Source organism: Equus przewalskii, unplaced genomic scaffold, assembly GCF_037783145.1.
Source record: "Equus przewalskii isolate Varuska unplaced genomic scaffold, EquPr2 ChrUn-1, whole genome shotgun sequence".
Classification (NCBI taxonomy): Eukaryota; Metazoa; Chordata; class Mammalia; order Perissodactyla; family Equidae; genus Equus; species Equus przewalskii.
The window spans coordinates 515,177-655,735 of record NW_027228758.1 but is presented as its reverse complement, the minus strand read 5'-3'; the positions used below and the strand labels follow the sequence as shown (position 1 = coordinate 655,735).

Sequence of the window (140,559 nt, the reverse complement as noted above, 5' to 3'; positions counted from 1 at the left end):
TTTCCCTCTTAGGACTGCTTTTGCTGAGTCCCAAATAAATTGGTATGTCGTGTTTTCATTTTCATTTGTCTCCACGTAATATTTGATTTCTTCTTTAATTTCTTCAATAATCCATTGTTTGTTCAGTAGCATGTTGTTTAGTCTCCACATTTTTGCCCCATTCCCAGCTTTGTTCTTGTAGTTGATTTCTAGTTTCATAGCATTATGATCCGAAAAGATGCTTGATATTATTTCAACCCTCTTGAATTTATTGATGCTTGCTTTGTTTCCCAAGATATGCTCTATCCTTGAGAATGTTCCATGCGCACTTGAGAAGAATGTGTAACCTGCTGTTTTTGGATGAAGTGTTCTATATATATCTGTTAAGTCCACCTGGTCTAATTTTTCATTTAATTCTATAATTTCCTTGTTGATTTTCTGTCTGGATGATCTATCCATTGGTGTTAATGGGGTGTTGAGGTCCCCTACTATTATTGTATTGTTGTTGATGTCTCCTTTTAGTTTTGTTAATAGTTGCTTTACAAATTTTGGTGCTCCTGTGTTGTGTGCATATATATTTATAAGTGTTATGTCTTCTTGGTGGAGAGTCCCTGTTATCATTATATACTGCCCCTCTTTGTCTTTCTTTATCTGTTTTGCTTTGAAGTCCACTTTGTCTGATATAAGTATGGCAACACCTGCTTTCTTTTGTTCATTATTAGCTTGGAGTATTGTCTTCCATCCCTTCACTCTGAACAACAGACTCCCTTTAGTATTTCCTTGTTTTGCTTCTTCTTCTCCCCAAAGCCCCCCAGTACATAGTTGTATGTTCTAGTTGTGAGTGCCTCTGGTTGTGCTGTGTGGGATGCCGCCTCAGCATGGCCTGATGAGCAGTGCTAGGTCCGAGCCCAGGATCTGAACTGGTGAAACCTCAGGCTGCCAAAGCAGAGTGCACGAACTCAACCACTTGGCCACGGGGTAGGCTCCTAGTATTTCTTATAGAGCAGATATTCTAGTGATCAGTTATCTCAGTTTTTGTTTATCTGTGAATGTCTTAATATCTTCATTTTTGAAGGATAGTTTTGCTGGTTATACAACTTTTTCTTTTAGCACTTTTTCTTTTTTTTCTTTTTTAGGAAAATAGCACTGAGCTAACATCTGCCGTCAATCCTCCTCTTTTTGCTGAGGAAGATTGGCCCTGAGCTAACATCCGTGCCCATTTTCCTCTACTTTGTATGTGGGACACCTTCCACAGCACGGCTTGACAAGTGGTGCATAGGTTTGCACCTGGGATCCAAACCAGTGAAGCCTGGGCCGCCAAAGCAGAACATGCGAACTTAACCACTGCGTCACTGGGCCGGCCCCAGCACTTTTCTTTTAGCACTGCTTTCTGGCCTCCATTGTTTCTGATGAGAAACCAGCTACCAATCTTCTTGAAGATCTCTTGTATGTGATCAGTCACTTTTTTCTTGCTGCGTTCAAAATTCTCTCTTTGTCTTTTGACAGTTTTTCTATGACATGTAAAGGTGTAGCTCCCATGGAGTTTATGCTGAGAATTCACTTAGCTTCTTGGATATGCAGACTAATATTTTTCTCTAATTTTTTGGCTGTTATATCTTTGAATACCTTTCTGCCATTTTCCCTCTCCTCTCTTTCTGAGACTTCAATTATGCTTGTGTTGGTTCACTTGATGGTGTTCCACAGGTCTCTGAGGCTCAGTTCACTTTTTTAAGTCTTGTTTATTTTCATTCCTCAGGATAGATAATCTCAAATGAAATTTCTTCAAGTTCTCTGATTCCTCTGCTTGTTAAAATCTGCTGTTGAGTATGTCTAGTAAATTTTTCATTTCAGTAATTTTACTTTCAACTCCAGAATTTCTATTTATTTTTTATAATTTCTCTTTATTGATTTTTTTCTCTTTGGTAAGACATCATTTCATACTTTAATTCTTTAAATACAATTTATTTAGTTCTTTGAGTATATTTATAACAACTAATTTGAAGTCTTTGGTAGTCCCAACATCTGGGGTTCCTCAGATACTAATTGTATTGATTGCTTTTTTCCTCTATATAGGACATAATTTCTGGTTTCTTTGCATATATCACAATTTTTTGTTGAAAACTGGACATTTAAAATTATATAATGTGGCAACTCTGTAAATCAGATTCTGCATCATTAGGCAATTTCATCATTTTGCAAACACAATAGAGTGCACTTACACAAACCCAGATGATCTAGCCTACTCCACACCTAGGCTACACAGTACTAATCTTATGGGACCACTGTCATATATGTGGTCCATCGTCAACTGAAATGTCTTTATATGGTGTTGATTATAGTTGAATATTTGCTTTTTTACCCAATTTGACAATCTCTGTTTTTTAATTGGGATGTTAAGAAGATTTGATTTTAAATTATTTACTAATATTGTTGGATTTAAAGCTATTTACTTGCTATTTTCTATTTTTCCCATCTATTCATTGTTCTCTTTTTTTAACTTTCTTTTGGATTGAGTATGTTTTGTGATTCCATTGTATCTCTTTCATTGCCCTGTTAGTTTTAGTATTTTGGGTTTTCTGTTTTGTTTTGTTGTTTTGTGTTTGGTGGTTGCTTTATGGACTACAGTGCACACTTTTAACTTATCACGGTCTACTTTAAAGTAACATTATACTACTTCACAAATAGTATAAGAACCCACAAAAGTATACTTTCACTCCTCCACTCCTGATCTCTATCCTATTGCTATCATATAATTCATTTCTACATATGTTATAAATCTCATATTACATTTGTTACTTTTGCTTTAATAATCAATTATGTTAAAGAAATTTTTAAAATAATTTTTAAAGTTCTTATATATTCACCCATATATTTACCAATTCCTGTGCTCTTCATTTTTTGGTGTAGATTTAGATTTCCATTTGACAATATTTTCCTTCTTCTTGAAGGCTTCCTTTAACATTCCTGTATTTCAGATGTGCTGGTATAAATTTTTTCAGCTATCGTATGTTGAAAAGGTCTTTATTTGGCCATTGTTTTTGAAAATTTTTCTCTAGGTATAAAAGTCTAGGTTGACAATTTTTTTCTTCCAGTACTTTAAAGATATTGCTTCACTCTCTTCTGACTTGCGTTGTTTCCAACAAGAACCTGCTGCAATTATTATCTTTATATTCTGTGCATAAGTTGTCTTTTTTTGAATCTGGTCGATTTTAAGATTTAAGATTTTCTCCTTATCAGTCAGTTCTAAGAATTTGATTACGATGTACTTTTGTTCCTGTGCCTTGGGCTTGGAGTTTGTTGAGATTCTCGGATCTTTGGATTTATAGTTTTCCTCCATTTTTTATCCATTAGTCTGTCAAACATTTCTTCTGCCTGCTCCTTTACTCCATCAGGGATCTGAATTATAGGCATATTAGGCCAGTTGAAGTTGTCCCATGTCTCACTGATGTTGTGTTTATATTTTTCAGTGTTCTTTTTCCTTCTGTGTGTTTCATTTTGTATAGTTTCCATTGCTACATCTTCAAATTCTTTAATCATTTTTCTATAGTGTCTAATCTGCTATTAATCCTGTTATGGATTGAACTGTGTCCCCCTCAAAGTCCATATGTGGAAGCTCTAACCCCCAATGTTACTTTATTTGGAAACAGGGCCGTTAGGGTTAAATGAGACCATAAGGGTGGGGCCCTAATCTAATAGAACTGATGTCCATACAAGGGGAGGAAGAGATGCCAGAAGAGCATGCTCACAGAGAAGAGGCCATGTGAGGACACAGCAAGAAGGTGGCCATCTGCAAGCCAAGAGGAGAGGCCTCACCAGAAACCAACTCGGCTGGTACCTTGATCTTGGACTTCAGCCTCAAGAACTGTAAGAAAATAAACTTCTATTGTCTAAGCCAGCCAGTCTGTGGCATTCTTTGATGGTGGCCCTAACAGACTAAGGCAAATCCCATCTGGTGTATTTTCCATCTCTAAAATTTCTATGTGATTTTTAAAAATATCTTCCACGTCTTTAACATGCTCTTAATTTCCTGTATCTTTTTGAAATTATGGAATATATATCTATCATTTGTGTCCTTTCTGGGTCTGTTTCTATTGACTGATTTTTCTCCTCATTATGGGTTGTAGTTTCCTGCTTATTTGCATGTCAGATAATTTTTTAATGGATGACAGACATTGTGAATTTTACATTATTTTTTATTAAGTTTATGATAGTTAACAACCTTGTGAAATTACAGTTGTACATCATTATTAGTCATGTTGTAGGTACACCACTTCACCCCTAGTGCCCTCACCCCACCCCCCTTCCCCTGGCAACCACCGATCAGTTCTCTTTGTCCATATGTTAACTACCACCTATGAGTGGAGTCATCCAGAGTTCGTCTTTCTCTGTCTGGCTTATTTCACTCAACATAATACTCTCAAGGTCTATCCATGTTGTGAATTTTACATTTTTAAATGCTAATTTTTTTTTTGGTAGTCTTTAAATATTGCGTTTATTCTGGGATGCTGTCAAGTTACTTGGAAACAGTTTGGTCATCTCAAGAATTGTTTGTTAGCTTTTTTAGGTTAAATCAGGGCTGTCTTATTCTAGAGCTAAATTGGCCCCACTACTGAGGTAACCCTTCTTAGTGCTCCACCCCTGCCCCGTGGATTACAAAGTTGTTCCTCTCTGATTGTTGAGAATATGAACTATTCTAAACGCTGTATTTTCTAGCAATTATTCTGCTGCTTCTACTCAGTGGTTCTTTCCCCAGTCTATGGTATTTTCTCACATCCATGTGTTGATTAGTACTCAGCTGAAGACAAAAGGGAAATCCTCTGTAGATCTCTGCAGTTCTCTCCTCTTCAATACTTTGCCCTGTGAATTACAGATGTCTTGCCCTTTCTAAATTCTCAACTGCAGCTCCGCAGCTCAAGGAGACCCTGGGCTATGTTTCTGCTTATTATGCTAAGGTCTAGAAACCATCTCCAACTATGAGATATGAGGGCATTCTTCTGCTTCTTCTTCTTCTTTTTTTCGGTGAGGATGATTGGCCCTGAGCTAACATCTGTGCCAATCTTCCTCTATTTTCTGTGGGATGCCACTGCACCAAGGCTTGACAAATGGTGCTAGGTCTGTGCCAGGGATCTGAACCTGTGAACCCTGGGCTGCTGAAGTCCAGCACGTGAACTCAACCACTACATCACTGGGCTGGCCCCTAGGTGATTCACTTTTTCCCCTCTTCTCCCTGGCACCACTCTTCTGCATTGCCTGTTGCCCACTTTAGGAAAACCATCATTTCCTATCTTTCGTCTGTGTTTGTAGTCATTTAAGGCGGGAGGGTAAAACTGGTCCCTGTTATACTTCCATGTTTAGAATTGGATGTCTCCCAAGGCACTGAAGCACTTGGTCTGTCCCACTGAGCAAGTGCAAATAGCAAAATATCATTAATGTGTGACTAATGTGATGGTCTTGAGATGTCAGCATGATCAAAATTTTTTTGGATTATATTATATTGTGTCAGAGAAAAAGAAATTTAATTTGAATAAATCTGTGAAGGTGTACTGTAGGTTCTTCTAGGTCAAAGCAAATCATACCTGGTGACCCTTGCAAACTGATAGTAGATTTCTTGAAAAAATTCTTTGCAAAATCAATAGGTGCATAACAACTATTCTGATTCGTTCCAGGCAATATACCGTGTCTGGAAGAACAGCTGTAATTGGAATCACTATCTGATGAATTTTATGACCTCAAATTGTTCTCCAAGATCACAAGCCGAATACATAAGCTGAACAGGGATGGTTTAGACAGCCACACCCACACTGAGCTAGGAAGCAAGGTCAACAAATCCAAAACATTACTACTGTGTTGGTCACAATTTCTGATCATACGAAATAAAACTAGAAATCAATAATAAAAAGATAATTTTTAAATGCACACATTTGGAAAACTTAAAGAACACCTCTCTCTATAAACTTATATGGAAAGAACAAGGTATACAGTTGAAGTAAATAATTCAAGATTCTGAATATTGTTTAATATATGATACCATTTCTGAAAAAGGGGTAAAAAATATATATATGTTTGAATGTATACATAAAAATTATTTGGAAATCTAGCCTCAGCATTTACCAGTAGACACTTGTGTTCAAGGAGTGTAGAAAACTGTGGAGGCGGATGGACAGTTTTCACTGAATATCATTTCACATTTTTCATTTTGATTTCTATGAATATATTAACTAAACAAAAATTGTGTTTAAACTTATTTATAAAGTATACTTTAACAATTCATGAGCCAAATAAGAAAACATAATGGGGAATTAGACTATATTTAGAACTGAATGACAATAAAATCCTTACATTTCAAAATTTGTAAGAAGTGGCTGAAGCATTCCAAGAGGAACATTAATAGTCTTGAACGCATAAGGTAGAGCACAAGACGGGCTGAGGTTAAAGTGGCTAGAATCCCCCTTTAAAAATTAGAAATATAATAATAGTATAAATTCAAGGAAATGTTTTAATTGAATTCTATTTCTCACTATATTATGGAGAGTTAATTTGAACAACTCTAATGTTCCAGTTAAAATTCTGAGTAAAATCTTATTTTCAAACACCTTTTGAGTGCGTTGCTGGGTGGGCATGAAACAAATCTCCAAAATCACACCATGAATTGCAAGAGGAGTCCCCAAGGCTCGGTGCTCAAGCATCCGCTTGGAGGTTTTCTGACCAGCCTGCGGACTTGACTCCCATTTTGACGGTACGTGGATCACAGGGCCTCCCGAGTAGAGAATTTAATAGGAGACAGCTACTCATAGCTACCATCCAAAGGACAGTGCCCCCAGCGTAAAACGAAAGAAAAATTAAATCATGCTGTAAAAGAAATCAGGTGACAAGGAAACATAGCTGGCTTGGCCTTAGTACCGGAGATAATGAGAAGAAAGTCTCCCTGGATGACGGACAACCAGCCATCTGTGGTCGCCAGCATCTGAGAGGAGCCCAGTGATCTCTGACTTCTGGCATTCACACTCTTGTCTGTAGTCGCCTCCTACACTGCGTACGGCCAATAATAGCTAAAAGGCTGTTGCAGAAATGACTGTGTGAGATTTTCAAGTCTAGGGCCCATAAAGTTTTGAGGCCTCTTGGAACACTCGCTCGGAGAAATCAGCTGGCGTGTCCTGAAGACTCTCCAGCGGTGCCCTGGCAAGGAACTGAGGTCTCCTCCTGGAAACCAGCACTAACTGGCCAAGCCTGAGAGTGAGCTGCCCTGGAAGCGGCCTCTGGCCCCTCGAAGGTGAGCCCCAGACGGCCGCAGCCCCTGCCGACGTCCACGGCAGCCTCCGCTGAGACCCTGGGCCAGCACCTCCCAGCTACGCTGCGCCTGGATTCTGCAAGGACCTTGAGAAGATAATAAATGCTCATTGTCTTAAACTGCTAAGTTATATAATTTGTTATGCAATAGATAACTAATATACCAGTCCTCACAAAGGTTTTGGTCTGAATTTCCGTTGCCTGCGTTAGAAAAATTTCAAGTAGAAATTTGATAACTGGCAGAAACAAATACAAAGTTTCTTAGGAAGAGCTTATTTTCAACCTCAAAGAGTTACTGAGGATAAATTTCAAGGAAAACAACAGTTTACACTGAGAAGCCCAAAACATCTACAGGCCAAAGACACCATGAGTGCCAGCCAGAGACCCAGCAGACAGCAGAAGCAGAAATGCAGTCTCCGTATGTGGGATTGTTATCAAAGACCCTGAATGACTGTGTTTAATACACTTCAAGAAATAAGAGCAGGAAAAAGAAACTATAAGCAGGAAATAGGAAACTATAATGAACTGCCAAGCAGATTTTTGAAACAACAAAGTAAAACTTCTATAAATAAAAAATATATGATGTTAAATTAAATAGTCAAGGGCCTGATTAAATAGAAGATTAGACACAATTAAAAAGAGAACTAGGGGCCGTGGGCGAGTGGTTGAGTTCTCGCGCTCCGCTTCGGCGGCCCAGGGTTTCGCCGGTTCGGATCCTGGGTGCGGACATGGCACTGCTCATCAAACCACGCTGAGGCAGCATCCCACATGCCACAACCAGAAGGACCCACAACTAAAAATATACAACTATGTACTCAGGGGATTTGGGGAGAAAACGGAAAAATAAAATCTTTAAAAAAAAAAGAGAGAAGCAGTGTCCTGAAACCTAGATCTGAAGCGTTCACATAGAATGCTGTCCACAGGCTCAAGGAGGGGGAATCGGCACGGACGGTGGAGAGACAGACGACAGAATGAGACAGTCTAACCTCGGTCTCAGCGCAGCTCCAGAGGAAATAACAGACAGCATGGAGATGAAGCAATAGTTGACGATAAAATGACTAGGAATTTTCCAGGGTTGTTAAGAAATACAAATCTTCAGATCCGGAAAGCCCAACAAAACTCAGGGAGGATGAATAAAAAGAAATTCAGCGAAAACATATCACAATTTAACTGCAAGTCAGAAAAGAACAGAGACAATCTTAAAAAGCAGAGTAAGTTCAAAGAAAGTATGACAACAAAAATAATAAAAGTAAACACAGGGGTTGGCCCAGTTGTGTAGCGGTTAAGTGCACACACTCCACTTTGGGGCCCAGGGTCCGTGGGTTCAGATCCCTGGTGTGGCCCTACACACCGCTCATCAAGCCATGATGTGGCGGCATCCCATATACAAAATAGAGGAAGACTGGCACAGATGTTACCTCAGGGCCAATCTTTCTCACCAAAAAAAAAAAAGTTAAAGACAGAAATTAATGAAATAGAGAAGAAATGACACCATAGAGGGATTTATAAAAACAAAGCAGGTGTTAAAATAGACAAACTTATAACAAGATAGATAATAAATAAATAATAAATAAGTTTACATATGAATGATATCAGGAATGAAAAGGGGGACATAATTTCTTTTACATTAAAGTCTTTAAATATTATAGGAGACTATTATAAAGAACTTTATGTCAATAAATTAGTAAACAGACAAAATGGACAACACAAGGATATATTTGGCTTCTTGTAACAGAATACCCGATTAACAGTTGTTTGAGCAATAAGACATTCAATTAAAATATAGAATGGATTTGGGGCAGACAAACTAATGCTCTCTACATAGGCTTGGCACTAATCATTTTCCATATAGACTTTTTTGCAGTAAGACATTCATACAGAAAAGTGCACAAATCAAGGGCACAGCTCAGAGATTTTCACGAAGGGACACACTCATGGTACCAGCACCCAGGTCAAGATGCAGAAGGCACCGTGCAGCAGGACGTCCCGCAGTGGCAATGATCTAAAACTCCGTCCCCAGAGCGCTTTTGGTCCGTGTGGATGCAACCGCCTTGTATTTTAAAAGCACAAACATTTTCTGCCCACCTGGTCCTAAAACAGCTGCAAATCCGAGTACTTGTTTTGCCCTAGAGTTTAAATTCTTGCTCAGCCATGCCTGCTGAGCAAGTCCTGTAGATCCACCAGGGTCTGCTGAGGTTTCCAAGAGGGCCGCACGCGTAGACCAAGGCCAGGGCCACAGTTCGAGGTTCGGGATGCAGCAGGGGCACCTCCCGAGGCCGCCTGAGGCCTGGGCAGCGGCTCTGCAGAGGCCATGTTGTCTCGCTAGGGACCACATCCTTGCTGAAGGCCCCTCGTGTGCAGCTTTGCTCTGTAGAAATACAAGCTGCAATGTCCTGACATGGGCTGTAGTCACCTGCCAAGGTCAAAACAGGAGGGGGCTTAAGACTTAAAGTCTCTTGCAGAAGTTAAAATCTATCTACGCAACTGTAAAAACCCACCTGGCTTAATATAACCTCTTCACTTGCCAAATTCAAGACGTGCTGAGGGTGCTGTCAAGTCTACAGCTCAAAGCTATACAACTGCCTCACCAAAGCCTCTTTGTAGATATTATTGCCATCCAGAATTTAACTCTATTTATTTACCAACGTTCATAGCCCAACATTTCAGACGCGGGTCTCCGGGTTACGCCTCTCAAGCGCAGGCCTCTTTCCTTTGGAAGCAAGGCCTGCGCCTGTGCACCTTACGGCACAGCAGAGGACAATCAGAAGAGTCTAGTCCCCGCAGGTGAGCCAGCCTCCTGGCTGAGAGGTTGCGGGCCCGCGCCCATTCTCCCAGGCTCGTCACTCGGTGACGCCTGCTTCTCCTCCCAGGGAAGCTTAGCGCGAGGAGCAGAGACCAGGACGGTGACCCTAATGCAGCTCTCCCCACATTGAAGAAACACCAAGTGACGGAAAGGTGTGCTCTCCCCAAACCCATTGATTGGTTCAAAGTCTCAGAAAACCATGCATTGGAAGTTAGAAGAGCTCATCTTAGCCAAAACTTCCTCAGGAGAACGTGCACCAGGCCCAGGGGACGGGGTCGGGATCTATGCACACACTTGCCAAACAGCTATGTGCTCAGACAGTCTGCAGGTGAGCAGAAAGGAGGCAAGGGAAGCCCACACCTTCCCCTCTGTCTGATAATCACTGGGGCTTGACTAGGACATAAGAGGTCATGTTCTCAAAAAAAAGGGAGCAAAAATTCATAAAGAGGGAACAAAGGACATGAAAGGACATAAGGAGGAAATACAGGACCACAGGAGAGATGGACAGGGAGCTGGGTGAGAAATGGGAGAGCTGCAAGGAAATCACAAGTATCACCCCACAAGAAGATGCATCGGACTGAGGTCAGCGACAGTGTGACAGGCGGGGAAAACAGACGTCACGACAGTGTGACAGGCGGGGAAAACTGACGCCACGACAGTGTGACAGGTGGGGAAAACTGATGCCACGGACAGTGTGACAGGCGGGGAAAACTGGCATCATGGACAGTGTGACAGGTGGGGAAAACTGACGCCACGGACAGTGTGACAGGTGGGGAAAACTGACGTCACGACAGTGTGACAGGTGGGGAAAACTGACGCCACGGACAGTGTGACAGGTGGGGAAAACTGACGTCACGACAGTGTGACAGGTGGGGAAAACTGACGCCACGGACAGTGTGACAGGTGGGGAAAACTGACGTCACGACAGTGTGACAGGTGGGGAAAACTGATGCCACGGACAGTGTGACAGGTGGGGAAAACTGACGTCATGACAGTGTGACAGGTGGGGAAAACTGACGCCACGGACAGTGTGACAGGTGGGGAAAACTGACGCCACGGACAGTGTGACAGGTGGGGAAAACTGACGTCACGGACAGTGTGACAGGTGGGGAAAACTGACGTCACGGACAGTGTGACAGGTGGGGAAAACTGACGCCATGGACAGTGTGACAGGTGGGGAAAACTGACGCCAGGGACAACATAACAACGGGGGTGGGCCAGCTGGAGGAAGTCCCTTGACATGTGGAGGGAAAGGAGGAAGGACGAAACAATAAGCAAAAGAAGAAAGCAATAGAGGACAGAAAACAGATTTAACTCAACAAGTACTGCTGTTCCTAAGGGAGGAGAATGAAAAAGAAGTCAACATTGAAGGTTTTTGTAGCTGGAAAAAAAACCCTAAGTATTAGGACTAAACGTGCCCACTTTGTTGAATAAAAATTAACAAATAGATACACACAGACATACTCTAGCAAAATTTTTTAATTACAAAAATAAAGAAAAAAACATTTGATTTTAATCTCTTCTGGAATATTAAACATAAGAAATCAACGGAACAGACACAGAAGTTTTCAGGAAAGATCATGCGACATAGCCATAAGTTGGCAAAAGACACGTACTAAAACAGACTTTCTTGTTTTTCTGAGCGTCTACAAGGTCCAAACTATTTCGTAGCAAGATTAAGACATTGTTTGCCTTCTCCACTCTGTTGATCTTTGTGCTGCTAACGCAAGAGCTGCAGTGGGCAAGCTGCCGGCAGCTCGAGCAGGTCAGGGCCACGGCCCGAGGGCACCAGCGATGGCTCTTCACCACCACACACCTGCGGGAAAGAAGTGTCCTTGATGAAACAATAAAAAATATTAATTGACCAAACTTTGATTCTTTTATTTTTTAATTTTTTTTTGAAGATTTTAATTTCCTTTTTTCCCCCAAAGCCCCTGGTACACAGTTGTGTATTCTTAGTTGTGGGTCCTTCTAGTGGTGGCATGTGGGATGCCCCCTCAGCATGGCCTGATGAGCGGTGCCATGTCCACGCCCAGGACCCGAACTGGAGAAACCCTGGGCCGCCAACGCGGAGCGCGTGAACTTAACTGCTCAGCCACGGGGCCGGCCCCTAAACTTTGATTCTTAAGTGCACATTTTTAATCTTCTGTGTGGCAAATAGAAAGTACACACAGGGCGCTTCCGCTGTCCAGATGGTCGCCAGGAGGGAAGAGCACTTGTGTGACTGAGCTGCGAGCTCAACGAGCTGCTTTTTCCACGGGTCCCCATCTTTCCTTGAGAGAACGACTGACAGGCAAACTGTTATTGAGACTTGGGTATGGCCAATGTTTTCTTGAAAAGAACAAAGGGAATCTATCACTTCAAGGAAAACAGTTGACAGTATTTGTTGCCAATGAAAAAATTTGAGATTTCAAGTGAAAATTAAAATACATTAGAAAAGTTGTATCTCCCACTCTGAGCTCAGATCCCCAATACTTAAAGACTTTTCGGACGAGATCAGTGGTGATGCAAATGAAAGTGATTTTTTTTAAACTTTTTGTTGAGATTCTGATAGTTTACAAACTTGTGAGATTCCAGTTGTACATTATTGTCCATCAGTCGTGTTGTAGGTGCACCCCTTCACCCTTTGTGCTCCCCCACCCCCCCTTCTCCCTGATAGCCACTAATCTATTCTCTTTGTCCACATTTTTAAATTCCTCATATGAGTTGAGTCATACAGAGATTGTCCTTCTCTATCTGGCTTATTTCACTTAACGTAATTCCCTCAAGGTCCATCCATGTTGTTGTGAATGGGAGGATTTTGTCCTTTTTTATGGCTGAGTAGTACTCCATTGCATATATATACCACATCTTCTTTATCCAATCATCTGTTGATGGGCACTTAGGTTGCTTCCATGTCTTGGCTGTTGTAAATAATGCTGCGATGAACATGGAGGTGCATGTGACTTTTGGAATTGCTGATTTCAAGTTCTTAGGATAGATACCCAGTAGTGGGATGGCTGGGTCATAAGGTATTTCTATTTTTAACTATTTGAGAAATCTCCATACTGTTTTCCATAGTGGCTGCACCATGTTTGCATTCCCACCAGCAGTGTTTGAGGGTTCCTTTTCTCCACAACCTCTCCAACATTTGTTACTTTTTTAAAAAAAAATTTAATTTTTTCCTTTTTCTCCCCAAAGCCCCCCCAGTACATAGTTGTATATTTTTAGTTGTGAGTCCTTCCAGTTGCAGCATGTGGGACGCTGCCTCAGCGTGGCCTGATGAGCAGTGCCGTGTCCACGCCCAGGATCTGAACCGGCGAAACCCTGTCCCACCAACACGGAGCGCATGACCTTAAGCACTCCACCACGGGGCCGGCCCCCCATTACTTTTTGTTTTGGATATTTTTGCCATTCTAATGGGTGTAAGATGATATCTTAGTGTAGTTTTGATTTGCATTTCCTTGATGATCAGTGATGCTGAACACCTTTTCATGTGCCTATTGGCCATCCAAATATCTTCTTTGGAGAAATGTCTGTTCATGTCTCCTGCCCATGTTTTGATCAGGTTGTTTGATTTTTTGTTGTTGAGTTGTGAGAGTTCTTTATATATTATGGAGATTAACCCTTTGTCGGATATATGACTTGTAAATATTTTTTCCCAGTTAGTGGGTTGTTTTTTGTTTCAATACTGTTTTCCCTTGCCTTGAAGAAGCTCTTTAGTATGATGAAGTCCCATGTGGTTTTTTTTTTCTATTGTTTCCCTTGTCTGAGAAGACATGGTGTCTGAAAAGATCCTTTTAATACTGATGTCAAAGAGTGTACTGCCTATATTTTCTGATGAGATCAGTGGTAATGCAAATGAAAGTGATTTTTAAAAATATTTTAAAATGAAATATGTTAACATTTATTTGGAAGATATGCTTGGAAGTGAGCTTATGCCTGGGTAAAAATTCCATTTAATGTGAAAGATAGATCAATAGATTCTAATTTAACAGAATATAAGTGGTTCGTTGACAGGGTTTTAGATTCCACATTGCAACTTACCTTTAGGAAACTACCATTTGTTGAATTTTGGCATAGTATCAAGGAAGTCTATCTAGAGTTATCTGAAAAGATTATTAAAATACTTCTGCCTTTTCCAATTACATACTGGTGTGAGGCCAGATTTTCTTCAAATATTCCCACCAAGATAACATATTACAACAAATTGAATGCAGAAGCCCATGAGGTGTCTTCTATATGGCCAGACATTACAGAGATTTGCAAAATGGTATTTTATAGTCAACCAAATGACTGTTCTTGGGTGAAGACAATGGAAAAGTATTCTCCAGATGTGCAAGGGCTCAGTAAACAGGGCATCTACCTGCCTTTCTTAAAGGAAATCACTGGAGGATTTGCTTCTGCTATTCAAGATATGAAAATTATGACCCCTGGAATGAAGAAATTAGGTGATGAAAGGATTGTGTTGCGATTTATAAATTGCCTCAAAATTACTTGCGCTGTGCTTGGAAAAGGAGCCGTTCCTCAAAAGCAGAGGGGATGCTGGACGACAAAAACTAAGAGTCCACGCACCCGCTTGTCAAAGTCCCCCTTTTCGGAATGCCCATCTCCCTCTGTGCTAATCTGAATCCTATTTATTATATTTTAAGCCAAAGCTCAAACCCCACATGGAATCGTAGACTCCGTACCGGAAAGGAGCAGGAGAGAGGGGAATAATTTATAGAAATCCATTAGTTTGTACCTGTCTGACTACTTAAAATTCATTCATATTTAATCCTTACAGAAAACCAGAAGAATAGGTTTTGCCATCCCCATTTTATAGACAAGGAAATCAAAGTTGAGAGGGATTAAATCACTTGTCCCTTGGCATCCTTCCAGCTCGGGGTAGAATGCAGACCCAAACCCAGATCGTTTCTACTTCAAAGTCCATGCCCTTTTCATTTCACTACACTACCTTACATGTCATCTACTCTAAATAAACTGTGCCCAACCGGTGCTTAAATCCTCATTAAGACAGCCTCAGGAACGATGACCAGCCCCGTCCGCTCCAGGGACAAAGATTTCCACGTGCTGTAATGCAGTCCATTATATCTATGGACTGCATCAAAAAGTTTTTGTCAATATTAAGCTGACACAGCTCTTCTCAGACCCCTACCCATAAGTCCTAACAACACCCTCTGGGGCTATGCGAGGGGAGAGACGGTTAGTGGGTGCGCGTTCTCTCCTTATGTGGGAAAGGAGTTCTCGTCTCTGCCGGAGGCAGGTGTTCTGCAAGCTAATGAAGCTGAAGCTTCGCAGCCCTTCACTCCCAGGGCCGCCGAGAGTGCGGGCAGGAGCTGGGGGCTGTGGAGAGTTCCAGACGGAGGAGGGAACAGGTTGCAATTAGGAAGCATGTAAATCGGATAAAGATCTCAGAAGAAGGCGACCTGAAACACCAAAGCTCCACTAATTTGTTGTGATTTCTTTTCTCATACTTAACAAATATTCACTTTTGTATCTAATTTTATACTGGAAACTTTGTATCCTTTTCTTTAAAGAGGGTTCCAAAAATTGTATTTAGCCAAAATTGTATTTAACCAAAAATCTGGATTGACCCTTGGTTCGATCCACAGCAGTCCTGTTAAATATATTTTTAATACTGTATTTATGTTTGGGTATTTACATGAGAGAAATTAATTTCTACCTTATTCAACCCATTATTATTTTGGTTCTATGTCACAGCAGCTAGACCAATGTCATGACACACATGTTTAATTTGTATTTTGCCCCGTGCACACGTGACCACCGCTCTACCGCCCCCTCCATAGTGACCGGTCCAGGGGAGGCCTGACCCAGGCCCGGCCGAGAGTTCTCTGCTCAGGATTTTCACACCGGGTCTATAAAGAGGCTGAGTTTCTCTGGTTACTTGCACTTTAAGCTGGAGAGCCCGGCAATGGTCTCTCTTTACAACCGCGTCTCAGGGCTTCCATGCGGAGGAGCCCGCAGCATTGAGAACAAGAGTGAAAGAGAAGGAAGGCGAGGAGCTCCAGGAAGTCTGTCTTTCCAGCCGTTCCTTGAGCCCAGCTGCGTTCCTCTTCTTGCAGCGTGCCTCACCAATCCTCCCTTGACCAGAGAATTACACCAACATACTGCCGATCACTTTCTGGCTTCGCCTAAGCTAGTTAAGTAGAGTTCTGTCTCTTGTAGCCAAGAGGCCTGCCTATTAAAACTCATTATGCTAGAAAAACTCTATATGCGCTCTTATAAGGCAAATACGAAGGAAGCCAGAAAAAGCGCCCAGGGGACCCCCGCTCCGTGCTTCTCCATGTTGACGACTTGCCTGTGACTCTGTCTCCTGAGCCCCTAGATCCAGAGGTCGGACTGCCGAGGTGACGGGGGAGCACGCAGGCCCCTCGAGCTCGTCATCATCTTTCCTCCCGAACCTCTGCCCCCAGGGCTCCCCGTCACAGTAAACGGCACCACTGCTCACATTTGGGGGCTCAAGTCCCAAACTTGAAGAAGAGCCACGTCTTACAAAACCTAACGTGTCCCGGCCTCTGCCCACCCCTCTAGTTTAACTACACGCTGCTCCTGCCTCCGTCCTCTCCCTTTCCACCACACTGTTTTAGCTAAAATTAATGAGGTACCATTTCCCTTTCCTGCAGTGTTCCTCCACTGCACCCATTTTGCATAGAACTTTCCTATGCAAAACCATACCTCCCATGCAAAGTACTACAAATGGAGAGCATGGCAGGCCCGGCACCCGTGGGCTCCCTCTGCCCGCCTCCGTCTCCCGTCTGCACCAGACACAGCTCTCAGAAACAGGCCATTCCAATCCTCGCACACCTAGGAGTTTGAAATGGGGTAGAAACAGAAAAAACAAAGAGGTCACAGCTTTGTAGCGCTGTGTGTCAAGGACCACACTGACTTACTTTTATGTGGGATGAATTGGATAGGGCCCAACCTCACTTAAGGAGTAAGTGATTGGGCCCCCGCTGCCACCCTGGTAAGAAAATTGACCCCGCATGTCCCTGCTTCCTCACCCTGCTCTCTTCTTCATCGGAATCTGACACAGAAGCATGTGGCCAGTGTTCGTGCTTCCATGTTTGTGCCAGAACTCCCAGAGACACTGAGACAGGGAGGGGCTGGCTTCTGCTTTGGGGAGGGCAGCGGGACTCATGATGTCAGAAAAAACCCCACAAGGGAAGGGTGATTGAAAGATGCTGGACAAGTGTGCCCTTGTCGTGGCTTACCCTGGTGAGCTCACGGCATTCCTGCGGCCGTGGACATGGCTTCGCAATAGGCATCTGACCATTTCAGGCCAATGAGAGGCTGGGGAGGTTTTGGGGGTTATTGTAAAAGAAGGTCACTTATTCTTAAGATCTACTGGAAGCCAGCTCTCCCTCTTTCAGGACAACGAGGTTTAGGGATGAGAGGCCTGGACTTGCTGCAGTGATTTTGTCACCATGAGAAAAGCTATGCCCTAGATAAAGCCAGCACAGCAGGATGCAGAGGAGAGATACGGGACGACAGTGAGAAACTGAATTCCACCAGTCCTGGACCCACACATTCAACTCTGGATCTTACAATTAATTAAGTGAGCCAATTGATCATTTAAGCCAGTTTGAGGTTTTTTGTTTATCTGTCTAAAAAATGACGTATTCGACAACTCCTTGTATACATAATATGTAAACACCTCTCAAAACTCAGTAATAAAGTAGCAAACGACCCAATTAGGAAAACGGGCAAAAGATTTGAAGGGATACTTAACCAGAGAAGATATTCAGATGGCAAACAGGCACAGGAAAAGATAGTCAGCATCATTAGTTATCAGGAGCAAATTAAAACAGAGGAGAAACTACTACATGTTTAATAGATGGCTAAACAAAAATCTGGCAATACTGGGGCCAGCCCACTGGTGCAGTGGTTAAGTTCGCACGCTCTGCTCCAGCGGCCCAGGGTTCGCCAGTTGGCATCCCGGGCGCAGACCCACGCGCTGCTTACCACGCCATGCTGTGGTGGGCGTCCCACGTATAACATGGAGGAAGATGGGCACAGAGATTAGCTCAGGGCCAATCTTCCTCAAGAAAACAAAAATTTGGCAATACCAAGTGCTAACGAAGATAGAACTGGAACTCACACATAGTGCTGGTGGGAGTGCAAAATGGAACAGCCACTTTGGAAAACAGTCTGACAGTTCTTTTTTTTGTCTTATTAAAGACTTTATATTTTTAGAGCAGTTTTAAGTTCACAGACAGTTTCTTTTAAAGTTAAACATATAGTTACCATATGATCCAGCAATCCTCCTCCAAGGTGGTTATCCAAGAGAAGTGAAAATGTATGTTCACACAAAAACTTGTACATAAACATTTATGGTGGCTTTTTCACAGTAACAAAAAACTGGAAACAACCCAAATGTTCCAAGGTAAGTGATCCCAAAGGTAAGTGAGAGAAGTCATATGCAAGAGGCTACCCATGTATGATGCCACTTATAAGACATTCTGGAAAAGACAAAACTACAGGGACAGAAGCCAGGTGAGGGGTTGCCAGGCACTGGGGCAGGGGTGGAGAGTGACCACGAAAGGGCAGCATGAAGGAATTTGTGGGGAGAGGGGAATGAAGCTGTTCCCTATCTTGATGGTGGAGGTGCTCGCATACCTGCATACATTTGTCAAAACTCATACAACTGTACACACAAAAAAGTGAATTTTACTATATCTAACTTTTAAAAGTGAATAATTAAAAAATGTTCTGTCTCTACAGTGGCTCTCAAACTATTGGCTGAAGCAGAGCTCCAGACCTCAGGGAAATCTTAGTGTAACGGCAAAATGGAGGCACCTGCTCCGAGGAAGGGTCAGTGTAAGGCGCACGTGACTGAATGCATTTCGAAGACAGAGACTGGCACAGATGCACGCGACCTCAAACACAGACACATCTGGGTGTTGGAATAAACATAACAAGCTAAAGTCAGTGGGAGAAAGCTCCCTGGAAAGGAGGAGCAGAGGTTACAAGGATAAAATCTTGCAAGGATCTGAAAGCACTTTGGGAAGTACGAAGATTTATGAAAGTACCGATTTCATAATTTTCTTCGTATTCCCCACAAGGCTTAGCATAATATTGGGATATTGCTGGTGTTTGGTAAATAATTTTTTGTTTATTCTTATTATTACATAGCATTCATAAATAAAATAAATTGTTCGAAAGAGTGGAAGGGCATTCAAGTCAAAGGGGAGTTTCCAGAAGAATTTCCTATTAGTTCTAGGCTGGCTCCAATGCCAAGGACTTCCCCTTGTTCTGGGCAAAGTTCAGGAGTGGCTACCTTGTCGTGTCTTGATCCAGGATACTGGAGGTCCTACTTTTAGCTACAGCATGGTTTGTAGTTTGAGTAGCTGGTGTCATCTCGTGCTCCCTGCTCTACACAAAGATGCAGGCTCGGGGGCGTACAGGACCACAAGCGCCCACCTGCTCCGGGGGGCTACTTCCTGCACCAGCGCCTCTGCCTGCTTCCTCTCTGGCTTCACTGCCGGGCTCAGCGTTCTGCAGAAACCATCGTTGATGGTATCTTGTTTCTCAGATCCGCAAGGGCTCTCTCAGCTGTGGATTGGCGATGTGACAATTAACCTTCAAAGTGGCCTGATCCCGGGTGTGGGGTACATAGTGGCAACCACCTCCGGAAAGTCAGCATCTTGCAAGCCCACTAGTTCCCCGTGAATCCGGTGCTGCTGTGCTTTGCCAGAGTGGAAGAGAACTGCTGAATGAACCATCTTTACTCGCCCCGCCAGGGCCCTAAAAGCCCTTGACTTCTCCCCATCAAAAGGGTCCCTTCCCCGACAAGCTATTGGCTAGAGAGTGGAAAGAATTCATTTTATTCAAATAGATCCCATAATTCCCTCTCCTTTAGGACACCTCCTAGCTGAAATCTTCTTCTGGACACTGAACTCTCAACTTTTTTGTCAAGTTTTCCTTCATTCTCAACTCTAAAATTGACCAATTTTTCATGAAAACATCTTACTGCTCTTTCACTATTGTCTTGGTTTTGTTACTGCATGTTGGATCTTCATAAGTTAGCCTCTCTCAAATTGTAATGCCATAGAAGGCAGGCACTGGCTCTCACCTTACACAGCGGAACGGAGCAGCACGGGACTTTTTAAGTAACACACACAGAAGGGAAAACAAAGGTCTAGTGAAAGATGTTCTCGGCTCCCAGGCTCCCTTCGCGCAAGCGCCTCCCCAGGTCTAAGAAAAGAGAAGGCTCCGCGAGGCTCCAAGAGTTTAGGGGCTGAGAGTCACCCACGCCCTTCCAAAGAGTTTCTGGGGCATATGTAAAATAGATAATATATATTATATTATATATTATATACACATATATATTATATTACATATTCTATATACACATATATTATATATTATACACACATTCTATATTATATTATATACACACATGTTATATTATATATTATACACACATATTATATATTGTATTATGTATTATATATACACACATATATATTATATTACATATTCTACATAGACATATATTATATGCTATACACACATTATATATTATATCATATATTATATACACACATATATATTATATTATACACACATATATTATATATATTATATTATGCATTATATACACACATATATATTATATATACACACATATATATTATACATACACACATATATTATATTATATGTATATATACACTCATATATAATATATAATATAAATTAATATATTACTATATAATAATATATACATGTATATATAATATATAATATATAATATATATGTATGTATGTATATTTTGAGTTCGTGACAGTTTACAACATTGTGAAATTTCAGTTGTACCTTATTTCTTGTTCGTCCCCACACAAGTGCTCCCCTTCACCCCCTGTGCCATCCTCTCAGCCCCCTTCCCCTGGGAACCACTGAACTCTTCTCTTTGTCTGTGTGTTTGTTTATCTTCCACATGTGAGTGAAATCATATGGTGTTCGTCTTTCTCTGTCTGGCTTATTTTGCTTAACATCATACCCTCTGGGTCCATCCATGTTGTTGCAAATGGGACGATTTTGTCTTTTTTTCTGGCTGAGTAGTATTCCATTGTATATACACCACATCTTCTTTATCCAATCAGTCGATGGGCACTTGGGTTGCTTCCATGTCTTGGCTGTTGTGAATAGTGCTGCTATGAACGTGGGGGTGCACATGTTACTTTGGATTGGAGATTTCAAGTTGTCTGGGTAGATACCCAGTAGTGGGATGGCTGGGTCATATGGTATTTCTATTTTTAAGTTTTCGAGGAATCTCCATACTGTTTTCCATAGTGGCTGCACCTGTTGCACTCCCACCAGCAGTGAATGAGGGTTCCCTTTTCTCCACACCCTCTCCAACATTTGTTACTTTCTGTCAGTGATTATAGCCATTTTAACAGGTGTAAGGTGGTATCTTAGGGTAGCTTTGATTTGCATTTCTCTGATGATTAACGATGTTGAGCATCTTTTCATGTGCCTAGTGGACATCTGTATATCCTTTTTGGAAAAATGTCTGTTCATATTCTGGGTCTATGTTTTTAAAATGCAGTAAGGCAAAAGACCTGCCTTCATCTCTTTTCCTCATCTCATGTGCTCAGAATTACAAGGGTCCCAAACAAATGATTCATAATAAGAAGCCATTTCACATTTATTTATAGTATATTTATCACATATTTTAATTTTAAAATGTTTTTCACATTCAGTGCCAAAATACAGACACTGTGCCCTCAGCCTCACCCACTGCCCACACCGCTAACACACTCTCCTCCTCTCCTGCTGTCCTCGCTGTGAACGGCAGCACGTAAGCCCCGCCCACTGCTAACTCTGACTTGGCCCCACTTCTCCCAAAGGGCTCACGTCAGTTTCATCCTTCTGGTTGTGGCCAGACCTGAGAGATCACTTTTCAAATGTAGGAAGTTCTATGGAAGCATGGCAAAGTTTCCCTCCCCAACCCACAGAAGAGAAGTTTGGAAAACCCTGCAGGGCAAGCTGTGGGCTTTAAGCTTACGCATCCTAAACTAAGGCAGCCCCCAGAGGACTGTCTCCCCGTGAAACTCAATCACAAACTGTGGAATAGCTGCTGGGCCAGGAGAGATCAAGGCTGGTAGGAAGTTGGATTTTCTAGCCAATCAGCTTTTCCCCGGGGCTGTAGGGAAAAGTGTCTGAGGAGGAGGCTTTGGGACCAAATAGAGAGAAATGGAAAGCAGCGCCTGTGTTAGCCAGAAGCAGAAAGAACACGCGAGGCAGCCTTGAGTGGAGCAGAGAGGCACTCCCACGACAACGGGTGGCGTAAATTAACACCCGAACTTGGGTGGCAATCAGCTCACACCAACATAACAAATCAAGGCAGAAAGGCCAGCCAGGGCGCCAGTGATGTGTTTAGAGAGGTGGGGACAGGAAAGGCTGCGAGCTTGGTTCTATCATCCACGCTATTAGAACATTCTTGAGGCAACGCACCATGAACATCTGGGCCTCTCTATCTTCCAGGTCAGCAGAATACAGACGGAGGACCTCTGTGCTCTAGGTTTCCAATTCTTGCTCCCATATACTTGTGAGAAGTAGGCTATTCTAACTTCATAGGACACTTGAGCATTCAGCTATGTTTTACATATGTTCTCTTGAGGAGTCCTTACGATAACGCTGTGACATGGCTGTTTCTTCCACTTTACAGAAGAGAAACCCGAGGCTTACAGGCATTAAGGCTACAGAGATGCGGGAACTTGACCGCAGAGGCACACTCAGAACTCAGGCCTTTAGACGCCCCATCTGGGGTTTTTTGCGTCACCCAGTGGTTTCAAACTTTGTTTTCAAGGCCTTCAACAATTCCATGGAGGTGTTTGTGGGGTTTTGTGGAGTTTTCTTACAGAAGGTCAAAAAGCTTTTTAAACCAATGCTCAGTAACGCCTGGCTCTGGTCCAGCTTCTGATTTCAGGTGCATCTGACTCTCGCAGCAACCCTCCCGGGCCGTCAGGGCTCGCTTTCCCCTGATGCTGCCGCGATTAGGGAGCTAAATAATACTTAGGTAGGGCCCTGGGTGGCTTGAATGTGAATCCCAGCCTCTCAGGGCTGCGGTGAGAGAAGTGGGCAGAGCCAAAGGAAGTGCGTTCCTGATGCTCCACGCCGTCGAGCGACCCGCCGCCTTCCTGTGGAAGAGCTGGAAGTGCTCTCACACTTAGGAACGAAACTCTCTCCGACCGGTGTTTAAAACCTCCTGTAAAACATCTGGCTCTCAAATGAGTTAGCGTAGCTCGCTGCATCAGCAGTCTGACACACCTCCACAGTGGCTGCTCTGACGAAATGTGGGGTACGGTCCTTGTTTTTGTGGCTCCCCACCATCTGAACCCCTTCCTGTATTTCTGGAATTCCTTACCACTTGAACTTCAGTAAAAAGTGGGCTCAGTGTCCCCCTACAGACGTGAAAGAGCCAGATCCTTCTTCCCGGCACTCCTGCAGAGAGGGAGCAGGCTGTGAGCCGAGCTTGCTCAACTGGACATGCCCACCCGGGATTCTGACTCCGGAAATAGTAATGCAAAGAAAGCAGAAGGAAAACAGAGAGTTTATTCTAGCAAAAGCGAAGCCAGTCCCCACCCAGGGGTGGCCTGCGGCGCCCAGTGCTGGTGATGAGAAAGCTTCATGGGACGGGCTCTGTGGGATGATTGTGGCAGTGGTCGTGGCTCCCGCTCTTCTTTAATTATACCCATTTTTGGAGCTTGAGTCTCCAGGAAATCCTATGAACTATGAAACTCCTTCTTCTGGTGGCTCAGGCCTAAATTTTGGAGCATCTTTGAGACTTTTTTGTAACCCTATGTCCAACCCATCAGGAGATCCAGAGAGTGGCCTGCCTCCTCACTGGTACTCCCTGGCCCAAGCCACCATTCCCCGTCACTGGGGTGCGGCCTCTTAGCCGGCCTCCGTCTTTCGTCTTTGTTCCCATACAGTCTTGTCCGCACACATAGTCAGCGACCTTTTAAAATCCTAAGTCAGATCCTGCCACTCCTCTGTTCAAAGCCATCCCACAGCTTCTCATCTGATTCAAAATAGAATCTGAAATGCTCACCGAGGCCTGTAGGATTGCCCCCTTTGCTACCTTCTAATCCCACTGCCTCGCTCGTTCTGTTCTGGCTGCACCAGCCTCCCTGACATTCTTCAGAATGCTGAGCACACTCTTGATGCCGGATCATTATCCTCGCTGTTCCCTCTGCCCGAAACGCTCTTCCCCAAGGTCCCCATGTGACTCGCTTCCTCACTCCAATCAGGTCTCTACTTAAACATTCCTTCATCAGACAGGCTGCCTTGACCACCCTATCTAAGACAGCCTTCCTCTCTGCTGCCAGAACCCTGCTGCTCTCTTCTGACGTCTGAATCGTTTCTCTTTGTTTTTCTTCTTTAGCACTGAAACATCACGTGCTTACGCACTTGTCTGCTTTCCACCGTCCCCACCACACTGTGAGTGCCTTGAGAGGAGGGACATTGTTTTCTGATAATCCCCACGGCCTAGAAGAGTGCCAAGCACATGGTGAGCACTCAATGCATGCCATTAAATAGACGTGTTGACCACACAAACCCACTTCTGCTTATGTCAGCCGTGGCTGGCTGCTGTTTCTCACGAGGTGAGCTCCTAAGAAACTCGTCTGGTGGACATAGTGTAGGCCACAGGACACTGGCAGTCATGTTTCTCTCGTTTAGTGGCCTTGGGCAAAGTCACTTAACACCCTGGGACTCAGTTTCTTTATATGTTGCACCTCTTTGCTTTAAGATAATTTGACAATTTTTTAAAGAGCCAAATTTCAAACGAACACTAGAATAGTGGTTTCTCCAAACTACTTCGTTCTTCAGCTTTTACAGTTAGCGTTTATATCTTCTTAGAAATGAGTTGCCTTTCCTCAAAGGTTTATTATTCTCAGATAATTCTTTTTTTTTTTTTTTGAGGAAGATTAGCCCTGAGCTAACATATGCTGCCAATCCTCCTCTCTTTGCTGAGGAAGACTGGCCCTGAGCTAACACCCGTGACCATCTTCCTCTATTTTATATGTGGGACGCCTACCACAGCATGGCGTGCCAAGCGGTGCCATGTCCACACCTGGGATCCAAACCCGCGAACCCCGGGCCGCTGAGAAGCGGAATGTGTGCACTTCACCGCTGTGCCACCGGGCCGGCCCTCAGATAATTCTTATATATTGCCAATGCCATTTGTCACCATTGCCACCAGTGTCACCACCATAATCATCATGATATAAAAGTAGCAAGCTAAAAGACAGCATAGGATTCGGGCTAAACAAACACTGGAGAAGTTCAGAGGAGGGGAAAGTTTGTCGTGAACCGGGTTGAGAAATGGGTGGGAGTGGAGCCAGGCTTGAGTGAAGGGCAGGATCAAGGTGAGCAGAGGGGAAAGGTGAGCCGCAGGCACCGTGAGCGCGTGCATGCAGAGCACTGCTGGTCCTCACACGATGGGGCAGAGTAACCAGGAGGACGCGAGGGTCTAGCGGGGTCTCCAGAAGCTGCACACAGCTTCTCTTGATTTCTAGGAGACGTTTAGACCCCACAGTTAAAGTTTTGTCTCAGCCTTCTCTCCGAATTGTGTCCAAATATACGTCCTCGACCCATTTGCTTCCTCCATCTTCTCACGTTCAAAGGCTTCATAAACGTGTTTTTTTAAGTTCCTTGGCATCATTCTTTGGCTCCTATAAAATTCCAGGCCTTTTTCTCATGAACTTCTACCAAACCAAGTTTTTCCCTCCCCATATTATTATATATTTTAATGTATATACTGGACTTTCCAATTACTTCTATAAATTTTTATCTTTTAGTCCAACATTACGGCCTATTTATTAGAATTTGGAATCCTAACTCTCTACTATATTGGCTCTCTAGGTCACTATAGCAGGTTATAGCTACTACAGTTAATGTCACCTGAAAATTTCCTAAGTGTTTCTCACAGGTCTTTACCCAAGCTGCTGAGGAAAATGTTGGATGAGGTAATGCCTGGGCCTTTACAGATCTTTTTCCAAGTTGGAATTGATCTTATCGGTACTTGGGTTTCACTTTCAATCAACAATAAATAAATTCACCCAAGTATTCTGCAGGAAAGACACTGTGGTTTAGCAAACAGAGCAACGGACTGAGACTCCTGTGAACGCGAGCCTGACACGAACTTTGCCTCTGACTGTCAGGTCAGCTGACTTCTCTTGAACTCATTTGGAAAAGGACATGGCTGCGCTAAACTTATTTCCTGCTCCTAAATTCAGGGGTTCTATCCTCTAGTCCATGTTTCCCCATGCAAAGAGGCAATATTGTACTATCTCTTTAAGTGTCCACTGTCTATCTCTAAGACGGGGCAATAATATTTACTTTTGGCCTAATTAATGGTATTTCAGCAAAGGTGAGTCTCACAATATCCTCAAGAATAGACAGATAGTCTAATTTTGAGTCATTCCACAAACATTTGTTGAGTGCGTACTGTGTCAGGCATTATACTAAGGGGCTTCTAAAATAAGTCACCAACAACGAAAAACAAAGTTAACTACCAAACAAACCTTGCATTCCCAAATTTGCCTCCTGCTCATTGATTTTGGATCTGTGCAGCACGCCGGAAGCCTGTCAGACTCCTCACTGACACGAGCCATTGCAGTTTCCACAGAATCAGTTTCACGCATTTCATTAAAAGAACTGTGTCTTGTCCCTGAATTCTCCCAGATATTCTTTCATGACCTCAGGGGCCACACACAACCAGTCATCTCCTTCCTTCTATTCTCCAGTGGCCCCTCTGGGACCTTCAGGGAAATGGGAATTCTATCAGCTGGGAATTGATGAGGGAAGCAGACCACTAGAAGGGACGCAGAGTAAAGGCTGGATTATGGGGACGAGGTCTTGTGCGACCATGGGAGCCAGTTAGGCAGTCTACGTAAGTCTTCTGCATCCACTGCTGGGCCTGAAGTCAGCAAGGGAAGGTAGATGCCATGAGCGAGGGACAAAGCACCAACCGGAGCTCTGTGTCTCTCGCTCCCTCCTTTACTCTAAATGTGCAGGTGATCTGCAGGATAAGCTGGCATGCCACAGCATAGAGCACATGCACATGGCCCAGATTTGGAAAAGATAAAGGAGGAGATAAAGTGGAGATGGCTCCTGCCCCAGACCAACAAAATGAACCCGTAGAGAAGTGACAACACGTGAGCTACACCAACCTTGAGAGCACAAAATTGGCTGCTACTTTACTTGTACCTTCCAAATCTCATGCAGGGGCTGCCCCGTGGCTGAGTGGTTAAGTTCACGCGCTCCGCTTTGGCAGCCCAGGGTTTCGCTGGTTCGGATCCTGGGCGCAGACATGGCACCGCTCATCAGGCCGTGCTGAGGCGGCGTCCCACGTGCCACAACTAGAAGGACCCACAAATAAAAATATACAACTATGTATTGAGGGGATTTGGGGAGAAAAAGCAAAACAGAAAAAAGAAAAAAAGATTGGCAACAGTTGTTAGCTCAGGTGCCAATCTTTAAAAAAAAAAATTCATGCAAATTTCTCTTGCGGACAATTCTGAGAAGCATGCAGGGAAGGAAATGATGAGAAATGCAGATCCAGCTCAGCTACTGTTAACACAGCGCGAAGCCATCACAAGAACCAGCATACGGCTGGACGCCATGCCAACTTTCCCTACCTCGTTCTTCAGGCCTCTTGAGTGTTCACTCCCATGTTTCCTGCTACTGACCTTGTTTCTATTATCAGGCTAGGGGGAAAAGAAACTACAGAAAAAAATCCTTATAGAGAAAGTTCTAAAACTTGAAGACATAAAATAAAACCAACTAAATAAAAAAATATACCATGGTCATGGATGGGAAACCTCAATGTTAAAAGTTCATAAGAAAGTAAATTAGGCCCAAATTAATCTCAAAATTCAATGAAATCCCAAATAAAATCCCAACAGACTTGTTTTGTAGAACCTACACTTCACATGAAAGGTTAAAGGACCATGAGTATCCAGGACAACCATGAGGGGAACAAGGCAGAGGGCCTCACCCCGCCAGATATCAAGACCTACAGGTGACTGCCAGAGGTGGAGGGCGGGGCGTGGGGGAAACCAGTGAAGGGAGTTGAAAAGTACAAAAGTTATAAAGTAAATAAGTCATGGGGATGTAAAAGAAAACCAAAACCAAAAAAAGTCCTATAATAAAGACAATAGTATAGGGGCTGTCAACGCTGCCAGTGAACCCAAATAGAGAGCTAGGCGCAGATACATACAAATATGATCAAGGTGGCAGTACAAATTTTGTAGCAAAGAAAAGGATTATTGAAAAAATGATATTATTGTATAATGAATAGTCCATAGCTGAAAAAATTTTATAATAAATCTCTATTTTACATGATGTACAAAAAGAAAAATCCAGATAAATCAAAGACCTAAATGCAAAAAGAAAAATTTTAACATTTTTAGAAGAGAATATTGGAGAATATTTTTTATGACATTGGACATAAACCTTAAGGAAAAAGACTGATAATTTTGACAGTATTATAACTTAAAACTTCTGTAAAACAAGACACCATAAATTGAAAAACAAGCCACAGGCTAAAAGAATATAACTGCAATAAATACAACTGACAGGGAGTTAATATTTAGAATATAAAAAGAACCCCCACAACACAATGAGAAAAGGAAAAGCAACTTAATAGAAAAATGGGCAAAAGATATAAACAAGCAGTTCACAAAAGAGAAAACTCGAAGGGCCAATAAACACAAGAAAAGAAACTCAACCTCTCTACTAATGAGAGAAATGCAAATTAAAATGACAGTTAGATTTCATTCATATTCATCAGACCAAAAAACATTTTAAAGTCTGCACAAACAAGTGCTGTGAGTGTGTGAACTGCCAGCAGAAGGTGAGCTGGTGCAACCACTTTGGGGAGAGGTTTGGCAACAAGTAATAAAGCTGAGGATGCACACCACACACCACCCTCTGCTCCTAGGTGTGAACTACTCTAGAGAGCTCTCGCCTGTGTAGACAATGAGAAATGGACAAGGATATTCACTGCAGCATTGATGAAACACTGAAAACGGTAACACTCTAAACGTCCATCAATAGGTAACTAAATAAATACAAATCGAGGGATATTTGTTCAAGAAAAATATGCAATACTTAAAATGAATGTACTAAAGTTACATATACCAATGCGGATAAATATAAAAAACAATCTCAAATGGAAAAGGCAATTCGCAGAATAATATTTATAGTGTGAGACCATTTAAATAAACTTTAGAAATAGGCAAAACACTAACATATATTAATATATAGTAAATGTAAAAAAGCATGCATGGACTTACAAGTAGGAGATACAACTATGTACTGGGACTTTGAGGAGAAAAAAAGAGGAAGATTGGCAACAGATGTTAGCTCAGGGCCAATCTTTTTCACCCAAAAAACCCCCCAAAAAACGCATGCATGGAAGTGGTATATACTGCTGTGATGAACGACACTAGGAGAAAGACAAAGGATTTTATCATGAAGTGTACAAAGTGGGTTCGACTACATAGGTAAGGTTTAATTTCTTAAAAAAAAATCTGAAGCAGACACGGCCCAATGTTAAGATTTGACGAGATGGGCGATGCATACATTGTTTTTAAACTAGTCACTATACTTTTCTGCTTGCCTGAAATACTTTACAATTTAAGTGGAAGGAAGGAAGAAGGAAGATGGGAATGAGATAAGAAGAGATAGAAAGAAGACAAGGAGAGAAAGAAAACAGTTCCAGTACCAGCACCCCATTCCCTACTCAAGGCCGCAGAGGCGCTGCTGCCTTCCTGAGAGTGGAGCAACATGATGCTGTGGACAGGAAAATGTCCTGTTTTCAGAGATTTGAGCTCTGATCCTAAATTGGTTCCTTCTGAGTCGAGGGACCTTACTCAACTGACACAATTTGAAAGGTACAGAGATAGGACTATTTGAATTGGTACTGAGTGAGTTTCCTTACTGTGAAATGGGAAAAAGGTAAAGCCAGCTCAGAAAGTAGCTGTGAGGACTGCATGAACGGGTTAAATGAAATATAACATAACGGACAGGGCATCCGTCGGACAGACACGCAGTGAATGCAGGACGGATGGCCAACTTCCACTTGCTGCCCCTGCATCCCCACTCTCTGTGCCCTAACCTCAGCCCCCTTTTTTGCTGAAAGGCATGAAGTTTCGTGGCCTTCTAATAAACCTCTACATTTTTCCTGACACTCCTAAAAGATAAGGCCAAGTTGTTTTCCCATTCTGTAGTTCGGAAAATTAAATGGAAGGAAACCATAAAAATGAAGGAAATAGCCAAATTTACATACAAATTTAGGAAAGTTGTTGGGACTGAAATAGGATTCTCCTGGCTTTGGCCTGCTACTCCCAACATTCTGCCATAATATTAAAAAAAAAAACAAAAACAAAACAAAAGTAAACAAACAAAATCAATTTAAAGTATACACCCCAGGACTTCCCGAGTGATGGCAGAGAGAACGTGTTCCCCGACTCCAAACCTCCCATATGCTCCAAATTTCTAAAAAACACATCACTGAAACACAAAGAAATTTCAGCATCAACAACAGGATTCAAGAAATTAAACTCGAGGCAGTAGAAATACAGATAAAATAATACAGGGCCTATAAAAATAACAAGACCATGTTAACTCAAAGTTAACCCAACCATTCAAATGGATGAACCACAAGAAACACAAAAATGTGTTAGAAGGAGCTGAAAATTACTTTCTGAAAAAGATGCAAGGGAACATCCAGTCTAGAGAATTCTTGCATGTACTTACTAAGCAACGTCTGGTCAGAATCATCACATTAGCAAGTAAGATAATTGTGTAAAACAGTGAAAAGTAAAATGGACCTAACAGAAAAAAGTGGAATCAGTGAAGTAAAAAATAATTTAGAGAAACGTATTAGGAAATAAATAAGTAGATTTTAAAAGAACATGGGGCCGGCCCCACAGCCGAGTGGTTAAGTTTGCGTGCTCTGCTTCAGTGCCAGGGTTTCGCCGGTTCAGATCCTGGGCGCAGACATGGCACCGCTCATCAGGCCATGTTGAGGTGGCATCCCACATAGCAGAGCCAGAAGGACCCACAACTAAAATATACAACTATATACTGGGGGGATTTGTGGAGAAAAAGCAGAAAAAAAATTTAAAAAAAGAACGTGAAAGAGGAAGGCAGAACCAACCTTTGAATAATACAAGTCTCAAAGCACACAGAAAAATGGTCACAGATGTGATCAACAAGGGCATATTTTTTCACCTGAAAAAAGAACTGAGAAGGCCTTTTTTACTCGATGTCTTCAAGAGTGCCAAGGGCCCTGACAGCTCGTTTGAAGAAAAGTGATTGTGAAGAAAAGTGATGTGTTTGCGTCACCCTGGGGAGGCTACAGTCCCCGGGTACTGGACCAAACACGAGTCTAGGTGTTGCTGGGGAGGTGTTTTGTGGATGTGACTAAGGTTCATAATGAGTTGACTTTAAGTGAAGGAGATGATCCTGGGTAATCTGAGGGCCTGATTCCATCAGTGGAAAGCTCTTAAGGGCAGAATTGAGAAGAAATTCCACCTGTGGACTGAAGCTTTGGCTGGCCGGAGAGTTCCAGCCTGGCCTTCCTGACTGCCTACCCTATGGATTTCTGACTTTTCTAGCCAGCGCCCACGATCGCAAAAGCCAATTTCTTGCAGCAAATCTATTAATATAGATCTCCTACTGGATCTCTTTCTTTGGTGGAAATTTGACTGACACAGTGAAGTTAACTAAGGTTGGGAAGTCTTCTTCATTGATATCATATTAGAAAAAGACACAAAACAGAGAGTGATTTTAGGAATTATAAAACCTCATAGCAAATTAGTAAAGGATGAGAAAGTAAGAGGGAATCATGAGATAAAGAACCCAAATGTACTAAACTGCTTGTCTTATGATAGCCAAAGTTATTTTTTATTAGATAGCTATAAATAGGTAAATAGAGGTAAGAATATTTTTGGACTTAAAATATTCACCAGAAGAATTAAAAATAGAGTGTTTGAGGTAGCCAGCTCCAGGATAGCTCCCAACATCCCTGCCTCCTGGTCTTCACATCCTGGTGTTGTCCTTTCCCACACTGCACTAGGGTTGGTCTGTATGACCCACGGAACGCAGCACGAGTGACAGCATGTCATGGGGAGATGAGGTTATAAAAGATACTGTGGTTTCTCTCTTGATCCTTCCCTCTCTTTTGGATCGTTTGCTTTGGGGAAGCCAGCTGCCATGTGGTAAGGGCAGAGACCTCCATCTAACAGCCACCAAGGCGCTAAGGCCTTTTAACAACAGCCAAGTGTGTGAGCTTGGAAGCAAATGTTCCAGCCCCAGTCAAATCTTCAGAGACTGAAGCACCAGGTGACATGCAGCCTGCAGCCTCAGGACATGCCCTGTGCCAGAAACACCCAGCCAAACCACTCCCAGATGCCTGACTTTCAGAAATTGGGTGAGATAATATGTGTTTATGGTTTGAACTACTAAATTTCTCTTCCACATTGATTTAAAAGATAAAAGGAAACAAGTAAAACCCACAGAAAAGGCAGAACTGGAGAAAGAAGAATAAAAGTTAGGAAGCATAAAATAGAAAGTAAGATTAACCAAATATAACAATTAAAATTATTCTAAATAGTCTAAATTCTGCTTTTAGAGGGCAAAAAAGCACAAATTATTTTAAAATCAATTAAATAATATGTTATTAATATACTTAAAAGCCAAAAGGCCTAGAAAGGCTAAACATAAGAGAATGGACAAAAATGAACTAAACTGATAAAAAAAGACAGCAGCAATAGCAATATTAATGTCAGATAAAGCAGAATTTAGGGCAAAAAAGCACTTCAGGCAGGTGGAGTTATTGCATACGATAAAAGGCAGTCAATAATGAAAACATAATAATAAGGAATGCATACGGAGCAACGTGGCAGCTGAACATATAATGCAGATGCATAAGCTTGTCATGAGAAAATGATAAAAATACAATAAAGTGGGAGGCTTTAATTCTCCAGTATCAATGACAGATTAAGCAGATAATATATTCCACAAATCATGGCTATACATGTTTATGTATAGAAATCGAGCACACTAGGTTATAGAGAAAAATCTCATTAAAGACAATAAAGGAAAACATTTTATGAGCTATATTTTCTGTCCACAATTAAACATGAATGGCATAGATGTTTTCTATAAACAGTCCCCAATCATCTGTAAAATAAACAAGTTTCCACAAATAAGAACTTGGACAAAAAGAAAAAAAATGTAAAAAGAGTGTGTTTTGTAGGCTACATGTGTATGGCAAATAGTAATTATTATTAGCCACCTATTTTAAAAATACTAATGAAAATACCAACCTATCTAAATCTTCATGATAAAGTCAAAGCAGTATTTGAAGGAAAATGTGTAGTTTTAAATATCATATTATTTTTTAAGAGGAAAAAAAGACTATACAAAAGCAACAACAAAACCCCCAAAAGTAAATCGAACAATGGGAATAATTAAGACCAAAATAAAATTAATGAGGAAATAAAAATAATTTGATTTTGTAAACATTATGAAATAGACAAGCCTTCCCCAAATCTAAAGAAGAGAGGAAACACATGCAAAATGTTAGAAACAGGGAGTTAAGTAACATACAAACACGCTAAAAGTTCCCTACCCTAAAGAAAAAGCCTTTCTTTTACTATAGTTCTCTCTCTCCTTCTGAAAGACCCTCTCAAAACCAAACAATTTTTTTGAAAATAATGTATGTTTGCTATTCTAAAAGTAATACAAGACTTGCATTTCTATTACTAGAGCACAGTAGGCACTAGAGGATTGAAACACCTCTTAAAATATACTCGGACGACAGGAAAGTAAAGATGATTTAATGTATCCAACAGCATCATTAGTTAAAAGAGATACTGTTACTTTATTTACTACTAAGAGAGGCAAAAACACCGTCAACTGTGACATGACGCTTTCCTGTGCTTTACAGCTTTGATCTGCTTCCCGCAGGAGACCTGAGACTCAGTCACCTGTTCACCACAGCCAGCTGCCCCTCGGTGTCCACGGGGCACTGGTCGTACACCCTCCAGTGCTTTAAATCATCTCTAGGTTACTTATAACACCTAGGACCAGGGAAGTGCTAGGTAAGTAGTTGTACTGTATTGTTTAGGGAACAATGACAAGAAAAGAAAGTCTGCATATGGTCAGTACAGACGCAGCCAATGTAGGCCTTTCATCCAAACCGCAGGTGGTTGAATCTGAAGATAATGGAACTGTGGATGCAGAGGGCCACCTGTCTACATAAGCAGAATAATGGAAGCAAAAATAATCACTTAAGGTGTACTAAAACTTCCTCGCATTGAATCTTACTCTTCCACACAACGCTCTGTGTCATCAAGAACATTGGTTATGTATTATTTCATAAAATAACCCTTCAAAGAAGGAAAAACCATTGATGCTCGGTTCTTAAGCCTGACTCTGCGTGGAGTGCTAACCCACTTTTGCCTCAGGTTTCAGGAATGTAGCTGCATTTGTCTGATTCACCGTGAGGACAGTGTCTCCCCACAGACATTGGATTCCTAGGGGTAAAAGAACACCCCACTATCAGCCTCAAGGTTTTCTTCCAAGACACTCATGTTCGTTCCACAAGTTTTAATGCTTCACTTTTGATATTCATGCATCATAAACAATGTGTCTATGTTATGCCTGACCCCGGCTCACGGTGCTGTAGGATGACAGCAGTTTAAGATGTATACTGATTTCATGGGGCCCACCCCGTGGCTGAGTGGTTAAGTTTGCACGCTCTGCTTCAGCTGCCCAGGGTTTCGCCGGTTCGGATCCTGGGCACAGACATGGCACCGCTCATCAGGCCACGCTGAGGGGGCATCCCACATAGCACAACCAGAGGACCCACAACTAAAAATACACAACTATGTACCGGGGGCCTTTGGGGAGAAAAAGGAAAAATAAAATCTTTAAAAAAAAAAAAAGATGTATACTGATTTTAGAGTTGTTAAAATGTGAAAAAATGTATATTTTGAGTAACAAAATATGATAAAGTGTGAATGAAGTGAAATATATAGAAGATATCTATGCAAACTGGAAGAGCTTAAGGTTCAATTTTGGTAGCATTGTGCAGCACGCAAGTTAGAAATCCAAGCCCAGGACCACCAACAACAGGGAATCTGGAAAAAGGTCCTCCTCCCACCCCCATGGAGCTGACTGCCCAGAGGTCGCACGCTCGGTGTGAGGCAAACTAGGACTCAGTCCTTTCCCCAGCACAACCATCACCATCAGGGACTGGAACAAAAATCGCGCAACTCAAACCTTGGTGCTGAGTCGAAAGGAAGAGGAGACAACCTCCCCCAAGGATCTGCGGCCACAAATCGGCTTCAGTGCAGGTTTGCAGCCCAGACACATGCAGCCTGGATACTTAAAACAGTCTTAAGCCAAGAATTAGATTTAAAGTAATCATAGTACAATGATGCCCTCAGGTGCCCAAAAGAGGCAAAAGCAAATCCCTCTGGAGGAACTCGACTCCGTCCCAGGCCCTAAAGTCTTCCTAAAGACAATGTTTCTGTTTGTTCAGATCAGTTCACAGTCAGACAACAACAGAAGCACCAGGAAACAAAGCACCATGAGCAAGGGCCAGCAGCGGAGACCGCAGAATCAGAACGGCAAAGACATCAGACGTTGAAATACCAGACATTAAATAGGAAAAAAAGTGTATTTAATACATTTCTAGAAATAAAAGAGAGGGTTGAAAATATGATTGAAAGCCAACATATCTGAAAAGAAACCAAAAAGAACTTCTAATAAAAGTAATAATTAAAATTTAAAAATTTATGGCTCTTTAGACACAGCCAAAAACAGTTAGTGGACTAGAAAATAAATCTGAAAAAATTTACACAGAACAAAGAAAAAATGATGATAAATATGCAAAAGATAATGGATGATATAGTACAAGGCTCTAACAAATGACTATTCAGAGCAGAGAAAGAAAATGGGGTAGAGCTAATAACTGAAGAAATAATGGCAATGGCTAACAATATTTTAGAACTAAAGAAAGAATTCAATTCACAGATGCAAGAAATCCAGTGAATCCCTAGCAGAATAGGAAGAAGAAAGTTACACCCAGACCTACAACGTGGAAACGACAGAACAACCACCACCAAAAAAGACATCTGAGGGAGCCATTAAACAAAGACAGTTTAGTGGCTGGCGTGGTGGCACAGTGGTTCAGTTCGTATACTCCACTTCAGAAGCCGGGGTTCGTGGGTTCAGATCACCAATACGGACCCACACATCCCTTGTTAGGCCATGCTGTGGAGGCATCCCACATAAAATAGAGGAAGATTGGCACAGACGTTAGCTCAGGGACAATCTTCCTCACAAAAAAAAAAAAGAAAGAGAGAGAGGGATTACTCTCACATGTGTCACAATTAGGATGACTTATCAAGAGTGACAATGGAAGATAGAAGATAGTGAACAAAATTTTTAAAGTGTTTAATGTGCTGAAAGAAATAACTGTCAACCTGAAATTCCATGACCAGTAGAAATATCTTTTAAAAAACAAGGCTAAATAAAGACTTTTTTCAGACAAACAAAAGCAAAGAGTTTGCCATTATTTTTTTGTTGTTTTTTTTAGTGCTAGGAGTTGATCCCGCCTCCTGGCGCCCTGTGGACAGCAGAGCGGAACCCTGGCCGGTCTTTCTGCGCCATCCTCTCACCTTCCGGTGCTCTATCAGACAATGCTCCGCTGCTGTTCAGAGGGCTTTCATGGCCAATTTTTTTCAGAAGGGGGTGGCCAGGTCCTTCTTCCTATTCTGTCTTAGTCTGGAAGCTCCGCTGAAACCTGCCCACCGTGGGGGACCCTGCTGGTGTTGGAAATACCGATGGCATAAGTTTCAGCATCACAGCAAGACACAGCCACCGCAGTCTGACAACTGATGTGTGGTGTGGTTTCCTGGCTGGGAAACAAACCTGGGCCTCAGTGATGAGAGCTCCAAATCGTTACACTAGACGGCCTGGGCTGGGGCTACAGATCTTCATTAAAGGAAATTCTAGAGTGTGTATTTTAGGCAGAAAGAAAGTGATCTCAGATGGTTGGTCTAAGATCAAAGAAAATAATGAAGAACAAATGGTAAATACACAGGTTAATCCTATGTAAAACAAACACTGGCCACATAAAACTATAAGAATAATGACAATGCCTTATGAAATTAAGAAAATGAGATAAAATTAAAATACTTGACAACATCAGTGTACAAATGTGGAAGGGAATGATTGGAGTTGAAATGTCCTAAGTTCTCTTGGATTGTTGGGGAGGAGGTTAAAGATTGATTCTCTGTAAATTTTCCATTTATTTCTTCATATTGTTTTCCTTTAAATCCTTGAGTATACTTATAATAACTTTTAAATTTTGTGCTACTAATTCCATCATCTCTGTCATTTCTGAATCTGTTTCTACTGAGGGTTTTTCTCCTGGTTATGGGTCACATTTTCCTGCTTTTTTGCATACTAGTTTTTTTAAATTGAATGTTGGACATAGTGAATATTTCAGTGTTGTGTGATGGATTTTGTTGCCTTCCTTTAAAGAGTGTTGCATCTCGTTTTAGCTGGCATGAAATTACTTGTGGATCACTTTGGTCTTTCAAGATTTGTTTTTAAGCATTGTTAGAGGGTCTGGAGGAGACTTAGCACAGACTAGTTTAGTCCTACTAGTAAAGCTTGGTCTTTCTGGAGTCTCTACTGAAGCCCGGCATATTTACAAAGTTCTCTGCTATCTGGAGGGCTGGAAGGCAGGCGCCTCCCCACTCTGCGTGTGCCCTGGAGCTGTTCACCTTATCGCTCCTCAGCAGTTCCTTGCCCAGCCTCGTGGAGCTCTGCCCTACCCATTCATGAATTGGTTTTCAGTCAAAAACTCAAGAGGCTTCTGTTTAGATTTCTGAAAGTCTTTGTCTGTGTAGTTGCCTCTTCTCTGCTCCTCTGCTACATGAATCCCACTGCCTTGACCTCTCCAGCTCTGATGTCTGCCTCCCTACGCAACAAGGCCACTGCACTCTGAATGGTCCTCCTTCCCTTGCGATGGTCCAGAAAGTGCCTCAGACTGAAAGCCAGCATGACGCAGGACTCACCTTGTTTGCTTCTGTTCTTTCAGGGATCATCATCCTCTGCTGCCTATCGATCAGTGTCTGAAAACAGTTATTTCATATGTTTTGTCCAGTTTCCTAATGGGTTGTGGTAGGAGTGGGGAAGGGACAAGTTCAGTACTTGGGGCATGTTTTCATGATTCACTTTAGATTGAGAAATTAGGTATGGATGTTAAAATGTCTAGCGTAACTTATAAAGACGTAAGACTAGATAGTACACACTTGCGGTGCATTGCCAAAATGGCCACAAATTCTTCCCACCCCCAAAGAGGCAGAGCCTCTGCTCCTGACGCCGGGCTGGCCATGTGCTGTGCTTTGCACGTCAGCAAAGGAGAAGCACACCGAGTAAGGAAGGCGCTTGTGTGTTGGAGCTTATTCAATTGGTCCTCTTAGAATTTCTTTCTCCCAATTCACGCTTCTTCCCATCAGGTGTTTACTCCTTTCCATGGTTTCAGCTATGCCTGATGAAATTGTACTTGTCCTTCAATAATAAGAGCTGCCACTTCCAGTGCTGACTGTGTGTCTTCTAAGTGCTTTCCTTTTATTAACTCACATTGGTGAGGAGACCCGGGCACGGGGTCCTTAAGTTACACGCCCTGTGACACAGCTAGTAGAGCCAGGGTTTGACTGAAGAGGCTGCATTCTTAATCACACAGCTCTGTGGAGAAAACATTCCTTCCTCTGAAAAGCTTTCTCTTATTTTCTCCAAGAAGAAACAATTTAAGCCCTCTGTTGCATGATCAGAACACTCTCATTTAAACAACAGTAGAGTTGGTGCTGGATTCCAACCCTCGTGCACTGACTCTGCGTCACCACGTGCAGAAAGAGCAGGGCAGGGAGGAGACACTGGGCAGACCCAGTGAGATCCTCCACTAAGCCCCTTTGTGCATGCCTCTGGGGAAGCTGGTGGTATGCCTTACTTTTGCAGCTGGATGGGAGAAGGAAGTTTCCGAGTGGGCCATTTGGCTGGTCAAACCTGAGAGTCTGTCTATTCAGTTAATCTCTAAGCAATGGGGATTTACAGCAAGCGAGCCATGAAAAACTCAAGCACTTGTGCTCAGGAAGAGCGGGAACTTAGCAGAGTCAGGTGGTCTCCCAGACACAGAAATCAAAGGCAAGAAGGAACTCACGGGAGTCAAGGAATTTGGGAATTGCCCCTAAGGGCCCCTGCCCTGCCCTTTGAGCATGCTTCAGCCACTTGTCATGTGTCTCATCCTTCCCCTTCTTGCTAAGAGGTTCCTGATTCTATCTTTCTAATCTCCATGTCCTCTCTGCCCGAGAACTCCTCCTCCTCATGGTGAATGCTTTCCCATGACTCTGGGGTCCACGACTTCTCATGGCCCCCACTCCACATTTACATCATACATAGCCAGGTTTGGGAAGAAGGAGCAGAAGACAAGGTCTGGGAAAGAAGGTTATGAATCTTGTTTCAGACATATTGAATTTGAGGTACTTTCAGGCCATCCAGGAGATGACCAAATAGGTAAAAATGAAGCTTTCCCCCATCTCCATCTATGGTCTGGAGCATGGAAAGCAAGTCTGGGCTAGAGATATGAACTTGGGAGTTATTGGCCCCTAGGTGGTAATTGCTCTAAACTAACCTATACTGAAGGTACTCTCTGAGTTCCCTCATTTCATGCTTGTTCAGGGCTCTCATACATAGTTCATGAGGCAGCATAGCAGAGTGGTTAGAGAATGCATAGTCTCTGCAATCAGAAAGAGCTCAGTAAACCTTTGCCGAGCAGCTTACTAGCTATATGAACCAGGGAAAAGTCATTTAATATTTTTGAGCCTCTGTTTTCTCATCTCTAAGATGGAGCAATTTTTCGAGGATTAAAAAAATAATAAGACCAGACACTAAGGAGACATGACAACTAAATGCAAGGTGGTGTCCTGGATTAGATCCCAGAACAAAAAAAAAGGGCATTAGTGGGAAAACTGGTGAAATTCAAATAAAATTAGGAGTTTAATTAATAATAGTGTACCCACATTAATTTCTTAGTTTTGACAAATGTACCTGGTATGTGAGATGTTAATATTAGGGAAGGTTGGGTGAAGGGGATACAGGAACTCTCTGTACTATCTTTGTAACTTTTCTTTAAAGCTAAAATAATTCCAAAATAAAATGTTTGTTTAAAAATATAATAAAGTACTTATAAATATAAATAAATATGTATTTGTAGGTATGTCTATACATGGACTAGTGCAGTAGTGTATGCATACTAACATTTTCCAGCTCTGTTTGCTGAGAGGATCTAGAAGCAGTGACAGCCCAAAAGCAATGAGCACACCTGGACCCAGATCTTGGTTTCTAAATACCATTCTCCAATAAAAGAAACCAGGGTTCCTTGAAGAAATGGTTATTCTAGGGCTGGTGCAAAGAAAATACAAGATGGGCCTGGAGCATCTTTCACTGCTCAAAAGTAAAGAAGTGCTCAAAAGACAAAATGATGGGGGCATGTCAGAAGGACTCAGGAGCCAACTGAAAGAGCGCCTGATAACCAAAGACGGAACAGTGTGAGCAAGAAAATAAATAACACAGTACGGGGTTATAACCCAAAGCATAACATAAATATTCATGAATCCAGATGAATATAAATAAACGATTGAATAAACAAATAAAGGGAGGAAAAGAGACAAATCTTCCTTACAGACGAATTCCAAATAACGTACGTCAATATTTTCCCCCTCCAGGAGATGGAGCCTCATACATCCACCTTGAGTATGGGCTACACTTAGTCACTTGCTTCCAAAGAAGAGAGTATGAAAGGGGCAAACCAGAAACTTTTCGGTTGAGAGACCTGGCAGACGCTCCTCTAACCAACTGACGAAGCTAACTCATCAGCAGTCAGTCATGTTAAGAACACGTGCCCTGATACGATGCAGTGAGAAAGGTGCTTCACTCCTGTGGGATGTTCTCCAAAATCCATAGCCCCAGTCCAATCAGGAGAAAACCAAAATTGACGGACATTCTAGAAAATACTTGACTACTATCCTCAAAATTGTCAAGCTCATGAAAAACAAGGAAAGACTGAAAAACTGTCACAGACAAAAGAAGAAAAGGAGACATAATGACAAAATGCAATGTGGATTTTGGAAGTGGATTGGATCCTGAAGCAGAAAAAGGACATTAGCAGAAAAACTGATACAATGTGACTAAAGTCTGGAGTTTAGTTAACAGTAGCATACCAACGTTAATCTCTCAGTTTTAACAAATGTACCATAATTATGGAGGATGTTAACATTAGAGGAGACTGACTCAAGGATACGGGAACTCTCTGCACTATCTTTGCACTTTTCTGCAAATCTAAAATTCTTCCAAAATTTAAAAATCTATTAGAAAGAAATCACCTGAGCCCATTGTGTTCAGAGGTGAAATATTTAAAAGTTTCAAGAAACTTAAAATTTCCATGTTATATAATTTCTTCCTAAAAATAAAAAAGAAGATGCACACTATTATTAGGCATATATGGTCCTGATGAAGATAACACATGCACACATCCAAACAGAAGAAAATAATCATGGCCAATGAAATGTATTGAATACTTACTGTGTGCCAGGCACTGTTCTAAGTACATTATGTGAATTAATTCATTTCATTCTTACAACAACTCTGTGAGCGAGTTAATTTCATTATTACCATTTTATAGATACAGAAATTGAGATAGAAGTTTAAATAAATTTCCCGAGATTACCCCAGTAAGATGTGGTAGATTATAGAATCTAGTATACATCTACTAGACTAAAGACAGTCTTACAATGTAATTTAACATTACATATAAGCATATTATCACAAAACACACTTTTTCTCAATGTAACAGCCACTCCTAGCTGTCCACTGGTATCCGTTCTCCTTTTCTAATTTACCGCCTTAGTTTGTGTTTGTGTTCCTCCAAAAGCCAACCCTGAGGTCAAGATTTGGGTACAAGCAGTTGATTGGGGAGATAATCCCAGGAAGCAGAGTATGAGAGTGAGGAGGCAAACAGGGACGGCAGGAAAGCTAACACAAGTTGCTTTAATCAGCTCGTTAACCACTGGGTAACTGGGATAAATGCCTTGAGGACCCTCTGAGAAACTGCACAGAATATAACTCAGAATTGTGCAAAGGCTACTTTCCTCATCTCCAGTTCCTTATGAGGTGAGGGTTGTCTAAGAGCATTAAAACTCAGGCAGCACGTGGACTGAGCACACTCCAGGGGCCAGAGAATGCCCTCAGGCAGAGATGCAAGAAGTCACTGTTGTATACAGCAACTGGTCTGCAGGTGCCCTTGGGCTGGGTCCAGGAGCTATGGGCTGGGCACTGACAGTCAGCCAGAGCGACAGAACTATGATTTTGTCTGGGGTGGTAATATGTTAAGTTAAAAATGCGTACTGTCACGGACTGAATTGTGCCTTCCTCCCCCCCGAAATTCATCAATTGAAGCCCTAAGCCCATTGTGACTGTCTAGAGAGAGGGCCTTTAAGGAGGCAGTGAGGGTGAGACCATAAGGTGGGCCCTAATCCAACAGAACCAGCGTCCTTATGAAAAGAGGAAGAGACACGAGACATCTCTCTCCTTGCATCCACAGAAGAAAGGCCGTGTGAGGACACAAGAAGGCGGCCTTCTGCAAGCCAGGAAGAGCCCTTACTGGAAACCAAATCTGCTGGCACCTTGATTTGGGACTTCTAGACTTTGGAACTGTGAGAAACTAAATTCCTGTTGTTTATGCCACCCAGGCCGTAGTATTTCCTTACGGCAGCCCACACAGACTCATACTCTTACTTTCTCAGACATCCTTGTAGCTAGGGGTGAACAAAAAGGCTTGGTTATGGTTAGTGGAATATAACGAAGTCTTTGGGTAGAAACTGCGAGAAAGCTTTTTAAAAAAGGACAGACCCAGATGACATGCTCCTTCAGACTCCCTCCATTCTCCCGGAGGAGCAGCATCCATCCATTATTGTGATCACAAGGGGACAAGCATAAAGATAACGTCCTATGTGCCAAGGGGAGCAGCAGGGAAAGACGGTAGTAGCCTGGGTGTCTGAGGGCATCAGGGGACTACCAAACCAGCACTTGCCCATGCCACACATCAGTGGAAGGCACACAGCTGGACGCCTATCTCAGACTTCTTATTGTGAGCTAATGAATTTACATTTGCTTAAGCTCCTGCTACTTGAGTTTTGTGTTGCTTGCAAGTTTCCAAATGATGTTGTATTCCCAAATGAACCCAAGGAGAAAAGATGGAAAAAAAAGAAGTTATAAAGTATGTGAACCCGTGGCACAAACTGAAGCATCAGCTTTACTCTGTTCCTTTCTCAGCCTTCAAAGAGGGAGCATGGCAGGTGATTACGTTTTTTAAAACATTCTTTGTATGTTAAACATTGGTGAAAATAAATGGAAAAAATTTAAGTGAAATTCACATGAACTTTTAAGATAAAACAACACTTTAAAGAAATCTTTTCCTTTGAAGAGTTTAGAACTGTGCCATCAAAGCTTTGGGGCTGAATGCCTGAATTCCCGGCCCATGTGGGCTCTCTGGTGAGGAAAGCTGAGGAGCACTGGCAGCAAAGGCAGGTTCACCATGAAGATCAAGCTCAGGCTCAGGGCTCCTCGCTTAGATGGGGCTTTCCGAAGTCCTGGGAGGGACCAGCAATCTTTACATGATCAAATATATTTTTTAATTTGCAAAAGAAAGATGTTTTGTCCACAAAAGGTTAAGATTATGGCTTCCTCCCACGGAGCCCCGCCCCCCTTCCCACGCCCTCCGTGGTAGGTGGTGACCTGTGGCCACAGACGCTTGGACTCTGGCTAAGAGGGAGGTGAGTTGGGGATACCCCTAGTTTGGGCTCATGGGAGATTTTATGTAGTTTAGTTACTTCTGGGCATAGTTAAATTATTGCCAGTGCACCTGACACAGGCACAGGAAGGTAGAGGTCAAAGTCATGTAAAATTGTCAACCTCATAAACACCTAATTAAAACCAAAGATCTTCCTGTCAGAAACTTCTTGGTAATGCGACATAAATTTTAAATTTGAAATGCACTGCAGTTCCTCTCCCTTGGATGGAACAGCTTATGACACAAAGCTTGGTATACCGCTCCCCTGCCATCTTAAGAGATACTTTGAAATGTCTTAATAAAGGAATTGAGAAATGTCAGAGACTCCTAATTTGGACTTACATGAAGATAAATTTTGTCATCTTTAAATTTATTTATTAAAGAACTGAGAGAAAATTCAGATAAAATTAATGGAATAGGAAACAAAAGCTATGAAATTAATAAAACTATTTTTTACTAAGAAGTGCATTAAAACGAACATTTGTACACCATATCAAAATTATTAATTCTTTAAGAGTAAGGGCTGAATTTCAAATAGAGGTAATTAATAGGTTCTTGGACTGTTTATTAATCAACCAATAAAGAGAAATGACTCATGTACTTGTTAGAAATAGATTTCAATTTCTAGCTGAATTGACTATGAACATGAGTCATAATACTCACCAAGTGAGGACACCTATGACAAGTGAGTGAGTGTCATGAACGCAGAGTGTTTAAGATTAGTCATTGCACAAGAAAATTTAAAACATCCAGAAATCTAGAGTTTATATACGAAAGAAACTTAATAGGGATTTTACCAAATTTGATGACAATTTTAAGAAATTATATGCTATTACCAATAACAAATTGTATAGCTGAAAGAAACCTTTTTTTTTTTAAAGATTTTATTTTTCCTTTTTCTCCCCAAAGCCCCCCGGTACACAGTCGTATACTCTTCGTTGTGGGTCCTTCTAGTTATGGCATGTGGGACGCCGCCTCAGTGTGGTCTGATGAGCAGTGCTATGTCCGCGCCCAGGATTCGAACCAACGAAACACTGGCCCGCCTGCAGCGGAGAGCGCGAACTTAACCATTCAGCCATGGGGCCAGCCCCTAAAAAAATTTTTTTATGAATCCTTTTTTCATTCTCAATGAATACTCACTTCTGACATAATTTTGTATTTATACTTTTAAATACTTTTTTTATAAGAATCACCCAAATTATATAAGTTTCAGGTTCCACAAAGCCCGATAACAGATTAATGTTAAAAAAACGACATCAATCAAATAAGGTAAACTTACCTGTCATTCCAATAGAAGTTTAAGAAGAAGGCACGCTGAAATTCAACAGCATTGTCATTAAGAGTATAGACAGAACCCACCCAGAGTTAATGAAACAGTGATGTTTAGGGGAACACCAAACACAGGACAAGCCTCACATCTGATACCAATTGCCAGTTTGGGGGGTTCCAGAAACCATTCCCCAGTTTGATAATTCTCTAGAAGGACTCACAGAACTCACTAAGAGCTTTTCTACTCATGGTCACAGTTTATTACAGAGGAAGGATGCCCATCAAAATCAGCCAAGGGAAGAGGTGCACAGGGCAGATCGAGGAGGGGTCTAAGTACAGAACTTCCACTCATGCTCTCCCCATGGAGTCATGGCCAGTGTTACCTCCTTCTTGTCACAATGTATGACAACGTGCATGAAGTGCTGCCAACCAAGGAAGCTGACCCAAGCCTTTGGTGTGCAGAGTTTTTATTAAGGCTTGATCACGCACTGCCTGCATGGCTGACCCTTAGTTTTCAGTCCCTCCCAAGGTCTAGCTATACCTTTAGTCATCAGTCCCTCCGGAGGTTGGAACTAATACAGTGTGGCTGAAAGCCCATATCAGAAATCACATGGTTACCCTATTTGCTGGTCAAAGTCCCCGGCAAACAAAGACACTCCTGTCAGGCAGGACATCCCCATGAGTTAGAGCCTAGAGACCACCTTCCAGTGTCGAAGGGCAAAGGCCAGACCTCTCTTTGGAGAAGGTTAATTCTTCACTACGCAATCCTTAATATAAAAAAGTCTATTTCAAATCAAGAGCCAATATTCCATTTAAGGGATAAAAGCTAAAGATACTCTCCTCAAAACCAGAAACACAAACAAGAATTATCTTTTAAAAAAGTATTAAATGTCTTTGAAATTTCTAGCCAAAGATTGAGAATTTGAAGAAAGAAATGATGTTTGTTTCTAGTAATGGTAGTCTAGGTTATTCAGACTGAATCCCTCTCCCATTAGGGTTGCCAGATTTAGCAAATAAAAATACAAGACAACCAGTTAAATTTGAATTTCAGTCATATTTATACTAAAAAAAAATTCATCGTTTATCTGAATTCCAAATTAAACTGGTGTCCTGTATTTTATTTGGCAACCCCAATCCCTCCCACTAAAAACAACTCAAAATGCTAAAGATACACTAACATATTCATATGACACATTCACACACACACCTACACACATAACCTTTTTAAAGGCATCAAAGAGGTGACAAGATAAAAAGGAATTACCAGGTGTGGCGCCTCTGTATTGTGTCGCCGAAGAGTGTAATTTATTAATATACTCAGGATAAGAAAATCTTACAAATTCATGTAATGGGACGCAGAGAATTTTCTCATCTGGACACGCAAACCCGCAGAGAGCCTGCAGCTTTAGACCTACAGCCGCAGCTGTGGGTCAAAGTACGCACAACACAAAATCTCACCAGTCTTGATCTAAAAATTTTCCTTTCCAGTGTACACGAAACTTAATTTATTTGAACTCACTAATAGGAAAGCATTCAAAAAGAAAAAAGAGTAACCAACCATATTCTATCATCTATTAGCTAACACTATAAATCCCCATCATGCTGATATTAACAACCTAATGTTCAAGACATCAAATCAGATACCTAGTTGTTGCTATCGCCAATTGAGAATAGCTTATCAATTATGTGCAAGCAGAACTAGAACCAAGTTTGACCAAGAACCAGAAACAAAAATAAAAACACAAGACCAGGAATAGAGAGATCAAGAATAAAGAAAGTGGGGCTGGCCCCGTGGCCGAGTGGTTAAGTTCGCGCGCTCCGCTGCAGGCAGCCCAGTGTTTCGTTGGTTCGAATCCTGGGCGCGGACATGGCACTGCTCATCAAACCACGCTGAGGCAGCGTCCCACATGCCACAACTGGAAGGACCCACGACAAAGAACATACAACTATGTACCGGGGGGCTTTGGGGAGAAAAGAGGATAAAAAAAAAAGAATAAATACAGTTATATTTCCTCTTGGGATTCACTCCAGGGGCAGAAAAAAAAAGGTTCTGCATGGGCTCATATTCCATGAAGCGCACTTCTAGCTGTCTTCATTGGCTCTGGTAGAAGTGTCCACTTAAGTATCTCAGTGGAATCATATCAAAGTAAAATATTCAAACAATTTAAAATACGCCTTTCATACAAAAAGTAGAATGAAGCCGTGTCAGAAATTTATTCACTCATTAGTGATGGAACTACAAAGATGATAAAGCTGGTTCCGAGAGTATTGTGTACTTACAGATATACTATTTCTAAAAGAGGAATGCTGGATTAAGATTGCTTGGTTAGATACAAACCTGTTAAATGAGTTTCAGGACAATGAAACTACAACCTTTGGGGTTATCTTTTCTGTTGGACAGAATCTGCAAACTAACATGTAATGTCACAGAGTTTGGGCTCTAAGTATGGTGAACAGTACAGTCAAACACAAGCACAGCCTCCTAAGAAGTCAGTAATAATCCTGGGATGGGCCTGTGATTCATGCTCCAGTGAGACACTGAAACGACAGGCTGAACTTTCTTTGGCTTATTTTCAAGTTTTTTATTTATTTTTTTTCTTTAGATGCGTGTGTTCCACTGAAAACTGGAAAACTGCAACTCCAGAGTACTCTCTATGCCTCTCTCTTCTATTTGATACTCTGCCCTTGAGAATCTAGCTGCCTTGGCCTCCCAGAGACCCAATTCCCTCTTTCATGCAGGGAGATGTCTGCACCAGACCTGGTTCCCCATCGCTGCATCCTGACAACCATTTTCAGGCATTAAGCTGTGCCATTCGTTGGGTGGTTATTTGTTTGTTTCTCATTAGTGAAGCTTTGCTGTACATAGTTGCCTGATGTCCAAAGCCTTGAAAACCTTTGTTTTATATATTTAGTCTAACTTTCCGTTTTTACAAGCAGGAGGGTAGATACATTTCCTATTACTCTATCTTGGCTTGCTGTTTCTTTTTCTTGCCTCATTACACTGGTTAGAACATCCAGTACAATGTTGAACAGAAGTGGCGAGAGCAGACATCACTGCCTTCTTCCCGATCGTACCAGGAAAACATTCCATTTTCAACATTAAACGTGATGTTCAGTGTAGGCTTTTCATAAATGACTATTCCTAATTCGCTGAGAGTTTATCAGGAATGGATGTTGTATTTTGTCAATGATTTTTGTGCAAGTGTTGAAAAGATCACTTTTTAAAAAATAGTCTGTTAGTGTGAAGAATTACACCAATTGGCTTCCTAGTATAAAGGAGTGTTCTGCTGTCTTCAGTTTTCTGGAAGACTTTGTGAGGAATTTGGATTTTTTTTCCTTTCTTAAATGTATGGTAAAATTCACTAGTAAAGCCTGGCGTTTTCTTTGTGGCATTTCTAACTACAAATCCAAACTCTTTAATAGTTATATATATAAAGGAGTTACCTATTCCTTTTTATTTTCACTTTTTTTCATTTTTTAAACATTGAGATGTAATTATCACTTAACATTATATCAGTTTCAGATGTACAACATAATGATTCTATATTTGTATCTGTTGTGAAATGATCGCCACAATGAGTCTAGTTAACATCCATCCTATTTCTTCTTAACTGAGCTTTGGTAGGTTTCTCTTTCAAGGTATTTGTCCATTTCATCTAAATTGTCTAATTTATTATTCACAATATTCTTACTTTTTAATATATGTAATATCTGAGTTATGTCACCTCTCTCATTCCTGAAGTTAGTAATTTCTGTCATCTCCCTTTTTCCTTGATCAGTCTAGCTAGAGGTTTATCAATTTCATTGATTTCCACTCTCGTCTTTATTATTTCCTTTCTTCTGCTTACTTTGAGCTTCATTTACTCTGTATTATTTTCTAGTTTAAAGTGGAATCTCAGGTCAGTGATTTGAGATCTTTCTTCTTTTCAAATTTGGCATTTACACTATAAATTTTTGTCTAAGTTCTGCTTTAGCTGATATATTGTGTTTTCACTTTTCATTCAGTTCAAAATAAGTCCTAATTTCCTTTTCAGTTTTTTTTTGTTGTTGATTCATGGCCTATGCAGAAGTGTCTTATGTAGTTCCCCCAAATTTGGAGATTTCCAAGAAACTGTTATCAATTTCTAATTTAATCTTATGGTTAAAGACCATACTTTGTATGATTTTAATCCTTTTAAGCGTATTGATACTTGCTTTGTGCCCAGAATGTGACCGATCTTGATAAAGGTCCCTTGTGCACTTGAAAAACATGTTTCCTGCTGCTGCTGAGCACCATATCAATGCCACTTACATTAAATTGGTGGATAGTGTTTCAAGTTTTTTATATCCTTATTAAAATATTTTTTTACTGAGATATAATTGACATATAACATTATATTACCTTCAGGTATCTTAAGTTTCTACGTGTTTTATCAATTATTGAGAGGTGTTAAAATCTTTGACTCTAATTGTAAAAATTGTTTCTTCTCACGGTTTTGTCCGTTTTTGCTTCATGTATTTTGAAGCTCTGTTAGGCACACATCATGTGGGATTGTTATGGCCTCTTATTGCAGTGACCCTCCGATCTTTATGTCATGATCATCTTCTCCCTGATAATGTGCTTTGTTCTGAAATCTACTTTGTCTGCTATTTATATAGCCTCTCCAGCTTTCTTTATACTACAAGTAGGGGGGCATCTTTTTTCATCCTTTTACATTTAGCCTATTTGTTATTCAAGTGGTTCTCTTGTAAGCCACATATAGTTGGGTCTTGCTTTTTTATCCATTCCAATGTTAATTGGGGTGTTTGGACAATTTTCATGGAGTGTAATTATTGATATGATTGGTTTTAAATGTACTATCTTGCTACTTTTCTTCAGTTTGTCCCAGCTCTTTGTTCCCTTTTCCATCTTTTAGATTGAGAATTTTTGATGATTCTATTATTATTTTAAAAAATTATTTTATTGAGGTCATAATGATTTACAAAATTGTGAGATTTCAGGTGTACATTATTATCAGCTTCTATGTAGACTGCATCACGCTCACCACCAATAGCCTAATTTTTATCTGTCACCATACATATGTGCCCCTTTACCCCTTTTGCCTAACCCCTACCCCTCTGGGAACCACTAAACTGTTCTCTTTGTCCATGTGTTTGTTTATCTTCCACATAGGAGTGAAATCATATTGTGTTTGTCTCTGACTGGCTTATTTCAAGTCACATCATACCCTCAAGATCCATCCATCTTGTTGCAAATGGGATGATTTTGTCTTTTATTATGACTGAGTAGTATTCAATTGTATATATATATACACATATACACATATACATATATATATATATATATTAGATCTTCTTTATCCATTCATCAATCAATGGGCACTTGGGTTGCTTCCACGTCTTGGCTATTGTGAATAATGCTGCAATGAACATAGGGAGGCATAAGTCTCTTTGAATTGTTGATTTCAAGTTTTTTGGATAAATACCCCATAGCAGGATAGCTGGGTCATATGGTATTCCTATTTTTAACTTTTTGAGAAATCTCCATACTGTTTTCCATAGTGGCTGCACCAGTTTGCATTCCCACCAGCAGGGTACGAGGGTTCCTTTTTCTCCACATCTTCTCCAACACTTGTTTTTTATTTTTTATTTTTTTTTATCAACTTCATAATAGTTTACATCAATGCGAGATTTCAGTTGTACATTATTTCTTGACTGTCACCACATAAGTGCTCCCTTTCACCCCCTGTGCCCACCTCCTAACCCCTTTTTCCCCTGGTAACCACTGAACTGTTTTCTTTGTCCATGTACTTGTTTATATGCCACATATGAGTGAAATCATCTGGTGTTTGTCTTTCTCAGACCGGCTTCTTTTCCTTAGCATAATTCCCTCTAGGTCCTTCCATGTTATTGCAAATGGGATGAATTTGTCTTTTTTTCTGGTTGAGTAGTATCCCATTGTATATACATACACCACATCTTCTTTATCCAATCATTGGCCGATGGGCACTTGGATAGTTTCCATGTCTTGGCGGTTGTAAAATAGTGCTGCAGTGAACATAGGGGTGCATCATGTTACTTTGGATTGTTGATTTCAAGTTGTCTGGGTAGATACCCAGGAGTGGGATGGCTGGGTCATAGGGTAGTTCTAGTTTTAGTTTTTTGAGGAATCTCCATACTGTTTTCCATAGTGGTTGCACCAGTTTGCATTCCCACCAGCGGTGTATGAGGGTTCCCTTCTCTCCACACCCTTTCCAACATTTGCTATTTGTAGTCTTAGTGATTATAGCCATTTTAACCAGCATAAGGTGGTATCTTAGTGTAGTTTTGATTTGCATTTCCCTGATGATTAGTGATGTTGAACATCTTTTCATGTATTTATTGGCCATCTGTTTATCTTCTTGGGAAAAATGTCTGTTCATCTCCTTGGCCCATGTTTTGATCAAGTTGTTTGTTTTTTTATTGTTCAGTTGTGTGAGTTCCTTATATATTATGGAGATTAATCCCTTGTCAGGTATATGATTTGCAAATATTTTCTCCCAGTTGGTGGGTTGTCTCTTTGTTTTGATTCTAGTTTCTTTCTAGCTTGATTTAGCTTGCAGAAGCTCTTTAGTCTGATGAATTCCCAATTGCTTATTTCTTCTTGTTTCCCCTGTCTGATGGGACATGGTATTTGAAAAGATCCTTTTCAGTTCGATGTCAAAAAGTATATGACCAGAATTATCTTCCAGGAGTTTCATAGTTTCAGGACATATCTTCCAGTCTTTGATGCATTTTGAGTTTATTTTTGTGAATGGCATGAGATAATGGTCTACCTTCATTCTTTTGCACATGGCTGTCCAGTTTTCCCAGCACCATTTATTGAAGAGACTATCTTTTCTCCATTGTATGTTCTTGGCACCTTTGCCGTAGATTAGCTGTCCATAGATGTGTGGTTTTATTTCTGGGCTTTCAGTTCTGATCCATTCATCTGTGTGCCTGTTTTTGTACCAGTACCACACTGTTTTGATTACTATGGCTTTGTAGTATATTTTGAAGTCGGGGATTGTGGTGCCTCCAGCTTTGTTCTCTTTTCTCAGGATTGCCTTAGTAATTCAGGGTCTTTCGTTGCCCCATATGAATTTTAGTATTCTTTGCTCTATTTCCATGAAGAATGTCATTGGGATTCTGATCGGGATTGCATTGAATCTGTAGATTGCTTTGGGTAGTACGGACATTTTAACTATGTTTATTCTTCCAATCCATGAGCAAGGAATCTCTTTCCATCTCTTTATGACATTATCAATTTCTGTCTGTAATGTCTTGTAGTTTTCATTGTATAAGTCCTTTACCTCCTTGGTTAAATTTATTCCCAGGTACTTTATTCTTTTAGTTGCGACTGCAAATGGAATTGTATTCTTGAGTTCTCTCTCTGTAAGTTTGTTATTTGAGTATAGAAAAGCAACTGATTTTTGTAAGTTGACTCTGTACCTTGCAACTTTACTGTAGTTGTTAATTATTTCTATTAGTTTTACAATGGATTTTTTGGGGTTTTCTATATATAAGGTCATGTTGTCTGCAAACAGCGAGAGTTTCAATTCTTCACTCTGTATTTGGATTCCTTTTATTCCTTTCTCTTGCCTAATTGCTCTGGCCAAAACTTCCAGTACTATGTTAAATAAGAGTGGTGACAGTGGGCATCCTTGTCTCCTTCCTGTTCTCAGGGGAGTGGCACTCAGTTTTTTCCCATTGAGTATGATGTTGGCTGTGGGTTTCTCGTATATGGCTTTTATTATGTTGAGTTAATTCCCTTCTATCCCCATTTTTTTTTTTAAGATTTTATTTTTTTTCCTTTTTCTCTCCAAAGCCCCCCGGTACATAGTTGTATATTCTTCATTGTGGGTCCTTCTAGTTGTGGCATGTGGGATGCTGCCTCAGCATGGTTTGAAGAGCAGTGCCATGTCCGTGTCCAGGATTCGAACCAACGAAACACTGGGCCACCTGCAGCAGAGTGTATGAACTTGATCACTTGGCCATGGGGCCAGCCCCTGTATCCCCATTTTTTTCAGAGTTTTTATCATAAATGGCTGTTGGATCTTGTCAAATGCTTTCTCTGCATCTATTGAGATGATCATGTGGTTTTTATTCCTCAATTTGTTTATGTGGTGTATCATATTAATTGATCTGTGGACGTTGAACCATCCCTGTGTCCCTGGTATGAATCCCACTTGATCATGACGTATGATCCTTTTGATGTATTGCTGAATTCAGGTTGCCAAAATTTTGTTAAGGATTTTAGCATCTATGTTCATCAGTGATAGTGGCCTGTGGTTCTCTTTTTTTGTGCTTTCCTTGTCAGGCTTTGGTATCAGAGTGATGTTGGCCTTGTAGGATGTATTAGGTAGTGTTCCATCTTCCCTAATTTTTTGGAATAGCTTGAGAAGGATAGGTATTAAATCCTCCCTGAAAGTTTGGTAAAATTCCACAGGAAAGCCATCTGGTCCTGGGGTTTTCTTCTTTGGATGCTTTTGATTGCTGTTTCAATCTTTCCTTGTGATTTGTCTATTCACACTATCTGTTTTTTCTTGACTCAGCTTTGGGAAGTTGTAAGAGTCTAAGAATTTATCCATTTCCTCTAGGTTATCCATTTTGTTGGCATATAGTTTTTCGTAGTATTCTCTTATAACCTGTTGTATTTCTGTGGAGTCTGTTGTTATTTCTCCTCTTTCATTTCTGATTTTGTTTATTTGAGCTTTCTCTCTTTTTTTCTTTGTAAGTCTGCCTAGGGGTTTGCCAATTTGATTTATCTTCTCGAATAACCAGCTATTTGTTTCACTGATCCTTTCTACTGCCTTGTTTCAATAGCATTTATTTCTGCTCTGACTTTTATTATTTTTCTCTTTCTGCTGACTTTGGGCTTTGTTTTTCTTCTTTTTCTAATTCAGTTGTAATTTAAGATTGCTTATTTGGGATTTTTCTTGTTTATTAAGGTGTGCCTGTATTGCGATGAATTTCCCTCTTAATACAGCTTTTGCTGCATCCCATATGGGTTGGGATGGTATGTTATCATTTTCCTCTGTCTCCAGATATTTTTTGATTTCTCTTTAATTTCTTCAATGATCCATTGCTTGTTCAATAGTATGTTGTTTAGTTGCCACATCTTTGTCCTTTTCTCAGCTTTTTTCTTGGATTTAATTTCTAACTCTATAGCATTATGATCAGAAAACATGCTTGTTACTATTTCAATTTTTTTTAATTTAAATTCAATTTTTTAAAATTTAAAATTTATTTAAAAATTTAACATTTAAAATTTCTTATATTTCAAATTTAAATTTATATTTAAATATATAAAATTAAATTAAAAATTAAAATATATAAAATTTTTTAAAATTACTTTTTAAAATTTAAAATTTGTAGAGGCTTGCCTTGTTTCCCAACATGTGGTCTATCCTTGAGAATGTTCATGTGCACATTTGAGAAGAATGTGTATTCTGCTCTTTTTGGATGGAGTGTTCTATATGTGTCTATTAAGTCCAACTGGTCTAGCTTTTCATTTAATTCCACTGTTTCCTTGTTGATTTTCTGTCCGGATATCTATCCATTGATGTGAGTGAGGTGTTGAGGCCCCCTACTATTATGGTGTTATTTTTAATATCTTCTTTTAGGTTTGTTAGTAGTTGCTTTATGAACTTTGGTGCTCCTGTGTTGGGTGCATAGATATTTATAGGCCTTATTTCTTCTTGATGGATTGTCCCTTGATCATTATGTATTGCCCCTCTTTGTCTCTCTTTATCTGTCTTGTCTTGAAGTCTGGTCTATCTGACAGAGGTATTGCAACACCTGCTTTCTTCAGTTTGCCATTAGCTTGGAGTATCATCTTCCACCCCTTCACTGTGAGCCTGTGTTTGTCATTGGAGCTGAGGTGTGTTTCCTGGAGGCAACAGATCGTTGGATCTTGTTCTTTAATCCATCTCACCACTCTGCGTCTTTGTATTGGATAATTCAATCCATTTACATTTAGGGTGATTATTGATGTATGAGGTGTTAATGCTGTCATTATATCACTTGTTTTCCAGTTTTCCTGCATTTCCTTTGTTTCTCGTCATGTCTGTTTTGGTCTACTCATTGAATTATGGAGTTTTCTATGATGTGTTTCTTTTGTTTCCTCCCTATTTATTTTTTGCGTCTCTGTTCTGCTTTTTAGTTTAGTGGCTATCCTGAAGTTTGTATTCAGAATCTTGTGCATGACATAGTCCATTTTCTGATGGCCTCTTATTTCCTTATTCTAGATCAAGTCAGTCCCTTTCCTCCTCCCCTCCTAAGTTGTTTTTCTCCTATCTTATTCCAAGTTGTGTTGTGAGTTTGTGGTTAAAGCAACAAGATTGTCTTTGTTTTTGGTGTTTTCCTTCCCTTTAGCCTAATGCTATAGTTGAATATTTGCTATCCTATTCTGATTCTGCATAACTATTTATCTCCTTACTCTGTGTTTTGTGATGCCTTTCTCCCTTCTTTTTCCTTTTTCAGGTATGAGAGCCTTATTGAGGATTTCTTGTAAGGAGGGTCTCATGGCTATGACCTCCCTTAGCTCTTGTTTGTCGGGGAAAGATTTGATTTCTCCCTCATACCTGAAGGATACTTTTGCTGGATAGAGTATTCTGGGCTGAAGATCCTTGTCTTTTAAAGTTTTGAGTATGTCGTTCCATTCTCTCCTAGCCTGTAAGGTTTTGGCAGAGAAATCTGCTGAGTCTGATAGGGGTTCCTTTGTATGTTATTTTCTTCTGCCTTGTTGCCCTGAGTATTCTTTCTTTGTCATTCATTTTTGCCAGTTTTACTACTATATGCCTTGCAGTAGTTCTTTTTGCATTGACAAATCTAGGAGATCTGGAAGCTTCCTCCACACATATTTCCCTGTTTCCCTAGGTTTGGGAAGTTCTCTGCTATTATTTCTTTGAACAAGCTTTCTGCTCCATTTTCCTTCTCTTCACCTTCTGTAATACCTATGATTCTTACATTGCATTTCCTCATTGAGTCGGATATTTCTCAGAGACTTTCTTTATTTCTTTTTAGTCTTAGTTCTCTCTCCTCCTCTGTCTGAAGCATTTCAACATGTCTATCTTCAATTACGCTGATTCACTCCTATATGATGTCCACTCAAGTGTTCAGGGAGTCAGCACTGTATCTCTTCCATTGGGTCTTTCATCTCTAATATTTGTGATTGATTCTTCTTTATAGTTTGGATCTCTTTTGTGAAGTAGTTCCTGAACTCGTTGAATTGGTTCTCTACATTCTCTTTTACCTCGTTGAGTTTTGTGTTTTTGTTTTTTTTGAGGAAGCTCAGCCCTGAGCTAACATCTGCTGCCAATCTTCCTCTTTTTGCTGAGGAAGACTGGCCCTAACACCCATGCCCATCTTCCTCTACTTTATATGTGGGACGCCTGCCACAGCATGTCTTGCCAAGCGGTGCCATGTCCACACCCGGGATCCAAACCAGCAAACCCCAGGCCATCAAAGCGGAACATGCACAGTTAACCGCTGTGCCACCGGGCCAGCCCCCTCTGTCCATTTTTTGATCAGGTTGTTTTTTTGTTGTTGAGTTGTATGAGTTCTTTATATATTTTGGAGATTAATCCCTTGTCAGATATGTGATTTGCAAGTATTTTCTCTCAGTTCGTTGTTGTCTTTTCATTTTCTACCTGGTTTCCTTTGCGTTGCAGAACTTCTTTAGTCTAATGTAGTCCCATTGTCTATTTTTCTTTTGTTTCCCTTGCCTGAGTAGACATGGTATTTGAAAAGATCCTTCTGGGGCTGGCCCAGTAGTGCAGCAGTTAAGTTCACACATTCCACTTCAGAGTCCCTGGGTTCGCTGGTTTGGATCGTGGGCACGGACCTACGCACCGCTTGTCAGGCTATGCTGTAGCAGGTATCCTACATATAAAGTAGAGGAAGATGGACACGGATGTAAGCTCAGGGCCAATCTTCCACAGCAAAAAGAGGAGGATTGGTAGTGGATATTAGACCAGGGCTAATTTTCCTCAAAAAAAAAAAAAAAAAAAAAAACTTTCAACTGAGAATCCTTTATTGGCAAAACGATCTTTTAAGAATGAGGGAGAAATTAAGATATTCTCAAACAAACAAAAGCTAAGAGAGTTTGTGGCCACTAGGCCTGTCCTGCAAGAAATGCTCAGGGGTGAAACAGGACACTAGCCAGTACCTTAAAGCCATGTGAAGAAATAAAGATCTCAACAAAGGTAAATATATGGGGAATTATGAAAGCTAGAATTATTTTAACAGTTTGTAACTCAACTTTTTGTTTTCTACGTGATTTAAGAGACTAACATATTTTCTTAAAATTATTGGTCCAAATGCTAGTACTATTCTAACTTTGGTTTGTAACTCCACATGTTGTTTTCCACATAATTTTTAAAAGTTATTAGTTTTCGTTCTGGGACAGTGTATAAAGATTCGATTTTGTGCCATTAACAACTGAAGGAGGGGGGACAGAGTTGTAGTATGTTACTGAAACTAAGCTGGTATAAATTCAAACTAAGAGTGTGGTAATGATAGGATATAAAATCCAATCTCCAAGGTAACAACAAAGAAAATACCAATAGAATACATACAAAAGAAATTGAGAAAGGGGGGCTGGCCCCATGGCCGACTGGTTAAGTTCATGCACTCTGCTTCAGTGTCCTGGGGTTCACCAGCTCTGATCCTGGGCACGGACCTGCACATCACTCATCAAGCCATGCTGTGGCGGGATCCCACATAGAAGAACTAGAATGACCTACAGCTAGGACACACAACTATGTACTGGGGCTTTGGGGAGAAAAAAAAAGAGGAAGATTGGTGACAGATGTTAGTTCAGGGCCGATCTCCCCCACCAAAAAGAAAATGAGAAAGGAATTTAAACACTTCACTACCAAAAAGTCAACTAAACACAAAAGAAGACAGGAATGCAGAAAATAAGTGACAAAACAAGCTCTAATGCATACAGAAAACAAATAGCAAAATGACAGAAATAAGTCCCTTCTTATCAGTAATTACTTTAAATGTAAAGGGATTAAACTCTCCAATTAAAAGACAAAGACTGGCAGAAAGGATAAAAACAGATAATCCAGAAAAAATACTGCCTACAAGAGACTCGCTTTAGATCCAAAAACACAAATAGATTGAAAGTAAAAGGATGGACAAAGATATTCCAGGGGCTGGCTCCATGAACAAGTAGTTAGGTTTGGCATGCTCTGCTTCAGCAAACCCGGGTTTGGTTCCTGGGCACAGACCTCCACCACTCATCAGCAGCAATGCTGCAGCGGCAACCCACATATAAAACAGAGGAAGACTGGCACAGATCTTAGCTCAGGGCGCATCTTCCTCGGGGAAAAAAAAAAAGATATTCCATGCAAATAATAATGAAAAGTGAGCAGGGGTGGCTATACTAATATCAAACAAATAGACTTTAAATCACAAAAGGTTACAAGAGACAAGGAAGGATATTATATATTAATAAAAGGTACAATACAGCAAGAAGATCTAACACTAACAAACATCTAGGCACTTAATAATACACCAGCAAAATATATGAAGCAAAAACAGACAGCAGTGAAAGGAGAACTAGACAGCTCTACAGTGTGAGCTGGAGACTTCAACACCCCATTCTCAATAACAGATAGAACAACCAGACATTTCTAAGCAAGGAAATCGAGGGCTTCAAAGAACACACAAAAAACAACTAGATCCATCAGACATATACACAGCACTCTACCCAACAACAGCGTACATATTTTCCTCAAGTGCACATGACACATTTTACAGAGCAGACTTTATGTCAGCCCACAAATTAAGTCTCAACAGATTTAAAAAGATAGATGTCATGCAAAGCACTGTCATGCATCACTTACTGACAGGAGAACACTGAGAAATGAGTCATTAGGTGATTCCATCACTGCGTGAGTGTGAGTGTAGTCACCCAACCTGGATGGGACAGCCTCCTGCACATGCAGACTCCATGGCACAGACTACCGCTCCGAGGCTACAGACCCGCGCAGCAGGTCACTGCTCTGAATACTGTAGGCAACTGTACACAACCGTATTTGTGTATGTGAACATACCTAAACATAGAAAAGGTACAGTAAAAATACACTGTAAAAGATAAAAAATGGACACCTGTATGGAGCACTTACCACGAATGGAGCTGGCAGGACTGGAAGCTGCTCTGGGTGAGTGAACGTGAAGGCTAGGACATTCCTGTGCACTAGTGTACACTTCATAAACACTGCACACTTAGGCCATACCAAATTTATTTTAACAACTTTTCTCAATAATAAATTAACCTTAGGCTACTATAACTTTATTTTATAATCTTCTTGATTTTTTAAACTTTTTTGACTCTTTTGTAAGAACACAGCTCAAAATACAGACACATACAGCTGTACAACAATATTTCTTTGTATCCTTATTCTATAAGCTTTTTCTTTAAAAAAATTTTTATTTTTACTTTTTAAACTTTTTTGTTAAAAAAACTAAGACACAGGGGCTGGCCCCGTGGCCGAGTGGTTAAGTCCACGCACTCCGCTACAGGTGGCCCAGTGTTTCGTTGGTTCAAATCCTGGGCGCAGACATGGCACTGCTCATCAGACCACGCTGAGGCGGCGTCCCACATGCCACAACTAGAAGGACCCACAACGAAGAATATACAACTATGTACGGGGGGGCTTTGGGGAGAAAAAGGAAAAAAATAAAATCTTTTAAAAAAAAATTAAAAAATAAAATAAAATAAAAACTAAGACACAAACACACACACTAGGCCTGCACAGGGTCAGGATCATTAATACCACCGTCCTCCACCCCCACACCTTGTCCCACTGGAAGGTCTTCGGGGGCAATAACACACATGGAGCCTCATCTCCTATGATAACAAGGCCTTCTTCTGGAACACCTCCTGAAGGACCTGCCTGAGGCTCTTCTTGAGGAGGGGTCACTCTTTTCAGAAATACGTCCACGGTGGTTTGCTTTGTTTCTTTTTTCATCATAGATTTGCAGATAATGCACCAGGAACATTCCTGTTAATGAAAACCTTTCAGTGTCAGGGTCCATGTTTTCAAACTTTTGAAGGTGTTTGTTAAAGTGTGCAAAAGCTTTTGCTTTTTTTTTTTTGACTATCTTCTTTCAGATGCCATTCCTATACTCCTTGCAGACACGACCCTAGGCCCAAACGAGGTTCTTGATGCAGTAAAAAATGTTGTAATCCTTCCAGAACTGTATCAGTGTCTGCCCCAGTTGCAGCAATGGCCTGGGCCAAGGTCCTCCTCAGGTAGTAGGCCTTAAAAGCTGCTATAACTCCTTGATCCATGAGTTGGATCAAAGACGTGGTGTTTGGAGGGAGAAATATTGCTTTGATATTGGGATGAAGATCACCAATAAAAGGAAGCTGTCAGGGAGCATTATCAACAATAAGCAAAATCTTGAAAGGTATGTTACTCCCCAAACAGTACTTCTTCACTTCGCTGGCACAGCAATTCAGGGGGGCATCCTGGAAGGGAAGCAGTGTCATCCATGACTTCTTATTGCTCCTATAGCACTCTGGCAGTGTTTGCTTATTGACACCTCCTGAAGGCCCTGTGTCAGATCACAAAGGGTTTCAATTTGTAGCCTGCAACAGTGCCCCCAAGCAAGACTATTATCCTGTCCATAAAAGCCTTGAAACCTGGAACTGACCTTCTTAACGGACAAAAGTACTGTCAGACATCGGTTTCCAGAATAGGGAGGTTTCATGCATATTGAGTATTTGCTCTGGCAAGTAATTTCCCTCCACATTCAGCATATCTAGAGTTTCTAAACACTCTTCAGCTTCCTTCACGTCAGCACTCACAGACTCACCACCCACTTTCATATTACTTAATGAATAATTTTTGAATCGTTTAAACTACCCAGAGCTAGCAGTAAATTCAGTATCATAGTTGGGTCCAACCTTTTCTTTCAACATCACGAACTTTGTGCTTTGGCCGTGATCCTGATGGTGCTGAGGCATACGGTTCTACATCTGGTCTTCAATACGGGTCAATGGAAGTTTCTCCATGTCTGATATAGCCCTTCTTGAACTTTTGTTAGTCTCATTGCCTTCAACGAAGATCTTTTAACAGCTTCCGTCACTTTGTTCTTGTTCTTCAAGATCATGGCTATAGTGAAATAGGACATGCCTGACTGGCAAGCAATAACCATCACTGATTTTCCTTTTTTGTAGTCCTTAATCATTTAATTTCATTTCCAGGTCACTCGATGTGCCCTCTTCCTGGCAACATTCGAAATGCATTTTCTATGCTTAGGGGCCATGATGAACAAAAGAACATGAGATTAAATCAAGCACAAGCGAAAATGGTTCAAGCAAGAGGCAGTAAACAGATGTATGAGGTTGCTGGCATAACACAGCATACTGTTTAACAGTAAACATTTTTTTAAATAAGTCAGCAGAGTACTCTAAAATAACAATAAAAAGTATAGCATAGCAAATACATAAACTAGTGACATAGTTGTTTATCATCATTATCAAGTATTATGTACGATACATAATTATATGTGCTATGCTGTATACAACTGGCAGCACAGTAGGTTTGTTTACACCGGCATCACCAAAAATACATGAATAACGTGTTATACTATGACGTTGTGATGGCTACAACATCACTAGGTGATAGGAATTTCTCAGCTCTGTTATAATCTTATGAGACCGCTGTCGTGCATGCAGGCCATCATTGGCTGAAACATCATTACGCGGCACATGACTGCATCTTCTCGAACCACAAGGATAAAGTTAGAAATCAATGACAAAAGTAAAACTGGAAAATTCACAAATTTGTAGAAATTAAACAACAAACTCTTAAACAACCAATGGATCAAAGAAGAAATCACAAAGGAAATTAAGACAATACTTAGAGAGGAACAAAAACAAAAACACGATATATCAAAACTTGTGAGATGCAGTGAAAGCAGTGCTAAGAAGGAAATGTATAGCTATAAATGCTTACATTAAAAAAAGGCCTCAAATCAATCTAATTTTACAATTAAGGAACTAGAAAAAGAAGAATAACTTGAACCTAAAGGTCGCAGAAAGAAAAAGATAATAAAGATTAAAGCAGAGATCAATGAGAACAGAAAAACAATAGAGGAAATCAGTGAAACCAAAAGTTGTTTCTTTGAAAAGATCAACAAAATCAACAAACTTTTAGCTAGAGGCACTCAGAAAAAAAGACAACTCAAATTACTAAAAACAGATATTAAAGTGAGGACATGACTACTGATTCCTCAGAAATAAAAAGAATTGTAAGTGAGTACTATGAACAACCATATGCCAACAAATTTGATAACCTAGATGAAATGCACAAATTGCCAGAAACACAAAACCTACCAAAACCAAATCATGAAGAAATAGAAAACCTGAATAGATCTCTAACTAGGAAGGAGATTGAATCAGTAATCAAAGATCTCCCCACAAAGAAAAACCCTGGACCTGATGGCTTCATTGGTAAAGCCTATCAAACATTTAAAGAATAAATAATACCACTCATTCTCAAACTTTTCCAAAAAATTGAAAGGGTTGGGAATACTTCCTAACTCATTCTATAAAACAAGCATTACCCTAATACCAAAACCAGTCAACTACACTATAGACCAATATCCCCTATGAACACTTATAGAAAAATCCTCAACAAAATACTAGCAAACCATATACAAAAATTAACTCACAATGGATCAAAAACTTAAATGTAAGACCTAAAACTATAAAACTCTTAGAAGAAAACAGGGCAAAAGCTAAAAGACATTGGATTTGACAATGATTTCTTGGATATGACATCAGAGGCACAGGCAACAACAGAAAAAACAGACAAACTTGACTTCATGAAAACTTTAAATTTGAGTGCATCAAAAGACACAGAGTAAAAAGGGAACACACAGAATGGGACAAAGTATTTGTAAATAATATATCTGATAAAGGATTAATATCCAGAATATATAGAGAACTCCTTAAATTCAACTACAAAAAGAAAAAACTTGATTAAAAAATGGGCAGAGGACTGGAATAGATATTTCTCCAAAGAAGATATACAACTAACCAATAAGCACATAAAAAAGATGCTAAATATTATCAATCTAATATTAGGGAAATGCAAACGAAAACCACAAGGTGATACTACCTCACAATTATTAGGATGGCTAGCAAAAAAACAAAATAACAAATGTTGGTGAGGATGTGGAGAAACCAGAACCCTTGTGTACTGTTGGTAAGAATGTAAAATGGTACAGTTGCTGTGGAAAACAGTATGGCAGTTCCTCAAAAAATTAAAAATAGAATTACCATCTAACCCAACAATTCCACTTCTGGGTATATCAACAAAAGGACTGAAAGCAGCATCTCAAAGAGATATCTGTACATCTACGTTCAGAACATTATTCACTAGCTAAAACATGGAAGCAACCCAAGTGCCCATCAATTGCAAAATGTGATATATACACACAATGGAATATTATTTGGCCTTAAAAAGGACAATTTTAACATACATGGATGAACCTTGAGGACATTATGCTACGTAAAATAAGCCAGTCACACAAGGACAAATACTGTCTGATCCCCCCTGTCTGAAGTACTTCAAGTGGTTAAAATCAGAGACAAAAAGTAGAACTGTGATTGCCAGGGCTTGCAGGGAGGGAGGCGATCGGAAGGGTTATTGTTTAATGGATAAAAATGTGAGTTTAACACGATGAGAAGAGTTATGGAGATAGATGATCATGATGGTTGCACATTATGAAGGTATTTAATACCACTGAAATGTACACTTAAAAATGGTTAATATGGTAGGAGAAGGGGCAGAGCAAAATCACTGGGTGAGCTGACCCGAGATCCTCTCCCCTCCAAAATACAACAAAGAACTGGAAAAACTGAATTTCAGAGAATAAATCTAATGCCAACACGTTAGAGACCTACAATACCAAGAAGGCGGAGATCATAAACTTTGCTTACACCCTCAGAGGAGCTGGAACGGTAGGAGAGAACATCGCTCCCTCCCCTAGAGTCTGCGATCGCTGCGGCGCGGGTCGGGAAGGAGCGGGGGAGGGGCCGCGCGACCGGGGGATCATCCAGGACTCCTGCCGCTGATTCAGTGGAGACCCGCTGACGGGGGGAGAGCTTCCGTCTGTGGGGACCCCATAAATCAAGGGCCTTGGGAGACCAGAGAACAGAACTGATCTGAACCCAGACCGGTGTGTTTAAGTAACAGCCCCTCCCCCCCAGCAAAGCCAGTGGGCGCAGCCATCTTGCCCCAAGGTGGAGAGCTCAGAATATGCCGCTCTCGACCCCCATCTAGTGGCGACAGGCTGTAACTGCAACCGAATTCTACCACCATGAGAAAAGACCGCTCCTCTACCGTCCAGCAATTTATAAAAGCCCCAGACCAGAAGGAAAACAATGAAAACACAGAATTAAGTCCTGAGGACTTGGAATTAGGTAAACTAAGCGATAATGAGTTCAGAGCAGCTATAATAAAAAAACTCAATGAGGCAGAGAAACAAGCCAATCAGTTCTGGAGTTACTTCACAAAAGAGATTGAAATCATAAAGAAGAATCAAACAGAATTACTAGAGAAGAAAAACACAATGGACCAGATAAAACAGAATATGGATTCCCTGAATGCCCGTGCAGACACCACAAAAGAGCAAATTAACATAATTGAAACTAGACAGGCTGAATGGCTCCACACAGAGGAAGAAAGAGAACTAAGAATTAAAAAAAAACGAGGAAAATCTCCGAGAGATAGTGGATTCAATGAGGAGTAAGAACTTAAGGATCATAGGAATTCCCGAGAACGTGGAAAAGGAAAATGGAGCAGAAAGTGTGCTTAACGAAATTATTGAAGAGAACTTCCCAAATCTAGGGATTGACAGAGAAATGTGTGTAGAGGAAGCTTTCAGATCTCCTAGATTTGTCAATGTAAAAAGACCTACTGCAAGGCACATAGTAGTACAACTGGCAAGAAGGAAAGATAAAGAAAGAATACTAAGGGAAGTAAGAAAAAAGAAGAGAATAACCTATAAAGGAGCTCCTATCAGACTTTCAGCGGATTTCTCTACAGAAACCTTACACGCTAGGAGAGAATGGAGTGACATATTCAAAGCTTTAAAAGATAAAAATCTTCAGCCAAGAATACTCTATCCAGCAAGAATTTCCTTCAGATATGAGGGAGAAATTAAATCTTTTCCAGACAAACAAAAGTTAAGGGAATTTGTAACTAAAAGCCCTCCACTACAAGAAATCCTCAAGAAGGCTCTCATACCTGAAAAAAGAAAAAAGGGAGAACGGGGTCACAATCCACAGACTAGCGAGACCGATGGATAGAACCAGAACAGGATAGCAAATATTCAACTATAGCATTAGGGTAAAGGTAAGGAAACTACCAAAGCAAGGATGATCTTATCACTCTAACTACAAATTCATAACACGAGTTGGAATAAGAAATGAAAATAATTATTTAGGAGGGGAAGAGCAAAGGGTCTAAATCAGTATTGGCCAAGTAAGTAAGAGACCACCAGAGAATAGACTATATTATACACGAGATTCTAAATACAAACTTCAGGGTAGACACTAAAATAAAACACAGAACAGAGTCACAAATCATAAATAAGGAAAAATCTAAGAAACCCAGCATAAGAAACTGCAGTATTAAATGGGTAGGCTAAAGCACACAGGAAAAGAAATGCAAGAAAACAAGATAATGAGCGACAAATTAACAGCACTAAGTCCACATGCATCAATAATCACTCTCAATGTAAACGGATTGAACTCTCCAATAAAAAGACACAGAGTGGCAAAATGGATTAAAGAACAAGATCCAACAATTTGTTGCCTCCAGGAAACACACCTCAGCCCCAAGGACAAACACAGGCTCAGAGTGAAGGGGTGGAGGACAGTACTTGAAGCTAATAGCAAACAAAAAAAGGCAGGTGTTGCAATTCTTATATCAGACAAAGTGGATTTCAAAATAAGACAGGTAAAGAGAGACACACAGGGACAATATATAATGATCAAAGGGACACTTCATCAAGAAGAAATAAGGCTTATAAATATCTATGCACCCAACACAGGAGCACCAAGATTCATAAAGCAACTATTAACAGACCTAAAGGAAGATGTTAAAAACAACACAATAATAGTAGGAGACCTCAACACCCCAATCACATCAATGGACAGATCATCCAGACAGAAAATCAACAAGGAAATAGTGGAGCTAAATGAAAAACTAAAACAATTGGACTTAATAGACATATATAGAACACTTCACCCTGAAAGAGCTGAATACACATTATTCTCAAGTGCACATGGAACATTCTCTAGGATAGACCATATGTTGGGAAACAAGGCAAGCCTCTACAAATTTAAAAAAATTGAAATAATAACAAGCATCTTCTCTGATCATAATGCTGTAAGGCTAGAAATTAATTACAAGTAAAAAGCTGAGAAAGGCACAAAGATGTGGAGACTAAACAACACACTACTGAACAAGCAATGGATCATTGAAGAAATTAAAGAAGAAATAAAAAAATACCGGGAAACAAATGAAAATGATAGCATGCCATACCAACTCATATGGGATACAGCAAAAGCTGTATTAAGAGGGAAATTCATCGCAATACAGGCACATCTTAACAAACAAGAAACATCCCAAATAAGCAATCTTAAACTACACCTAACTGAACTAGAGAAAAAAGAACAAATAAAGCCCAAAGTCAGCAGAAGGAGAGAAATAATAAAAATCAGAGCAGAAATAAATACTATTGAAATGAAAAAGGCAGTAGAAAGGATCAATGAAACAAAGAGCTGGTTTTTTGAGAAGATAAATAAAATTGACAAACCCCTAGCCAGACTTACAAAGAAAAAAAGGGAGAAAGCTCAAATAAACAAAATCAGAAATGAGCAAGGAGAAATAAGAAGACTCTGCAGAAATACAATGGATTATAAGAGAATACTACGAAAAACTATATGCCAACAGAATGGATAACCTAGAGGAAATGGATAAATTCCTGGACTCCTACAATCTCCCAAAGCTCACTCAAGAAGAGGCAGACAATTTGAACAGACCAATTACAAGGAAAGAGATTGAAACAGCAATCAAAAGCATCCCAAGAATAAAACCCCAGGACCAGATGGCTTTCCTGGGGAATTCTACCAAACTTTCAGAGAGGATTTAATACCTATTCTTTTCAAGCTATTCCAAAAAATTAGGGAAGATGGATCACTTCCTAACACATTCTATGAGGCCAACATCACGCTGATACCAAAACCTGACAAGGACACCACGAAAAAAGAGAACTACAGGCCAATATCACTGATGAACATAGATGCAAAAATTCTAAACAAAATTTTGGCAACCAGAATTCAGCAACTCATCAAAAAGATTGTACATCATGATCAGGTGGGATTCATACCAGGGACACAGGGATGGTTCAACATCGACAAATCAATCAACGTGATACACCACATCAACAAACTGAGGAATAAAAACCACATGATCATCTCAATAGATGCAGAGAAAGCATTTGACAAGATCCAACAGCCATTTATGATAAAAACTCTGAACAAAATGGGCATAGAAGGGAACTACCTTAACATAATAAAGGCCATATATGACAAACCCATAGCCAACATCATACTCAATGGGCAAAAACTGAACGCCATCCCCCTGAAAACAGGAACAAGACAAGGATGCCCTCTATCACCACTCTTATTTAATAGTACTGGAGGTCCTGGCCAGAGCCATCAGGCAAGAAATAGGAATAAAAGGAATCCAAATAGGGAGGGAAGAAGTGAAACTCTCGCTGTTTGCAGATGACATGATCTTATATATAGAAAACCCCAAAGAATCCATTGGAAAACTCTTAGAAGTAATCAACAACTACAGCAAAGTTGCAGGGTACAAAATCAATTTGCATAAATCAGTAGCATTTCTATACTCTAATAACGAACTAACAGAAAAAAAACTCAAGAACACAATACCATTCACAATCGCAACAAAAAGAATAAAATACCTTGGGGTAAATTTAACTAAGGAAGTGAAGGACCTATATAATGAAAATTACGAGGCCTTTCTGACAGAATTGGATGATGACATAAGGAGATGGAAAGACACTCCATGTACATGGATTGGAATAATAAACAGTTAAAATGTCTGTTCTACCTTAAGCAATCTACAGATTCAACGCCATCCCAATCAGAATCCCAATGACATTCTTTACAGAATTAGAACAAAGAATCCTAAAATTCATATGGGGCAACAAAAGACCCCGAATTGCTAAAGCAATCCTGAGAAAGAAGAACAAAACGGGAGGCATCACAATCCCTGACTTCAAAACATACTACAAAGCTACAGTAATCAAAACAGCATGGTACTGGTAGAAAAACAGATGCACAGATCAATGGAACAGAATTGAAAGCCCAGAAATAAAACCACACATCTATGGACAGCTAATCTTCAACAAAGGAGCTGAGGGCATACAATGGAGAAAAGAAAGTCTTTTCAACAAATGGTGCTGGGAAAACTGGACAGCCACATGTAAAAGAATGAAAATCAACCATTCTTTTTCACCGTTCACCAAAATAAACTCAAAATGGATCAAAGACCTAAAGGTGAGACCTGAAACCATAAGGATTCTAGAAGAAAACGTAGGCAGTACACTCTTTGACATCAGTATTAAAAGGATCTTTTCGGAAACCATGCCTTCTCAGAGAAGGGAAACAATAGAAAGAATAAACAAATGGGACTTCATCAGAGTAAAGAGCTTCTTCAAGGCAAATGAAAACAGGATTGAAACAAAAAAACAACCCACTAACTGGGAAAAAATACTTGCAAGTCATATATCTGACAAAGGCTTAATATCCATAATACATAAAGAACTCTCACAACTCAACAACAAAAAAATCAAACAACCCAATCAAAAAATGGGCTGGAGACATGAACAGACATTTCTCCAAAGAAGATACACGGATAGCCAATAGGCACATGAAAAGATGCTCATCATCGCTGATCATCAGGGAAATGCAAATCAAAACTACACTAAGATATCACCTTACACCCATTAGAATGACAAAAATATCTAAAACTAATAGTAACAAATGTTGGAGAGGTTGTGGAGAAAAAGGAACCCTCATACACTGCTGGTGGGAATGCAAACTGGTGCAGCCACTATGGAAAACAGTATGGAGATTCCTCAAAAAATTAAAAATAGAACTACCATACAATCCAGCCACCCCACTGCTGGGTATTTATCCAAAGAGCTTGAAGTCAGCAATCCCAAAAGTCCTATGTACCCCAATGTTCATTGCAGCATTATTTACAATAGCCAAGACGTGGAAGCAACCTAAGTGCCCATCAACAGACAAATGGATAAAGAAGATGTGGTACATATATACAATGGAATACTACTCAGCTGCAAAACAGAACAAAATCATTCCATTTGCAATAACATGAATGGACCTTGAGGGAATTACGCTAAGTGAAATAAGCCAGCTAGAGAAGGATAATCTGTGTATGACTCCACTCATATGAGGAATTTAAAAATGTGGACTAAGAACAGTTTAGTGGCTACCAGGGGAAAGGTGGGGTTGGGGTTGGGCACAAAGGGTGAAGTGGTGCACCTACAACACGAATGACAAACATTAATGTACAACTGAAATTTCACAAGATTGTAACCTATCATTAACTCAATAAAAAAAAACATTCAAACATAAAAAAATGGTTAATATGGTAAATTTTAAGTTGTCTGTATTTTACCACAATAAAAAATATTTTTAAAAATGGACAATCAAGAGGTATTGAAACCTCAAATATTAATCTCTGGAGAAAGAAGAGTAGAGATCCATAACCAAATTTTTGAAAATGTCCTGCAATAGTTGGTCTCTAACAAGTCTATAATCAATTTGATTCACCTTCTTTTTTCCTACACAAAGTTATAAGATTCCCCCCAACTAGGGTATGTAAGTTTCAAATCTCTTCCTCTTTCTATCTTACTGTTATTTTTAATGATTTTATTGTCCCTTTTTCTCCCCAAAGCCCCCCGTTCATAGTTGTGTATTTCTTTTTTTTCACTTGTGGGTCCTTCCAGTTGTGGTGTGTGGGACGCCGCCCCAGCATGTCCTGATGAGCGGTGCCATGTCCGTGCCCAGGGTCCAAACCGGCGAAACCCCAAGCCACCGAAGCGGAGCATGCAAACTTAACCACTCGGCCACAGGTCCAGCCCCCTATCTTACTTTTATAATATATAATAAGAACTATCAAAATCCTGATAGCTTTTAAGTACAGAAACCCACTCATGGCAAATTTACTTCATGAGGCACAAAAGAGATGCAGAAAGATGTTCACTGTGGCATAATTTATAATAGTGAAAAGCTGAAACTACATAAGGAAATGTTGCATACATTATGATTTGTCAAATCAATGGAATGGTATGCACAAAGCCTAAAAGACAGCAGGAAACAGCTTATTAGAGGAAGCATGATTCCGGGTGTTATTTTAAAAATTCCTCAATGTCAAAATAAACCATTTTTAACAATGGAATCTGAAAAAAGGGAAAACACTGGGGTTGAAAGAAGGTAGAAAGACTGCAGCAGAAAGTACTTTTTCTTGAGCTGTCTGAAGGAATTGAACAAAAGAGGAAAAAAGGAAATGCCTTTAGTGACCTTCTCTCCAGCCTTTTCTGCTGCTAATTCCCTGACAGTGAACCCCAGCCAACAGTTTAAAAGGCAGCCTACACGGAAATGGAATCAAAGAGGAGGTGGGAAGGTAATGTATAGAAAGATCTCAAGTAGAAGCTAAGAAAAGATCCATTTGGTAAAAAACAAACAAAAAAAACCCAAAAAAACAAAACCCACACCTCTTCAAAGAGAATGATCTGAAAAATTATTTCCAATACTAAAGTTTACGTGATTTTTTAAAAAAATCATAAGTCAGAAAAGATGGGACTTCCTAACCAGATGTGCAGGTACACAAGGTAAATCTTGATAAGTGACTACCCAAAGCAAAGATTGTATTGTGGGACTTATAACACAGCTAAAAGTATGACCAAAAGAGCACAAGGGGTGGGAGGGATTGGAAGTAGAAGATTCTTACAGACTATATAAGCAGCAGTAAAATACTAGTGAAAGTAAGCTATAATAAAGATGTATCATTACAGTCCCTAGGGAATCATGTAAAAAATTTTTAAATGGGATAAGGCTAATAAGCTAACAGTAGAAATAAAATGAAACCATGACAAAAATAATCCAAAAGAAGACAGAATAATAGACAAAAAGAAGACAGACATGGAACAAACAACAAACAAATAAGATGGATTCAAGAATTGTGAAGTATCCAAAATTTTACCTTACTTGCAAGCTAACAAATTGGCCTGCCAGTTCCAGGGATGTTGGTAGAAGACACAAGACACGTGGGTCACAGAAGGGCGGTTTATTCCTCAGATCAACGGCAGTATCTAGACTATTAGCATTTGTGCACCAGTTCCCCAAACCCCAATCCCCAAAGAGCAAAACAACTAGGGCCACATGACACTGACACATGCAGTGGGTTGTGTTACAGCAAAAACCCCCCTAAGTTTTGGGCAGCAGATTTTTTATGTGGGCAGTAAGCATGCCTGCTCCTCGCTCTAGAGGCAGATCTTCCAAAGCTTTTTGCTAAATAAACATCCTTGAAAAGTTGGTCAGAAACAAAGGGCAGTCAGTACCTTACTGGGAAGACACACAGAAATGCAGGCGACTTATGAAGAACTGTCTCCCACCAGATGGCAGACGGAAACCAACCACATCAATAACTACATTAACGTAAATGATTTAAACACTCCAGTTAAAAAGCAGATTGGACAGAAACTATACGCTATCTACAATAAACCCACTTTGTCCAGTAATGGAGAGAATGAGAAGACAGAAGATTAACAAGGATACAGAAGACCTGAGCAACACTGTTAACCAGTGTACCTATCGACTTTCATAGAACATTTCCCCAACAACAGCAGACCACACGTTCTTTTTAAATGCATGTGAAAGTCACCAAGACAGATCACATTGTAGCCCATCCAACAAGCTAACGAATTCAAAATAATTGGAATCACATAAACTACATTATCTGAACACAACAGAATTAAACTAGAAAGCAGTAACTAAGAAAGCTGGACAATCCCCAAATATTTAGAAATTAAACAACATGCTTCTTAATAACTCATGTATCAAAGAGAAATTAAAAAGGGAACAAAATATTTTGAGCTTAATGAAAACGAAAATGCAATATATCAAAAATAGTGAAATGCTTATATTAAAAAATAAGAAATGTTTTGTAACAATAATCTAAACTTCTACCTTATAAAACTAGAAATACATCAAATTAAATCCAAAGCAAGCAGATGGAAGAAAATAATAGCAGAAATTGGTGAAATTCAAAATAGTAAAACAGAAAAATTAATGAAATGAAAAGCTGGTTCTTTGGTAAGTTCAATAAAAAATGCCAAATTTCTGACCAGATTAATGAGAGAAAAAATAGAGAAGACACAAATTGCCAGTATTAGGAATGAAACAGAAGGCATCACTACAGATCCTACAGGCATTAAAAGAAAAGAGACTATTATGAATAACTTTATGCCAATAAATTTGATAGCTTACATGAAATGTGCAAATTTCATTAAAAAAAAGAACTCCCAAAGCTCGCTCAATAAATGTAGAGAACCTGAACAGTCCTAGATCTACCAAAGCAACTGAATTAGTAGTAAAAACATTCCACCAAGAACAAGCTGTAGAGACAGGTGAACTTAGGGGACAGTGAGTTACCTGTTTTGAACACAGAGTATTCCGAAAGGGGAGTCCTGGGAAATAAGGTTAGTCTGTGGAAAGCACTGAAAGGCAGGCTAAAGACTTCCACTTCTGTCATTTGACAATGCCTTTTTCACAGTTTCTCCAGACCACCCTCTGCATTCTTTATGCCACTTATTCTTTAGTATTTATATATTGCCTTGTACTGTTTTCTCTGTTGGATATATGTGTAATACAGTGCTCTAAGCAAGTTTGTAAATTTCTCAGGATAGGTCACATGATAAAGATTTCCAGGGTCCAGCCCTGCGGCCAAGTGGTTAAGTTCGTGCTCTGCTTCGGTGGCTCAGGGTTTCACAGGTTTGGATCCTGGGCATGGACATGGCACTGCTCATCAGGCCACGCTGAGGCGGCGTCCCACATGCCACAACTAGAAGGAGCCACAACTAAAAGAAAACACACAATTGGGGGCCAGGCTGGTGGTGCAGCGATTAAGTTTGCGTGTTCCACTTTGGCAGCCCGGGGTTCACCAGTTTGGATCCTGGGTGTGGACGTGGCACTGCTTGGCAAGCCATGCTGTGGTAGGCGTCCCACATATAAATTAGAGGAAGACGGGCACGGATGTTAGCTCAGGGCCAGTCTTCCTCAGCAAAAAGAGGAAGATTGGCAGCAGTTAGCTCAGGACTAATCTTCCTCAAAAAAAAAAAGCAACTATGTACTGGGGGGATTTGGGGAGAAAAAGCAGAAAAAAAGCAAATAAAAAAAAAAACAACTGTTGCCAATCTTTAAAAAGAAAAAAGAACTTTAAAACAAACATTTCCAAATTGGAAAAAAGAACTATAGAGACCTTCCAGGTCAGATGGCTTCACAGGTGAAATATACCAAACATTTAAGGAAGTAATGATATCAATCCTATAAAACTCTTCCAGAAAATAAAAGACGAGGGAACACTTCTACAGGACTATTACCCTGAGACTAAGACCAGACGAAACATTACAAGAACAGAACACTACAGACTGACATCCCTCGTGAGCACAGACACAAAAATCCTTAAATAAGCAAAATGAATTCAACAATATATAAAATGGGTAATACACCACAACTAAGTGTGTTTATCTCAGAAATGCAAGGCCAGTTCATCACTGAAAATCAGTTAATGCAATTTAGCTTATCAGACCATAACAGAAAAACCAAATGACTGTCTCAATAGATAGAGAAAAAAGGATCACAAAATTCAATATTCATTCTGATAAAAACTCGAAGCAAATGAGACATGAAGGGAACTTAACCTGATAAATGGACATGTACAAACAATCTCCAAATATATCAAACTGAATGGTATGTTTTCTCCCAATGGTATGCTTTCTTCCTAAGATCAAGAACAAGACAAGGATGTCTGCTCCTATCACTCATACTAGAGTGGTCCCAGCCACTGAAACAAGGCAAGAAAAAGAAATAAAAGGCTTAGTCTGGAGAGGAAGAAATAAAACTATTTTTATTTCCTTATTTTTTATTTCTTGCATTTTCATTTGCAGACAAAATGATCATCTATGTAGAAAATCACAAGCAATCCACAAAAAAGCTACTAGAATAATTGAGTTTAGCAAGGCCATAGGACACAAGATCAACTTCTAAAACTCAGTTGTATTTCTATGTACTAGATATAAAAAACTGGAAATCAATAAAAAAAAAACAGTACCATTTACAACAGTATCAAAAAACACGAAATACTTAGGAAGGGATAAATCTAACAAAATGTGTGTAAGAATTATATGCTGAAAACTGCAAAACACTGATGAGAAAAATAAAAGAAAACCTAAATAAATGGAGATATATACCATATCATGTTCATCAATGGAACACAATATTAAGATATCAATTCTTCCCAAAATGAGCTATAGAGTCAAGTGATCTCAACCAAAATCCTAGCAGGCATTTTTTGTAGAAATTGACAAGCTGATTCTAAAATCTATATGGAAAAGCCAAGGCCCTGGAAGAGACAACCTACTCTGAAAGGAAAGAACAAAGCTAGAGGATTCCCACTACCTGATTTCAAAGCTTACTATAAAGCTATAGTAATGAAGACAACATGGTACTGCTGAAAAGACAGACCTACAGAGCAACAGAACAAAAGAGTCCAGAAAAAGGGACCCGCACATACGGTCAATTGATTTTCAACACAGGTTCTATCAAGGCAAATCAATGGAAAATAGTCTTGAATGAGTGGTCCTGGAATATTGGTCATTCATCTGCAAAAAGAAAAAAAATGGACCTCAATCTACATCTCACATCATACCATAAAATTAACTTGAAATGTATCATAGACCAAAAATATAAAGTGAGAATTCTAGAAGAAAGAATCAGAGAAAAAAATCTTTGTGACTTTTGGTTTGGCAAAGAATTCTTAGGACATAAAAAGATGAACCATAAAAGACAAGTTTTTGATAAATGAAAATCTGAAAATTGAAAAAATGAAAAATTTGTTTTCTTTAAAGACACTGTAGAGAAATGAAAAGAAAGCCAGAGACTGGGAAAATACTAAGGGCAGCCAGGCAGAAGAAAATAACTTACAAAGGAAACCCCATAAGGCTATCAGCAGATTTCTCAGGAGATACCCTACAGGCTAGAAGAGATTGGAATGAAATATTCAAAACTCTGAAGGACAAAAACCTGCAGCCAAGAATACTCTACCCAGTGAAAATATCCTTCAAATACGATGGAGAAATAAAAACTTTCACAGATAAACAAAAGTTAAAGGAGTTCATCGCCACAAAACCTCCTCTTCAAGAAATGCTCAGGAAGAACCTCATTCCTGAAAAATCAAAAAAAGGAAAGGGGTTGCAAAATCCAGAACAAAGGAGATAAGCAAAAGGACAATAACACAAAGTCACAGCTCCCCATCAGGACAAAATGCAAAAGAACCGGAAAACAAGTGATAAAATGGCAACAGTAGGCCCCCACGTTTCAATAATCACTCTAAATGTGAATGGATTGAACTCTCCAATCAAAAGGCACAGAGTGGCAGGACGGATCAAAGAACAAGATCCAACAATATGGTGCCGGCAGGAAACACACCTCAGCCCCAAAGACAAACACAGACTCAGAGCGAAGGGATGGAAGACAATAATCCAAGCTAACAATGAAGAAAAGAAAGCAGGTGTTGCCATACTTATATCAGACAAAGTAGACTTCAAAGCAAAACAGATAAAGATAGACAAAGACAGGCAGTATATAATGATAAAAGGGACACTCCACCAAGATGACATAACACTTACAAATATATACACACCTAACACAGCAGCATCAAATTCGTAAAGAAACTATTAACAAAACTAAAAGGAGACATCAACAGCAACACAATAATAGTAGGGGACCTCAACACCCCATTAACACCAACGGACAGATCATACAGATGGAAAATCAACAAGGAAATTATAGAATTAAATGAAAAATTAGATCAGATGGACCTAATAGATATATATAGGATACTTCATCCAAAAACAGCAGGTTACACATTCTTCTCAAGTGTGCATGGAACATTCGCAAGGATAGACCATATCTTGGGAAACAAAACAAGCATCAATAAGTTCAAGAGGGTTGAAATAACATCAAGCATCTTTTCTGATCATAATGCTATGAAACTAGAAATCAACTACAACAATAAAGCTGGAAAAGGGCCAAAAATGTGGAGATTAAACAACATGCTACTGAACAAACAATGGATTATTGAAGAAATTAAAGAAGAAATCAAATATTATCTGGAGACAAATGAAAATGAAAACACACCATACCAAATTATTTGGGACTCAGCAAAGGCAGTCCTAAGAGGGAAATTCATTGCAATACAGGCTCACCTCAATAGGCAAGAAAAATCTTACATAAACAACCTCAATCAACACCTAACAGAATAAGAAAAAGAAGAAGAAACAAAGCTCAAAGTCAGTAGGAGGGAAATAATAAAAATTAGAGCAGAAATAAATGATATTGAAACAAAAAAGACAGTAGAAAGGATCAATGAAACAAAGAGTTGGTTCTTCGAAAAAATTAACAAAATCGACAAACCCTTAGCCAGACTCACTAAAAAAAAAAAGAGAGAAGTCTCAAATAAATAAAATTAGAAATGAGAGAGGAGAAATCACAACAGATACAGAAGAAATACAAAGGATCATAAGAGGATACTATGAAAAACTATATGCCAACAAATTGAACAACCTAGAAGAAATGGATAAATTCTTAGTCTCTTACAACCTCCCCAAACTGAATCAGGAAGAAATAAAGAATCTAGATAGACCAATCACAAGTAAAGAAATAGAAACAGTAATCAAAAACCTCCCCAAAAATAAGAGTCCAGGACCAGACAGCTTCTCTGGAGAATTCTACCAAACATTCAAAGAAGATTTAATACCTATCCTTCTCAAACTACTCCAGAAAATAGAGGAAGATGGAGCACTCCCTAATACATTCTGTGAAGCCAACATCACTCTGATCCCTGAAACCTGACAAGGACAACACAAAGAAGGAGAACTACAGGCCAATATCACTGATGAAGATAGATGCAAAAATCCTCAACAAAATTCTAGCAAACCGAATACAGCAATACATCAAAAAGATTATACACCATGATCAAGCGGGATTTATACCAGGGACACAGGGATGGTTCAACATCCGCAAGTCAATCAACGTGATTCACTACATTAACAAAATGAGAAATAAAAACCACATGATCATCTCAATAGATGCAGAGAAAGCATTTGACAAGATCCAACATCCATTTATGATAAAAACCCTCAATAAAATGGGTAAAGAAGGAAAGTACCTCAACATAGTAAAGGCCATATATGACAAACCCACAGCCAACATCATACTCAATGGACAAAAACTGAAACCCATCCCTCTGAGAACAGGAACAAGACAAGGGTGCCCACTTTCACCACTCTTATTCAACGTAGTACTGGAGGTGTTGGCCAGAGGAATTTGGCAGGAAAAAGAAATAAAAGGAATCCAAATAGGCAACGAAGAAGTAAAACTCTGCTGCTTGCAGACGACGTGATCTTATATATAGAAAACCCCAAAGAATCCATAGAGAAACTATTAGAAACAATCAACAACTACAGCAAAGTTGCAGGGTATAAAATCAACATACATAAATCAGTAGCATTTCTATATGCTAACAATGAACTAACAGAAAAAGATCTCAAGAACTCAATCCCATTCACGATTGCAACAAAAAGAATAAAATACCTTGGGATAAATTTAACCAAGGAAGTGAAAGATCTATACAATGAAAACTACAAGACCTTCTTGAAAGAAATCAACGTCGACATAAAGAGATGGAAAGACATTCTATGCACATGGATTGGAAGAATAAACATAGTTAAAATGTCCATACTACCTAAAGCAATCTACAGATTCAACGCTATCCCAATCAGAATCCCAATGTCATTCTTTACAGAAATTGAACAAAGAATCTTAAAATTCATATGGGGCAACAAAAGACCCCGAATTGCTAAAGCAATCCTGAGAAAGAAGAACAAAGCTGGAGGCATCACAATCCCTGACTTCAAAACATACTACAAAGCTACAGTAATCAAAACAGCATGGTACTGGTACAAAAACAGGTGCACAGATCAATGGAATAGAATTGAAAGCCCAGAAATAAAACCACACATCTATGGACAGCTAATCATTGACAAAGGAGCTGAGGGCCTACAATGGAGGAAAGAAAGTCTCTTCAACAAATGGTGCTGGGAAAACTGGACAGCCACATGTAAAAGAATGAAAATCAACCATTCTTTTTCACCATTTCCTAAAATAAACTCAAAATGGATCAAAGACCTAAAGATTAGGCCTGAAACACTAAGTCTTCTAGAAGAGAATATAGGCAGTACACTCTTTGACATCAGCTTCAAAAGAATCTTTTCAGACACCATAACCCCTCACATGAGGGAAACAATAGAAAGAATAAACAAATGGGACTTCATCAGACTAAAGAGCTTCTTCAAGGTAAATGAAAACAGGATTGAAACAAAAAAACAGCCCACTAATTGGGAAAAAATATTTACAAGTTATTTATCCGACAAAGGGTTAATCTCCATAATATATAAATAACTCACACAACTCAACAATAAAAAATCAAACAACCCAATTACAAAATGGGCAGGGGACCTGAACAGACATTCCTCCAAAGAAGATATACAGATGGTCAATAGACACATGAAAAGATGCTCATTATCACTAATCATCAGGGAAATGCAAATCAAAACTACACTAAGATATCACCTTACACCTGTTAGAATGGCAAAACCAAGAGTGACAAATGTTGGAGAGGCTGTGGAGAAAAAGGAACCCTCATACACTGTTGGTGGGAATGCAAACTGGTGCAGCCACTATGGAAAACAGTATGGAGATTTCTCAAAAAGTTAAAAATAGAAATACCTTATGACCCAGCCATCCCACTACTGGGTATCTATCCTAAGAACCTGAAATCAGCAATTCCAAAAATCCCATGCACCCCTATGTTCATCACAGCATTATTCACAATAGCCAAGTCATGGAACCAACCTAAGTGCCCAGCAACTGATGATTGGATAAAGAAGATATGGTATATATATACACTGGAATACTACTCAGCCATAAAAAAGGACAAAGTTGTCCCATTCACAACAACATGGATAGACCTTGAGGGTATTATGCTGAGGGAAACAAGCCAGACAGAGAAAGACGAACTCTGTATGACTCCACTCATAAGTAGTAGTTAACATATGGACAAAGAGAACTGATTGGTGGTTACCAGGGGAAAGGGGGGTGGGGGAAGGGCACTAGGGGTGAAGTGGTGCACCTATAACATGACTAATAATGATGTACAACTGTAATTTCACAAAGTTGTTAACTATGATAACCTTAAGAAAAAAAAATCAACAGCCTTTATACAAGTTAATAAATATTCTGGAGAGCAGTAAAAAAACCCCCCAAAAACCAAAAAACCAAAAACAAAAAACAGGGGCTGGCCTGGTAGTGTAGCAGTTACATTTGCACACTCTGCTTCAGCAGCCCTGGGTTCACAGGTTCGGATCCTGGACGCAGACCTACACACCGCTCATCAAGCCTCACTGTGGTGGTGTCCCACATACAAAAAGAGGAAGACTGGCACAGATGTTAGCTCAAGGACAATCTTCCTCAGACAAAAAAAAAAAAACACAAAAAAGCCCCCCAAAACGAAATGGATTTGCAAAATTGTAATGTCTTGCTCTATGTGGAATGAGTTTACCCTTCCCCACACATGTTCCTAGACAAATCTCTTAAACTACAAAGTATCCTCATTTGGAACTAGACAAATAATACTTCTTCAGCATTCCCAAGGCCTGAAAAGGTACTTTAATAACCATCTCATTAAATTATCCCAATAACCCTCTGAAACTGAGGTTGAGAGGTTTGGGTAGTTCTAAAGTTGGGATTTAAAACCAAGTATATGGATTCCCAAGGTCATCTTCCTCTCTCTACCTCACTGCTCCCCCAAATCTCCAAAGACAAGGACCACATTTTAAATTCTCCCCCATGTCTAGCATATATTAACATCCAATAGAAGCTGACATGAGTGAAAAATAAGAAACATCTTCCCAAACTGAGTCCCTTGTCAAGGACAGGATCTAAAGGCAGCTGCTTTTCTGGGGAAAATACTCCCTTCCCCACTCTACTCCCACCGTCCACCTTACTTCCAGTTTAGCAGCAAAGTCCATCAGGAAAACATTCATTTGGTTACTTTCCCTGGTCCCCTCTGTAATTTCTCAGCCCAGCAAAACATCTCTAACTCAGGATGGCCCTGGGGACAAGACTAATCTGTTAATACTCCAGAGGCAGCAATTTCTATGCACACGGAATGATGATTCAAGATCATCTTTCCCAGGAACTATTTTCTTAACTAGGGAAGGACATAGAGTTTACTGCTGTATTGAATAAAATCAGTCACATCATTTCATTTGTATTCCCTTACACAGCCCAGATCATCACTTCAACTGCCAACTTTCTCAACCAGGGCATTTAACAATTCTTCACTGACCAACTGATCCCCTTCCAAGCTTAAGAGGACTGAAGACAGGCGGCCCTATACTGACATTGTTCTCAGTTACAATGCTGTAGTTGTAACAGAAAACCCAAGCAGGAAATTTATTCTCTCATGTAACAAGTTTGGTGGTAGGAAGTTCCAGAATTGATTAATTCAGTGGCTCAAAAGTCATCAAAGACCTATATTTTTCCATTTTTCTATTCTGGCATCCTTAGGATATTGGCAGTTATTTCACAGTAGCCTCACAATAAGCCTGTGAGTTCCATTCAAACTGCTACCTGATGGTTGGCTGCTATGAGGAAAACAATTTTCTCATATGTACTTTGGAAGGGAATTTAGAAGTATCTACAGAATTTATTTTTAATGTGCATATCCATTGATCTAGCAATTCCACTTTTAAGAATTCATCCATTTAACATTTACAGAAACATTTAAGTGGACAAAAACAGGTATAAAGATGTTCATTACAAAAAACTTTTAACAGCCAAAAATTAAAAACAGCCTAAAATATCCACTAATAGGGAGTGATTAGTTAAATTGAGAGACTCATACAATGAAATACATCACAGTTAACATAAAATATATCCAAGTTTGGTTGATAAGAGTCAAGCTTCAGAATATATGTGCATAAATAAGTAAAAATACCTATGACACCAAAAGCAGAGGCAACAGAAGCAAAAATAGATAAACTGGATTACATCAAAATTAAAAATTTCCATCTATCAGGGCCAGCCCCGTGGCCAAGTGGTTAAGTTCGTGCGCTCTGCTTCAGCAGCCCAGGGTTTCGCCAGTTCGAATCCTGGGCGCAGACCTGGCCCCGCTCATCAAGCCACGGTGAGGCGGCATCCCACATGCCACAACTAGAAGGACCCACAACTAAAAATATACAACTACGTACCGGGGGAATTTGAGGAGGAGGAGGAAAAACAGAATCTTAAAAAAAAAAATTTTTTCCATGTATCAAAAGCACAATCAACAGAGTAAAAAGGCAACTCACAGAATGGGAGAAAATATTTGCATGTATGTGATAAGGGGTTAATATCTAGAATATGTAAAGAACTCCTTCAATTCAACAACAAAAAATAACCTGTTTAAAACTGGGCAAAAGACTTGAATAGACATTTCCCCAAAGATATACAAATGATCAATAAACATAAAAAGATGCCCAACACCACAAACCATTATGGAAATGCAAATCAAAACCACAATGATATCACTTCACAACCACGAGGACGGCTGCTATCAAAAATAGAAAATAAGTTTTGCCAAAGATGTGGAGAAATTGAAACCCTCGTGCACAGTTGGTAAGAATGTAAAATGGTGCAGCCACTGTGGAAAAACAGTATGATGGTTCTTCAAAAAACCTTCTGGGTCTATACTCAAAAGAGTTGAAAGCAGAGCCTCAGAGATATTTGCACACCAACGTTCAGAGCAGCATTACTCACAATAGCCAAAAGGTGGAAGCAACCCAAATGTCTACTGACAGGTGAATGTACAAACAAAATATGGTATATACATACATACAACAAAATATTACTCAGCCTTAAAAAGGAAGGAAATTCTGACACATTCTGCAACATGGATGAACCTTGAGGACATTGTGCCAAGTGAAATAAGCCAGTGACAAAAAGACAAATACTGCACGAGTCCACATGAAGTCCCTGGAGCAGTCACACTCAGAGAAACGGAGAGCAGAACAGCGGGTGCCAGGGGCTGGGGGGAAAGAGGGAAAGAGGGATGGGAAGTTCCTGCTTAATGGACAGTTTCAGTTTCGCAGTTCTAGATTGGTTACACAACAATCTGAATATGCATAATGCTACTGAGCTATACACTTCAAAACGATTAAGACAGGAAATGTTACGTGTATTTTTACCAAAACTAAAAATAAAAATGAAAAAAATTTTTTAAAGAACTAAAAGTATATTGGGGCTGGCCCAGTGGTGTAGTGCTAAGTTCATGTGCTCCACTTGAGCAGCCCAGGGTTCACTGGTTTGGATCCTGGCCACAGACCTACACCCTGCTCATCAAGCCACGTTGTGGTGATGTCCCATATAAAAGAGAGGAAAACTGGCACAGATGTTAGTTCAGCAACAATCTTCCTCACCAAAAAAAAAAGGTAAAAATCTCAAAATGAGAAACAAACCATACTACACGTATTTGTAAAGAGTTTTGAAGGGTAAGAACCTAACTCTTAACAGTGGTTATCATGGAGAATACTGATGGGCAAAGGATGGACTTTTCTACTTTGTATCTTTCTGTACTGCTTGTATTTTGATCATAAACATGTACTAAGTAACACCTTTTAATTTTAAAAACTTCCATTGGATAAAACTTTTAAGTTAAAATTAAACTCTCGGTACTAATAGACTTAAGTTCTCACGCCACCTTAAGTTTTACCAAGCATCTCCTCACAAAAGCACACCATGAGTGGGTTGCTATGATTAGTTCTAAAAGGAACAACTAATTAAAGAAAAGCTCCCGTGTCATCCAGTTAACATGAGATGCTGCATATCAGGCCCCGAGGAACTTCCCATGATACTGCCTGGCCAATAACACCTTGATCCAAATTAGAGATCCACTCTCCAATGCTGAAACTGTGACAAATGTGAAACAATGACAATAGCTGGTGCCCACGCCCACAAAATCCTAGGGTTTTCAAACTATTCCTATCTTCTTTCTCCCTACCTACTACTAACAGAACACCAGGGCTGTATCAGCATCTACTGTTTCAGAGCCTGATTCTCCTCCTTCTCCTCCTTGAAGTGTTAAGAGAGTTAGTGGGTGGTTAGCAAGACCCTCTCGGAAATCAGCAGCCATTCCAGAAAAATAACTGCTCACATAGCCAGGGCTGACAATAAGAGCAGCTTCCCAGCACCGTGCTTTAAAAACCTTAATGAAGCAGAGAGCAATGCCTCCAGTAACACAAATTCCGGGTGGAAGAATGTATCTAGAGATCGCGGAAAAGCACCATTTAAAAAGCAAACAGCACAGGATCCAGCAGAGCAGGAAAGCAGTGATTTCTAAATAGAGAGCTCAACTGTAAATGTTCCCTGTACCTTATTTCTCACTATCCTCGTTTGCTGTCAAAAATAGAACCTTCCGTGTCTTGATCCATTCAGAATAAGCCACAGCAGGCACAGCCTTGCTTAGAGGGCAGCCCGGTCAGAAGGCCACACGGGGAAATGGAAAAAGCAACCAGCAGGTTTTCTCAGGGATTATACCGCTCCAGCTTTTATCCTTCTTCCCAGCTATTTTGGTGCCAAGAAAGCTGTAGGGAGGTCTTTGCTCTGCTCTGAAAAACCTTTTCACCAGAAAGGCTGAAGCAGTCTCAGGGCTGCAACTCCCTCTGCTGCCCAATGCTTTCTTTGCATGCTGTCGCAGGTTCAATGACTTTCAAACTCAAATATGTTAAAAGAGCTAAAGCAGCCCTTTATTTGAAAATATGACCAAAAAGGCGCTAGTTCAAATAGGAGAGGAAGGCTACAATGCCAAGTTCTAAGCTGGACTGATTTTTACACTCACCTACTTCTCATAAAGGGTTTCTTTCACTCAGTTCAAAGAAAAGTTCTATAGCTCCCTGACAGGCACCTGGAAAAGCAGAAACTGGACTTCCTGGTCCTTCCTCACCCACCCTCACTAATACTGCCCATCACCAGAATTTCAGGTAGGGCTTATTTACCTTTCAAGATCCAATTTAAAGAGCACTTTGCACATGGTATTGAAGCCATTTGTTTGCCAGTCTGATTCACTGTATTTATTCAACTTTGTGCCTATCTAACAGATGTTTACTAACCATTTAACAAAATTCTAACCAGAACCACCCTGAGTTATTGGGGTAGGAGAGATTTGTCCACATTATTCAATGAGGAAAAAAGCAATTACTGGGGGGGAGAAACCAAAATCCTTAGAGATAAGATTAACAGACAGGTATTTCTCCAATTAACACACTTTTCAGCCTAACAACTTACCAGTACTGTTTGTGGTCTTTTCAGGTTACCAATCTCAGTCTCCCTCTTGTTAACTCTTAACAGAGCTCATTTTTAATTTTAATGTACTTTTAAGGCACTTCATCCTTTGCCTATACCCAAATACTTCTCCCATTCTGACCTTAGTGATAAAAGAATTCACAAAGACCTCATACAGAGCCTTCTATGAGAGTGCTAAGCAAATAGTGAAGCTATTATGTTCCCAACCTTCTGTGGTTGGAAACGCTGGTGCTCCAGGTCAAGAACTGGAACTGACAGTGAAGACACATCAGCGCCACAACCTCTGCTTATTTCGTGAACCCTCCCCTTCTCCATCGTCCAGTAGCAGAAGCTGGCTTGTCAGGCACACAAGCCCTTTGCCTTAAAAGTCTACCGATCCAGGCTCTGTGAAAAGCAAACGCCCAGGGTAATAGCCACCCTTCAGAAAATTTTAAAATAAATACCAACAGCTAACGGTGCCATTGTGTAAAAGGTCTCTATCACTGACAGAAAGAAAACAATGTAGATTTTTTAATAAAAACAATCCCAAAGCATTTATTGTCATCTGGTAATACATAAGGGTAATCAAAACAATATGCAAAACTGTTTTACAGCTACACTCCAACAGAGAACACTAAAAACAAACTGCATTGCCTTCTCAACAATGGCTCACTTCATCGAGCATTTCTAGTTGGAGACACTCTGGAGTAGAGTAATATTATCTCCTTTTAGCATGATCCGACCTGCAACACAAAATTTTTTTAAAAAGCTATTAATAGCCACTCAGACAAGTGTAAAACCACCTTTTAGCTTCAGAATTTCTCATCATTCTTGAGCAATTTTGAAAATGCTTTCTCCCTTACGAAAAGTACGTGAACATTTTCCAACATCTATACACTGAAAGGCTGTGCATACTAGAGCACATGTACTTTGCCAACAATAACCTAAAGAAGGTAGAAAAATGTTATTTTATAAAAAGTACGGTTTCTGTAGACTAAGTCAACTGAATAGGTCTACCTCAACATTTCTCAATGCTGAGTTTGCAGAAGCTGGGAAATGAGTTGTCTGTCAAGTTTAGGAAATGCTGTACACCATAACCCCATTCTTAGAGCTCTTAGTATATTAAAGACTTCATCCTAAAATAAACAAACCTGTTAAAGTTTTACTCAACATTTCCCAAACTTACCTGAGCAGAGAATACTTTTTTCCTGAGAAATATCTATAAACATCTGCAGGAACACTGGTGTTTATAGTACGACAGTTTGAGAAATGCTAATCAACCCCAATAGTGATGAAATTGTTTCACTTTCCTAGGCTTCTACAACAGGTAATATCTATCTATTCTACAGGATGGATATTACCCTGGGAATTCAACACTTTGCAAATAATTTATAAATAATATGATGTCAATAAGGCTAGCTTACCCTTCCAGCAAAACATGTTTAAACGTGGAAAATCTAGGCTTTCACAAAAATAGTCTAAGCAGGAAGAAGCATAGCAAAACATCATACCACCTCTCAGAATCTACTTTTGATATATTTAGTATAGGCTCAAAAGAATCCTCAAGAGTCTGGGAAAACAGAGATACCTGAAACTTACCACTGATCAAAGTACTAGTGAGCTGTGAACTGAGGCATTACACAAGTGAAGACAAAATGCTTAAACACATCAAATTAACGGGATTTTCAGAGAAATGATTTAGTTTGTCTTGATGAAGCCATGAATCCTAAAGACCTGTTGTCTTTAGGATTTTTCCTTAACTTTTCTTAACTAGGTTAAGAAACTGCGTTAATCATTCAACTATTTTTGAGTTTCTACTACATGGCAGGCACTGAGTTCTCAAGGCACTGAGCACATCAGGGAGCCAAAAAGACAGGACTCATGCACTTATGGAGCATCTGGTCCAGTGGGAGAGACATTAATAAAATAATCCCACTAATGAATGTTTTACTACAAACTCAGCACAGCACACCCTACCTCCCCCAGCCCCACCCCAAGCAAAACCAAACCAAACCCAGGGAGAGAGTGATATTTGATCTGAGTCCTAAAGACACAAGAACAGGATATACAAAGATCTATGAGATCTGTGGTGGGGCATGTGGTGGTGGCAGATTCAAAGAACTGAAAGAAGTGAGGATAAAGCTCAGATAATAAAGCAGAGTCACACAAAACAGAGCAGAGGGAGATAAGGCCAGATCAAGAAGGAGCCTGCAGAACACATTAAAGATCTTCTTATCCTACGAGCGCAGGAAGCCATGAAAGGATTTCAGGCAGAGGGATGACAAGGTGAGGCAGCTGTTTTTAAAAGATGATTGCAGGCCACAGAGCAAATTGGAGGGGGATGAGGAGGCTGCAGAGAAATCAATGAGTAAACTGAATGGAAGCTGGTGCCACTCACCACGGCAGGGACACTGAAATGGCTCTAGTATGAGGGGTGGGAACTGAGTCTGACTTCTGGTCTTCTCACATCGAGAAGCCTGTGGGACATTCCAGTAGAAATGCTGAATAGGCTGAGAGAGGTCTAGGGCTACAGACAAAAATTTGGGAGTCAAAATGCAGATAGCAATTGAAGGTGTAGTTTGAATGCCTTAGAAAATAACACTGAGTGACAGAAGGGCCTAGAACCAAGCCTTGAGCAACTCAAACAGTGAATGGCTGGGCCCCAAGACTGAACACACAAGGCTGAAAAGGAGGAACTAGAGGTGGAAAGTGAAAACCTGAGTGTAGTACCACAGTGCCAAGGGAACAAAGCGTTTCAAGGAGGGAGCAGCCAACAGTGCCAAATGCTGTTTAGAATGCAACAAAATAAGGACTCGTACTGACCACTGGGTTTAACAGCGCTAGTCTTTGGTGACTTGCTAAGACCTGAGTGGAGGGACAGGAACAGAAACAGGGTGCGGGAAGGAATAAGCAGCAGAGCAGGACTGCAAGTGTGTACTACTCCCCCAATAACAGCTTCTCAATGCAAACCAAACGTAAACACGAACTGAGCTGCAGGTCATTCAATTCCACAGCTGAACACACATTTCTACAATTCCAGAAGGCGTCTATATTCTTACCCAGTTGTTTTCTTGACTTTGTTTTAGAATGAATCTCTTCCGCATCGTCTAATACGAGGTTCATATACTCATCAAAACCCTAGAAAAATAAGCCAGTTGCCTGTCACCTTCAAGTAAGATCACGTCCAAACCATTCTAAACGAATACACCTATCTAGGTATAGAAGTACCCACCAACTTCAGAAATTCACCCTTCCACTGATCTTTTGCACCCCTTTCCACTATATTCAGCTGAGCACCACCTCCCACCCTAAGCCTTTTCTTCTGATGAGAAAGACTGGCCCTGAGCTAACATCTGTTGCCAATCTTCCTCTATTTTGTACGTGGGATGATGCCACAGCACGGCTTTGACAAGTGGTGTGTAACTCCACACCCCAGATCTGAACCTGTGAACCCCAGGCTGCCAAAGCACAGCACATGAACCTAACCTGTATACCACCGGGCTGGCCCCATAAGCCTCTTTTTAAATAACAAAGAAAGGGAGAATTTACTCCAAGTTACTTCTGGATCCTTCTGGACTAAGATTTCATTAGCTCTGCCAAAGAGCCATTCTCTCTACCTTTTACTACCTGCTCAATGTCAAACAGGTGTGTACATATGTGAATTAACATCTGCCACTGCTCTTCCCATGTTCCCCACAAAACACCACCACCACTAACCACCAGGCTTGTTTTCCAACTAGTAATCAGGGAAGGGGAGATTACTGATGGAATCCACAAGTCTGAGGGGAATACCAAAGTGTCTGAACATAGTATTTTCAGCCACATTTTATCTCCTTTTAAAACATTGAGGATATTCTGCTATCCTGGAAGTCTTAACTAACCCCACCCACTCTACTCAGCTATCACATAACCCAGAACTAACACTCTTAATTCTTACCCTCAGCCCCTAATTGTATTTCTTTTGCCTCCTCCTTCAAATACTAATGCTGTTACTTAACTAACTTTTTAAAATAATTTTCCCTCTCCTTTTTGAGTTACCCAATCCCTATCAAGTAGAACAACGAGAGAAGACAGCGGGCCCTCAACAACCTTCCTTGGGTTGGGTCTCTGACTTTTCATACATTGCTCTGGCTGGCCTTTTTCGTGAAATGTTTTTCTGTGAACACACTGCTCTGAGATACGACACCCGGGGTACTCACAATGATGCAGCCCTCTATCCGCATATTCACTTGCTCATAAAGCCACACCTGAATCCGAGATCTCTGAAATAACCACAGAAATACAAATGTTAAAAGTCAACAAAATCTAACCACTTTGGTCAAACACGAGAGAAATACGGCTGCTAAACAAACTTTAGAAAACAAATAGCAAGAGCGTGAACCTTTAACACTCATCTAAGACCTGGAAACTGAGACCCACTACTTGCCAGGAAACAGTCCCACTCGACACAGGCTGTGTCGGACCGAGCTGTTAACCCTGCCGTGACCCTGCAGCGTAACCGTTCTCCTCACCGCTTCCAGCCTCAGTCCCTGCACAGCGGAACCTGGGGGCAGTGCCGCCCAGCAGACTCCTAACGACCCGGGCTTCCTCCTCAGCCGCTGCAGTAAAACCCAGCTCCAGAGCAGCTTTCTCCGGTTCTCGGTTTTCCACACCTCACATCTAACAGTCAAGGGAGAGACCCTCAACTGGTGATTACAAATTACAGCGGCTTGCAATGAATCCGCTTTTCCATCGTGTCGTCACACTAAAATTCGTCAGAGCAACAGCAGCTACGATTCTTCCAGAGATAATTTAAAAACACTCTGCCCTGCCAACGGGACACGCGAGGGGCTAAAATCCGCGAAGGGGAGTGGGCTGCCCCTAAGTGGTCTGACTCTCTCCCTCGCCTCTCTTTTTCAGTGTCTTTTCCGTCTTTAAGTTTTGCCCCAGGTACTAAACACACCACCTTATGACGTGGTTTAAAGCTGACTGGACTTTTCTCGCGATGTTTCATCCTAGGGGAAAATAGAGGGGAAGCTTCCAACGTCCTGGCCATAATCACTACCAATACCCAATACCACTGTCACGTCTGCCAAGAATTACTTTTTGAAATCAGTAATCTCGGCCTTGCAAACGGCGACACAACCCTCGGCACGCCTGGAGGCGGCCGGCCACACGCCGTCTCACTACGTCAGAGCCGCCCCCTCACACCCCACTCCCTCGCCAGTTTCACCTGTTTTTAACTCTAGACCTCCGTGATCACACAGGATGACGCGAACGGCCAAAGAAATTAAGTCCTGACTTACAGAAGAATCACCAAACAAACAGACTTACTTACGTTTTGCAAGTATCTGAAGATGAGGTTCTGCACCACGGTTAAGGAGGAAACACGCACAGCTCCGCCTCCGCTGAAGCGCGCCCGGCCCGCCCACCGCGCCCGCGCCCGGCCCTCGCCCGCCCGCCCGCCCGCCCGCGCCCCGCGCCCCGCGCCCCGCGGGCCCGCCTCCCAGCACGCCCCGCGGCCCGTCGCCCCACGCCCCGGGCCCCGCGCCCGCCCCCGCGCCTTCTCCGCCTCGGCCGCCCGCCCCGGGCTCACGGGAGGGGCCGCGGCCCGCCCCTGCTGTCCGCTCTTCGCCCCGTCTGCCGGCCCGAGACGCCAGCCCTCACGCCCCGCGAAGGATACGATTGGCTGCACCATCACCTTCTGCACCTTCTGGCCCTGGCCGCGGTACGCCATGGTGGAAGAGGACAAAGGCCGCACGACCCCGCACGCCGCCTCAGCGCTGCTTCCGGAATAAGAAGCCGGAAAGGGAAGTGTCTGGTCGCCGCGCGGAGACCTGGGAGGCTCCTGGGAGACGCCTCTCTAGCCGTGCGGCCGGTTCTCTCGGTGCTCCACAGCATCCGGGGGAGGCCAGACTGAGGGGATGGCGCTCTGGAACGTGGGCCGGTCCGACAGCGCCCCCTGGAGGCGGCGTCGGCGGCGGCAGGGTTTCCGAGTCGGCGGTGGGAGGCTGCGAGAGGCCGGCCCCGCGCGCCCCTCCGTCGGGGACGCGCGCCGGCTGCTGCTCCCAGGGGCCCGTCTCCCTAGAAGCGCAGGGGACGGCGGCGCTGTGGCGCTCACCCACACGCTCCGGGGCGGGAGCGGGGCCGGTGGGGCGGGGGCGGGGGCGGGGGGCGGGGGGTCGGGGGGGGAGGGGGGGCCGGGGGGGCCGGGGGCCGGGAGCCGGGGGGGCGGCGGCGGGCCGCCCGGCCGGAAGGCGTGTGTCCCGTGAGCGCGCGCTGGGGCGGGGGCGGTCCGACGGGCGGGGCCTCCGGGGCGGGAGCCGGCGTGGGCGAGGGCGCGGGCGCTCGGGGTCACACGGGCCTCCCCGGCGCCGGCCCAGGACCGGGGCCCGCTCGGCCGTGCGCTGCCGCCGGGCTCTGAAGTCGGGGTTCCGAAGCGTTGGCGGATTGATCCCCGAAACCGATCGCTTGGCTGATGGGTCAAATGTGCGTCTCAGGACAAGACAGGTGGTTTTTTCCCTTAATGATTTTGCTGTTTTACATTTAAATCTTTGATCCATCCAGAATTTATGCCAGCATATCCTAGAACTGATACAACTTTGTGATTTCTAGATGGCCGCCCAGTTTGCCATCACCGTTCCAAAAAAGAAACCCCATTCTTCCCCATTTCGTTTAAAATCCGCGTTTATCGTGGACCAAGTGTGCGGGTTTAGCTGATCTGTGTCCGTGGGCGGGTAGCGCTGTTGTGAGGACAGCGCTGTGTCTTTATAATGTTCTCTTATTTGGTAGAGCTAGAAGTAGGTAAAATTTTCCCAGCTGTTTTATTTTTCTTACGAACTTTAGAATTAGCTTATCTAATTAAAGAAAATCCTTTTGGCATTTTTACTGTGATTACGTTAAACTCTAGAACAACTTAGAATTAATTTTTGGTGAGGAAGATTGTCGCTGAGCTCACATCTGCCCTCCTCTTCCTCGTTCTATGCGGGACGCGGTGGCAGCGTGGCTTCCTGAGAGCTGTGTGGACCCCAGCCCTGAGTAGAGCCCGGCCCCAGGCTGTGCCCAAACTGAACCACCAGCTGCCGCTCGCCCTACTTAGAATTTTTAAAATCTAACTGCATGATGTCTTTTTATTTGTTCAAATTTTCCTTTGAGACATTGAGAAATTTTTTTATTTTCTTTAGTTTTTAGATTCTTCTTTCTAGTTAATTTAGTTAAATCATAGATATTTCATCTCTTTTTCTTAAAAATTGTCTTTTCCTCAATTGTGTGCCCTAGCTGATTTTTAAAAGAAAAAGTAATAAATTCAGTTACATGAAAATTACAAAGTTTTGCATGACTGAAAAGCCACCAAAATAAACAAAGTCTACAGATCTGGGAAAAGTATGTTTGCACCACATCAAACAAATGGCTAATTTTACTAATATATAAAGAACTCTTGGGGAAAAATACTGTTCTGGTTCTCTATTGCTGTGTAAGAAATATTCCAAAACTTAGTAGCTTAAAACAACCAGCATTTTGTTAGAATTCATGACCTTGTGGGTCAAGAATTTGGGCAGCGCTTGGTTGGGGGCTTTTTTGCTCCGAGACAAGGTCTCCTCTGGCCTCGGAGGGTGTGCGGAAGGCCGGCCTCAGCCAGGCCCCTCCCGGGTCTGTGTAGCACCCCGGCCTCACGGCGTGGTCTCTCTGGCACAGTCGTGTGCTTTCTTACGTGGGGGCCCTGGGCTCCAGGAAACCAAGGCTAAAGCTGCCAGCACCCTTAAAGGCCAGCCCCGGAACTGGTATAGTGTTCACACCCCAGGGCTGGAAAAACAGAGCCCACCTTTTGACAGGAAGTGTGTTACAGAATTTGTAGCCATTTCTAACCTGACGCAAAGACTGAAAATAAAAACTGGCAATGGATGGGAAAAATCAGTTTCGAGCAAAAATAAAATGGTCCTCAGACACATGAAAGATGCCCGACTGCACTTATTATAGGAGAAACGCAAACTAAACTACACTGGGAAACCATTTTCCCCATTAGATTAGCAAAGATCAAAAGGTGGTAGTGAATTATTAAACTCCACCTCTAGGTATTTAATCCTACAGATAAAATTACGTGTGTGGCATAATGTTATCATTGCAGCGTTGTTTAAAATACCAAGATGGGGGCCGTTCCGGTGGCGGAGCGGTTAAGTTCGAACGTTCTGCTTTGGTGGCCCTGGGTTTGCCGGTTTGGATCCCAGGTGCGGACATGGCACAGCTTGGCACGCCATGCTGTGGTAGGCGTCCCACATATAAAGTAGAGGAAGATGGGCATGGTTGTTAGCTCAGGGCCAGTCTTCCTCAGCAAAAAGAGGAGGATTGACAGCAGATGTTAGCTCACGGTTAATCTTCCTCAAAAAAAAAAAAACCCCAAACAAACAAACAAACAAAAAATACCAAGGCAGGAAACCACCTAAATGCCTATCAGTAGGGACTAGCTCAGTTATTGCTTATTGATGTAATACTATGCAACTATAATCAAGATTGAAGAAGCTGTTTGTGTCCTGATAGGAAATATCCAATATACAGTAAGAAAAACAAGCTATGATACATCTGAGATTTCCTTCCAAACAGTCCAGCGGAGCCAGTGGGGCTGATCTCAGATGGGGCGAGCCTAAGGAGCAAAATTTGAGGCGGCACACACATGTGACAGTACAAGCCCGAGTAAGCACCCTCTTTAAATTGTGCTCAGGCACCTTGCTTGCCTCACCTTGGTCCCAGCCCTGGGGGCCAGAATAGGGGCTGGAGAGCTGGTGTGCGTATAAATGAAACAGGATTTGTTGTGAATTTGTAGTTAATAAATTAAAACTATTCATAATAAATATAAAAAACAAGGTGTAGACTATCGTGTTTTATACATGATATTGTCTGGAAATATACTTCTGTATGCCTCAAGTATCTGTGGAAGCATCTCAGAAACTGCTGACGTTGGTTTTGGAGAACTGGGCAGCTGGGGCAGGAGGACGACGGAGGATTTTTACTGTAGACCCTTAGGTACATTTTGAATTTTGAAACAGGAATGAATATATCGCCAATTCAATAAATTTATTAAATAGATACTGGAAAGTACTATGAAACATGTTTCCTTTTGTTGCAACAAATCGTAATGTTCTTGTAAAATTTGAGATTTTCATGACGCTCCCAAGGTCTCTGCAAAATAGGCTGGAGAATCACTGGTCCAAGAAGATAGACCCTGAGATAAGAGTCACCTCCAGACCTCCTAAATATTGAAGAACATCCTTCCTCTCAGCTTGAAGTTCCTTCCGTCTCATCCGGGAGCCTCACAACTTGCTGAATGGCTGTGCTTGGTCAGAAGCATGCTCAAGAATGGGGCTGGGAAAACCAGAGGTGGTCTGGCAAAGATCAGCAGAAATGGGTCAAGAACTTTTTCATTACTCAGCAAATATTCATTGACTGCCTTCAGTTACGGGCTGAAGTGTGCCCCCCAAAACTCATATGTTGAAGCTATAACCCCCCAGTACCTTAGAATGTGACTGTATTTGGAGATAGGCCCTTAAAGAGGTGATTAAGGTTAAATGAGGTCATATGGCTGGGCCCTAATCTGAGGTGACTGGTGTCCTTATAGAAAGAGATTAAAACACAGACAGGTACATGCTGAGGAAAGACTATATGAGGACACAGTGAGAAGGTGGCCATCTGCAAGCCAAAGAGAGGCCTCAGAAGAAACCAAACTTGCCAACACCTTGATCTTGGACTTCTAGCCTCCAGAACTGTAGGAAAATAAGTTTCTGTTGTTTGAGCCGCCCAGTCTGGTATTTTGTTGCGGCAGCCCTACCAAACTAATACACCTTCCATGTGCCAGGCCTATACTAGGTGTGGACTGTAGAACTTAGTAAGAATCTCTGTCTCAAGGAGATTATACTCTGCTGAGGAAGATGGACAGATAAACAACTTTCAAACAATGGGAGTAAACAAAGAACACGTGCCTAGTTGACAGGCACCAAACCCATTTGGGGAAAGGGATTGCAGGGTATAGGGAGAGGCAGCCTAGCCTGGGAGTCACAGAACGTGTAGGAGTTAGCCAAAAGAAAAGAGAGGAAAGAGACTTTTAGGTAGAAGACAGCATTAACAAAGGCAAAGGACTAGAGAGAGATTAGTGTATGAGGGAAGTCAACAGCCAGTTGCTGGAGTGAGGAACACGAAGAGTCAGTGGCAGGATAGAAGGCTGGTAGGCAGGGTGGAAGCAAAGTGACTCAGATTTGCGTTTACAATCGACCCTTTTTTTTCTTTTTTTTTTTGCTAAAGAAGAGTCACTGTGAGCTAACATCTGCTTCCTGTCTTCCCCTATGTTGTATGTGAGCCACCATCACAGCGTGGCCACTGACAGACAAGTGGTGTAGGCCCACACCTGGGAACCAAACCCAGGCCACTGAAGCAGAGTGGGGCTGCAATTAACCACTAGGCCACCAGGGCTGACCCTCTTTTTCAAAATATGTTTATACCTTAGCCATGAATAGTTGAGAGCAAGAATGAGACAAGGCAGAGACTCTGAAGGAGTACCAATCGGATGGTCAGAGGTCACCAACAACAAACTTCACCTGCTCAACTTGGCCATGTTTGCAGCTCAGATCATCTCCTTTGCTAAGCCACACACAGCTCCAGCTCTGACACCTCCAGGAAGCCTTCCCTGACCAGTCTCAAACTTCTTGATTGCTCACTCACTCCCTCTGTAGCATCATCCACTTATTACTTGCACCGACTTCATTCTTGTTACTTTTCTCTTAAAAACATTTCCTAAGTATTTCAAGGGCAGGGTTTGCCTTACACCCATCTATCTTTAGTGGCCAGTAGTGTTTAATCATAGATAGAATTCATGATGTTCTAATCTGAGCCTCTTCGAGGGATGGGAGTCCAAAATACTTTGTGGCAGTTATGCCACTGTCTTTTCCTCACAGCTTTTCTAGATTTGACCACCCTCCTTGAGCTCCCAAAGCAAACCAGTGACCTCATTAACCATATACTCTTTCCATTTTGCTTCTCCTTCCCCTTGAAATTCCTCCTCCTCCTCCTCGTGTTCTTGATTCATCCAATTCCGTATTTCACTCATTCACTTATTCAACAAACAAGTGCTTTATTTGAGCATTCTCCCTTTTCTGCCTTCTTTGGAGTCTGAATCTTGGCTCTGTTTACCCTTACTCTTAACTCTACAAGGCTGTTGCTTTACTCCTGAGGGCAAATCAGTCTAAAGATCAAAAAACCCAGAGACAGGCAATACCAAGTTTTAGTCCACTACTTTTTGCTCACCACCACAGACTCAGACTCTCCAACATCTTTGCAGTTACATCCAAGAAAATTAAATACATTACTGACAGCTCCACTCAGTCTCATTTTTAAAATATAAATTCTGGATTGCTGTTCCTACTTAGGGTCATTGCTTACTCCTTGCCCATTTTATTGTACAAAGTTAAGAAAATGGTCAAGTATTTTCTTTGTGCTCAAGCCCTTAACTAACATCACTTTGCAAATTCAAAGAAATTGAAGCAGTTTGGAGATTAACATAGTCAGATGTGTGGGTTGTGGAAACTTTCATAATTTATTGAGCAGCTTCTGAAGATCAGATTTAAGGAAAAAGAGCTTTTGAAAGGTTCAATGAATCAAACCCAATTGCACTAAGAATACACTCATTGTTAAATCTGAACACATGGTGACACTCCATTGGAGATAAAAAGCAGTGCTCTCCAATGCAGTGTAGGACTTAGTGTGAAAATGGATATGTGAATTAAGAGGTACATAATAAGTACTCAGTGTTAGTTTAAAATAGTGTGCCTGGTAAACAGCAACTGGAGATCACACAGCTCCTGTTGCTGACAAATTGGAAGCAAATATTTTAAAGAACTGCAGAAATATTCTGCAAAATGAACCCACAATTTTAGAAAAGGATCATGGAACTGTGACCAACATAGGAGAAGCTTTAATACGGAAACTGTAATTATTAAACATCAGTCTTATCCCTATCATGGTGTCAAAGACTGGTTGAGATGAAAATAAATTATGTTCTGGACACATGAGACAGAAGACCCATTGGAATTTGAGATTAAGGTCAGAACTTTAGTGATCATTATCTCGAGACAAATATGAGTCGCAAACTATCTTGCAATTTCTGGCTATGGCCACACTGCAACATTTGGATCTTTTTCTTACTGCTAAAAACTAAAAGCCATCATCACTCAAAACTGAATACACAATTTGTTTTGCTTTTTGTGAAAAGTTGATTCACTTTGTTGGGACTACAGTCATGTGCCACCTAATGATGTTTCTGTGAACAACAGACGGCATATCTGACGGTGGGCCCCTCAGATTAGTACCATGCAGCCTAGGTGTGTAGTAGGCTACACCATCTAGGTTTGTCTAAGTGCACTCTATGATGTTTGCACCACGACAAAATCACCTGACGACACATTTCTCAGAACATACCCCTGTTGTCAAGCAACGCATGACTGTAATTTTAGACTATCATTTGGAAAAACCTATGTTCTTTGGTAGCTAACAAATTTGTAATGTATTCCCATAACAAAAAATTGCGCACTACTGGAAAAACTTGGACTTTCCTGAGTTAAATATTTTATATGCCTTCATGCTTGAAAATTCTAAATTACTGAATACATCTAAGATCACTTCTAAACCCTCTCTCCTTTTAAAAAATTATAGCTAGGTATCAGTGTCAGGAAAAAATCTTCATATAATAATATTCATTCTTACTGAAAGAATCTATGTCTAAAACTGAGCATCCGTGTGGGTAATTTTGGCAGTATGTCCCTGTAACAGGTTTCTAAAGCCAAATAGTATCTGTGAAATTGGAGCAGTAACCAACGCCCAACAACATTCTGATTGGGGCCTCTACTGAGGCAGATGCTAGGTTAACATGATGTATGACTACTCAACTCACGAGTCAAGACTTTCCTACACCAGTTTTATTTAAAACACAAATAAGTCTTTCTTTCTGTAATGGCAAACGGTTCAAATAATGCTGAACATGAATCATTGACTAATACAAGGGCTTTAAATATGAAACAAAATTATTTTTAAAAAAGCGAAAGAATAAAGGTTATATACAAAAGGGATCTGGAATCTATAAGCCGATTCCAAAAATGAAATAAGTAGAAAAATCTGTGGTGAAACCAGAACATTCCACCCCTGCTTTGGAGAAGGGCTATTATACAACATTCAGTCAGCTGAAGATGGATTGGTAGAGAGGTGTCTATACACAAATTTCAAGTCATTTTTGTTTGTGCAGAATCATCCAGATCTTCCCAAGACTGAATGGGCAGTCCTGTGGCTTTCTTCCTTTTCCATATTCCCGACAAGGCCACATGAAGTTCAACTCTTGAAGAGCCGCTCACAACAGCAGTTCCTTAGGAGCCAACATGACAGGTGGGTCCGATTTCCCTAGGAGAAACAAAACTGGCCACCTAAAGCAAAATACCAAAATGGAAAAGTCCTCCTTTCCTCTTCCTTCCGGCTATGTACAATACGTCTCCTTTCAAGACTATTACCTCCATCATACTTGTCCCTTCACAAGTCTAAACCTTGAGGTGATATGAAGGAGACTAACATCAAGAAAAGAAAATTCAATTCAGAAACGAAGAAAACTGGCAGGCATACAATACACCCCAGAGCGCCTCAACAACCCCGCTGCAGTGCGCCTCAGTGCACTGCCACAGCCCACAGTCAAACAGCGGCAGCTTGAGTAAGTTCATTTTCCCCTCAGGTGGTTAAAGGGCATCAAATAAATACTGGGCAAGAAGAGTTCGCAGGGAGAGTTAAAAATAAAAAATTAACCAATTCTTATCCCTGTGATAAAGGAGGCAAGTACTGAAGAAGAGACGGGACAACTTTCATGCTAAAAAAGAATTCCTCTAATCATTATGTCACCATCTCTTATTAAGAATCCAGGGAATCCCAGAAATAGACAATTAGTTTCAGAGGACCCCTGAGGCACTTTAAAGCCTTAAAAAATTACAGTAATAATAAATTAGCTATTGCTCTTCAGAGGCTTACAGGGCAGCAGAAGCTTGAAAGTCACGTCCAAAAAATTACGTCCAGATTACAGGCTTCCTGAGCTGCTCAGGCCTCTCTAAAGCTTAGTTGAATCTCCAAATACCTTTAAAAACACATACAATTTTACACAGACTGAGTGCATTTGTTGTTGTTTAGTGGTAGCGTGAAATTTGGTCCTTAATGGTAGCAGCTGTCTTCATCCTTTTCAAACTCAGGTAATATTAAGTACATTAAGACAATACATAAAAGAAATAATACAACAAAGGGGGGAAAAAAACCAAACTGACAAACACCTCAAGGCGTCACTGAGTTCTCTGGCACCCTTTCGCTTGGCTCTCCCTCTCACTCGTTCTGTGGAGAGAGGGGTAAGACATAACTTCTTTCTCAAAGATGCTAAACAATGGCATCAAATGGACAAAATGCTTATCAAGGGACTTTAAAAATCTGACCCCAAGAAATCCAGGACACATACAGATAATTCAGAGGTATACTTCTGATCTGGGGCAAATTCTAGACTAAAGAAATGATCATCTTGGGTAAATATTATAATAGATGAAACTGAGTCCAGCTTTTTGGCGAGTTTTTGTTTTTGTTTTCGTTTGTCTGCAATGTTCTACCGCCACCACTTTCAGCTATCAATCATTTCCGACAGCTCAAGCAGAAGGTCGTCTTCATCCTTCCCAGGATCCAGGTCGATCTCAGCTTCTAATTTGCCCCCTGAAATCTCCCATATTAGTTTCTCAAAATCATCTTCCACAGAGAGTGAGGGTTTTCCTGTTGAGGCAGAACTGAGTCGGCGCGTTTTCGTGGCCACTTGGGATGAGGAGGGGCCAGATCCGTCTGGTGGGGAGGGGTCTGAAGAGGACTGTGTCGGAGGCAGCACAAAACTGTAAGAAAAGCCCCAAAGACGGTTAGAAAACAGCGCTTCGCCAACGGCTGGTTGGACTACTAGTCTCAGGAACACAAAGAGTTAGCCAAGAGGTGTTTCTGAGGACACACAAAGAATTGTTTTATTGATTTACGACAAAGTATTTTCATCCTTTAAAGCAGAATTCAGATGGGTGTTTAAAACATTTTTTAAATAATAGAGGCAAAATATAAACAATGGCACCAATGAAGGATAGCAACTGTGAGTATCATGCTTTCTTGCAATTAATTTGATGTTTAGCAGATTTATTCAGATGTGGCTAAACTGTCAATGTCTAAAGTTATTTAGCAGTGTTATTCTATAGAGAGCATAAACAATAACAGTGGCCTAAAGTTTGGTTAAAAAGAACTGTAGGTGTTACCTGTCTCTAGGTTTTTCTGTCTCGGGCACAGTGACTGATTTGTCCTCGGAGAGCAGTGGGACAACAGCCTACAAAAGTAAAAGTGAGGTAATTCAGTGGGAGAGTCAGGCTTTTTCATTTAAGTGTATTCATTTTCTTTTGCTGCCTTCTTAGAATCATGGTTATCATTTTTTAAGCCTGGGAATCCAAGAATAAATAATTTAAAGGTTGAGGGGACAAATAAGCAAAATATCTTAGCACCCAAAACTTAGCTTTAAAAAAAATGCCATCCTGTGCCTCCGTAAATGTCTAACTGTAAACGTAAACACAATGACAACCTAAACAATAACAATGCTTAGGAAATGGGAGGAAGGATTCACAGGGAGAGAATGTGAGCTAACAGAGCGCGGGCCCCTTCCCTCCTCCACAGACGTCAGCACCCTCAAGCTGGATCCACTTCTTACCACAGCTGCTCTTCTGGCCGGGCTCTCCTGCAGGACACCGCTGGAGCTGAGGGGCTTCACAGCTGCAATGACAGCAGGGTGGACTTCTACTGCCTTGCGCTTTGGGGCCAGTTTGGGAGATGAGACAACTTTAACCACAGATGGCTTCACATTCACTTTGGGTTTAGCTACAAAGGACAGAAAATAACTGATTACTAGCTGGAATAAGCCCTCTTTTATGTGGAGAATAATTCGCAATGTCAAAATTCCTTCACAGTACTAGAAATACCGTGAATAATTAAAGAAAAAAAGAGACTGAAAATGATCCATACACAATGTGCACTACAAATGGCCATAATGTAGATACTTACTCAATTCTTTTCAGTGGCTCTTGAATTTGCCACCGCACTTCTATTCCCTGGTGTTTTTCTTCTTCAAAACCAGAGGAAAGATGCACCATGGAAAGTTTTAGACAAAGCTTTTGAAACAGCAATTTAAATTCTGAGAAAGGAACTCATCTAGTTTTGTCTTTTTAAACAGAATTACCAGAAATATTACTATCCATCTGTGTGACCAGAATACAAGGCAAATGAAATTCAATTCAACCATCACCAGGGAATTACTGAAACTTGGTAATTTTGAGATCCTAAAGCAAGACACACTAGAAAAAATGCTCACCTTTACCCCTTTTTTCCGAAGTCTGTGCTGCACATTTCACATTCAGTACTGAGTCTCCAATCCCTGAGGTTTCCACTTCCACCTTCTGGGATGGCTTTGTGGGAAGCCGCTTTGTCAGGTGCCGTGTGATGCCTGGCACAGAAGTGAGCGCTGATTTCTCTGCTGTCTGGGTATTGCAAGCATCTACATCTCCCCAGAGTGGGGTCAAAACTGATTTCTCCTTCTGTGAGGCTCCCCTCTCTGGCTGTCTCTGCATATGCTTGTCTCTCACGGTCTCACATCTCTTCACTTGAATTTTAGTGATGCCAACTCCTGTGGTCTCATCTGAAGCCTACGAACAAATTTAAATGACAGAATTAAAATCTACTACCTCTAAAATAACCTATACGATAATTACTCTTTATAAGTTACCAAGCTAACATCTAAGTCAAGTAGAGTTTCACATGATCGAGAATACAAGAGCTTTTGCTCTTTGATATTAAATAAAAAACATTAAGCTAAAGATGAAAGATTAAAGGTGTCTGGAACAATAGAAACTCACATTCTACAGGCTAGACAACCACAACTCTAAGTCTAATATAACTGATTCCTAAATAATCAGACACTTGCACAAAGGTTCATGTAATAAAGATGTTGATTATCTTAATTGTATAAAACAAATGTCCAGAAACAGACTATATTTGTATAAGAAAACACTATTTGGCCAGTAAAAACAAACGGTAATACGGTAAAGTTAAAAGCAGGCTGCAAACTGATACACTGGAGAGTTCTCAGTTATGTTCTAAATATGAGTTAAATTCACACACATGTGCATATAAACAAAAGGCTTGAAGGAAATCCATGAAAAAGCTAATAGTGGTTATATCTAGGTTGTAAATAAAAATTCCCAACTTTTATACGATGAGTGGCATTATTCTCAAAGGCAAAAAAAACCTGATTTAAAAAATTAATGGTGGGCCAGCCCTATGGCATAGTGGTTAAGTTTGGCGCGCTCCACTTCACTGGCCTGAGTTTGCGGGTTCGGATCCTAGACGTGGACCCACACCGCTTGTCAGCCACACTGTGGTGGCATCCCACACACAAAGTAGAGAAAGACTGGCATAAGTGTTAGCTCAGGGCTAATCTTCCTCAAGCCAAAAAGAAAAAAAGAGAGGGGCCAGCCCAGTGGCATAGTGGTTAAGTTTACATGCTCAGCTTCGGCAGCCCGGGGTTCGTAGGTTTGGATTCTGGATACGGACGTACACACCACTCATCAAGCCATGCTGTGGCGACGTCCCACATACAAGGTGGAGGCAGATTGGCACAGACGTTAGCTCAGCAACAATCTTCCTCAGCAAAAAAATAAATAAATAAAAATTAATGACCAATTAAAAACAAATTTACAAAAGCAGAGAACACTGATATACATAGTATAGAAAACTCTCTTAGAAAATGGTAAGGGTTGGGGCCGGCCCCATGGCCAAGTGGTTAAGTGTGCGTGCTCCGCTTTGGTGGCCCAGGGTTTCGCCAGTTCGCATCCTGGGCGCGGACATGGCTCATTAGGCCACGCTGAGGCGGTGTCCCACATGCCACAAACTAGAAGGACCCACAACTAAAATATACAACTATGTACTTGGGGAATTGGGGGAGAAGCAGCAGGAAAAAAAGAACTGGCAACAGTTGTTAGCTCAGGTGCCAATCTCTAAAGAAAAAAAAAAAAGAAAATACTGTTTACAAAAAAAGAAAATGGTAAGGGTAAGTGAAAGACTGTTTACCCTAACAGACCAGTGAAGTGTTAAACAGAAATTTATCATAAGCTAAAACTAAAAAGCACACTTTACCATTCATCTAGCCTTTGCCTGCCATGATCGAAACTATAAAGTGATTTTAAGGAAACTCACCTCTCTAGTGACACTGCTCTGAGGAGCAACCTCACTGCCTTCCTGAAGTTTCTTCTCTTCTTTTACACCTACATTCACAGTAAACAAATCACTGGTTATTTCATTTAGGGGGCAACTTCATGACAGATGAAATTAAAACTTTTCTTAATGAAAGTAACGATAAGAAGCATAGGGTAAAGACAACTGAAGATGAAGTCCACTAGTCCTCATAGTTTCCAAATGTACATTAAAATATCAAAGTTCTATGTATTATATATGCTGCTGTAAAGAAACAGCTTACCTTTACTTAATCCAGTGGTTTTTGGTTATCTACATAAAGAAAGGTCCTCACAGAACTCCTGTGAATGTCCTGTGGAACCACTGTCTCTTTGACCTGGGATGTGGGGAAGCGGCACTACAGACCAAGCTCTTTGGTTACCTGTTTTTTTGGTGATCCGGAGAAGCCGTCGGGCCCCCGGGGTGGCCTCAGGCTGAGGCTGGGAGCTGGCGCTGCTCTCAGAGCGCTGCTGCACCCTCAGCGCCTTCTCCAATTTAATCTCCTCCAGCGTCTTGATGTGCACCTCCTGTATAGACTTTGATCTGCCCGCAGGCTCCTCTGACTGTCCTTTGCCGGCAACGATGGGTGGCAAAACCACTGGTTTTTTCATGTCACTATCAGTCTTTAGCTTGATGCAGGTTACATCCTTTTTGTTGTTTTGTCTCTCTGCTTCCTGCTGCCGATGTTTCTTTTCAGCCAGGACCTCAGAGAAGGTTTTGATGCGGATAGTGGAGGAGCTTCTTGTTGCTGAAGTAGAGTCGTCAACTTTTGATGGTCCTTCTGTCTTGAGTTTAGTTTGCAATTCTCCACGTTTTTGACTGGCTCTTTCAAGAAGAATTTCTTCTAATGTCTTCACGTGGATCTCACCAACTTTAGTAACTCTCTCTGTGTTCATGGGAGGAAAACAAGTCACTGTACTTGGAGTTCATCTCTTAATGACTTATGATCTTTCTATTCTTGGATCAGGACAGAATCCAATAGAGTGGTATCATTTAGGCATGCAATTAAAATGATCAAAAGTACATTTGCTTCAATCTCAATCTTAGAATATTACATGTTTAAGGTAGTGGCCCTCAAAGAAAACTCTTAGGAGGCAAAAATTGCTGATTTGGATTTCTATTCAAAAGCTTATTCTTGAGAAACCTGAAAGCCATTTACTAGGTTGGAGAAACTTGTCATTATAAATCTTACCAATAAAAATTGCAATAAATTAATTCTTCCCTTCACTCTTGGATATAAACATGTGCTGGACACTGTGCCAGAAATATAATGATAAGCAAAATACAATCCCTGCCCACATGTAGTTTACAGTCTAACAGACCAATAATTAAGAAACAACAAAGTATGGTAATGATAACAGCTTTGATAAAGAAGTATAATGCTATAGAGGAGCATATAGCAAGAATACCAACCTCCGTCTAGGAGTTGGTTAAGGGAAGCTTTTCAAAGGAAGTAATACTTAAGTGACATTTAAAGGATGAAAAGGAGGTAAAACAGGTGACAAGACAGAAGAAAAATGGGAAAGGCCCAGAGATGGGTATAACACTGAAGAGCTATCTTTTTTTTTTTTAAAGATTTTATTTTTCCCTTTTTCTCCCCAAAGCCCCCAAGTATATAGTTGTACATTTTTTTGTATATTGTGGTTCTTCCAGCTGTGGCACGTGGGACACTGCCGCAGCATGGTCCAACGGTGCCACGTCCGTGCCCAGGATCCAAACCAGTGAAACCTTGGGCCGCCGAAGCAGAGTGCGCAAACCCAACCACTCGGCCACACGGCCGGCCCCTGAAGAGCTATTTTTAATGATACGTTAATCTTCCTACATCTGTTTAAACTAAAGAGTGAATTTCACACTTGACAGATATGCCTGAAGGGCTAAAGAAAGAAATAATGAAGTGATGTGGAAAAAACAAGAATTTGGAGATTACACACACACGTATTTAGTCACTAAATAACAGCTTGTAATGAAAGAGCAAAACCAAAAAATATCCCTTTACAATCTTTAACACAGTATATTGTCTCACCCTCTGAACCTTTGAATATGCTGTTCCTTCTACATGGAATATTCCCTAGCAAGCATTTCTCCTGCTGCCTAGTTTTAACTGACTTCAGCTCGGAACCTGACACCCTCCAATCTAGTTTGTTTCTCCAATCACATAGCACTGCTATTGCCTGTATTTCCAACCATACTAGCTAGCTACTTAGTGAGAACAGCAACTATACTTATCTGCAATATTTTAGTACAGTACCTGTTACACAGGAAGCACTCAAACACTTACTGAATTAATTCTTTAGGTTTTTTTTTAAGATTTTACTTTTCCTTTATCTCCCCAAAGCCCCCCCAGTACATAGTTGTGTATTTTTAATTGTGGGTCCTTCTAGTTGTGGCATGTGGGACGCCGCCTCAACATGGCCTGATGAGCGGTGCCATGCCTGCACCCAGGATCCAAACCGGTGAAACCCTGGGCGGCTGAAGCGGAGCGTGCGAACTTAACCACTTGGCCACGGGGCTGGCTCCCTCTTTAGGTATTTAAAATAAGAATTCTTCCATTTCAAGATGGTAAACTGATCTCAAAATTACCACTCCAAAAAGGACAAGGTGAGTGGTGACAGGGAGACCCTTTTCCCCTACCCTACCCAAATGTCATCAAAATGAAGACATTAAAAAAGTAGAATAGGGGCTGGCCCAGTGGCACAGTGGTTAGGTGCGCATGTTCCACTTTGGTGGCCCAGGGTTTGCCGGTTCGGATCCCGGGTGTGGACATGGCACTGCTTGGCAAGCCATGCTCTGGTAGGCGTCCCACATATAAAAAGTAGAGGAGGATGGGCACGGATGTTAGCTCAGGGCCAGTCTTCCTCAGCAAAAAAAAAAAAAAAAAAAAAAAGAGGCTTGGTAGCAGATGTTAGCTCAGGGCTGATCTTCCTCAAAAAACAAAAACAAAACAAAACAAAACTAAACAAAACAAAAACGCATCAAACTGAATCCAGCAACATATAAGAAAGCTGGGTGTTGAGTACGTGGATGTTCATTTTATTAGTCTTTAAATTGTACACATACACTTACAGGGTTATATCTCACAATTTAAAAAGTTTAAACATTAAAGTACAGGAAGAACATATAGAAGAAAATTAAAATTACTTAAAACCTCAATACTCAGATAAAACCAATGTTAATATTTTGCGTAGTCTTTTGCATTTTCTAGGCATATAATTTTATCTTTTACAAACTAGCATCATCTCATGCATATGGACATTTTTCCTGAGAATAAGAGTCTATAATAAAATTAACTTTATCCAAAAATGATTCCGATGTGTCCTAAGTCAAAAGGTCAAAAGCGATGTGTCACCTTTCTTCATTCAACACAATGCAAGAAGTTTTCCATATCATCACTGTTCAGAACATGACTTTTCATGACAGCAATTATTTTAGCACATAACTACCTTAATTTAATCTAATTCCTTTTTGTTGGATATTTAGGTTGTTTCTAATTTCCTACAAATTAATGCTATGATGAACAATCATTTTGCCATCTTTAAGTACGAAAAGAGAATTCATACTAGTGAGTAATCACTTAAAAAAAAAAAAAAACCCACCCATCCACCCACCCACACACGAAAGCACAAGCCCTAACCTAACTCAATAGGTAAATCAGAGAAAAGGTAAAGATTCTTGAGGTAAGAAAAAAATATTAGAAGCTGGTCTTGGGGTTTACCTACCTGCTGCCTCCTCATTGTTTGGACTAGCTGCCATGCCTAATCGCTCCTTCAGAGACTTGGAAACTTGAACTGTAAAAAGAAGATTTTAAAAAACCAAATGTTGAAGAGAGACCCTTTATAGGTCAAATGTCTTTTACAATAGGTCACAAATTAGGCTTATACTTGTCTTCTAATGCAAATGCTGGTTTTTGTTTGGTGAGGAAGATTCACCCTGAGCTAACATCCATTGCTAATCTTTCTCTTTTTTTTTTGCTTGAGGAAGATCAGTCCTGAGCTAACATCTGTGCCAGTCTCCCTCTATTTTTTGTATGTGGGGTGTCTCCACAGCATGGCTGATGAGTGGAGTAGGTCCGCACCTGGGATCCAAACCTGCAAACCTGGGCCGCCAATACGGAGCACACAGAACTTTAAGCACTTGGCCACGGGGCTGGCCCCACAAACGCTTTTAAAAAATCTCTTCATGTCTTAAATTCTTCTCCGCAGTACAGACATAGGCAAGTCATGGATTCCCTAGAGCACTCTGGAAAGCTTAAAAAACAATCTTTTACATCTGAAAAGCAAAAACTACCTAATTTAGGGAAATAATTTTGTTTTATACAACTTTCTAAAATACTGGCATCAAAAGGTTTGTTTACCCCTAAATCAATTTGAGATATGCTTAGTTATGAGAGTCTTCAACATGATTGATAGGCGAGGAGGAAGGGAATTTGGCTGCAAAGAAAAAGAGCAACTTTTTTTTTTTTTTGAGGACAGTTAGCCCTGAGCTAACTGCTGCCAATCCTCCTCTTTTTGCTGAGGAAGACTGGCCCTGAGCTAACACCCATATGCCCATCTTCCTGTACTTTATATGTGGGACGCCTACCACAGCATGGCTTGCCAAGTGGTGCCATGTCAACACCAGGGATCTGAACCGGCAAACCCTGGGCCACCGAAGAGGAACGTGTGCACTTAACCGCTGGGCCACCAGGCCAGCCCCACAAAAAGAGTAACTTCTATTTGCTCTGAGGATGCAAGAAAGCCCCCAAACAAGAACATCTACTCATCAAAGCCTCTTGGGCTAGAGAAAAAGTGGAAAGAAGTTTCTTATCTTCAAGAGAAGTTAAACCGAAACACAATGATTAGGAAAAAAACACCTATTTTTTTAGAAATTAACACGAATGTCTCACTACAAGTCATACAAGGAAAAAAAATCCAACCCTTGACTTCTTTCTATAAATATAACTTCAACTATCAAATCATCCTATCTCCCAAATCTCTCTCAATTTAGTCCACATTTCTCCACATTAACCTCTAGAATACTCAATCTGTGCCACTAACTCCTCTTGTCTGGCTTATTTTCACAGCCTGCTCACTCAAATCCCAGACAGCACTCTTGCCCCCTTCTAACCCTTCGCCATGTTTTAGGCAGGATGATGGTTCTAAGACGCAAACCTGAGCCTCTGATGCGTGTTTACTAAGTTCTCCACGGTGTGCTACTACCTCAGGATAAACCCAAACTGTCTAATGTGGCTTAAAAGGCTTCCACACCACCCAGTCTCTCTTCTTCTCCAGTCAGCCTGCTCTTCACCCCACTTCTACGTTTCAGCCACATCAGTCCTTGAGCACATCATGTTTCTTGGCTTGCACCTTTGCGTTATTTCTCTCTGCCTAAACACAGCCTCTGGCCTTCAGCTTAACCTTCACCTAAATCCCATCTCAGGTCTAAGCTGCAACATCATTTCCTCTGGGAACCTGTCCCTGACTCATGGTAAGATGAGGTGCCCTTTGAAGGTCTTTAGGTGTCAATCAGTCTTTGGGTGTTGAACACGATGCAGTCTACACAGAAATCGAAATATGATGATGTACACCTGAACTTCATATAATGCTATAATCCAATGTTACCTCTAAAAAGAAAAGTGAAAAAAAGGTGAAAAAATAAAACAATTTAAAAAAAAAAGATTAGGTGCTCTTCCTATCTGTTTCCATGTTCCCACAATACTGTGTACTTTCTTTGTCACAGAATTTGTGAAAATATACCTAAGTATTCCTATTTGCCATTATACCATAAGCTCCTGAGAATTGTGATGGTGTTTATTTTATCCAAAGGCATCTACCTACAAACTAGCAGAGGCGGCACTCAAGTGTTTCTTGAACAAATAAAGCAGACACCAGATCTAATTTACCTGAACAAAAAGAATGACAAACCACACTTGTTAACGTTACAAGAGACAACGGCAGCATCTCTCTCTCCCACTCACACACACAGTATATTAGAACAAAGGTACCTTTCTTTGGTGTTTTGTCAGCGTTTGTTCCTGGAGCTTCAACTTTCTTCCCCAGCCTCTGTGCGAGGCTGTGCTTTAATGGAGGATCGCTGTCACCACCTACAAACAGAGGGAACTCAGTTTAAGAGTTCAAGTCGGGGGCCGGGCCAGGGGCGCAGTGGTTAAATTCCCGCACTCTGCTTCAGCGGCCTGAGGTTTGAGGGTTTGGATCCTGGGAGCAGGCCTACACACTGCTCATCAAGCCATGCTGTGGCAGCACGACACATACAAAAACTAGAGGAAGACTAGCACAGATAGCTCAGGGACAATCTTCCTCAGCCAAAATAAATAAACAAATAAATAAAGAGTTCAAGGCAATCTTCAGCAAGATTAAGAAATACAAGCAAAAACAGACAACACAGAATAATCTTTTAAGTCTTCTGCATTTACATGGTGTGTCTGTTCACTGGCTTCCTTAGAACTCAATGTTTTAGAAAAGATATAAAAATGTCCCAGAAAGGAGTGGTAAGGAAAGGGACAAAAAATTAGAATGCCCAAATTAACATTTATCAAATAACTGACTAGAACCACAAATGGAGAATTGTAAGCCCTAGCTAAGGCTGAAATTCAGAATTAGGAATATGTGGGAAAAAAAATCACATGAAAAAAATCATAACTGGCCAACTGTTTGAATTCTAGGTAAATTTGTAGTTAAACATATCTGGGATGATTAGGAAATGAGCAAAGGAATCATAAAATTTTAAATTTTCTTGTGGTACGAAGACTGCAAAGGCCAAACAGGCCCTCTCTTCAATTCCAGAGAAGAGATCTAAGGCAGCCAGAGACTCTACTTCACCCCAGTCACCAGTCAGTGACAGAGCCAGACCTGAACCAAGTTTCCTGACTCTTGGTTTATTACATTCATCTGCTAGTTACAAGTTGTTTAAACGTCACACGTTGTTAAAAATTGTTTTTCAGGGTGCTTGACTGAAGATATAATCTTTGCAGGATCCCATTAAAAACCTGAAAGACCCTACACAGAGTATAACTTCCTCTTTCCTCTCACTTATAATTTAAATATTAAATCAAAAATCACAAAGTTTACACGTATGCTGATATTAAAATAGCTTATTTCTAAATTTTTTACCTAAAATGTGTCAGGGAGTGAGAATGGTGTTAAAGAAAACACTACACAGATTTCATATTTGCAACCACATTTTAAAAGAGGGTTAAGAGGCCAGCCCCCTGGCCGAGTGGTTAAGTTCTCACGCTCCGTCCACTTCAGCGGCCCAGGGTTTCACCGGTTCGGATCCTGGGTGTGGACATGGCACTGCTCATCAAGCCATGCTGAGGCAGCGTCCCACATGCCACAACTAGAAGGACTCACAACTAAAAATACACAACTATGTACCAGGGGGCTTTGGGAAGAAAAAGGAAAAACAAAATCTTTAAAACAAAAAAGAGGGTGAGGTAACCTCTGAAGTCAAAGATTTCCGAAATAATTCTTTTGAGACAGACACTAGGGTAGGGACACAACAATTCAGAAAAATGGCAAAATACTTCCCTAAATATAAAATAGCACTAATAAATTCAGGGACTGAATTAAAATAACAGGACACTAATTTTCCCTCTAAAACTTCAAATTTCAACTTGTCAATAGAAACAGAAGTATTCTTTACAGTTTTTCAAACCTAGCACCTTCTAAAAAGTTGGCCATAAACTACTTAAATTGTAACATTATAAATTTCTATGACTTCAATAAAAGGTGTAATGCATAAGTGAAAAACAGGAAGAAATTTTCTAAGTTTCCAGCCAAGAATACAGGGGGACTGACAAATCAATATTGACAGGGCATTTGTCAGTATTCTGAGTTCTAGAGGATGTATCATGTTAACACACAAACATAAAACAAAACATATGCACAAAACTAATCTCACCTACTGAAAATTTTCGTTTTCCCAGTCTCTCAGACAGATTCAGTCTTACCAAGGGTTCTTCTCCTGAAATGGCAAAAACAGAATTCCTCTACCATTAGCCAATTTTTCTGTATCCAAGTAACTACTAATAGGTACAAAGTATGCTCTGATGTAACTGAGTCCACAGAAAGCTTCCTGAAAATCTGACCTCAGTCTTAAGGAATACTAACATATCAAAAGAAAAAAACTTAACCTATTAAATAATAATTTAAATAGCCAAGTGCACAGCCCACAGGGAGGCAATAGCACAGTCCTAATGATTGATAGTAGCCAAGCAGATGAAGACAGACTGTGTTCTAATCAACTGATAATGAAACCTAAGCTATCCTTTTCCTTGCACATTGCAGTATGATGGATGAAACCACACTCCAGTCCACCAACTCTCCCATATAACCTTCCTTGATCACTCCAGCCAGAAATGAGTTCTTTCCTGATTCTTTGTTGTTTGAATGGCACAAACATTTAAATGTATCTGCATACTACAATTACTGTGCCACATTCCTTACTAGATTTTAAACTATTAAGGGAAAAGACTTTCACATTTTCTGTAACCTAAAAGGTTTTCACAGTTCTTTACCCATAATGGACAGTCAATAAATTTCTTGAATAGATACAAATAAACAGTAAATGTAACAATTAAATATACACAAATCTGAGAGCTGCCAGAATAAGAATTTCAATCTTTTAAATAGTAGAGTCAAATGCACTAACTTTTCTTTTCATCCTTCTATGATCAATACATTGAAGTCTTCCAGCAAATCCATCAAAGGTAAAATTCACCCAAGGATTTTGCTCTCCCAGTTATTTAAGAGTAGGAGCCTGACAACTGTTAAGACCTAACTATGCCTCACCTTGCTTGTTGGACAGAGTTACCGTCCTCACCACAGTCCGGACATTCTCTTTTTCAGGACCTGGAATGGGCTGAGGTTGGAGTACAAGACTGGAAGCTCCCGAAGAACCTTCTGAATAAAGCAAGTCGAAGAGCAGCAAATAATTTATGCAAAATAAAGATATCACAGGTTGAGAAATCTTGTTTTGGGGACCAGGTAAGTCCAACACAGACCAGCGGATGACTACAAGCCACTCTGTCTCTCTATTCCTGTTTGCCTACAGTGAAATGTGGTGGTGGTAGCAGGGAGGGGAGTGGAGATAATCCCCATTTTTTATCTGCCTTGGACACAACGTGAAAATAAAATATAAAAATGTTTCGAGTGATGTAGGCACTCAATCTACTTTTATTTACCAATAAGGCTGACATTATTCTAAAATGTCAGAAGACTCAGAAACCCTAGCCATTATATGCGTCAATTCAACCTTTTCGTCCATACTCAGTCATCTGCAAAACACAACTCCAAGGTTCCTACAGAACAAGCTTTAGCAAGAGGGCACTTAGAACCAACCATGTGACTCTTCTCTCTAAGACTACTTTCACACCCTCTTAATTTTTAAGGTTGGAAAAATCTATCAATCAGGCTGAGGCAAGCTCCAGAAGAAAATCCTAGCACCCCATGAGGAAGAATTCACTTACTAAAAAATATAGCTTTTCCTCTTCTAATATGATTTATATGCTGTTCTTTAGAGTTATATTTTTAAAGATAAGTTTTCTCAGGTTTTTTATGGTATGTGCTTACTTCTGAATAGTTAAGAGACTGAAACACGGCTGCAATAAATTTAAAACGCAAGCATGATTTAAGTAAGTCTGTGTTTTACTTCAAACAAGCCACGGAAGTCAAAATCTATCTGCTCATTTTGGCTATTGCCAAGTGTCCTTATTATCATAAGTGTCCCTATTATTATTCTCTAGCAATATTCATCCTTGTCAAAACTCATAATGACTTACCACCAACTTGTTTCTTGGCTTTTTCCTTCATTTTCTTTGACTTAATTTCCTCAAGAGTTTTTATTCCAAAGTTCAAACATTCACCTGAGAAATGCAAATACAAATCACATGAGGAACTAGCACCTTTTCACCTTTGCATATTATTCATACACAGCAGGCATTCAAATGTTTTCTGAATAAAAGAAATTGTTTGTGTGAGTGTGCATATGTGTAAAGGGGGCAGGGAAGAGGGAGGTGGTGGTGATAGTGAACTAAGTTTCAAAAGTATTTAAAATAGGACACAATCGCTAGTGCTGTGAGATTTCTGAGCGGAAACCAGCATCAATCTTGCCTCTTCTTACCTTGTTTTAAATTGACCCCAGGTTTGCGGGCAGAAGCCACTCGTAATCCATTATGAACTTCAGGAGTTGGTTGCAGGGTAGGTGTTTTGGTTTCATCACCTTCCTCAGAAAACTGATCTATATTATCAACATTTAAGGCAAATTTACCATTAAAAGCAGGCCTAGAGCTTTAATCCTCATTCTAATTCACTAAGTGACCCACGTCATTTATTTGCCTTAAAGAGTGAGCTAAAACTTACCATCATCATCTTCATCATCATCTGCAGCATTGATTACAACTGGAGGATGTGTGGGGCTAGGAACATTTTCTGAACTTTCTGCTTTCATGACACTTCGCAGCTGAGGGGAGGGATTAGACTGGACAGACAATTTGTTCTGTTGAACTGTGAGCTGGCCAGCCTTCACTTCCTCTTCTGGTGACTCAGGCACAGTGGGCAGCAGAGCTGGACATACAAAATGAGTCATGAATTAAAAATAAAGATACAGTCTCAATTCATCAAAAATCTGCGATCACCTATGATAAGTTTGGTGCATTTTCCTTACAAGCATTTTATGTCTTTTTACCTAATTTCCTCAATTAGGTTCTGAATTCCCAGGGAGGTAAAATGTGGCTTTTGGCAATAACTTCCCTGTACGTACACACACTCAAAGTGGGCACTCAAAACATAGAATAAACAGAAGGCTTGAAGCATAGTAACTGTTCGCAAATTCTAGACATTTAATTTTAATACTGAAATTCTAGGCTTTTTGCTCAGCAGTAAGTGGCTTTTAAGAGGTAGTAGGTAATACTTTTGAACCAAACCAGAATGGAGTGAGCCTAGTTTTTCCCCTTAAAAAGAGGTGAAAATATGTAGCCATCAAATTTCATCAAATAGCAGACGTGGCTTTTAAATAGCTGATCATTTCACTAGGATATTACTTTAAAGGGACTTTGGAAATAAATACTAGCTTTTGGTAGAGTGTAAGTTTTATTTTAAATGACAGCCTAGAGCAGGTAACAAACTTTTTCTGCAAAGAGCTAGACAGTAAATATTTCAGTTCCCTCATGCGTAAAGTGGAAACACCACCATCCTCTCAGGAGACTACAAAAGGCAACATATATAAAGTACTCTGTACAGTGCAAATAGTAGGTGTTCATTGTGTGTGTGTGTATATCCATATAGATGGCAGATACAGAAACATAACTATCCTTCTAAAATTAAAAATCAATCTCACTTTTGCTTGGAGGTAGGAAGAGGCCATCAACATAACGTCCTCTGTTGTGATGGAAAGCGCAGTTTAGTTTTTGACATCCCATTGGCTGATTTTCCCAATAACACGGAATTTCACTTCGTTTTTTCTGTAAGAGGGAAAAACACATTTTTCAAATAAAAAATGAAGTGTGACCTGCATTAATTTGGCCATTTGTTTTCTAGACAAAGTTCATACAAGGTTCAAAAATCGGAGGCATGCGTGACGCTTCTGAGCAGGGAGAAGAGGAGCTGCTGAAAGTGACGCGCCCGAAGCATGATGGGGAGAAAGGGAGCAGGGAGTAGTTTATCTGCTCTTCTCTCCTCCTTGCCCTTATGCTGTAACCCCTAAATGTCTACACTTAATTTAAAGCAGTAGGATAATACAGTAATTAAAATTATGGAATCAAAGATAACCAGGTTTGAATCTCTATCATGCTACTTATTGGCCATGTGATGTTGAACAAACATTACCTGAGTCTCACTTTCCTCACCTGTAAAATGGGAATAACTGTAGCAATCTAATTGGTTTCTTATGAGGATTAAATGAAATAATGTACATAAAGCACTTATTAGCACAGAGAAAGGACTCAATAAACTGTAATTATTTGAAGCTGAGAATTCAAGACATTGAGAAGAACCTTCCCATTCGTGACTTCTCAAAGCAAGGCACACACGACACACTAAGGATGGTATTTCTCCTTCCCAAGCTACTTCTTAAGAAAGAGAATGAGAAAAAAAAGAATACTTGCACTTCTAGAATGAACTGCTGGATCACAGGACAGACATCCAACAGAAATATGTACATTAGTTCTAATATATACATGAGATGTGTATAAAGAATGTTCAAAGCAATACTATTTCTAACAGCTCCAAAATGGAAACCCAAATCTCCATCAACACCAGAATGGATAAATACATTGCAGTGTATTCATACAGTAGAATGCTGTGTAGTAGAGAAAGAATAAACTGTTGCCACACTTAACACCACAGATGTTGACTGAAAGAAGCCAGACACAAAAGAGTGTATACTGTATGATTTCATTTATGTAAAGATCAAAACAGGCAAAACTTCTCTATGATAGGGTAGTGAGGATGGTGATTAGCTTTGAGGGTTAGGTTAGTGACAATGAAGAGACGAAGGGGGAAGACAGAGTTGCTGGAAATGTTCTATTTTCTGATCTGAGTGCCTGTGAAGTAAGTACACTCACTTTTGTGAAAATTCTTCAAGTTGTTAAGATTATGATTTGTGCATATTTCTATATATATTTTAACAAATACTTCCATAAAGAGAGAAAAAGAGCTGATAAGCACTTCATAAGAATAACTAATCGGGGCTAGCCCCACGGCTGAGGGGTTGGGTTCGCGGGCTCTGCTTCAGCAGCCCAGGGTTTCACCACTTTGGATCCTGGGTGGGGACCTATGACTAGAATATACAACTATGTACTGGGGGGCTTTGGGGAGAAAGGAAAAAAAAAACTGGCAACAGATGTTAGCTCAAGTGTCAATCTTAAGAAGAAGAGAAAAAGAGTAACCTCTGATTAATAATCTGCATTATGTTGGATCTCTCATCATAAGAAGCAGCCTAAGTTTAAAATTCAAGGAAAGAAGAGCAGCATTACTTCAGAAATTTAAAAATATGGAGGAGAAAAACAATGACCATTACAAAAAGATCCTTAAATGTATCAAAAAGAGCAAAGATAAAAATCTACTATATTCAGAGACTGATAATTTGATAATACACTGTGCTGGTGGGGATGTAGAATGATGCAGTCCCATATACTGATAACGGAAAAGTAAATTAGCTTAACACCTCTGAAAGGCAATCTGGTAAAAACTATTTAAAAATTTTCTGTCCTGAGTTTATTGCCACATGTATGATTATTTACTTATTTATTTATTAAAGATTGGCACCTGAGCTAACAACTGTTGCCAATCTCTTCCCTTTTTTTCTGCTTTTTCTCCCCAAATGCCCCCCATATATCGTTGTATGTTTTTTCAGTTGTGGGTCCTTCTAGTTCTGGCACGTGGGATGCCACCTCAGCATGGCCTGATGAGCCAAGACTGCACCCAGGATCCGAACCAGCGAAACCCTAGGCCGCCAAAGCAGAGTGCGCAAACTTAACCACTCGGCTATGGGGCTAGCCCTTGATTATTTTTCAAAAGTACAGCAAATATATTTACCTTTCAAAGAATTTATTAATCACACCCAAAAGGGAGGTATAATGTTTTTTAGATAGGAATAACAATTCCTCAATTACTCTTTCCTCAAGGCACAAGCTAAGCCAATCTTCCTTGCTCCTGGGTCTGTCTTTGCTTAAGTTTTTACTTCTTTCCTGGAAGTAATTTTCAAATTTTTGGATGACTTTTATAAGTAGCCTCTATATAGGGGAGTCACACGACATTTATTTGATCTGTTTAACACTTGCTGGATTTTGTTTCTAAATGAAAAGTAATACACAAGCAATGAAGACAACTTGGAGAATGGAAATAAATGCCTGTTATGCTACTACTCAAAGAGAATCACTTATTTTGGTATAGAAGTCTTTTACTTTAACATTCTCCCACATGATTATTTCTTTAAACTTTTAATAGGTATTAGAGCACATGGTCTCAAGATACACAACTGATGCTCATTATTTGCAGTAGCTATGTTCTATGAAGTCACCATCAATACTGAATTAGTGAATGCTGAACCATACCGCTTTTAAGGGAAATAGAGTTAGGTTCCTGCAAGCTCTGGTCACAATATTTTCATCAACTGGTCAATATGTAACCTTATTTTATCTGTGTCTGTGTTTAAAGACTGCGTATTTATATTAAATATCACTGACTCTGACATTAGACTCAACACCATGAGCACTGTAACTCACGCCTGAGTGAAGCTTCTCTAACGCGTGCGTTTTCTCCACAAGGCACTAAGAGAGTTCTTGCGCTCAGGAACACCACACAGCACGTCAGCACTGCACTGTGGGACCATTTCAAAAGGCAAAGTCACCAAGAAAAAGCACAACAATGGAAAAAAAGATGGCACCAACTAGACCTTGAAAAGGGCACTTGTTTACAGTATGAGTGCTGAAGCAAGAAGGCAGCATGGCACCTCGCTTGATCTCAGGCTCCGCTGGGAGCGTGCGCCTCGGGCAGCTCAAAGTTTCCCATGCTCACGTCGGCAAACGACTATGAAAGCACCACAAGTATTGATTTGGGGGTCCAAATAAATTTAGCAATAAAATTTAGCAAATATGGAGCCCACAAATAATGAAAATCAACTGCCTATAGAAGGAGAATGCAGTAAAAAGGCTCCTCCCCATTCCTGTCCCCACCCTACAGTCACTGTTAAGTTTCTCCTTTATACTCCCAGAGATTTTTATAATGCATATACAAGTAAAAAACAAATATAAATTCTTTTCCCTCTTTGTCCTTACACAACTGTTAATGTATTACACACCTTATTCTCCCCCTTGTTTTTTCACTGACAATATATCCTGATCTTTCCCTATCAATTAATAAGTAGTTGCCCTTTTAAAATTTTTTTGTTGCAGGCCAGCACTTCACTGTAGTAATGTAGTAAAATACACTTTAAACGAAAGTTAGGTTGTTTCACACATTTTACTATTACAAATTATGCTACAATGAGTAATTCTGCTTACATCTCATTTCGCACACAGGAGTATACATGAGACAAAGGTTTAAGAAGCATTTAGTAGTTTTTAAACATGCAGCCAAACAGGGCTCTGTGCAGAAAGGAGTTAACAGAGCAGCCCTATATCTGCTATCCTTAGACAGCGTCCTTGCTGGCATGGGGGAACTTGGCTCTTGGAATGTCCTTAGTCAATTAATTGATCACTGTGCAAACACAGCTTATGCTGAACAACCTGGCATCCTTCTGGGAGTCTGGAGCTCTGGTATGTGTCAGATACAGAGTGCCTATGTGACCAGCCCCAGTAAAAACCTTATATGCTGAGTCTCTAATGGGCTTCCCTGGGCAGAAGCATCCCACACATGTTGCTGCATTTTCATTGCTGGGGGAAGTGTACACTCTGTGTGACTCCTCATGGGAAGGAAAGACCATAAAGATACCCGCAGGGGATTCCTCCAGACTCTGCCTGTGTCTTTTTCTCTTATGATCAGACAGTGTATCCTCACTATATCACTGAAATAAATCTTAGCCATGAATACAACTATATGATGAGTCCCATGATTTCTTCTAGAGAACCTGTAAATGGAGATGTTCTCAGAGACCCTGACATACCTTTCCTTGGAGTTGTGCCAATTTACACTCTGCCAGCAATGTTACAACACGAATTTCCAAAAGCTGATTTAGGGAATTCTCTATGTGGAAGATAGGCAGCATAGAGTATAGTTAAGAAACTACCAATCTGCACCCAGACTGGAGTAGCTAACTGACCCCAAGCATGAAAATTGTATATTTAGTCTCTTTCTTCTTTCCCCACCCCCTCTCAAACAACTCAGTCTAAAGTCATTAGGTGAGGCTGAGGGAAGAGGGTATTCACAGTGGGAGAGGGAAGCGCACGTGGACCAGGGCATAGTATTGGAGCCTGACTGAGATGAAGAAAGTGTCCACGTGACAAAGTGGAACTGGCACAGGGTGTCAGACCTATGAGGGGTGAGTAGGGCATTTGCATAGGAGAGTGGCCTAGTGCAGTGCTGGAGCCTGAGGAGGGTGAGCAAGGCTTCTGTGCAGAAGGGATCCCAATGCAGGGTCTTCCTGAGCGGGGACCTGGTGCAGAATTGAAGAAAGAACAGGGTGAAAGTAAGAATCTCACATGGAAGGGCTGCCCAACACAGAGTATCGGAACCTAAGAACATGAGAAGGGCATCCATGGGACAGAAGAGGGGTTCAGAGTAGGATGTTGGGGTCCAAAGAGTAAGAAAGGAGTCCTCCCAGTGGGGCAAGGGGATAGGCCTGGCAGGGGGTGTTGGAATCGAAACAAAGTGTTAAAGATGTCCCTGTGGAAGAGTAGCATTATGTGTGATGTCAGAGCCTGAGAGGAAGGAAGAGGCTGTGATACCGTATTGGTTTACACAACTAGGAGACTGATCAAATAAGAAAGACTAAGGACAATGGAAACCAAGTTTCTCACTTTCGGAGAAGAGAGTCACACGTAGAGAAAAGGAGAAGCCTAGACTAAACCCTGCAGTGCTGGTGAACTGGAGGCATCTACGTGAACTCATGATTTCAGCACATAAAGTAATAAACAATGACACAAACGTGTGTATGAATACATACGTATATACTCCCTTGTTCTGCTCACTGTGGGCCTGGAATCAGTGACACTCTAGGGGCAGCCCAAATCTTATTTCTAGATACCATTCTTCACTAAAAGGAACCAGGGCTCCTTGGAGAAATGCCTGATTCCAAGGCTGGAGGAGGAGAAGTACAAGATTAGCCTGGAAAATCTACTGAGGCCAGAAAGCAAAGAGGTGCTCAAAAAATAACAGACGGGGCCAGCCTGGTGGCGCAGTGGTTAAATTCGCACGTACTGCTTCTCGGTGGCCCAGGCATCGCCAGTTCAGATCCCGGGTGCGGACATAGCACTGCTTGGCAAGCCATGCTGTGGCAGGCCTCCCACATATAAAGTAGAGGAAGATGGGCATGGATGCTAGCTCAGGGCCAGCCTTCCTCAGCAAAAAGAGGAGGACTGGCAGCAGATGTTAGCTCAGGGCTAATCTTCCTCAAAAAAAAAAAGACAAATATCAAAAGGACAGAAAAACTAGATTGGAGGGCTCTTGCTGGCCAAATCTGGGTCAATTTGAACGCAAAAAATAATGATAGTAATGGGGTACAACAGATTGAATAAAATAGGAAAACATGAGTTCACACAAATCCAAATAAATAACTGGAAAAAAATTGAAAGTATGATGAGAAATGAAATAATTTTACAGGGTCTCAAAGTAAGTCTCCACCAAATACTTTATTAATTACAAAAAGAATAACTTTCTAGTGAAGGAACCTGGTAGATATCACCTTAATGAAGTGATTAAAGTTAACATCTCCAGTAAACGAATAATTAAAATTGTATGCCACCTAATGGTACGTAATGAAGAAAATATCACCTCTGAGATAATCCTGCCAAAGACACACAACCTGAATTTACTAATGAGGAAGTATCAAATGCAAATTGAGGGATATTCCACAAAATACCTGACCTATAACTACCAAAAGTGTCAATGCCAGCAAAACTGTTTTAGACTGAAGGAGACTGGAGAGTCCCAACAACTACATCCAACACTCGATTCTGGACTTGCTCCTTCTGCAATAAAGGACATTACTGGTACAACGGCAAAATTTGAATGGGATCTGAGGATTAAATGAAGGTAATACACCAATGTTAATTTTCTAATTTTGATGGTTATTATGATTATGCAACAGAACGTCCTCCTTGTTTGCAGGAAATACTCATTACAGTATTTGAAGGTGATAGTGAATGTCAGTAATTTACTCCTAAATGGCTTAGAAAAATAAGTTTTATACTGTATTTGCAACTTTTCTCCAAGTTTGAGATTATTTTAAAATAAACAAAGAAATACAAATACTCTCCAAATATACATATATAATTTTTACACTTTAGATATATTACCAAACTGCCTTCCAGAAAAATGATACCAATTCATACTCCATAACATCTAGATATCAAGCATTACAAGAATGACAGAAATTTCACTAGATCATTAAAAAAAAATTTAACCCACGTGTTATATAAAACGTCATTTTCTCCCACACTGAGATATCACCTTGCACCCGTTAGGATGGCTATAATCCCAAGACAAAAACTAATAAATGTTGGAGAGAGTGTGGAGAAAAGGGAACTCTCATACAGGGCTGGTGGGAATGCAAACTGGTGCAGCCACTAGAACACAGTATGGAGATTCCTCAAAAAATTAAAAATAGGAATACCATGCGACCCGGCTATCCTGCTACTGGGTATGTATCCAAAGAACTTGAAATCAACAATTCAGAGACTTATGCACCCCTATGTTCACTGAAGCATTATTCACAATAGCCAAGATCATGAAAGCAACCCAAATGCCCATCGACTGATAATTGGATAAAGATGGCGTGCTATATATATACAATGGAATACTACTCAGCCATAAAAAAGACAGAATTGTCCCATTCACAACAACATGGATGGACCTTGAGGGAACTTTATTAAGCGAAATAAGCCAGACAGAGAAAGACAAAGACTGTATAATTTCACTCATATGTGGAAGATAAACTAACACACGAAGAGGTTAGTGGTTACCGGAAGGGTTACATTAGTGGTTACCAGAGGGGAATGGGGTGGGTAAGTGGGCATAAGGGATAAAGGGGCACATTTATATAGTGACTGACAAATGATAATGTACAAATGAAATTTCACAACGTTATAATTTTATAACATTTATAATTTTATGTTTATTACGACCTTAATAAAATAATTTTTTAAAAAAAACCTGAAACTAAAAAACTTTTAAGAAGTCATTGTCCGTTTTTAATTTGCCCATGACACCAGACTACTTATCATAATACAAATTGAAAACTTACATCAATCTCCATGTGCCGAAACCTGCACACCTGTCGAAAACAGCGCCCTTCTTGCCATAATGTGCAAACAGTTTCATTTCCTAGTGCAGCTTCACAGTGCCGAAATGGACAGCTGTCACCCTGTGAACAAACAGAATAATACACAAAAGAACTGTGGTACCGAAGTAGATCCCAGGTAAAATGCTCTCTATCCAGAGTTTCCTGGCATCTAGACAAACACAAAAGGGTAAGGAGAGACAGGCAAGGTAGGAAATAACGAGATCGGATGACAAGAACAATCTGAGGTCAACACATTTATTATTTCCTACAACATATTCCTTGACAGTACCCTTCACCTGATATGACAACATGAGTGACACAAGCTGAGAGATGGGGTTGAAAAAAACAAATGGGAATATTAGGTGCTATTTAAAAATAAGTTTTACAAAAAAAAAATGTTTTACAGTTCACCTTCAAAACTGTTTCACACATTCCAACTTGAATAACTAACTTTTGACAGAAAATCAGAAAGTAAGTTAACAGATGAGGATTTAAGTATAATTCCATGTTGACTGTATACTTTATACAATGGTAACAATCTGAAACAAAATTCTGTTGTGCAAACTGCTATATAAGATCAGAGCTTTGCTCAAAACTGCTAATTTTAAACATAGTACCAAGATGACTTAAGAAAAGTTTTTCTAACAAAATAGACATTTATAGAATTAGTCATAAACTAACAACAGAAAACAGCAGACAGATCTAAATGGAGCTGCAGAAGAATCAAGAAGAAAAACAGGAAGTTTTGACAAAGAAAAAGCTACAAAAGTAGATGAGAAAGATGGCTTCAGCACTCAGCAGGAAATCTGAAGAAAGAAGTCACTTCCAACCCACGACAGTTTCTAGAAGTGCAATACAACCCAGTGACTCAGGAGCAAAACAAACCATAACAACAATTTAGTATTTTGGGAAAATTTTATCAAATTTTATTAGGGAAATCATAGAAAGAACTGATTTAGAGATGCCAATTCTTACTTTGGTACATGTAGAATAGAAAAAAAAATAGCAGTCTTCTCCTTGATTAGACATGCTGGGTAGATCCTTAGAACAGAAGTGGCTTCTTGAAAACAAGCCACTGCTTCCTCAAGGCGAGGACAAGCTCCAAGTCCTCTTGAAATGAGTTTAATCTTCCAAATGACAACTCAATCACAGAAATCGTCTTTCAAGTGTAATCCTAAAATGAGAAGACAATGAATTAAAGTATTTCACGTAAATTCTTCCAATTTTCTCCTCCAAATCACCTTGACTAATGAGATCACATTGTTAAAACCAAATGTTAATTATATTAATACATCCTTGCCTATACAGAGCCTTGTAAACATTGATTCATATTTCATTCTTATGTGAAGATTGTGCATATTCATCAACGTGAATTTTTTTTTTTTTTTAAGGAAGACTGGCCCTGAGCTAACATCCATGCCTATCTTCCTCCACTTCATATGTGGGACACCTACCACAGAATGGCTTGCCAAGCTGTGCCATGTCCACATCCAGGATCCAAACTAGTGAACCCCAGGGCGCCAAAGGGGAACGTGCAAACTTAACCGCTGCGCCACTGGGCCTGCCTGTACAATGCGAAATTTTTGTTAAGGATAGCCACTCCCTTCTTTCTTTTGTTATTCTCCATGATGCTTGTTATACTGCTTCAGCATACAATTACATAAGCATTGCTAAGTCAACAAATGATCTACATTTTAGATTAATAGGATTTAGATTATTTAAGACATTTTTCATCTGATAAAAGTTCCAATATTTTCACAAGCATTTCTGTTATTTTCAAAAGCACATAAGTAGGTGGGAAAAATTGTCTTACTAGAATAACAGGTGAAACAATTACCCCTGAAAACACCTGCAGAGCTAGCTTATATAATGATGACAGCCAAAGAGCTGCACACCAACGTACAAACAAGGAGGAAAAGAAGTCCTCGGGGCTCTTCCATAAAATAGTGCTTACACAAAAGAACCAACACTCCCTCCCTCTCCCCAGTCCCTGTCATAGCCGGGCCCCCATACTAAAGTGTTCAAGAAAGCTTCCATAAAATCGAAAACCTGGGGCCGGCCCGGTGGTACAGTGGTTAAGTTCACACGTTCTGCTTCTCAGTAGCCCGGGGTTCGCCGGTTCGGATCCCGGGTGCAGACACAGCACCGCTTGGCAAGCCATGCTGTGGTAGGTGTCCCACATATAAGGTAGAGGAAGATGGGCATGGAAGTTAGCTCAGGGCCAGTCTTCCTCAGCAAAAAAGAGGAGGATTGGCAGTAGTTAGCTCAGGGCTAATCTTCCTCAAAAAAAACAAAAACAAAAGTGAAAACCTATGACCAGAGCACACGTCAAAATCTGGAAGGGGTTTCTACAAACTTCTACACCAGAAGATCAGGTTTCAGAAACCCTGATCTACAACTTGAAATGAATTAAATCAAATTCAATCCTATCTCCCACTGAAATACCTAATCCAAGAATAGCAGGCCATGATAAAAACCAGTCTTGAAGTCAGCAACCTAGGTTAGGAATGAGAATCTGCCACTAGGGGCTGGCCCCATGGCCGAGTGGTTAAGTTCACACGCTCCACTTTGGCAGCCCAGGGTTTCGCTAGTTTGAATCCTGGGCGTGGACATGGCACCGCTCATCAGGCTATGCTGAGGCGGCATCCCACATGCCACAACTAGAAGGACCCACAACTAAAAATACACAACTATGTACCGGGGGGATTTGGGGAGAAAAAGGAAAAATAAAATCTTTAAAGTTAAAAAAAATTTTTAAAAAAAGAGTCTGCCACGAAACATATACTAAAACCCTTAAAGTCTACATACTCTTTGACTCATGATTCCATTTCTAGAATTTATCCTAAGGTGATCAACAAATATGCAAGGTAATAATAAGACAGAAATACATAAGAAATGTATAAGAAAGTTCATCACCATCTTGCCTCTAATAGTGAAACTTAAGGTTCAAAAACTGGAGTCTGTTTAAAAAAATTATGGTGCTTCCATGTAATGTGACAATATGCAGCCCATTACAGATTTTGGTACTGGAAAAGTGGGGTGCTGCTGTAAAAAATGCCTAAAAGGTGGACATACCTTTGAAATTGGGTTATGGGTAGAGGGTAGAAGAGTTTTGAGGCATTTGATAAAAAAAGGCTTAGAAGAAACTGCTGCTAGGATTATAAACACTAAAAAGTTCAGATGGTTTCAGATGGAGATGAGGAAGATGTTATTGCAGAGTGGAGGAAAGGTAATTCTTGTTATAAAGAGGCAGAGAACTTGGCTGAATTGTGTTCTGTTGAGTGGAACACAGAACTTGCAAGTGATGAACTTGGATATGGAGCTGAGCAGATTTCTAAGCAAAGTGTAGAAGATACAGCCTGGCTTCTTCTTGCTGCTTATAGCAAAACACAAGAGGAAAGAGATACACTGAAGAAGGAACTACTAAGCAGATAGGAACCAGAAGATTTGGAAAATTCTCAGCCTATCCATACTGCAAAAAATGAGCAAGTGTGCTCCGGAGAGAACACCACGTGTGTGGCTGGACAACAGTATGCTGATGACATCAGCTGTGTGACTTGTAGATCTAATCCACCACCACAGCAGAAATGCTGCCAGCTTGGACTGAAGGGGACACACATGCACAAGGGGCAGATGGTGCGGAGACACACAGGGAGAAGAGGGCCATGCGACTAGGGTGATGCAACTATAAACCAAGGAACGCCAACAACTGCCAGCAAACACCAGAAGCGGCAAGGAAAGATCATTCCCCTATGGGCTTCAGAGAGAGCATGACGCTGCCAACACCGTTTCAGACTTACAGTTCCCAAAACAGGGAGATGATAAACTTCGGTTGTTTCCAGCCACCCGGTTTGTGGGGCTTTGTACGGCAGCCCTAGGAAACTTACAGATTACAAACACAGTCAACTGACCTTCGACAAAAGGCAGAGGCAATTTCAGTGAGGACAGGATACTCCTCTCGATAAATGATGCTGGAACAACTAGACATCTGCATGCAAAAAAAATATATCTAGACCCAGACTTTACACCTTTTATAAAAATTAAAATGGATCATAGATTTAAATATAAAATCTAAAACTGTAAAACTCCTAGAAGATAACATAGGAGAAAATCCAGGTGACTCTGGGTCTGGCGATAACTTTTTAGATACAACAACAAACGCACAATCCATAAAAGAAAATAATGATAGGGGCCGGACTGGTGGCACAGCGGTTAAGTGTGCACATTCCGCTTCGGCGGCCTGGTGTTTGCCGGTTTTGCAGGGCACCACTTGGCAAGCCATGCTTGGGTTGGCGTCCCACATAGAAAGTAGAGGAAGATGGGCACGGATGTTAGCTCAGGGCCAGTCTTCCTCAAAAAAAGAAAAGAGAAGAAAAGACTAATAAGTTGGACTTCATTAAAATGAAAGATTTCCACTATGTGAAAGCACTGTTAAGATAATAAAAAGACAAGTCACAGACTGAGAGAAAATCACTACAAAATACATAACTGATAAAGGACTGGTATGAAAAATACACAAACAAAACTTTAAACAGTAGGAAAACAAACCAATTAAAAAATGGGCAAAAGATCTAAACAGACACCTCACTAAAAAAGATATACAAATGAAAAATAAACATATGAAAAGATACTCAACATCATACATCATCAGGGAAGTGCAAATTCCTTTTACAATGGCTAAAATCCAAAACAATGACATCACCAAACACTGGTGCGGATGCGGAGCAACAGGAAGAAGTCTGGAAGAACACAGACTAAAAGGTTAGCAGAAGTTACCGCTGGGGTGGCAGGACTATGTAGGTAGCTATTTATTATTTTGTTTTATGCTCAGAATAACACTAAATTTTCTAATACGATGCAATACGCATAATAAAAATTTTAAGTCTGCCTTAAATTGTGACCATCACTGATCCACTACAGAATGGGACAAGGTTTGGACCTTCAATAACACAACACCAATCCACTGGCAGGATTCTCCTGACCCCAAACCCAGGGAGTACATTCTGCCTTGTAGGATACACCAAAAGGTAATTTTAAAAGCCAAATCAATGGAATCAAGTCTCTAAGGGATATTCAAATAATTATAACGGTATATATGCAAAAAGGACAAGTATTAATCAGATGCGAATGAAAAAGGTTTCCACAGAGAAAATTTTAGAAAGAAAAAAAGGTTTGGATGTCAATTTCATTCCAACATCCCAAAGACCATATATGAATCTGTTGCTGGTTTCGGGATGACCCCCAACATACTGATCAAACAACAAAATGGTACTTGTTAAATAGGAACAAAATAGCATGAACTGCATGTTTTCTCCCTCCAATTTTTTCAAATTAGGCTCTGCAAAACTCCCTCAGTGGCAGGCAGGGCATAGAGAGACAGAATCTTGAGTAGATGGGCACTCCCTTACTAATGTTTCAACAGAACAGCTTCTTCATATATCTATTTTACACAGTGTGCTTTTATTAACTTTCAATAGTGGGGAGAAAAAAGGTTTAATTGCTGCTCAAGAAAATGGCAAGAAAAAAGAAATTTAAAGATAAAAAATTGACAGTAATTACTACTACCCCAAGCAAAAACCCAATACCAAGATGCATAATGTTTTCTTAAGTTTTAAAAGGAAAAAAGAAAAAAAAAGTATCCAGGATGCCAAGAAAAATCTGATTACTGTTCAACAGAAAAGAACTGTTTGAAAGGAGGCGGCCAAGATGATAAGTGGCCTTCCACCATGCCACCCCTGAACTAATGTGGGGAAAAGGAGAAATTCTTTTAAAATCCTCATGCTTTCAGATTTTTTTTTTTTTTTTTGCAGGGAAAGATTTGCCCTGAGCTAACATCTATTGCCAATCTTCCTCTTTTTTCCCCCCTTCCCAAAGCCCCAGTGCATGGCTGTACATCCTAGTTGTAAGTCCTTCTAGTTCTGCTATGTGAGCTGCCACAGCATGGCAACTGACAGACAGGGGGTGTGGCTCCTCACCCAAGAAACCAACCTGGGCCGCCAAAACACTGAGAGTGCCAAACTGTAACCACTAGGCATCCGGGCTGGCTCTCTCAGCAAGTTTTAAAGCATACGGCTTGATACGGATGAATACATGGCTAGAAAAAGTGTGGGAACAAGAAAAAGCTTAAAAAATATAAAAATTCCGATTTCTAGCCTCCTCCCCACAAAGGATATTTCAACAGAAGAATAGATAACAGAATAAACACTGACGAAAAATGCAATAACTGAATTATAGGATATCACTGTCAGAACATCTCCCAGAATGCAAAAAGATGTCAAAATGAAAGAAAAGGTATATAAGGTGGAAATAATTCCAGAAGATTCAACTTCTACACAATGAAAATTCTAAAAGGAAGGAAGAGAACAGGTAGAATAACAAAATAACAATACAAGAAAATGTCCCTAAAGTGGATGAACTTGAGTCTTTATATTAAAAGGGACTCATCAAACGCCAGGCAGAAGTTTTAAGACACCTCTACTCTACCATAAATATGGTAAAAATTTGAATTCCAAGGGTAAAGACAGAATCATACAGACTTCCAGGAAAACACAGACTGATGACAAAGGAAAGAAAATCAGACTTGACATTTGACTTCTCATCTGAATCTCTACATGCCAAAAGACAATGCATCCAAATTTAAAGGAGAGGTTATGACCTTAGAATTAGCCTTTCAAACTACATTTCAAGGATATCTCAGCACTTGGAAGAAGTTTTTAGACATGAAAAGTCTCAAAAAGTATACTATGTACTCCACGTATTCTTCAAAAAAATCACACAAGTATTCTAACTTGAAAAAAGAACTCAATAAAAGTAGAAGAACAAAACCATGTCATAGCACTATTCCACTGCTTTTTTAAAAAGTTTCAAACAACCGCTTTATACATGATTTATGATACAGCTGATAAAACCTAAATAAAACAAACTGAACCACAGCAGATTAAAAGAGTAACACACGATCAAAAAAAGGTTTATTCCAGGACTAAGCAGGATTTAACATAAGGAAATTCATCACATTAATAGAGTAAAGGGGGGTAAAAACAAAAACAAAAACTCTGTGGTATCTTAAGATTTCAAAAAGCAAAAAATGGTAAAAAGAAAAAAGGATTTAAAATGGTATTTTTTTAAAGTTAAAATGGCTTTAAAACAGAGGCGAAAATGCAACATCTTCCTGATAAAACTGTTAGTAAATTACAAGGAACCTCCTTAGCATAAATGCACTGACTCACTAGTGGTAAGCCCACCAAAGCAAACAAAGAATGAACAGCATCTGCTCTATTATCCAACACTGTTCCAGAGAGCCCAGCATACGCAACAAGGGGAAAAAAGGTTCAAGACTAGAAAGGATGAGGCAAAAAGTTTAGTATCTGCAGATCACATGCCTGCAAACCAGAAAACCTAACAATCAACTAAAAAATATTTAAAATAAGAAGATAGAAAAAAACAGTAAATGCCTTATATGCCAGCAGCAATCATTCAGATGACAGAGTCTCATTCACAATAAAACTAGAAGATATATAGACAGAAAATGAAGAAGTGTATAAGACTCACATTAAATTAAAAACAAAACCAAAAAACTATAAAACTACTAAGGCATAGAAGACCTGGATAATGGAGAAATAATGGAGTAGACGCTTAAAGGAGTTTACTTCTCCCCCCAAAACTGTAGACACTGAATGCAATTCAGGTCGAAATCTCAATGAGTATTATTACTGGAACTTGAGAGACTGTAAAATCATATAGAATAACTGAGGAAAATAAAGAAAAAAATTTTTTTTTAACATTTTATTTTTCCTTTTTCTCCCCAAAGCCCCCGGGTACATAGTTGTATATAATTTAGTTATGGGTCCTTCCAGCTGTGGCAGGTGGGATGCCGCCTCAGCATGGCCCGACGAACGGCGCTATGTCAGCACCCAGGATTCGAACTGGTGAAACCCTGGGCCACCGCAGCAGAGCACGCAAACTTAACCACTCGGCCACGGGGCTGGCCCCAGAAAATCTTTAAAAAGAATGAGAGGCCTGCTCTACCTGATATTACAGTAGACATGAAACATAATATTTAAATGTAATAATGGCAAATGAATGAGTAAAAGATGAACAGAAGTCAAGCAAGTCCATGAATAAATGCAATTTATGAAAAAAGTGGCACTTGAAATTAACAAAAAATTGGCCACCCAGTTGAAAAAAAATTCTATTTCATGCGAAAAGGTTCCAGGGGAATAGAAGCAAGGATAGCGAAGAGGCTTTAGCTAATTAAAGCACTATACTAAGAAAGATTCTGAATTTATAATCGCACTCAGCAAAAACACAAGCAGTACTTGACAATGTCTACAGTGCTTATGGGAGGAAGAAAGGCAATGCCATATAACCACAATCTCTAGATTACATTTTTAATATAAAAATATAACCACTCAAGTATTGGGAAAAAACTGTATGTTTTTTTATAAGTTCTGGGTGAAAAAAACCTTTGGACAGGAACTACGTCCTGATAAACTATTATAACAGTGCTTTTCTCTGAGATGAAATTACAGGGCCATTTCACCTTGGCTGTATCATTTCCACCTTTTTAACAATGTGCATGTGTTGTCAAAAATAGGGGTTTCCATCCAAAAACCAAAAGCTTGTACACAATTATAAGAAAAAATGTCTTGACAATGTCTTTCTAATTTCTTACTGATCCAGGAATATTATTATACCTTAAATTACAAAAAAGTTCACTCCTTTAATGAGAAAAGACCATTTCCACACTTACATGAGATGGTTGCTCTCAACAGGAACATCTGTGTCTTCACTGAGTTCCAATCTATTACGCCTGTAGGTCGAACCAACACTCAATCCATGAATTAATAATAATGAGGCCAAAAGAACTTTCCTCCTCACATTGCCAAGGAAACCTCTCAGCCACAATTCAAACACAGGACGTGTTTTTAAAACATCTCCCAACTACTGAGAGATTAAGTCCATTCGAATAACCTTTGCCAGACTGGAGACAGCTAGACTCAGTTATCTCCTCAAAAACAAAAACAAAAACAAAAACAAAAAGAGTTCATTTAAAGATGAACTTGAGATTCAAAGGATTATTTAAAAAAAAAATCCATCTTCCATAGCTGAACAATATAATTTCAAAAGAAAAAAGAAAAAAAAAATAAAAAGAACACCAAAATTCAGTAAGATCCAATTTCTGGTCTTCAAGATTTCTTCACCTATTAAGAAAAAAACAGAAACCTTCCCCCATCTTTATTATCTGTATAATAAAAGCATACTTGTATGTAAAAACATAAAGTGTTTTATGTATGTAATATACATATACATATATACTAACTGGCTTATACACACACAAACATATACACAAATGTGTAGAAATAAAACATTTGGGTAAGTTTTCCCTTTTAAAATGCACTACAAATGCCTTTAAATTTGGGTTCATTATAAAAATAGTGAACTTACTCTTATACCAAAGTATCATGAAGTACGTTAATATGTCACACTGAATTTTGCCCAGCCCGCAAAATTGAGATGAAGGGAAATCCTTACACATATATCAATGTGTATAATCTGGACGTATGCACATCATCATCCTCATCTTTATCATCTTCAGGGAGTGTTTAACCAGAAAAGATAGAAACGTATAGTTACAGAGTAACTACAGAGTGGTGCAGCAAGCTGTAGAAGGCAGAGCAGCATAATAGCCATCCTGAACTGGCACTGTCAAAGTACAGAAGGCTTCTATATAAGGGAAGACTTTTTCTTCTTTTATAGAAACACCAGTGTCACTGGCATGACATTCAATATTGACCCTGCAAAGGCTTGCTTATGCAGCCTGGCTTCAAATTCTTTACTAGTGATGGCTACAACTAAAGACTTTGTAATTATCTATTTACTCCAGTTAGTAAAAGGGTAAACTTTTGGAGTTGCAATTTCATTTCACAATGGTACATTTACCATTTAAGAAATTCAAAAAAAACAAAAAACAAAAACAAAAAACGATTTTGATACATAGAAATGAGTTCTAAATTTTGAAACCAGCCCAGTAACAAAGCAATTTGATTCTCACGTAATAAATACTACATAATTTCTAGGCTAAATCTTGCCAAATACTATCCAAGACAAAACTAAAATCAAAACTTAAAAAAAAGTGGACACCTTTTACTCACACTTAATACTAGTCAATTTTCCAGGAAATTTTTGGGCAGGGAATATCCCCAAATCTAAAATGAAAAAAAGGAAAAATTGGGATCTTATATTAGTTATTCAATCTGAAACTTTTAATAGACTTTTACTAAAAGTCATCATTTTCTGGCCTCCCACTCAATCACAGAAACATACTTTCAGAGTGGAAAGGGACCTTAAAGATCACTGAGATCAATTCTTTCATTTTAACCAGTGAGGCAATGATTCCTAACACATGAAAATACTGACTGCTTATTTTTAATTAAGAATAGAGGCCAAGATAATCTCATAGTTAAGAATATGGTATTATGGATGATTCAGTATATATTTTTAAAGACATTTAAGATCACTTTAAATTACAGAAACATTCTTTGGGAAATGGATGCTGGGTTTGTCAAAGTACGCTCACAGCGCTTTCATTCCAATTCCTGTTCAATCTTTTTCAATTTTGTAAACTTCTTATGTATTTACCCATAAATTGTATAAAAGTACCTAGACAATCTTAATTTTACTGTTTTTACACTATTTTATAAAGGTTAAAAAAGGCAATTCAAAGACTAAAAGTAGTTTTTTCCTAATTGTTTTCTAATGTTTCCCTCCTACACAGATCCAATCCTAAATATAAAGGGTAACTCTATCACACTAAGTTGAAATTATAAAGCTGACCAGTATGAGGAGGCAATTAGAAATTTCCAAATATAAAACAATTTTGTGAGTTTTGTTTTTATCAAGCTGTAGGTACGAATCAGGATTTTTGAAGAAATAGAAAAACCGGTGGGGGGGGGGGGGCGATACCAGCTTAGTATGCCTTTTCAGAGCAATCAAACTTCCCATGTTGGGAGAAATTTTTACTTAGAATCAATCATTAGTTCAATCTACCAGCCTAAGGCCTTTCAATGCTGCACTATATTTTTTATTTAAAAAATATGTTTGCTTTCTCAATTAGTATAAGCAAAACTTCAAGTGACAGACACACTGAGTTACTACTGTGAAATCTTTAAAGTTAATCTTCACTTTGTCAACATTATATTACCTCTGAGGAATTTCCAGCCCTTTTTGTGTTTTCAGGTTTCCCCAGATTTGTATATAAAGAATAATCAGTATAACTATATATAACAACTATAGCTATTAGGATACAGTAACATAGCAATAAGCTGCCCATTTTAAATGGAGAAAGGAAAAAGAAATTAGGATACTATTTCTTTTTCATTGCTTTGAACAACTTCATTCTCAGGATCCCACCTCAGAACCAATGCAGAATAATCATAGTTAACATTTTCCAAGTTCATTTTCAGAAACATCAGCTGTTCTATATTGTCAAAGTCCAGGCTCATGATCTGCTTTGGATGAAAGTGGCTATTTGCAGTAAAGATACATTCAGATTGCCAACTACACATGGGGCAGCTTAAATACTGAATGGCAACTTGGGTCAAAGCTGGCCACATGCTCACCTTCCTCTGCCAGTAAATCAAAGGGTCATCACCTCCTGAGATCTCTGGACACTTCTCTTTGAAGTATTCATCCACTACGGCTATCGCAGAAGGAAACATGAAGCTTTTGCCTCCAATGGCAACACTATGTGCAGCTGAGCTATCAAGAGACCCTGAACTGCAGGTGCCGTCTCTTACAGACGAGGTAAATGAATCAACTCCTACTACAGCCGAGGAACCAGAAGCTTCTGAAGTTGTAACATGGCAGACCTCGGGTGAAGATTCCATATAACTACAAACTTCTTCTGCAAGGATCTGCTTGTAAGTTTCTAAATCAGCACCTTGAGGGAAAAAGTCTTCCAAACTATTCTTAAAGCAAGGATCTAACAAAGCAGCCAAGATACAGGGCTTGGATTTGAGCATGGCACTTAGTAGGGTGTCAGTTTCAAGCTTCAGAGATAAACTGTCCACCAGATTGAGGGCCTGAGTAATACCCCTGACTTGAAAATCTTCTCTGAGTTTCTGCAGGGAAAGGAGTAGATGATGGATTAGGGGCAGCACCTGATTCAATCCTGTGGTCTTCACACTCACTTTCTGGGTGGCCTCTTCAAATGGTTTAAGAATATCACAAACATAAGTCATTAGAGTCCACTGAAGGGAGGTGAGCACAACTCCACTGGCTCTACCAAGACTATGGTGAACTGAATAGCAATGCTCCAAGAGCCATTTTAACATATAAAAGGTAGAAATCCAATGGCCCGTTTCATCTTGCTTCAAATTCTTCCATGGAAGTTGGTGATCATTTTGGAACTCTTGCAGTATCTGACGGGCCTTGACTGAATGACTAAAATGATGACAAGTCTTCCTAGCAGCCACTAACATATTTTCAATGCTTTTGTGCTCACAGAAAAAGTCCTGAATGACTATATTTAAACAATGCAGGAAGCACGGCACGTGGGTAAAACCGCCATCTTTGATTGCATGTACCACATTAGAGGAATTGTCAGAAACAATAAAGCTAGGGATGAGGAAATTAGGAGAAAGCCACAGACCAATCTGGTCATTTAATTCTTGTAAAATGTTGGTTATCAAACAGTCTTTGGCCAAACCTGTTACACAAAGCACTGCCCACTTTCTAAAATTAGGGATCCTACCATTATTGGAAGAAGGTACAGTTTCCAAAGAGACCCAGTGTACAGTCACAACGAAATAATCAGTGAATGGGTCATGGGTCCATATGTCCACAGTCAGGTGGATCTTTTGGCTTTGAACGTTCTCCAAAGTTAAGAAAATTTTTTCTCTGACCCAATCATATAATTGAGGTACAGCCTTAGTGAAAAAGTAAGTCTCAGATGGTAACCTATAGTCAGGGGCCACAATCTGCATGAACCTCTGAAAGGCTGGAGTTGAGAAGTAGTTGTAAGGATGCATATCCTCCACGATCATTTGAATAATTGCCTGACTTATTTGACTTGAGATTGAATTTTCACAATATGTTGTTTCTCTCTCCTGTGCAGGCATTACAGTGTCTTGCTCTGCAACAGGACTAGGGCTCTCACATCTTCTATTTTCAACCTCTAACACAGGAGGTTCATCTGAATTACAGTCACTGAGGTCCTCAGCTGTTAAATCTCGGCTGCCTGCAGACTTGTCTCCATGCAAAGCATCGCTCAAGAGATCACTTCTCTCGGTCTCAGGCTCATCTAACCCATTTCCAACCGCACCACTGTCTTTGTTGGCAACAGCCCAATGGATGGGATGAGTGGCCTGCAGGTGTCGTTGAAGTGTTGAAGTTCCTAAGTGAGAACCGGGCCTACCCCGGCTCACACTTCTTTTACATATATTACACACAGCTCTTGAGATGTGCTGAGGATCAGTATAAAAAAAATTCCAAACTGCAGATGTCTTGGCTCTTGTTCCAGGAATTAAGGCATGCTTGACAATGTTACTTTTGATGAGAAATCTCCCTCTTTCTGCCCTCAGGGCATCAGATACTGATTTATCTCCTTTCTTACCCATTCTATTATCATCTAATGGATCTGTTGGAATATATTCAAAGCTTCCGCTGCTTCCAGCAGAAGAGGGAGATAGAGGTACATCCAAAGGAAAATCCTCCTCCCCACCAGCGACTCCGAATTTGTTGGCCCTAGTCCAGTGAGGTGAATGTCTCGCCTGCAGATGTCGCTGAAGGGTAGACGTCCCAAGATGGCTGCCTGGTTTGCCCCTGCTAACACTTTTTTCACAGAGGTTACAAATAGCCCGCCAGGTGTACTGCGGGTCAACATGAAAGAAGTGCCACACAATGGAAGTCTTGGCTCTGGTACTAGGTAGGTAGATCTGTTTTTCTATATTGCTCTCAAAAAGACTGTCTTCATCCTGCTCAGGAGTAGTGGAAGCTAGCAAAGCAGGGGCATCTGCAACAGGCCTCCCAGATGCCAAATCCTTGCCAAACTTTTTCGCAAGAATCAGTTTTTTTCGTCGCCTTTTCCCCTTAAGTCGCAAACCCTTCTTCCTTTTCTTTTTAGCAGGCAATCTGGCCTCTTTATCCATTCCTTCTGCCACCATCTTTCCCTCTACCACAGCTTCTTCATCTGTATTAGAATTAATAGGAACACATCCCAGAATCCCGGCACTACTAAAAGCGCTGCATCTCCTGCTAGGAGAGAGCGAGGACACTGCCACACTTAAGGTACATATACTCATTCTCTTTAGGGCTCCAAAGTTCGTACCAAAATCTGTTAGCGGGTTTATTGCTCAAGCAGAAATACAGCTGTTCCTCTGGACTTGCATTACCTTTTCTCCGATTTCTATGGGGAGTCGGATTCCCTGTGGACCAAGGATTTCCAAGCCAGGTTATTTCTGGAGAAAAAGTGACAGCAATGAAGAACATTCCCAAACTCTTGTTTAGAGGGCTTTAAAATCCCTTCCAACTTTCCGAGTTCTGAATTCAAACAGTCCAATCGCCTCACATCATAGAAAAAAGCACCGAGGCCACTTTCCCAGAGTCACAGAGCTGGTCCGCGGGAGCTAGTGGCCAGGTCTTCCAGATCGCGGGCCATGTTCTTTCTGCTTCATCAAGAACCACGTCTGCTTGAAATGCCTTCAGCTTTTAAAATACGTATTTTTATGACGCCTCATGATAACAACATCGATTTCCCTTAACTCTGAAATTAATTATTTTCAGGAAATTTCATTTAAACAAAAACATAGTGCATCATTCGACATTCATCATTTAGGACTGTGATTTGCCAATACAACCCAAAAAGTCAACTCTGGAAAGCTGAATCAGACTCCACATACTGGTCATTAGCAGCAGGCGCTAGCTGAGCCCTTTCCGCTCTAACTAAAAGGACTGCGATTTTTACATGCGGGTGGCTAAAAAGACGCTTCGAGAGTGAAACTAAAAAACAAGGACACACGCTGCATCTCCGATCCACCGTTTGGATCAGGAGTTAAGCCCGCTTTCGTTCCCAGACGTTTTGAGGCCGAGGAGCTCCGCGGCCTCCGCGCGGGCCGCGCCGGGAGTGGAGGCCGCGCCGGGGGCGGAGGCCGCGCCGGGGCCGGAGGCTGCGCCGGGGGCGGAGGCCGCGCCGGGGCGGTGGCGAGGGCGGGCCGGGCCGCCGAGGAGCCGAGGACGAGCGGGGGCGGCGGGGCGGCTCCGGCGCTCGGCTCGGCGCGGGCCCCCAGCACCACGGCGCCGGCTCCCGGGAGCCGACGCGGAGAACCGCCCGCGCCCAGGCCGCGAAGGGAGGGGCGGCGCGGCGGGCCCCGGGGCCGCTCGACTCCCCGGGCTGGGCCGCACCCGGGCGAGGGGAGGCCGCGGCCACTCCCCTCGCCCTCTCGCCCACCTCCCCGGCCCCGAGCCACCCGGGAATCAAAAAACGGGTCTAGTTACCAGAGAACAGAACTTTACCGGACCGACGACACTATCTCCGACTCCGGCTCGCTGTCACGTCCTTCTCCTTTCTTAGCCGCTGCCGCCCGCCGTCCTCACAGCAACACCACCAGCAGGAACCCCGACTGCCAGCGTCAAAGATGGCGCCCGGCTCCGGGCTCCGCGCTCAGACCCGGCCAGTGGAAGTGCCAGCACGACGCGCGCGCGAGGATTCTGGGAGATGTAGTCCCCTTTGTGAGGCGATGCCTAAGATGGCTGCCCGGTCACCGGGTCACGGGAGAGCGGCGCGCGAGGCCGCGGGTCCCTTCGTTGCCAGGGAACGCGTTTTAGGAAGTTAACGAGTTTCTTAAAACCATCTTCAATTAAAAAAAATTTTTTAAGCAAATGAGGTAATAAGCGAGGAAGCTGCGAGAACTGTGTCTGTCGGACAGTAGGCGCTGTTTATTCTTACCAAAGTGCTTGATGAATAAATCGTCCGAACCGCGTATACATTTAATTTAGAAATAAACTACTTTTCCCACGCAGTGTTGAAAGATTTTGACATTTACTTTTATTTGAAGAAGTGAAATTGGGCTTGGGGAGAGTTTTATTTCTTAAAACAAATTTTTGTATTGGAAAAACAATTCATGTTCCTTAAAACCTTCCCGAGGGTTAGGGCGCAAAACAGCAAGACGCGGGCAGGGCCTCCCCGCTTCACTGCTGCCCGTCCGCATTTTCCCATTTGAACGTCTACCTTTTTTCTCCAATTATAAGATACATAGAAGTGGTCTTTTAAAATGTAAATAACACAGAAACATAGAGACCAGGAAGTGTAGGTCTCCATTCATCTCACCCCTGAGAAACCACCTCCCTGCTCGGGCGTCTGTTCCCCCAGCTTTCTGGACGCGGACGGACGGAGACCCGCCGACCGACCCGCCAGCGCGAGCCCCGCCCCGCCTCCGGTCCCGGCTCCTCCGGACCCGCCTCGGCCGCAGCGCCGACCCACCTCGCAGAGGGCGCCCCCTTGGCCTCCTGCCCGCCCGCGCCCACCGCGACCCCGGGGTCCGCCCGCGCCCACCGCGACCCGTGCAGCGGGCGAGCGGTTCCTGAGCTCCTCACACTTGGGCGCTTAGCTCCTTTCAACGGAGAACGAAATGTTGAGAAGCCGCAAAATTAGAACCCTGGCCCACTGCAATCCCTGCCTTACAAGGCGATGCTTCTGTGATTTCCATGTCAGCCAGACCCAGCGAGCGGGGTCCTCGTAGCCGATTTCTGTTTGTGCCGCAATACCGAGCGTTTCTCAATTTGAGGGCTTTCGAAACAGCTGAAGGCTTTTCCAGCCCGCGGCTTTCCAAGCTGCAGTCCTGGTCTGACGGGTATGCTATATATAGTTATATCATATTTCATCAAATCTCAGGTATCATTGCTTGAAAGATGCATCTTATTTACAGACCTCAACAAGAAAAAAAAATGCCAAAAAACTCTGATAGGTCATTGATCAGACATAGTAAAATTTGAAAGAATGTGCATCTTAGAATGAATGAAATACAGCATTTTCAAGATAAGAACAAGCTAATACTATGCATATTGTTTTGTAGTTTGCTTTTTTCCCACTTTGCAATGTATCTTGACTATCTTTTCACGGTCATAAGTGCTTAAAGGCCTACCTTATTCTTTTTAACAGCTGCCATACTATGGTCAGGCGCTGTTCTGCAATAAGTTTCACCAATTCCTTTTTGATGGAAATAATCATGTTTCAGTTTCATTAGTATCTCCTAAGGCGGAAAAAGAAAAGTAAAAGAGTAATAGAGACTTTGAAGAGGTCAGAAAGTAAAAGCCTGAGGCTATTAAAAGCAGAACTAGTCGGAGATCCTCTCAAGGCCTGGGAAGAGTCCACGTGGGGATCCCTCCACTGATACAAACAGAATTCTCAGGGGTGCATGTGGGCTTGACCCTTGTATATTATAAGGGGGTAGAGTACCTAGACCACGGGCACAATGCCAGGGTCCCTCTACTCACATCCCACTTTGAATCTAAATGAAACAGCCTCTAGACCTTGTCAGTAAATAACTGACAGAACATTTTATGATGTCCAATGTGAGAGCAAAGGTTTTATAGAAGCCTCTAGAAAAAGAATGCAAAATTATTGAGACAAAATTAAATTCAAAAGTGAATATCTATTTAGACTAGGAAAGGAAATCACAACAAATTACAGTGAAAAAAAACTGTACCATATACATTTAAACAAAAAAAGTTGTCTTTTTTTTTACAAATGAACTCTATAAACTTCTATAATATATTTTTCTAGATACTTAGCTGCATATTCTTTGATTGCTCCTTCATATGACAACAACTTTGTAATATTTTCTATAAAGAGAATAAAAAATAAATCAGGGACTGGCCCAGTGGTGTAATAGTTAAGTTTGCACGCTCCGCTTCAATAGCCAAGGTTTGTGGGTTCGGACCCGGGGTGCGGACCTACACCCCACTGGTCAAGCTATGCTGTGGCAGCATCCCACATACAAAAGAGAGGAAGATTGGCACAGATGTTAGCTCAGGGACCATCTTCCTCACCAATAAATAAATAAATAAGTAAAAATTTAAAAGAATCAGTCTTTCCTCTGGCATCTTTAATAAGAATAATTTTATCAATAATAGTTTAGAAAAGTTTCTTTCAACCTCACAACTTATGGTAATGTCATGAAAATTCTAAGATTGTT

The 140,559-nt window shown here is 40.7% G+C and overlaps 5 protein-coding genes and 1 long non-coding RNA gene across 14 annotated transcripts; 1 reads left to right on the top strand and 5 right to left on the bottom strand.

The window, feature by feature from the left end:
- Window positions 1-85,635: 85,635 nt before the first annotated feature.
- On the bottom strand, window positions 85,636-91,228 carry SNRPE (small nuclear ribonucleoprotein polypeptide E). Of its 3 annotated transcripts, none has more exons than XM_070608704.1 (5): window positions 90,771-91,228; window positions 90,426-90,452; window positions 89,308-89,370; window positions 88,168-88,246; window positions 85,636-85,851 (listed from the first exon to the last, which is right to left on the bottom strand). In XM_070608704.1, the coding sequence occupies exons 1-5, from the start codon at window positions 90,822-90,824 to the stop codon at window positions 85,796-85,798; spliced, it is 279 nt and encodes a 92-aa protein (XP_070464805.1). In that variant the 5' UTR covers window positions 90,825-91,228; the 3' UTR covers window positions 85,636-85,795. The 3 variants fall into 3 exon arrangements, with proteins under 3 accessions (XP_070464805.1, XP_070464804.1, XP_070464803.1); XM_070608702.1 differs by lacking the exon at window positions 85,636-85,851 and adding an exon at window positions 87,234-87,635 and having other exon boundaries at window positions 90,771-91,021; XM_070608703.1 differs by lacking the exons at window positions 85,636-85,851; window positions 89,308-89,370 and adding an exon at window positions 87,196-87,635 and having other exon boundaries at window positions 90,771-90,953.
- Window positions 90,865-91,650, bottom strand: LOC139081772 (uncharacterized). Its single transcript, XM_070608718.1, has one exon. The coding sequence runs from the start codon at window positions 91,648-91,650 to the stop codon at window positions 90,865-90,867; it is 786 nt and encodes a 261-aa protein (XP_070464819.1).
- A 6,378-nt stretch (window positions 91,651-98,028) lies between these two features.
- On the bottom strand, window positions 98,029-138,066 carry ZC3H11A (zinc finger CCCH-type containing 11A). 6 transcript variants are annotated; one of them, XM_070608696.1, is made up of 19 exons: window positions 137,861-137,988; window positions 131,118-131,177; window positions 126,280-126,356; window positions 123,344-123,542; window positions 122,330-122,449; window positions 114,767-114,890; window positions 113,791-113,994; window positions 113,552-113,668; window positions 113,211-113,294; window positions 112,222-112,332; window positions 111,332-111,394; window positions 109,416-109,514; window positions 107,152-107,220; window positions 103,818-104,321; window positions 103,400-103,467; window positions 101,520-101,850; window positions 100,863-101,029; window positions 100,420-100,487; window positions 98,029-100,017 (listed from the first exon to the last, which is right to left on the bottom strand). In XM_070608696.1, exons 4-19 carry the CDS (start codon window positions 123,395-123,397, stop codon window positions 99,759-99,761), a joined length of 2,442 nt encoding a protein of 813 aa, XP_070464797.1. In that variant the 5' UTR covers window positions 123,398-123,542; window positions 126,280-126,356; window positions 131,118-131,177; window positions 137,861-137,988; the 3' UTR covers window positions 98,029-99,758. The 6 variants fall into 6 exon arrangements, with proteins under 6 accessions (XP_070464797.1, XP_070464796.1, XP_008532647.1 ...); XM_070608695.1 differs by lacking the exon at window positions 126,280-126,356 and having other exon boundaries at window positions 137,879-138,034; XM_008534425.2 differs by lacking the exon at window positions 126,280-126,356 and having other exon boundaries at window positions 137,861-138,022.
- On the top strand, window positions 112,279-115,196 carry LOC139081768 (uncharacterized). Its single transcript, XR_011537057.1, has 2 exons — window positions 112,279-112,416; window positions 114,967-115,196. It is a non-coding gene; the product is annotated as an uncharacterized lncRNA (long non-coding RNA).
- Window positions 131,386-137,355, bottom strand: ZBED6 (zinc finger BED-type containing 6). Of its 2 annotated transcripts, XM_070608693.1 has the most exons (3): window positions 133,987-137,355; window positions 132,520-132,573; window positions 131,386-131,568 (listed from the first exon to the last, which is right to left on the bottom strand). In XM_070608693.1, the coding sequence occupies exons 1-2, from the start codon at window positions 136,666-136,668 to the stop codon at window positions 132,532-132,534; spliced, it is 2,724 nt and encodes a 907-aa protein (XP_070464794.1). In that variant the 5' UTR covers window positions 136,669-137,355; the 3' UTR covers window positions 131,386-131,568; window positions 132,520-132,531. The 2 variants fall into 2 exon arrangements, with proteins under 2 accessions (XP_070464794.1, XP_008532640.2); XM_008534418.2 differs by lacking the exon at window positions 131,386-131,568 and having other exon boundaries at window positions 132,235-132,573.
- On the bottom strand, window positions 131,775-132,058 carry LOC139081767 (uncharacterized). The gene has a single exon (XM_070608700.1). The coding sequence runs from the start codon at window positions 132,056-132,058 to the stop codon at window positions 131,960-131,962; it is 99 nt and encodes a 32-aa protein (XP_070464801.1). The 3' UTR covers window positions 131,775-131,959.
- Window positions 138,067-140,559: the final 2,493 nt, after the last annotated feature.

Bases quoted from the DNA above. Each gene is read 5' to 3' on its own strand.
- LOC139081772 (XM_070608718.1), bottom strand. From the start codon at position 91,650: ATGGATCAAAGATTTAAATGTAAAACAGCAAAATCATTAAGGGAAAAA.
- SNRPE (XM_070608702.1), bottom strand. From the start codon at position 90,824: ATGGCGTACCGCGGCCAGGGCCAGAAGGTGCAGAAGGTGATGGTGCAG. The intron at 90,453-90,770 runs GTATCCTTCGCG...ACCGTGGTGCAG, and splicing joins AGGTGATGGTGCAGCCAATC to AACCTCATCTTCAGATACTT. The intron at 89,371-90,425 runs GTAAGTAAGTCT...TGGTTATTTCAG, and splicing joins TCTTCAGATACTTGCAAAAC to AGATCTCGGATTCAGGTGTG.
- ZBED6 (XM_070608693.1), bottom strand. From the start codon at position 136,668: ATGAGTATATGTACCTTAAGTGTGGCAGTGTCCTCGCTCTCTCCTAGC. The intron at 132,574-133,986 runs GTGAGCATGTGG...TTTTCATTTTAG, and splicing joins TGATTTACTGGCAGAGGAAG to ATTTGGGGATATTCCCTGCC.
- LOC139081767 (XM_070608700.1), bottom strand. From the start codon at position 132,058: ATGGCTATTATGCTGCTCTGCCTTCTACAGCTTGCTGCACCACTCTGT.
- ZC3H11A (XM_070608695.1), bottom strand. From the start codon at position 123,397: ATGTCTAATCAAGGAGAAGACTGCTATTTTTTTTTCTATTCTACATGT. The intron at 107,221-109,415 runs GTACCTTTGTTC...TTCTTTTTACAG, and splicing joins TGACAAAACACCAAAGAAAG to TTCAAGTTTCCAAGTCTCTG. The intron at 104,322-107,151 runs GTAGGTAAACCC...CCATGAACACAG, and splicing joins AAACAATGAGGAGGCAGCAG to AGAGAGTTACTAAAGTTGGT.